Source organism: Eleutherodactylus coqui, chromosome 7 (assembly GCF_035609145.1).
Source record: "Eleutherodactylus coqui strain aEleCoq1 chromosome 7, aEleCoq1.hap1, whole genome shotgun sequence".
NCBI lineage: Eukaryota > Metazoa > Chordata > Amphibia > Anura > Eleutherodactylidae > Eleutherodactylus > Eleutherodactylus coqui.
The window spans coordinates 73,563,699-73,707,877 of NC_089843.1; the positions used below are offsets into that span (position 1 = coordinate 73,563,699).

The 144,179-nt window shown below is 44.5% G+C and overlaps 3 protein-coding genes across 4 annotated transcripts in view; 1 reads left to right on the forward strand and 2 right to left on the reverse strand.

Moving 5' to 3' along the window:
- Window positions 1-20,548: 20,548 nt before the first annotated feature.
- Window positions 20,549-29,058, reverse strand: SMIM20 (small integral membrane protein 20). The gene is made up of 3 exons (XM_066573214.1): window positions 28,902-29,058; window positions 25,800-25,856; window positions 20,549-20,726 (listed from the first exon to the last, which is right to left on the reverse strand). The coding sequence occupies exons 1-3, from the start codon at window positions 29,008-29,010 to the stop codon at window positions 20,689-20,691; spliced, it is 204 nt and encodes a 67-aa protein (XP_066429311.1). The 5' UTR covers window positions 29,011-29,058; the 3' UTR covers window positions 20,549-20,688.
- Window positions 29,059-34,766: 5,708 nt separating this feature from the next.
- Window positions 34,767-101,624, forward strand: SEL1L3 (SEL1L family member 3). The gene is made up of 24 exons (XM_066573215.1): window positions 34,767-34,889; window positions 43,168-43,723; window positions 47,582-47,711; window positions 52,128-52,249; window positions 54,707-54,822; window positions 56,415-56,473; window positions 63,559-63,691; window positions 65,291-65,423; window positions 67,081-67,224; window positions 71,201-71,400; window positions 71,519-71,698; window positions 73,326-73,445; window positions 76,630-76,770; window positions 81,121-81,183; window positions 85,349-85,525; window positions 87,599-87,726; window positions 88,631-88,714; window positions 89,339-89,429; window positions 92,822-92,906; window positions 95,668-95,777; window positions 95,930-96,057; window positions 98,453-98,555; window positions 98,646-98,709; window positions 101,189-101,624. The coding sequence occupies exons 1-24, from the start codon at window positions 34,833-34,835 to the stop codon at window positions 101,347-101,349; spliced, it is 3,285 nt and encodes a 1,094-aa protein (XP_066429312.1). The 5' UTR covers window positions 34,767-34,832; the 3' UTR covers window positions 101,350-101,624.
- A 38,226-nt stretch (window positions 101,625-139,850) lies between these two features.
- SLC34A2 (solute carrier family 34 member 2) overlaps window positions 139,851-144,179 on the reverse strand; it is a 21,015-nt gene continuing 16,686 nt past the window's right edge. For both annotated transcript variants that reach the window (XM_066573216.1, XM_066573217.1), the window contains 4 exons: window positions 143,220-143,387; window positions 142,971-143,087; window positions 142,755-142,879; window positions 139,851-140,921 (listed from right to left, as the gene is read on the reverse strand). In XM_066573216.1, the coding sequence (XP_066429313.1) occupies window positions 140,349-140,921; window positions 142,755-142,879; window positions 142,971-143,087; window positions 143,220-143,387 (983 nt within the window). In that variant the 3' untranslated portion in view covers window positions 139,851-140,348. The remainder of the gene's footprint in view (window positions 140,922-142,754; window positions 142,880-142,970; window positions 143,088-143,219; window positions 143,388-144,179) is intronic.

The window sequence follows — 144,179 nt, forward strand, 5'->3', positions numbered from 1 at the left end:
AAAATCGTAAACTTACTTAAGCGTTTTATAGTGTAAACTGCTTTGTACCATCATATCCATTCATAATATCTTTTGGGAACTAGTACTGGTCTTACTTTTTCTCCTTGGCAATATATTAAATTAGTAAGAAGTTTCCTACCTTTGGTCAAACTTTATATCTCCAGGAAAAACCATGTGGGACCTCCACTGCATTAACGCAGAGACATTCAAGACCTCTGTTCCCAGGACTGGTAGGGTCCCAGCAGTCGGACCCCTACTGATAATAAAGTTATTCCCTATGCATAGGATAGGGGAGAACTTATATCTTGGCTCACGCTTTAAATATGCAACACACAAAAAAAAAGCATGGTAAATTCGACTAATAATGAGCAGGTGCCGTGGGGGTGAGGCCCGGTAAACTTGTATTTCATCCAACTCAGAAAGTACTTTTTTTTTTTAAAACATAACAATGAATGAGAGATAAGAAGATATTTTGGACTGGAAACAACATTCCTCGGGTTCCACTGAGATTTCACAAATCTAGATTTTAAAAGAACATTCAGCTGCCAAACTGACATTTGGCTCAAAAAGACTCCTGGCACACACTTAAGAAAAGTCATAGACGTAAGTGTAAAACACTGCTTGCCAATTAAAGTAAAGAAGAATGTGCAAGGTAATTAATAGCAACGGGAGCATGATAATATAGGCATGCCAATGCTGGCAACCCTGCTTAGTGCAAGCCAGGAAAAAATGGAAATGTAGGTGGCATCAGTTCACATGTCTCCATGAATATTTACAGCTATAGCACATATAAGATGCACAACTTGCAGAGGCGTAATTAGGCTTTCATTGACCCGGGGCAAAAAGATTGACTTTGGGGCTCCAATCTCATCTGTCATATATGAAATAGAAATTAGAGGCACAAGGAGAAAAAATTCAATATCATGCACAGACCATTAGTCCTGAGTGAGGGTATGTACACGGTGGGTAAATGACGCAGATTGTACGCAGGAAATTTCCACCTAGAACATCCACAGTATTTACAGTTACCCCTAGCGTCTGTTACATAAATGCAGCACCATAAACAACCCCAGTACATAAAAACGGCCGTAGAACCAAGCCTAGAACATAAGTACAGCAACAGAACCAAGTACCATACAGAGAAGAATGGCAAAGCCAGGTTAACTGCTGGCATATATGTTTGTAATGTGTGAAACTACAACTCTCAGTAGACCTTAGCAATGGTAAGGGTATACTGGGAGTGGTTCTTACTTCCTGCATCTCCTTCAGCATGCTCCGAAACGCTGGGCAGGAAATAGAAAGGGAAGGAGTTATGGATTGCATGCAGCACTGATTTGCTGTGTCAGTCATAGTGCCGCAAGTTTCCCTAATAGGAGGAGCACACAGGCAGCCCTCAATAGCAAGAGCACAAAATGTATGGGCGGTAGTATCCAGGACTTCAAGAACTTACTCTTTTATGAACCAGTTTGTCGAAGAGTTTTTAAAATTGTGGTGCCCAGAACTGGACATGTAGTTCCTTGGATTGAATCTCCCTGCTGACTAACAGGTTCCATGGGTTAATAGTGAGTGGTTTTAGCCCACTAGTTGCTGATTTGTACTGTTTTATTTCACATATAAAATTGGGATGCTTCGGTATTACTAGTTGAGGTGTTGCTTTCTACCTCATATAAATCCGTATTTCTTTTTGTTCCCTTTCACAGAGTAGACACTAAAACAATACTTTATTATTAACCCCTTCCCGCTCCAGGGTGTAAGTTTACGTCCTGGTAGTGGGGTACTTCCCTGCAAGAGGGCGTAAACTTACGTCCTGGGGATAGAGCGAGATCATAATAGATCTCGCGCTATCTGGCGGCGGGAGCCCGGCTATCAGTGATAGCCGGCCTTCCGCTGCAACAGTGGGGGTGCATCGGAGATGTGCCCCCGCTGTTAACCCCTTCCCTGCCATGATCTATGTAGATCGCAGCATGGGAAGGGTTCACAGAGGGAGACATCCTGTATTGCCAGTGCCTGTGATCGCTGTATAAGCAATAAGGCATTGCAGGAGAGAAGTCCTGCAATGCCCTATCACAGCGATCATCAGTGCTGTGCTGTAAGTCCCCCAGAGGGACACAAATAGTGTAAAAAAAAAGTCAATAAAAATATACAAAAAAGAAAAATGTAAAAAAAAACCCTTTTTGTGCTTTTTCTCATATTAGCATAAAAAAGGTAAAAAAAATTTTAAAATCTCGCATATTTGGTATTGTAGCATCTGTAATAATACATAAATAAGTTGCACATGCTTTTTATTCTGCACAGAAAAAAAGTGTGAAAAAAAACCGCTAAAAAACTGAGGCAAAATGCTAATTTTTAGCGTTTTGCCTCCCTAAAAACGCAATAAAAGTGATCAAAAAAGCTGTAAGTACCCTAAAATGGTACCAATAAAAACTACAGCTCATCTCGCAAAAAACAAGCCCTCACAGAGCTCTGTACATAGAAAAATAAAAAAGTTACAGGACTTTGAATGCAGCAATTTAGAAAAAAAAGGATTTCCAAAAAAGGGGTTATATTGCAAAAAAGTGGAAAAACCTAAAAAAAATGTAAGAATTTTGGTATCGTTGTAATTGTACCGGCTCGCAGAAAAAATGGATTGTGTCATTTATGCTGCATGATGAACGCTGTAAAAAAAAAAAACAACCAAAAATCTATAGCAGAATTGATACATTTTCTTTCCGTTAACATAAAAAAATAATAAAAGTTTTAAAATATAGTCTATGTACCCAAAAATGGCACCAATAAAAAAATACAGTTCGCCACGCAAAAAACAAGCCCTTATACGGCCGCGTCGACGGAAAAATAAAAAAGTTATGGCTTTTGAAAAATGGAGATGAAAATCTACCAAAAATCGTTGCGTCCTTAAACCCAAAATAGGCCATGTCATTAAGGGGTTAATATTAGAGATGAGCGAACGTACTCGTCTGAGCTTGATACTCGTTCGAGTATTAGCGTGTTCGAGATGCTCGTTACTCGTGACGAGTACCACGCGATGTTCGAGTTACTTTCACTTTCATCTCTGAGACGTTAGCGCGCTTTTCTGGCCAATAGAAAGACAGGGAAGGCATTACAACTCCCCCCTGCGACGTTCAAGCCCTATACCACCCCCCTGTAGTGAGTGGCTGGCGAGATCAGGTGTCACCCGAGTATATAAATCGGCCCCTCCCGCGGCTCGCCACAGATTTGTTCTGACATAGAGGAGGGAAAGTGCTGTTGGTGCCGGAGCTGCTATAGGGAGAGTGTTAGGAGTATTTTAGGCTTCAAGAACCCCAACTGTTCTTCTTAGGGCCACATCTGACCGTGTGCAGTACTGTGGAGGCTGCTTTTTGCAGTGTTGCACATTTTTTTTTTTTGTATATCGGCCGTGCAGAGCATTGCGCCCTGCAGTAATTATTCATACTCCAGGGCCAGAAGTGGTGGTTAGGCAGGGACAGAAGACATATATTGTGAGGCAGGGACAGAAGACATATATTGTGAGGCAGGGACAGAAGACATATTTATTGAATATAGGCAGTGGGCCTTAGCAAAAACATTTGGGGAAAAAAATCTATTTGGGCTGCCTGTGACTGTCCTCAGTGTACTGGGTCTGTGCTGGGGGTAGTTGTCCTCCTAATTCATACGCAGCCAGCTAAGTGTTACAGCAGGCTTGCGCAAAATTATTTCCTGGCTCTGTGTTGGCTGTTACATCACCGCTGTATTCCAGTCCACAGTGCAACAGTCTGCAGTTATTTGACATACTCCAGGGCCAGTAGTGGTGACGCAGAGAGAGAAGACATATACAGTGTATATAGGCAGTGGGCCTTTCCAAAAACATTTGGGGAAAAAAATCTATTTGGGCTGCCTGTGACTGTCCTCAGTGTACTAGGTCTGTGCTGAGTGTAGTTGTCCTCCTAATTCATACGCAGCCAGCTAAGTGTTACAGCAGGCTTGCGCAAAATTATTTCCTGGCTCTGTGTTGGCTGTTAAATCACCGCTGTATTCCAGTCCACAGTGCAACAATCTACAGTTATTTTACATACTCCAGGGCCAGTAGTGGTGACGCAGAGAGAGAAGACATATACAGTGTATATAGGCAGTGGGCCTTTCCAAAAACATTTGGGGAAAAAAATCTATTTGGGCTGCCTGTGACTGTCCTCAGTGTACTGGGTCTGTGCTGGGTGTAGTTGTCCTCCTAATTCATACGCAGCCAGCTAAGTGTTACAGCAGGCTTGCGCAAAATTATTTCCTGGCGTTCCGTAAGCGAAGTCAGCCTCCAACCACAGGCCAATAAGTGGCACATTTAATTACAGCGTTCTGTTTCTGCATTACTGGTAATACAGCATGCTGAGGGGTAGGGGTAGGCCTAGAGGACGTGGACGCGGGCGAGGACGCGGAGGCCCAAGTCAGGGTGTGGGCACAGGCCGAGCTCCTGATCCAGGTGTATCGCAGCCGACTGCTGCGGGATTAGGAGAGAGGCAAGTTTCTGGCATCCCCACATTCATCTCACAATTAATGGGTCCACGCGGTAGACCTTTATTAGAAAATGAGCAGTGTGAGCAGGTCCTGTCGTGGATAGCAGAAAGTGCATCCAGCAATCTATCGTCCACCCAGAGTTCTGCGCCGTCCACTGCTGCAACTCTGAATCCTCTGGCTGCTGCTCCTCCTTCCTCCCAGCCTCCACACTCCATTACAATGACACATTCTGAGGAGCGGGCAGACTCCCAGGAACTGTTCTCGGGCCCCTGCTCAGATTGGGCAGCAATGGTTCCTCTCCCACCAGAGGAGTTTATCGTGACTGATGCCCAACCTTTGGAAAGTTCCCGGGGTCCGGGGGATGAGGCTGGGGACTTCCGGCAACTGTCTCAAGACCTTTCAGTGGGTGAGGAGGACGATGACGATGAGACACAGTTGTCTATCAGTGAGGTAGTAGTAAGGGCAGTAAGTCCGAGGGAGGAGCGCACAGAGGATTCGGAGGAAGAGCAGCAGGACGATGAGGTGACTGACCCCACCTGGTTTGCTACACCTACTGAGGACAGGTCTTCAGAGGGGGAGGCAAGGGCAGCAGCAGGGCAGGTTGCAAGAGGCAGTGCAGTGTCCAGGGGTAGAGGCAGGGCCAGACCAAATAATCCACCAACTGTTTCCCAAAGCGCCCCCTCGCGCCATGCCACCCTGCAGAGGCCAAGGTGCTCAAAGGTCTGGCAGTTTTTCACTGAGAGTGCAGACGACCGACGAACAGTGGTGTGCAACCTTTGTCGCGCCAAGATCAGCCGGGGAGCCACCACCACCAGCCTCACCACCACCAGCATGCGCCTCCGGTTTGCACCACTGCCTCTCCCCCTGTGCCCCAACCTGCCACTGAGATCCAACCCCCCTCTCAGGACACAGGCACTACCGTCTCCTGGCCTGCACCCACACCCTCACCTCCGCTGTCCTCGGCCCCATCCACCAATGTCTGTCAGCGCACCGTCCAGCCGTCGCTAGCGCAAGTGTTTGAGCGCAAGCGCAAGTACGCCGCCACGCACCCGCACGCTCAAGCGTTAAACGTGCACATAGCCAAATTGATCAGCCTGGAGATGCTGCCGTATAGGGTTGTGGAAACGGAGTCTTTTAAAAGTATGATGGCGGCGGCGGCCCCGCGCTACTCAGTTCCCAGTCGCCACTACTTTTCCCGATGTGCTGTCCCAGCCCTGCACGACCACGTCTCCCGCAACTTTGTAAGCGCCCTCACCAACGGGGTTACTGGCAAGGTCCACTTAACAACGGACACGTGGACAAGCAAAGGCGGGCAGGGCCACTATATCTCCCTGACGGCACATTGGGTGAATTTAGTGGAGGCTGGGACCGAGTCAGAGCCTGGGACCGCTCACGTCCTACCCACCCCCAGAATTGCGGGCCCCAGCTCGGTGCTGGTATCTGCGGCGGTGTATGCTTCCTCCACTAAACCACCCTCCTCCTCCTACGCAACCTCTGTCTCGCAATCAAGATGTGTCAGCAGCAGCACGTCGCCAGCAGTTGGTGTCGCGCGGCATGGCAGCACAGTGGTGGGCAAGCGTCAGCAGGCCGTGCTGAAACTACTCAGCTTAGGCGATAAGAGGCACACGGCCCACGAACTGCTGCAGGGTCTGACAGAGCAGACCGACCCGTGGCTTGCGCTGCTGAGCCTCCAACCGGGCATGATCATGTATGACAACGGCCGTAACCTGGTGGCGGCTCTGCAGCTCGGCAGCCTCACGCACGTGCCATGCCTGGCCCACGTCTCTAATTTGGTGGTTCAGCGCTTTCTGAAAAGCTACCCACGCTTGTCAGACCTGCTCGGAAAGGTGCGCCGGCTCTGCGCACATTTCCGCAAGTCCCACACGGACGCTGCCACCCTGCGCACCCTGCAACATCGGTTTCATCTGCCAGTGCACCGACTGCTGTGCGACGTGCCCACACGGTGGAACTCTACGCTCCACATGTTGGCCAGGCTCTATGAGCAGCGTAGAGCTATAGTGGAATACCAACTCCAACATGGGCGGCGCAGTGGGAGTCAGCCTCCTCAATTCTTTACAGAAGAGTGGGCCTGGTTGGCAGACATCTGCCAGGTCCTTTGAAACTTTGAGAAGTCTACCCAGATGGTGAGCGGCGATGCTGAAATCATTAGCGTCACCATTCCTCTGCTATGCCTCTTGAGAAGTTCCCTGCAAAGCATAAAGGCAGACGCTTTGCGCTCGGAAACAGAGGCGGGGGAAGACAGTATGTCGCTGGATAGTCAGAGCACCCTCCTGTCTATATCTCAGCGCGTTGAGGAGGAGGAGGAGGAGCATGAGGAGGATGAGGAGGAGGGTACACATGCTGCTTGCCTGTCATCCTTTCAGCGTGTATGGCCTGAGGAGGAGGAGGAGGATCCTGAAAGTGATCTTCCTAGTGAGGACAGCCATGTGTTGCGTACAGGTACCCTGGCACACATGGCTGACTTCATGTTAGGATGCCTTTCTCGTGACCCTCGCGTTACACGCATTCTGGCCACTACGGATTACTGGGTGTACACACTGCTCGACCCACGGTATAAGGAGAACCTTTCCACTCTCATACCCGAAGAGGAAAGGGGTTCGAGAGTGATGCTATACCACAGGACCCTGGCGGACAAACTGATGGTAAAATTCCCATCCGACAGCGCTAGTGGCCGAAGGCGCAGTTCCGAGGGCCAGGTAGCAGGGGAGGCGCAGAGATCAGGCAGCATGTACAGCACAGGCAGGGGAACACTCTCTAAGGCCTTTGACAGCTTTCTGGCTCCCCAGCAAGACTGTGTCACCGCTCCCCAGTCAAGGCTGAGTCGGCGGGAGCACTGTAAAAGGATGGTGAGGGAGTACGTAGCCGATCGCACGACCGTCCTCCGTGACGCCTCTGCCCCCTACAACTACTGGGTGTCGAAGCTGGACACGTGGCCTGAACTCGCGCTGTATGCCCTGGAGGTGCTTGCTTGTCCTGCGGCTAGCGTCTTGTCAGAGAGGGTGTTTAGTGCGGCTGGGGGAATCATCACGGATAAGCGTACCCACCTGTCAACCGACAGTGCCGACAGGCTTACACTCATCAAGATGAACAAAGCCTAGATTTCCCCAGACTTCTCTTCTCCACCAGCGGACAGCAGCGATACCTAAACAATACGTAGGCTGCACACGCGGATGGAAGCATCGTTTTCTATCACCATCAAAAACGTGGACCTTTTAGCTTCATCAATCTGTGTATAATATTCAGCCTCCTCCTCCTGCTCCTCCTCCTGAAACCTGACGTAATCACGCCGAACGGGCAATTTTTCTTAGGCCCACAAGGCTCAGTCATGTAATTTTTGTAAACAATTTTTATACGTTTCAATGCTCATTAAAGCGTTGAAACTTTCACCTGAACCAATTTTATTTTAACTGGGCTGCCTCCAGGCCTAGTTACATATTAAGCCACATTAACCAAAGCGATTAATGGGTTTCACCTGCCCTCTTGGTTGGGCATGGGCAATTTTTCTGACGTACATTAGTACTGTTGGTACACCAATTTTTTGGGGCCCTCGCCTACAGTGTAATCCAATTAATTTTTTGCCCACCTGTGTGTTGGGCACTGCAATGGGGTACATTTATGTACAGCCGGTGGGTTCCAGGGAGCCACCCATGCCGTGGGTCCACACGGAGTTGTAACTGCATGTGTCCACTTCTAAAGAACCCCAGTCTGACTGGGGCATGCAGTGTGGGCCGAAGCCCACCTGCAGTAAGCACGACATTACCTCAGCTGTGATGGGCAATGCAATGGGATATATTTATATACCGCCGGTGGGTTCCAGGAAGCCACCCATGCTGTGGGTCCACAGGGAATTCCCATTGCGGAGTTGTACCTGGCTGTGACTATTTATAAAAAACCGCGGTCTGACTAGGGCATGCAGACACCTTGACAGAATGAATAGTGTGTGGCACATAGGTTCCCCATTGCTATGCCCACGTGTACAGCTCCTGATGGAGGTGGCACAGGATTGGATTTCTCATTGCTTCTGTACAGCATTGTGGGCTATCGCCCCGCCCCTTTTAAAGAGGGTCGCTGCCTAACCGTGCCAACCCTCTGCAGTGTGCGCCTGCGGTTCCTCCTCATGGCAGACGCACTTATAAATAGACATGAGTGTGGCGTGGCATGAGGGCAGCTGAAGGCTGCGCAGGGACAGTTTGGTGTGCGTTGTGGACACTGGGTCGTGCAGGGGGGGGGGGGTTGGGCAGCATGTAACCCAGGAGAAGTGGCAGTGAAGTGTCATGCAGGCAGTGATTGTGCTTTGTTGGAGGTAGTGTGGTGCTTAGCTAAGGTATGCATTGCTAATGAGGGCTTTTCAGAAGTAAAAATTGTTGGGAGGGGGGGGGGCCCACTCTTGCCGCTATTGTGGCTTAATAGTGGGACCTGGGAACTTGAGATGCAGCCCAACATGTAGCCCCTCGCCTGCCCTATCCGTTGCTGTGTCGTTCCCATCACTTTCTTGAATTGCCCAGATTTTCACAAATGGAAACCTTAGCGAGCATCGGCGATATACAAAAATGCTCGAGTCGCCCATTGACTTCAATGGGGTTCGTTACTCGAAACGAACCCTCGAGCATCGCGTTAATGTCGTCCCGAGTAACGAGCACCCGAGCATTTTGGTGCTCGCTCATCTCTAGTTAATATCTAAAAACTATATAGGGCTAGATGAACATACATAAAAAACAAACAAAAATCACCACAGGGCCACACTAGAGAAGATGTGTAGGTCCGTAGCTCTGAGCAATAGAAAAACATGTTGGGAATCTGGTCAGGGACAATTGTCCCCTATAATAGAGTAACGCAGTGGGAACCCACTGTCACCCAACATATATGAAGGTGATCTAAGGTAGATAGAATCAACTGAAGGAGATGATTTGCGTGACTAATCCCTTCAATTCAGTTTATATAATTCTATGCGATTTGATTTCAGGTTCTCAGTTCAAATTCAGATAGTCCTGTACGATTTTTGGTACCAACTCTATGATTCAGATTCTCAGGAGCCTATCAGGTTTTTGAATTAGTGCAAGTGGTCCCTTTTTTATTTGGATCTCTAAACCATTTACAGTAAGTGGTATTGCAATCTATGCGTGACATGATGGCAGAATATTCATTTAGGAGCTGTGGCAGAATGCCTGTAATAGCCACTGATCACTCTTGCCCCACAACCCCGATGTGCCAGCGAGTCAAAATCACCACAAATTATTGTATGCAGTTACCATAGGGTGTTACAGCAGTAATTAGTAAGATCATATTCCTTTGGGGTAGGTAGACCTTGAAAAGTCTGATTATGTGCTCAAGATATGCACTATGATAAACAGTCTCTCATTCTTGCTGAGATAAAGCAAGAGGGTCAAAGTACCACCTCCCAATTAGGCTAGATTCAAGTGGTCAGATCTTAGTTCTGCTGCATATTTATGATCTATTCCCTGCCTATCTATCGCTTCCTCAGAGGTAGCATAAGATGCAAAAATAACAAAGAGAATGGCATGCAGCCTTGATGGTAGGCTGCTGGCATAACTGAGTCTGCTGCTGAAGCCATACTTATATAGTGCATATGTTGCCACCCACTAGGGTGGGGTTTACTCAGCAGTCAAATCAGATTACAACTTCAGAAAGGGGGGGTTGTGAACAACCCGTCCCTCCAGTCATTAACCCATACCATCTAACCCGGAGGAACACAGATTCCCCAAGTCCCCTGCCCAGTATGGTTGACCAGGCAATGTAAATAAATTACTGCACAGTCTCTGATTGCTGCCTCGCAGTCTGGATCGTATTATCCTAACAGGGATAAACACTGCATGTTACTCCTCCTCACAGCCATTGCACGTCCTGGAAGTGTGTCAAGATGATGCCACGGGCATGACCACGGGCATAATTGAATTGCGGAATCCACACGTCTCACCCGCATGAGTGATCCACAGTTCAATCTGCCCACAGGGAATCATTGGGCATCTGCAGGTAATTAAATATCTGCGGATGTCATTTTTCCTGATTTGCGGATTGCACGCGCGGGATAAAAATCGCAGCATGCTCCATTTTCTGCGGGTTCCTGCACAGACGGCTTCCAATGAAGTCAATGGAAGTCGTCTAATTCGTGGCACACCCGCAGCTGACACTGTGAAAGTGCCGCAGATCCATGGGAAAACAGATTTAAAAAAAAAAGATGCACTGCGCATGCGTCTGACGCGCCCGCATGCATCCGCTGTGCAGAAGAAAGAAGATCCAGCTGAAACGGAGAAGGCCCGCACCACATCCGGACAGGTAAGAAAATGTCCATGGCTGCGGGCACATGCGGATTCTGTACATGCCATGGACATGAGGCCTTAGACAGGTGTTGAGAGATGAGGCCCAAAGTTTTTATGTTTTCCAAATCTGCCATGAATAAACAGGATTACAAGTCAGAAGCGTAAAAATCTTTTTTCTTTATTTCAGCATATTAATTTTGAGGGATAATTGTTACATTACAAGGTTAAATGGTCCTTAAGCCTCGTTCTAGATGGAACACAAGTGATTTCACCTTCTCATAGTTGTATTCACAGCTGATTTTGTAAGTAGCACAGACCCTTTAATTGCTTTTGATCCAGGGTTTTATCTGTGGTCATGGTGTTCTTGTTTTCCCGGATTACTGCTGCTCTCCCCTCCCAGTGGATACATTCCTCAGGCTATTTCATATACAAAAATTCTTGCCAGTTTTTTTGTATTGATTATGTTTACCAAAGTACTCTCCTCTCAATTGAAGTTCTAGATTGAGGGACACTTCTGAATTCACTTGGAGGGAGAATGCTTCTTAGGGCTCATTCAGACGACCGTATATTGGCTCGGTTTTCACACCGAGCCGATATACGGTGTCCTTGTCTGCAGGGGGAGGAGGATGGAAGAGCCAGGAGCAGGAACTGAGCTCCCGTCCCCTCTCCGCCCCTTGCCACTATTTGCAATAGGAGGGGGCAAAATGGGCGTGGAGCTAAGTACTGCTGCTTAGCTCCGCCCACATCCTGCCCCTCCCATTGCAAATAGGGGCGGGGAAAGGGCGGGACCTCAGTTCCTGCTCCTGGCTCTTCCATCCCCCCTCCTATATCGGGCGTGCAGAGCATTGCGTCCTCAGTCTGCAGTAATTTTACATAGTATAGGGCCAGTAGTGGTGAGGCAGGGACAGTGGGAAAGGTGAAAGAGATATACTGTCTATATAGGCAGTGGGCTTTTTCAAACAAATTTGGGAAAAATACTATCTTTGGGCTGCCTGTGACCGTCTTGAGTGTACTGCGTTTCTGCTGGGGGTAGTAGTCCTAATTAATACGCAGCTAAGTGTTACAGCAGGCTTGCGCAAAATTGTTTCCTGGCTCTGCGTTTCCCGTTACATCACCGCCGTCATCCCATCCAGAGGGAAACAGTATACATATATACGCTGCCTACAGTATCTGTCTGCTGTCTCAGCTCAGCCTTTAAAAAAATAGAAGCAAAATACTTAAGGCCTACTAGTGGCCTTTGGACACTTGACTGCTTCTGCGCTGTGAATTCCACTAGCTCAGTCATATGCACCTACGTCTCACTACAGGCTTGCGCAAAATTCTTTCCTGGCTCTGCTGTGCGTTCCGTAAGCGAAGTCAGCCTCCAACCACAGGCCAATAAGCGGCACATTTAATTACAGCATTCTGTTTCTGCACTACTGGTAATACACCATGCTGAGGGGTAGGGGTAGGCCTAGAGGACGTGGACGCGGGCGAGGACGCGGAGGCCTAAGTCAGGGTGTGGGCACAGGCCGAGCTCCTGATCCAGGTGTATCGCAGCCGACTGCTGTGGGATTAGGAGAGAGGCATGTTTCTGGCATCCCCAGATTAATCTCACAATTAATGGGTCCACGAGGTAGACCTTTATTAGAAAATGAGCAGTGTGCGCAGGTCCTGTCGTGGATGGCAGAAAGTGCATCCAGCAATCTATCGACCACCCAGAGTTCTACGTCATCCACTGCTGCAACTCTGAATCCTCTGGCTGCTGCTCCTCCTTCCTCCCAGCCTCCACACTCCATTACAATGACACATTCTGAGGAGCAGGCAGACTCCCAGGAACTGTTCTCGGGCCCCTGCCCAGAATGGGCAGCAATGGTTCCTCTCCCACCGGAGGAGTTTGTCGTGACCGATGCCCAACCTTTGGAAAGTTCCCGGGGTCCGGGGGATGAGGCTGGGGACTTCCGGCAACTGTCTCAAGAGCTTTCAGTGGGTGAGGAGGACGACGACGATAAGACACAGTTGTCTATCACTCAGGTAGTAGTAATTGCAGTAAGTCCGAGGGAGGAGCGCACAGAGGATTCGGAGGAAGAGCAGCAGGACGATGAGGTGACTGACCCCACCTGGTTTGCTACGCCTACTGAGGACAGGTCTTCAGAGGGGGAGGCAAGGGCAGCAGCAGGGCAGGTTGCAAGAGGCAGTGCAGTGTCCAGGGGTAGAGGCAGGGCCAGACCAAATAATCCACCAACTGTTTCCCAAAGCGCCCCCTCGCGCCATGCCACCCTGCAGAGGCCGAGGTGCTCAAAGGTGTGGCAGTTTTTCACTGAGAGTGCAGACGACCGACGAACTGTGGTGTGCAAGGTTTGTCGCGCCAAGATCAGCCATGGAGCCACCACCACCAGCCTCACCACCACCAGCATGCGCAGGCATATGATGGCCAAGCACCCCACAAGGTGGGACGAAGGCCGTTCACCGCCTCCGGTTTGCACAACTGCCTCTCCCCCTGTGCCCCAACCTGCCACTGAGATCCAACCCCCTTCTCAGGACACAGGCAGTACCGTCTCCCGGCCTGCACCCACACTCTCACCTCCGCTGTCCTCGGCCCCATCCAGCAATGTCTCTCAGCGCACCATCCAGCCGTCGCTAGCGCAAGTGTTTGAGCGCAAGTACGCAGCCACGCACCTGCACGCTCAAGCGTTAAACGTGCACATAGCCAAATTGATCAGCCTGGAGATGCTGCCGTATAGGCTTGTGGAAACGGAGGCTTTCAAAAACATGATGGCGGCGGCGGCCCCGCCCTACTTAGTTCCCAGTCACCACTACTTTTCCCGATGTGCCGTCCCAGCCCTGCACAACCACGTCTCGCGCAACATTGTACGCGCCCTCACCAACGCGGTTACTAGCAAGGTCCACTTAACAACGGACACGTGGACAAGCACAGGTGGGCAGGGCCACTATATCTCCCTGACGGCACATTGGGTGAATTTAGTGGATGCTGGGACCGAGTCAGAGCCTGGGACCGCTCACGTCCTACCCACCCCCAGAATTGCGGGCCCCAGCTCGGTGCTGGTATCTGCGGCGGTGTATGCTTCCTCCACTAAACCATCCTCCTCCTCCTACGCAACCTCTGTCTCGCAATCAAGATGTGTCAGCAGCAGCACGTCGCCAGCAGTCGGTGTCGCGCGGCATGGCAGCACAGCGGTGGCCAAGCGTCAGCAGGCCATGCTGAAACTACTCAGCTTAGGAGAGAAGAGGCACACGGCCCACGAACTGCTGCAGGGTCTGACAGAGCAGACCGACCGCTGGCTTTCGCCGCTGAGCCTCCAACTGGGCATGGTCATGTGTGACAACGGCCGTAACCTGGTGGCGGCTCTGCAGCTCGGCAGCCTCACGCACGTGCCATGCCTGGCCCACGTCTTTAATTTGGTGGTTCAGCGCTTTCTGAAAAGCTACCCACGCTTGTCAGACCTGCTCGGAAAGGTGCGCCGGCGCAGCGCACGTTTCCGCAAGTCCAAGACGGACGCTGCCACCCTGCGCACCCTGCAACATCGATTTAATCTGCCAGTGCACCGACTGCTGTGCGACGTGCACACACGGTGGAACTCTACGCTCCACATGTTGGCCAAGCTCTATGAGCAGCGTAGAGCTATAGTGGAATACCAACTCCAACATGGGCGGCGTAGTGGGAGTCAGCCTCCTCAATTCTTTACAGAAGAGTGGGCCTGGTTGGCAGACATCTGCCAGGTCCTTGGAAACTTTGAGGAGTCTACCCAGATGGTGTGCGGCGATGCTGCAATCATTAGCGTCACCATTCCTCTGCTATGCCTCTTGAGAAGTTCCCTGCAAAGCATAAAGGCAGACGCTTTGCGCTCGGAAACGGAGGAGGGGGAAGACAGTATGTCGCTGGATAGTCAGAGCACCCTGTCTATATTTCAGCGCATTGAGGAGGAGGAGGAGGAGGAGGGGGAGGAGCATGAGGAGGAGGGGGAAGAGACAGCTTAGCCCACTGCTGAGGGTACCCATGCTGCTTGCCTGTCATCCTTTCAGCGTGTATGGCCTGAGGAGGAGGAGGAGGAGGAGGAGGAGGATCCTGAAAGTGATCTTCCGAGTGAGGACAGCCATGTGTTGGGTACAGGTACCCTGGCACACATGGCTGACTTCATGTTAGGATGCCTTTCTCGTGACCCTCACGTTACACGCATTCTGGCGACTACGGATTACTGGGTGTACACACTGCTCGACCCACGGTATAAGGAGAACCTTTCCACTCTCATACCCAAAGAGGAAAGGGGTTCGAGAGTGATGCTATACCACAGGACCCTGGCGGACAAGCTGATGGTAAAATTCCCATCCGACAGCGCTAGTGGCAGCAGGCGCAGTTCCGAGGGCCAGGTAGCAGGGGAGGCGCGGAGATCAGGCAGCATGTACAGCACAGGCAGGGGAACACTGTCCAAGGCCTTTGACAGCTTTCTGGCTCCCCAGCAAGACTGTGTCACCGCTCCCCAGTCAAGACTGAGTCGGCGGGAGCACTGTAAAAGGATGGTGAGGGAGTACGTAGCCGATCGCACGACTGTCCTCCGTGACGCCTCTGCCCCCTACAACTACTGGGTGTCGAAGCTGGACATGTGGCCTGAACTCGCGCTGTATGCCCTGGAGGTGCTTGCTTGTCCTGCGGCTAGCGTCTTGTCAGAGAGGGTGTTTAGTGCGGCTGGGGGAATCATCACAGATAAGCGTACCCGCCTGTCAACCGACAGTGCCGACAGGCTTACACTCATCAAGATGAACAAAGCCTGGATTTCCCCAGAGTTCTCTTCTCCACCAGCGGACAGCAGCGATACCTAAACAATACGTAGGCTGCACACGCGGATGCAAGCATCGTTCTCTATCACCATCAAAAACGGGGACCTTTTAGCTTCATCAATCTGTGTATAATATTCCTCCTCCTGCTCCTCCTCCTGAAACCTCACGTAATCACGCCGAACGGGCAATTTTTCTTAGGCCCACAAGGCTCAGTCATATAATTTTTGTAAACAACTTTTATACGTTTCAATGCTCATTAAAGCGTTGAAACTTTCACCTGAACCAATTTTTATTTTAACTGGGCTGCCTCCAGGCCTAGTTACAAATTAAGCCACAGTAACCAAAGCGATTAATGGGATTCACCCGCCCTCTTGGTTGGGCATGGGCAATTTTTCTGATGTACATTAGTACTGTTGGTACACCAATTTTTTGGGCCCTCGCCTACAGTGTAATCCTATTAATTTTTAGCCCACCTGCATTAAAGGGGTTCTGTCATTAAAAACAAAAAATTATATACTTACCTATTGCTCCCCAGGCAACCTTACCTCTCCTCTTCTCCTCCCAAATCTTCTCCTGGATCGTCTTGCAGCTTGTGTCACGTGACCTGCAGCTACCCGATTTAGCTGGATCCGGTGATGTAACGTACATTGCGCTACATTCTGCTTCCTGCAGGTCAATGTACGCATACGTCACTAGTGACGTAGCGTTCATTGCCCAGGCAGGGAAGTAGTGGGTGTACACCACTGTTGGGCTGCTTGACAGCCAGGTGACGCCCCCACTTCCTCATTGATAGGGGGTATCGGAAGGCACAGGGGAGAAGGCACAGCAGCGGCAGCGCAGAGGAGCATCAAGGGACAAGGCAGAACAGCGGGCCAGCAGCAAAGGCTCCTGCGACACAGGAGCTTCAGAGTGGGGGTCCTTCAGCGCCAGAGCATCAGGGGAGAAGGCAGAGCAGCGGTACAACAGCGGAGGCTCACAGCGGGGGAACGACACAGCCGGAGCAGTGGACCAATAGCGGAGGCTACAGCACCGCAGGGGAGCATGACAACAGGGGACGGAGAGCAGAGCATCAGCAGGGCAGATCCTTGTCTGCAGGGGGGGGGGGGGATGGAAGAGCCAGGAGCAGGAACTGAGCTCCCGCCCCCTCTCTGCCTCCTCTCCGCCCCTCTGCACTATTTGCAATAGGAGGGGGCGAGACAGGGGCGGAGCTAAGTCTCGCCGCTTAGCTCCGCCCCCGCTCCTCCCCTCCCATTGCAAATAGTGGTGAGGGGGCGGCAGCTCAGTTCCTGCTCCTGGCTCTTCCATTCTCCCCCCTGCAGACAAGAACAGCATATATGTATGTATGTGTACTCATATATATATGTGTGTGTGTGTGTATCTCTATCTGCGTCTCTGCGGCCACCCATCTCTCTGCTTGTGTATATACAAGCATATACATGCATATATCTATGTGTGTGTGAGTATATGTATGTATGTATGTGTGTTTGTATATATGTATATATGCACTTGGATATTTGCCTTGCGAAAAGTTGGTCTGAGTTACTTGGACTGAAATAGTGCTCACTTATGTAAAATCAGCCAAAGATTGTAAGGAAGATCTGGAGGCCCTTGGGAAGTGTTGGGTGTTCAGGGACAGAGGCAGGGAGAAACACTATCAGATTTTGGTGGACTGCAGGCAGGACTGCACAGCTCCAATCACTGCACTGGATGGGCGGAAGTAGCTTTGTGAGGGCGGAAGTGGTCAGCACAGCAAGGGGTGCTGGGAGATGACCTCCTAGCAGGAGGGGCTGAAGATGTAAACAGACCATGGAGTTGAAAAATGGAGCCTAGGTAAGTACTACTTCTGAAAAAAACGTTTTGTATGTGTTATTTACCACAGCCTGTGCCGGCGGGGCAGATTTACTGGAGAAAAAAAATACAGATTGTATTGACAGAACCCCTTTAAAGCTGACGTTACCTCAGCTGTGATGGGCACTGCAATGGGATATATTTATGTACCGCCGGTGGCTTCCTGGGACCCACCCATGCTGTGTGTCCACAGGTACTTCACATTAGGGATTTGTACCTGCCAGTGTCTATGTATTGAAAACCCCGGTCAGACTGGGGCATGCAGTGTGGGCCGAAGACCACCTGCATTAAACCTGAGGTTACCTCAGCTGTGATGGGCACTGCAATGGGATACATTTATGTACAGCCGGTGGGTTCCAGGGAGCCACCCATGCTGTGGGTGCACACGGAATTCCCATTGCGTTGTTGTACCTGCCTGTGACTATTTATAAAAAACCCCGGTCTGACTGGGGCATGCAGACACCTTGACAGAATGAATAGTGTGTGGCACATAGGTTCCCCATTGCTATGCCCACGTTTGCAGCTCCTGATGGAGGTGGCACAGGATTGGATTTCTCATTGCTTCTGTACAGCATTGTGGGCTATCGCCCCGCCCCTTTTAAAGAGGGTCGCTGCCTAGCCATGCCAACCCTCTGCAGTGTGTGCCTGCGGTTCCTCCTCATGGCAGACGCACTTATAAATAGACATGAGGGTGTGGCTATGAGGCCAGCGTGTGGCATGAGGGCAGCTGAAGGCTGCGCAGGGACACTTTGGTGTGCGCTGTGGACACTGGGTCGTGCGGGGGGGTTGGGCAGCATGTAACCCAGGAGAAGTGGCAGCGGAGTGTCATGCAGGCAGTGATTGTGCTTTGTTGGAGGTAGTGTGGTGCTTAGCTAAGGTATGCCTTGCTAATGAGGGTTTTTCAGAAGTAAAAGTTGTTGGGAGGGGGGGGGGGGGGGCACTCTTGCCGCTATTGTGGCTTAATAGTGGGACCTGGGAACTTGAGATGCAGCCCATCATGTAGCCCCTCGCCTGCCCTATCCGTTGCTGTGTCGTTCCCATCACTTTCTTGAATTGCCGAGATTTTCACAAATGAAAACCTTAGCGAGCATCGGCGATATACAAAAATGCTCGGGTCGCCCATTGACTTCAATGGGGTTCGTTACTCGAAACGAAGCCTCGAGCATCACGAAAATTTCGTCTCGAGTAACGAGCACCCGAGCATTTGGGTGCTCGCTCATCTCTACTCAAGACGCGTATAAAGATCTTTATATTCAGGGGAGAATTAGAGGATAATTTTATATTTATTTAGTTGGTCATAATAACAGTGTGTAAGGCTAACAGGATATCCATTCAGTTCAGCCCATTATCCTGCAATGTTGATCCAGAAGGAGGCAAAAAAAACTGAACATGAGGTACAAGCCAATTTTCCTCATGTAAGGGATAAAAACCCCTCCAAATCTGTTAATCGGAATAATTCCTGGATCACCGACTCTTCTGAAGTAATTAGTGACTATAACATGTAATATTGTTATACTCAAGAAAGGCATCCAGCCCACTCTTATACTCTTTTAGTGAGTTCTCCATCACCACATCCTCAGGGCTCTTTCCCACGAGTGGATATATGGCGATGGCGTTCTTTATATCTGAATGGGCGTTTTCACAGTGCTGACATATTTACACTGTATAAATCGCCCATGTGAACCAATGCTTCACATGGGTAGCGTATATACACCCGGACATGAAAACGCAGCATATATGCGCTAGTGGGAATAAAGCCTCAGGCAGAGTTCCATAGTCTCACTGCTCTTACAGTAAAGAACCCCCTTCTATGTTGGTGTAGAAACCTTCTTTCCTCTAGACGTAGAGGCCGCACCCTTGTTACACTCACAGTCCTGGTATACATAGATGATGGGAGAGATCTCTGTATTGTCCTGCTATATTTATACATAGTTATTAGGTCGCCCCTCTGCCTTCTTTTCGCCAATTTTGATAACCTCTCTGGGTATTGTAGTCCGCCCATTCCATTTATTACTTCAGTTGTCCGCCTTTGTACCCACTCAAGCTCTGATATGTCCTTGAGTGCCGGTGCCCAAAACGGTATACAATATTGCATGTGTGGTCTGACCAGTGACTTGTAAAGAGGAAGAACAATGTTCTAGTCATGTGCCCCTAGACCTCTTTTGATGCACCCCATGATCCTATTTGCCTTGGCAGCAGCTGCCTGACACTGGTTGCTCCAGTTATGTTTACTGTTAACTAAAATCCCCAAGTCCTTTTCATGTCAGTGTCCCCCAGTGGTTTCCTATTTAGTGTGTAATGGCGACATGTATTTCCCTGCCCATGTGCATAATTTTACATTAATCAGTGTTAAACCTCATTTGCCATTTTGGTCATACCAACTACATTAATATAAAAGCGAAAAGAACCAAGGAAGGCCGCCTGCACACGGGCGGAAATCCCGCGGCGGGATTATCCGCGGGCTTTCCACCACTAAAAGCCTGCATAGGAGTGCATTACAATACGCACTCCTATGCAGACGGCCGCGGTTTGGCCTCACGAAATGTCGCGTGGCATGTCCTATTTCTATGCGGGGCTCGTACATGAAAGAGCCGGGGCCGCCAGGCGCGGGTGAGTAAGCGCTCCTCCCTGCAGGCGCTGGGGTCAAGTCCCGCGGCGAGAATTCTCGCCGCAGGATTCGACCCGCCCGTCTGCAGGTGGCCGAAAGTTGAATTCCCCCCCCCCCCAATTTTGTGTTTTCCCTGTTGACGCAGACAAATAGAGTGGTTAAAAAAAAACAAAAAACTTATAAATGTATAAGTACAAAATGTTTTAATGCCCCTTGTTATACCCGTGAACACGCAATAAATAATACTTTATTAGTCACTATAGTACAGAAACCAAGCTTCTGGTGCCACCTAGTGGAGGAGTATGCTTAATGCTTGTGTTCCTTTAGTATTTCACTGAAATGAATCAGAATGTGGAATTACACTTTGTAATGTCCATAATATTTAGGGACGAAGGACTTCTCCCTGCTGGATCCAAATCTTGCTTTGGCTGATTAACCTCATTGAACACTTCAGCTGCGTTTTCGCAAAAACGCTGTATAAATAATGACAACAGGAAAATCCGCTGTGATGCAACAGACTGATACAACAACCAAGTTCCTTTTTACAAATATACTTTAATATGTTAATAGACTTAATTCCAGAAAAAGTCTAAAACTTTATTACATATGTACAAAATCTACAAGATAAACATCTCCTCTGTTGCTGAAACACCAGACAGGTCTTGACGCTCAATTTTATTTTCTTGAGAAGGGGTCGCTCCACACCTTCAAGCCTAAAGTGAGGAAAGGACACAATTCGTCATTAGTTATTATTTCGTGCCTTAGTGTACAAGTAACACAGGACCTTCTGAGACCTTCACTTGTGAGCACTCGGATCATTTTACCTCCGACTGATCGTATGTAGATTGGCAGCGATAGGCTTTTACATTAGGTTTTATAAAACATGCAGAAAACTACCTGGGGACGGAAACCAGGACGGCGCCATAGTGAGGAATACGTGTGATGGAGTGTAAAAGACTGACAGGGATGGAAACTATACGAGAAGTAGATCAAGGAGACATTCATACGGCGAGCTTCACACGCAAATTCCATCTGACAGCGATATGCACGAAACTCGCGTGTGAAAATAACACATTGATTTCAGTGCTTTTCTCCCACAGTGATGCGAGATTGAAAAATTGCTGCATGTCCTATTCTTGGGCGATTACTCGTAAGAAATAGTCCATTATTTCCTATGAAATCTTAAAAAAAAAAATAGGGGCTGCATCCTTAACCCCTTCCCAAAGCAACACGGTATGTATGAAGAGAGGTCGCGGGGCGAGCTCTCGTCATACAGCGCGGGCCTCAGCTGTTTATTACAGCTGACACCCGCGGGCAATAGCTGCAATCGGCCATACGGCCGATCGCGGCTATTAACCCTTTAAATGCCGCTGTCAATTCTGACAGCGACATTTAAATCCCCTGAACAATGTTCGGGGGTCCCATATGGCCCCTCCACGGTGAGATCGTGGGAGCCGTGCAGGTGTCACGGCTGCCGGGGGCCTTCTGGAAGGTCCCAGGGCTGCCTATCAAGCCTCCCCATGGGGTGGCTTGATAGGCTGCCTGTCAGAATGTAGTATGACATAATGCTATAGCATTACGTCATACTGCAGGAGCGATCAAAGCATCGCTAGTTGTAGTCGCCCAGGGGGACTTAAAAGAAAAGTAAAAAAAAAAAAAAAGATCAATGACAAAGATCAAAAAAAAAAAAAAGTAATAAGCGTTTAAATCACCCCCCTTTTGACATATTTATAATAAAAAAAATTAAAATCATAAGAAAAATACATATTTGCTAACGCCGCATCCGTAAAAGTCCGATCTATCAAAGTAGCGCATTATTTACCCCGCACAGTGAACGTTGTCTGAAAAAAAAAAAAATAGAAAGAAAGCCAAAAATGCACTTTCAGTTACCCTGTCTCCCAGAAAAAAATGCAATAAAAAGCAATCAAAAAGTCGTATGTATTCCAAATTGGTACTAACAAAAACTTCAGGACATCCCGCAAAAAAGTTATTGCGTGCAGAAGATGGCGGCAGAAGATTATTGAAAAAAATTAAATGTCGCAGTGTCACCATACATGTTTACCAGATTGATATACGGTGATGTATGTAGTTACATTACGGCCTCTGATTGGCAGCAAACGATGCCTGACTTCCACCGGACTGGCTACCCGTAAGTCACTGCTGATACCGGCAGGAGCTCTCAGCTGCATCCTGAGGCTCCAGGACAGGCGAGTATGCTCTTTTTTTCCACTTTAGCCAGGCCAAGCAGGTGGACAGGGTTTTGTTGTAATGACAAAACCCCTTTAAGAGGTTAAAAACAACTAATCTATCAGGCCATCACATCCTACCATGAACGTTATCACCTATACAGGCTACAGCCAATAGAAACACTGGTGTCCTCAAAATACTGAAGCCACTTTGTAATAGACTCAGTGCACCAACACATCCGGCCTCTACAGTCGTCTCTTTCCACTTGCTATGGTATGCATACAGACCTGTATGTACGCAGGGAGACTATAGAGGGTCTATGTGGACCGGACTTGTTAGCTTTTATCTTTAGTAGAAAAATAAACATAATGATAACCTCTTCCCGTCTTATTACCACCCCTTATTACATCGCTTGCGGGGCCTTTCGGAAGACCGGGGTAAGGCCCCACATATCTCAGCACAGCAGAATCCAAGTGTCAAGATGACTTTTTTGCCTAAGCTTCTACACTATTTCAGGATCCTTCCCCATTCAGGTCCCCACGTACTTCCTAAAGCTTCTGCAACAGCTCACACTAAAGTTCACTTGGCAGCAATCTATCCCCGGGTCAATATCCAACCTATTTGACGCCAAGTGCTAAGGCTGCCTGGGAGGGGTCCCACACCTCCAAAACTGCTCAACTAGCCTCATCATTCTTCTTCTGACCCCCAATTTAACTGAGTTTATAAGCATTGGAGACTCCTCCAATTACTTTAAATGCTCTTCTCTGGATGTTGGGTCCTTCCCTTTGTATTTGGTATGGTCCTCTCCTTCAGCATGAATGCCATGTTCTGTCCTGACATAGTCTAAACGTCTACCTTCTTCACACGGTCTGCACTGGGGCTTACCAAAATATACCATTATCTATTTCCAAACTTCCAATCTTCATAGCTACAAATAGGTGCTGCGTTCCCTGCAATTACTCTACTATATTACTCTCCTTCCAAAGAGGACAACTCAACCCCCTCCTGCTGATGACCGCTGTTTGTTATATCACCCGCATGCCTCCAGCATAGTTTGCCAAATTTATTGCTGCTTGCTTTCCTCCTCTCGCTGTTCTCAAATTAATTTGGTCTCCAAATAGAGAGGAGATTTGGGCTCTCATTGGGATGATTTGGAACGGCAATTTATTGGGGATACTGTAGTTACAGCTGCCGCATTACACCAATTCTAGACACCTCACATAAAAGGTGCATGTGGTGGTATTTGATGCCTACTTGAGCCCCAAATACCCTTTGGCCCGCTTTTGAGAATGTATGCCTGGCCTCTGGCGACTTCCTGCATATCTGATGGTCCTGCCCAAACGTTCAGCACCTCTGGGTTAGACTTTACCAGGTGATAAGGGCGGTCACAAGCTTAACCCCTTAACGACAAATGACGTACCGGTACATCATGGAGCGTCGGGGTATGTATGAAGAGAGGTTGCATGGCAACCTCTCTTCATACAGTGCGGGCATCAGCTGTTTATAACAGCTGACACCCGCGGGCAATAGCGCGGCCGCTCGCGGCTATTAACCATTTAAATGCCGCTGTCAGTTCTGACAGCGGCATTTAAATCCCCCGAACGATGTTCGGGGGTCCCGCGCGGCCCCCCCGCGGTGAGATCGGGGGAGCCGTGCAGATGTCATGGCAGCTGGGGGCCTAATGAAAGGCCCCAGGGCTGCCTTAGCAGACTGCCTATCAAGCCGTCCCCGTGGGGTGGCTTCATAGGCTGCCTGTCAAAAAGCAGTATGACGTAATGCTATGGCATTACGTCATACTGCAGGAGCGATCAAAGCATCGCATCTTAAAGTCCCCCAGGGGGACTTCAAAGTAAAGTAAAAAAAAATCAATAAAGTTTTTTTTTAATTGAAAAAAAAAAAAAAAAAGTTGTAAAAGTTTAAATCACCCGCCTTTTGCCATATCTATTATTAAAAAATCTAAATAATAAATTAAAAATATGTATTTGGTATTGCCACGTCCGTAAAAGTCCGATCTATCAAAGTAGCACATAATTTTTCCCGCACGGTGAACGTCGTCCGAAAAAAAAATGAAGAATGCCAGAAATGCACTTTTTTAGTTACCCTGTCTCCCAGAAAAAACGCAATAAAAAGCGATCAAAAAGTCATATGTATTCCAAAATGGTACTAACGGAAACTACAGGACATCCCGCAAAAAATGAGACCTTGCTCAACTACGTCGACGGAAAAATAAAAAAGTTTGTCTTTTAAAAAAAAAAAAAGTATAGTAAAAAAAACCTATACAAGTTTGGCATCGTAGTAATCGTACCGACCCATAGAATAAAGTTATCATGTCGTTTTTGTTGCCATTTGTGCGCCGTAGAAGCAAGACGCACTAAAAGATGGCAAAATGTCGGGTTTTTTTTCATTTTACTCCACTTAGAATTTTTAAAAAGTTTTTCAGTACATTATATGGTACTTTAAATAGCACCATTGAAAAATACAACTCGTCCCGCAAAAAAACAAGCCCTCATACAGTGACGTGGATGGATAAATAAAGGAGTTATGATTTTTTTAAAGGGGGGAGGAAAAAACGAAAATGGAAAAAGAAAAATGGCCGCGTCATTAAGGGGTTAAAACACAGAAGAGAGTCGCTTGCAAAATGTTTCCATGTAGCAAAATAAATGGTTTATCCAAGTAAGGTACATACTCTGATTTATTGCATACTCTGGACACTAAAAACGTGAATGCCAACGCTTAGAAGCAATAGTTTTTGTGTTTTGCTGGAGTTAAAAATAGGATTTTCTGGTATTTGGTCCAAAAAAAAAAACAAAAAAATTTCATCCATATTAGCAGACATACAGTAAAAGGACATTAGTGTAGTATGTCTCCACCATAAGTATGGCTTAGCCAGGCTCAGCTACAGGCAATGCCCACAGTTCGTACACACACACACACACACACACACAGGGTACAGCCACGCCCACATGAGCTCCGTCCAAGCTGACGATCGATCAGCCCCGAGGCTACAGCTACGACTACTTCTGCGCTGCGACCGGCTAGCATACGTTTTCTTTGCTGCCGAAACTACCGTGCACACAACTTCATAGATTTCAGAGCTTAGATGCCGAGCGATCAGCCCGAGGCTACAGCCACGCCCACACAAATACATTGCTTGCTGGCACTTGGGAAGTGGCCATACAATTGCTGCAGATGTTGCCACTCAGGAGCTCGGGTCGGCCGCTCTGCTGACTTTCTCGCTTGTTTTACTATTAAACTATTTTTCTCATTAAAAAAAATGTTGTTCAAAAGAAAAATGTTAACAAGTACACATTAAAGGGGTTTTTCTACCCAAAACATTTATCAGCCATTCAATCACTAGGACTCTGATAACCCCCAGAGTGGCGGACTTCTCAGGGGTAGGTGATACAGGGGGTACTCTAGCCAAAAAGCATTTAGGGACACTGTCATCTATACGGCCCAGGTTACACAGGAGGCTGGAGAGACTACTAGTGATGGCTGTGGATGGAGATATATATATATATATATATATACACACATATACACACGGACACACACAGACACACGGACACACACACACGGACACACACACGGACACACACCTGCAGGCTGCACATCTTCCTGGACGATTCCTGCTCTGTTTACGGCTTGTTCTTTCTCTGGAACAACAGAAAGGGTAAACAGACATCATTGTGGTCTTGTCATACCTGGACTGAGACATCACTACTGGAAGTCATTGTACTGCAGAACAAAGGCTGGGTGACCCCAAAAAATAGTCGGCACTTAAGAGACTTGCGAGCGAATCTGCGCCCATGTGCAATGTTATCTGCATATGTACTGTGGATCACACGCATCCATAGAGATGAAGGGAGCCCATGTGCGTGGAGTTCACAGTAGAATACCGCATGCTGCCATTTTTCTTTCGCTCGCAGATTCCACTGCTTCTACAATTAAGTGGGAGCAGGTCAGGTTCTGCTGTTACCGTGTTTCCCTGATAGTAAGACCTACCCGGTATTTGGGGGGAGGCTGGAAATACAAGCCCTCCCCTGAAAATAAACTCAAGCTGTAAAAGAAAAAAAAACAAAACTCACCTACCGCTGGTTTTCTGGTCTCCATTGCTGCCGCGTCCTCCTTCAAGCTAACAGAGTAGTTCTTCTTGGAAGCGTGGCTTGAATGTCCCGTCTCCAGGAAGCTAATGCTCTGATTGGCTGATGCAGCACTGGCTTAACCAATGAAAGCAGTCGCTGGATTAACCAATCACAGCCATTCAATGATGTCATTGAATGGCTGTGATTGGTTAATCAAGTGCCGGCTCTCATTGGCTGATGCGGCACTCAATTAACAACTCAGAGCATTATCTTCCTGGAGGCGGGGTAGTCAAGAACTGCTCGGCGGCCTACAGCAGCGACGGAGACCAGCGCGAGGACCAAAATGCCAGAGGTAGGTGAGTATTAGACACCCCCTGAAAATAAGGCACTGTGCCTCTTTTGAGGCAAAAATTAATATAAACCAGTGTCTTATTTTCGGGAAACAGCCGAGAACCCAGAGGAGAAGGGAGAAGCAGGTTTTTAACAGCCCTCTGCCTTCTCCTTTCCCTGATACACAGCAATCAATGAGCGCTATGTACTAGAAAGTGAAAGGATTTCTTCCACTACGTGAGCCGGCACTCACATGACCGCTGGGTGCCCGTTGGCACAGCAGAGATGAAGGGTCCTAGCAGCCCCTGATCAAGTCTGTTAGTGACTATTGTCACTGCAGGGGTTGTTTTCCCTGTAACTGGAGCTCCTATGGATGCCTCAGATACTGTGGGAAAGAGAAAGAAACAACCTAAAAAACACCCATGTGAATGACCTCCAGAGGTCTTATGTGACGTCATTGGGGACATAGATGCTAAAAAATAAATAAGAAAAAATGACAGAATAAAATTTAAAAAATATACAGAAAAAAAATAAATAAATAAAATGACCCAATGCCGACCAAAACCGTCGCTGTATGCGCCCTGTAATCCAAAACCATACATATTATATCAAAATGTCCAAAACAAAATGCGGAACCCGTTCTCAGAATTTATTTTAGCATTAAAATAATAAATCTTTTTTCTTAGCTTTTTACAAAAAAAATAAAAAAACAACAACATGCTAAAAAAATATTTTAAAAAACAGTCCAATATGTCACGGGGGGGGGAACACAGCAAAAATAATTTTGGTAGCTGAAGTAAAAGAAAATAGGGCAGTAAAACCACAATCGCTGAAACGCACTAAAATAGACAGACAGCTTTCGAAAGTCATGGTGTTAGAAATTCCGCGCTCGAACGCTCTTCCGAGAAGCCCCATTGACCTCAATTAAGGGGTTTTACAGCGTTTGGCGCAGCAGTGAAAAAAAAAAAAATGTGCAGCGGAAGACTTGCGAATGATCCCGGAAATGAGTTGCGTATGGTCACATACGGACAGTGTATTGTCCGCATGGAAGAGCTCGCAAGCAGGGAAGGATATCAGAAAGTAGCTCAACATCGCACTGCCGACCACGCCTAAGGCTGCCTGTCCATGGGTGTGAGTCCGCTGATAATAAATCGCCGGCGGGTCACGCTCTGTAAAGCTTTCCATAGTGCTGCTATAGTAAGCACAGCACCGGCGTCCACAAGCAGACAATCATAGTGATTCTCGGCTCGCAGGATTTATATCGCGGCGTGCAGGGATTGCCCCGATGAGCCCATCTGTTAGTTGTGCCTCCTGCTCCCCCGTGGCAGAATATCACCAGCGTTATTCCGCCTCGGCCGTGGACAGGGGGCTAACTGCAGGACAAGTTGTATTTTTGGATGGTACCACTTAGGCTGGGTTCACACGCGGCAGAATTTCCATGTGGCCGCCGCTCCTAATCCCGGGATTAGCCAGCAAATCTCCTCCACACGCTGCGGGCAAGCTGCACGAAAACTGACATGCGGCGCAGAATCCAATTCCGCAGCATGTCAATTCTTTTTTCTATAGGGAGAGAAAACCACAGCGAAATGCTGATGGCGAAACCGCTCCAAAACCCGCAGCCAAAAAATGGGAGGCTTTGAAGCTGCGCTTTTCCAGTGGAATTCTCGCGTTTTTTCGGTGCGGCCATTCCGCGAGAAATCTGCTGAAATTCCATCCCGTGTGACCACAGCCTTGGTGTACTGAAGAACTTTAGAACATTCTTTAAGTGGGAGTGACCACTCCAGAATGGTAACCATAGAAACCACAGGTCATCCTGCAAAGAAACAAGCCGCACGCAACCCTACTGACGGAAGGATAAAGTCACGGCGGTCAGAAGATGCTAATACGAAGATAATAAGTTGTTATTAACTTGATATCACTTTTCTTTTCAAGTAATGAAGCAAAAACAAAAAACCTAAAATAGGTAAAAATGCAGATTTTTACGTTTTACTCCACTTCCATTTTTTAGACAATTATTTAGCACATTATACGGGACGTTACATAGTGCCATTAAAAAGTACAACCGTCCCGCAAAAAACAGGCCTTCAGACCGCGACGCAGATGGATAAATAAGAGTTACGACTTTTGGAAATAAAGACCAAAAATTAAAAAAAAAAACTCCTCTAACAATGTCCCGCAGAGCTCGCACTTTATAACTGCAGCCATGACCCTTCTCAACCACTCAGGTTCCCTGCAGAAGGTCACGTGATTGCCCTCACTATATAGCGCCACAGTGCGGCTACTCACTGTACTGCTGTATGTGTGCCATCGGGTGGTAATATATGGGGTACAGAGCGGCCCCCACCGCAGCCGCGAACCCCCCAAATATCATCATTGCTCCGAGCCGTCTACCCATGACCGGCGCTCACTTCAAGGTCTAGCACCACGTGGTCCCGGACCCGGAAACACTCTGCATTGGAACGACCAATCTGATTGGATGCTTTCTTTACTGCGTTTCAAAACGCGTGTTCTTATTGGTCTAGCTCTGATGGAACGTCTGTGCGCGAACGTTCTGTTGTAGAATGTTGTGCGGCTGCAGACGGGCGATAACATTCACTTCTAGGGAATAATACTGATCTGCCATCAGAGGGGGAGGTGCCTCGTTCTTACGGTGTACACACTGCAGCAGAAGTCACACCACACTTTATTCTACAGCCATACCAAATTATATAGTTTTTATTCTGCTATACCAGTGTTAAAAAATAAAATATTGTTGAAAAAAAACCTTTTTTTCCATCATAACTTTTTTATGTATAAAACATAACAGTGAGGGCTCGTTTTTTTATGCATGACATGCTGCAACTTTTTGATCACTTTCATAAAAAGTTTCCATGGCAACAGGGTGAACAAAAAAAGTTTTTTTTACAACATTGACCGTGCGGGATAATGTGTTATTTTAATAAATCCACTTTGTGAGGACATGGCGCTATCGAATATATATGATATTTTATTACAGCTATGGAAGAGTTTTGTTTTTTTTTAATCTTTTTTTTTACAGCAACAAAAATTATTTTTTCACTTATTTTTACTTTTTTTAGTCATCAATGAGCACTCAAACTTTGTGTTCCTTTGATTATACTATATACTGCAATACCTCAATATTTGCAGTATATGCTTTTTCTGGCAGCTTCATATTAAGATGTGAATGTATTTGCACAGCGTATTCCGCACAAAAAAAATTTGCGTGCGCCATACGCAGGGAATAGAACCCATTGATTTTAATGGGTTCGTTTGCATAGGTGTATTTTGCGCACACATGCAAAAGCTACTGCCTATTTCTGCCGTGAAACAGCGCATATTGACCTAATTACACTAATTGGCCATTTCAACGGTTGTGCGTTTTTCTGCACAGGCAAAAACTACAGTAAAACACAAGTACAAATACGCGACATCGTAGCCACACATTCCGCCATCTCTCCCTCTGGAGACCGTGGGTGACCACGCTGTATATCACATAGCTGCCCATAGACATCAGTGGCTGCAGTATAACGGCAACGGTGTTGCTGGAGCTGGTTACATGGCCAATTTTAATGCAAGTTTTGCGCATTGCGAGACTTGCATGCAGATGCGATTTTCATATGAGCGCGATGCCATTTTTATTTTTACAGTTAAATATTTCTGAAAGGGGTTGGGTCATTAAAACAAAACCCCGTCCGCCAGCTGGGCCCTGCTGAAAATCTAAAACAAGGATATACTTACCACGAGGAGCCCTGGAATGCAGATCACTGCCACCGCCGATATTGATGGTGACTTCTGGGTAGACAGCTGGGCAGATTCCTTCACGCTGGCAAGAAAATTGCGCAATTTTCTCGCACTGGCGAGAGTGAGTGAAAACGCACGATTACGAAACCAATGATTATCAATAGTTTCATTCTCATTTGTGATTTTTTTTTTCCCCTCCTGCGATGTTGCGTAAAAACAAAAATCGCAGCATCTCCTTTTTTTTTGCGATATCGCCCATTGTTTCCAACGAGGCCGGTAGCAGCAGCGCCCGCCCCATTGAAAACAATGGGAGAACATCACGATACCTTGCTGTGGCTGTGAAAGCTGTGGTGGGGAGATTCCTTCACCCCCCGCAGGAATGCGTATCTGTCGCATTCAGGGGTTTCCACATGTCTGCAATGGGGCCAGCGGCAGCAGCGCCGGCCTCATTGTTTTAATTCCACTACCAGGATTCTTGCGTGTTAATAGTGCATGTGGGAAAAGATAGGACTTGCCCTATCTCTCTTGCATGTAGTTTTTCTATGTGTGAGATAGGGCAAGACCTATCTCTCCTGATTTCAATTTTTTACCCGTGTGCAATAGCGCAAAGTTCAAATGGGGGAAATTGTTTTTTACCTTGTTCATGCGCTCATCTGTTTTAGCCTTAAGGACTCCTTCACACTGGTGAGGGCGATATCGAGTTGTGAATCACGGCCCGATATCGCACTTGCCACCATGTGAAAGCCCCATGGATGCGAGGCGTTTTCATGTGAAAACAGCCTCACATCACTGCAGGAATGAGGGGAATCACTGATGCGGCTGTCACAGCCGTGGCAGAGGATCGTGGAATTCTCCCATTGCTTTCAATAGGGCTGCTGCTTCTGCCCCTGACCCCATTGAAAGCAATGGGCAATCTTGCAGAAAGATAGGACATGCTGTAATGTGTTTCCCGCATAGGATCGCATCACGGTGTCATGCAGGAAAACATCACTAATGTGTATGAACTCATTCAAAAGAATGGGTTTCATATTTGTGAGATTTGTGTCTCACAACGCAAACAAATCTTGCGCAATTTTTTTGCCAGTGTGAAGGCAGCTTAAGGCCTCTTTCATGTTATGACATATGATTAGATTTGACCATGAATTAAGACAGACAGCAAACGCCCCCAAACACCCTAATGTGCCGGAGGCCTATTTGGGGGCATCGGTGTAGTATAAATCTTCCGGTCTCTAATATAATATCTGTAGGAGACATCTCCCATCAGATATGTAATATCTATACAAGGGTGCCTCTAATGTTGCAGTAGTGTGCCATGCAACCAGAATTCTGCATCATAGTGCATGCAGTTTTACAGCAAGTTGCTGCAGCTTTCAACAACTTTCACCTATACAAGCGGAGTGGCACACAACTGTGGTGAGTTGTATTAAAATCACTTCTGGTTTTGACACCCTTATGGGCACAGTGTCATTATGTGTATTAGCATTCTTATGATATTCATTAAAGACTGGGTTTACTCATCATATTGTAATTAAACTAACATGCCAAAAGTCAAGGGACAAGATCTAACATCGTATAGAACCCCCTCAAGCCTGCTAAGAGCAGCAACTCAATAGAGCATCGATCCCACAAGTGGCCGAAAAACGTCAGAAGAGATGATGAACCATGCGGTTTGGATAGCCAGCCACAGCTTTGTGGTGTTTATAAGTGCAGGATGGACCTCTTACTGTATTCATAAATGCTGAATTGGGCTCCTTTCGAGTGAATATGCAGGCCACACCATTTGTAGGAACTCTCCAGAATGCTCCTCTTATCGATTTTGGACAACGTGGTTACGATGGCATAGCACGTTATCTTGCTAGAATATCCCATCATTGTAGCGGTACATGAAGTCCATGAAGGTCTGCAAATGGTCATCAAGCAGTGACGTGTAGTGAGCACTAGTCAATGATCTGTTTAGGTGAATCGTGGACCCAACCAATGCCATGAAAACACCTCCACACCAGTAGGGAACCCCCACCAGCCTGCACAGTGCCTTGCTGACAACTGGGGTCCATGGCTTCACAGGATCTATACCACACAAACGCTACCATCAGCCGAATACAATTGGTACCCTTACTCATCTGACTACTCCACATATTGCCAGTCCTCTAGGGTCCAGTTAGCAGCCTCACCAGTGAGGCACTGTGTCTGGTGTTGTTAAAAGAGGAACTGGTGCGTCTTCTGCTCCCATATTCCAGGGAAGCTAAAGAAATCTGCACTGACCTGCTGGATATGAATGTGGGGTGTCCTGCTTTGAATGTGGATGTGATTTCTGTCTAAATTACTAGCCCATTCGCACGGACAATTCTAGCCAGACGTTGCCGCTTGCAATTATTAAGCACTGTGTTCGAACAATGCACTATCCACTGTGGGTGGTAATACCTTCTATGATGTAATCCCAATGTACACATGCCACTGGAGCAAAGAACGTTAAATGCCCACACAACTTTGGAAATGGAATGTTCCATTATTCTGGCACCCACAATCATGCTTTGTTTGAACTCCGATAATTCACATCGCCTTGCCATGAGTACACTGGCCAGTGTTCAACCCCACTCACAAGATAACACCTCACAAGGTATACAGGTGTGGGTGTTCCCAAGTCGTCACCCCAAGTAACGCCACCTTATAATCAATTTACATACTGCTATCCTATGACTTATGGCATGTGAATGTAGTGCTAGGTGTAAGCCACCATTATGCAAATAAGCCAGTCAAGCCTTGTACAATGACTGGGAATTGAAAGCCATGCCAGAATATCATTAAAAACTTGGCTTTCAATTCCCAGTCATTGTTACAAGGCTTGTATAGTCTAACATTGACTTGTAGGAATGTGGCCTTCCACTAGGTGGCGCTGCAGAGGTATTGTTCCATCTCCCTTATTTGCATATTACCCAGCGGAGCATGATTGGCCTTATAAGTCTCCTCACTGACTCACCTTCTAGGTGCTCTCCCTAAGGAGAAAAGATAGGGAGAAAGAATATGTATGGTGATGGACACCAAACCCAAAAATCCCTAGCGCTTCAGATAGTGCACAATAGATATATAGGAAGAAACTCACTTCACAGGGGTGCCTCCTCGAAGCGCTTCAAACTGGAGCGCTGGGGATTTTTTGGTTTGGTGTCCATCACCATACATATTCGTTCTCCCTATTTGTTTCCGGTTATATTGCTATACACCTGGCCCCCATCGATGCTCTCCTTCGTGTGATGTCCTCAGGACCAGTATGTGCTTGTTGACTAGGACTGTGGACGCACCGGTGTTACTCTTCCAAATCTAGGGGTAACCCGGTTATGTCAGAGTGAGTTAATTCAATTTTTACCATTGCAATTGAACTATTTAAATCATTTATTTTGAAGATACTCCAACAACCCAGCTCTGGAGTGCTGCCAATATTAAGGAGAAAAGATAGCGTTCCTGACCTAAGCCACCATTACTACACTGCTATATACCATGTAGTCCTCTGCACTGCCAACCTATGGCACTCCTGTTCTTCATTGTGGCAAAAGAATCATTGGGTTCCCTGAGGTATAAGGCTGGGGTCACACGGGGCGGATTCCCGCCGGAAATCCCGCGGTTTGGCCGCAGCAAAAAACGCGAGATTCCCGCCGGGAGAACCGTCGCGGAAAAACCGGCCGCTTGCTCTTCCGCTGCAGCCGGCGCTCCCATAGAGGAGAGCGCGGCCGCAGCAGAAATAAAAAATAAATAGCCATGCTGCATTCGGCAAAGCCGCGGCTGCGGTCGCCGCAGCCGCGGTTCCTGTCTGGTTTACCACAGCGGATTGGCCGTCCCGTGTGGACAAGATTTCTGAGAAATATCGTCCACATGGCTGGCTAACACCAAGATTAGCGGCCGCAGGCGGATTTGCCGCGGCAAATCCGCCCTGTGTGAACCCAGCCTAAAGGTCCAGATACAACTGCAACTTTTGCCCCTCCAATAGTTCTGCCACAGTCTGTGATTCCAGCAGTTCAATGTCCCTGAAAACCACATTAGGATATATTCACATGCCGCATATTTGCTGCAGAAATTTCTGCCACTGAAGATCCGTTCCATTCATCTAAATGGGGTTATTTTGGTGGCACAGGGTATTCTGCAAGCCCTATTCAGATGGTTAGGGCAGACGCAGCCATTTCTGCAACAAATCTGCCGCATGCGACTATACCCTTTAATGCAATACTTGTTTACTGCTCCTAAGGAAACAGTCTGAGTGTACAGAATGTCTATATAACAACCTCTCTCCTACTGTACAATTCATCAACACTCTAAAAATAAATCCCCAACAGACGTGGCTGTAAAGAGATTACCTGAGAGGGAGGGGGCATGACAGGAGGGGAGGATCAGTGCAGCACCTGCCCAGATTGTACACAAGTGTCCTTCTGCTTCCACCTGGCAGCCCCACCCCACCCAACAAGAAGAAGGAGCTGACAAGGAGGAAGAATGCTGCTGAGCTGGGCACACATGCCAGGTGCCCCCATTCTACTGCTGCTCTGCATGGTGAGGATTGCCAGGCTCTCCTATTCCTCTTCTTCTGTAGTGAGGCTGGCATCTGATGCCCCTTGCCCTGCCTCCTGTACCTACCAGATGTACATTGTACACATTCTTAGTGCCATAGAGCTGTAAAGGATCTGAGGCATTGTATGGCATTGCCTTCATTATTGGTTACTATATATTACTCCATGGTTTCTATGCTTGTCCTTGATCACAGGGTATTTTTCAGATATGAAAGCCCTTGCTTTAATATTTTCCACCTACTATACAATGATACTATATTGTTTATATTTTGCCATATTGTATACAATGTATTGTATCTTTTATGCACAGTTGAGTGTTATGCTGCTGATATTCAGTGACGAATTGTTATGTAAAAGCTTTTAGGATTTGATTTTAGTGTTACATTTGTTATTAAATCATTCCATCATAGTACTGGTGTTGTAGCGCACCTGACAGGCGTGCTGGGATTTATAGTGCCACAGAGCCGTAAGACATAGATCTGTGCTTTTCAACTTGTGGCTCCTCAGCAGTTGTGAACATGCAACTCTCGGCACGCTGGAAGATGTACTGTACTTCTGGAGAACTACAAGTTGCAGACCCTTGCCATATGTCTTGTGAGCCTCTAGAAAGGCGTTCCGACACTAAATTCTCTTTATCTGGTTTCTAGTGCATGTACACTGCTCATACAAATTAGGGGAGAACTTAGGCATCACAGTATTATGCCTGGTGCACACGGCAGGACCGATTTTGCATGTGGAAACCTGCCCTGCCAGCAGTGGCCTTCGCGAGTACCTGCTGGCTTTCCGTTTCATCTGTACCGCGGATGGTCTGCATGGCTTGCCGTTGGACATGCACAGTACAGATTTTTTTTAAACTCCTGCTTTTCCCGTGGAATCCGCAACCTTTTTGCAATTAAGTAGCAAAAGGGCCGTGGATTGGACGGCTTCCATTAACTTCAACAGAAGACGTGCGTGCGGAATCCACAGAAAAATGGAGCATGCTGCAATTTTTTTCCTCCTTTTGCGGAAACCGCAATTGTTAGTAGTGTGGAGGAAGAATCAATTTCCCATAGCATGCTATGGGAGCTATTTGCTGCAGATCCACGGTGCAAATGCCCGCCAGCAAATTCCGCAGGTAATATCCAGCGGTGGGCAGGAGCCCTAACACCAAGTCACTTAACCTTCAGAGATATTAATCTGTTCAGTCAGGCTGCTATTACACGCAGTGTTTTTCACCTTCCATACAAAACACAGATGAGGAAATATATGAGTACAGGCGCTGACCGCAATCAATAGAGAAACACTGCCTTGGAAGCATCCTTAAAGGGGTTTTCCAGCAAAAATATTATTAATGACCTATCATCAGGATAGGTCATCAATAGTTGATCGGCTGGGGTCCGTCACTTGGGACCCCGACCGATCAACTGAGCAGGTGCATGCTGTCAGCACTGCAAATACACAGAGGTCAGAGCGGAAGCCTCCGCGTCGATCTTGGTACAGTGGCCGGCGCTTGTAACTGCAGGCACGGCTCCCATTGATTTCAATGAGAGCTGTGCCTGCACTTACAAGTGCCGGACACTACACAGAGGTCGGCATGGAGGCTTCCGCTGTTTCAGCTCCGGCCTCTGTGTATTTGCGGTGCTGACAGCAAGCGCCTGCTCAGCTGATCGGTCGGGGTCCCAAGCGACAGACCTCAGCCGATCAAATATTGATGACCTAACCTAATGGTAGGTCATCAATAGTATTTCCCTGAGAAACCCCTTTAACCCATTAAGGACCAAGCACTGTAAATTTATGGCGCTTGGTCCTGGGCTTTAAACCCAGCCGATTGTAAAAATACAGCGTAGGTTTAAAGCTCCTGCTTCTGTAATCTGTTTTTAACCCTTTCTGCCTTCTCCTTTCCCAGAGTACACAGCGCTCAATGAGCACTATGTACTAACAAGTGAAAGTGGAAGTATAACTTCCATGACATGAGTCGGCAGTCATGTGACCACCAGGATCCCCTTCTACAGCAGAGCTACAGGGTCCTAGCAGACCCTAATCAGCTATGCCAGTGACTATTGTCACTACAGGGGATGTTTTCCCTGTAACTGGGGCTCCTATGGATGCCCCAGCTACAGCGGAAAAGTGTCAAATAATAAAAAATGTGAATGTCCCCCAGAGGTCTTATATCACGTCATGGGGGACATAGATGGTAAAAAAAAAAAACAATTACATAAAAAAAGTAAAATAAAAATATATACATAGAAACCCAAAGCCAACATCAACCAAAACCGTCGCCGTATACGGCCTGTAATCCAAAACTATACATATTATATATCAAAAGGTCAGAAACAAAATGAGGAACCCGTTCCCATACTTTATTTTAGCGTTGATATACTAATTTAAAAAATAACGATAAATGTTAAAAAAACTTTTTTTTTTTAGCTTTTTACTCCCAATAAACCTAAAAAACTGAAAAAAAGGAGTGAAAAAGATATTAAAATATAGCCCTATATGTCAGAGAAAAAAAAACACAGCAAAAATAATTTTGATAACGGAAGGAAAAAAAAAAAGGGCAGTAAAACCAACAGATGGGAAAAATCCCTAAAACGTGCCTGGTGCTTAAGGTACAAAACAGCCTGGTACATGATTGTGAATCAACTTACCTATTTTGGTGCAATTGAAAGTGACAACACATTCACTGGAGACGCAGCAGCAAGACAGTCACCAAAAAGGGGGCTGGTTTTGCAGGTGGTGGAGACATATAATTACTCTCTCCTTATCCATCCTGACTGCTAGTGTTCTTGTTATCACGAGGCACTACCTGCAGTGGAATCAGCTTGCAAAGGTAGTCCTGCTCCTCCAGGATGGTACAGCCATACGTGCGGTGTCAAAGAATGCAGCATAGTCTGAAGGGCATGGAGCAGAACATGGGCCATTACACAGAGAAGGTGGATAGGGCTGTAGAAGAGCATCAATGCAGTATCAGGATCGATATCTGCTCCTTTGTGGGAGGAGGAACAGCAGGAGCTCTGCCAAAACTCTACAAAATGACCTCCAGGCTGAGTGCAACATGTGTTCCCATAATTTTTTGATCAGTGTATTAATATTTGATCTGATTGAAAGGCTATGAACCCTTTTTGGGGGAATCTTTTTCTACTTAAATGTATGTATTTTGGACTGAAAAGCATTTTCCCAACAGGGTTTAATTCCAAATTTTGCACCCATTTGGTTTCTGCAGCTGTTGCTTCTCACTCTATAAAGTAACTGCAGAAGCTGGATTGCTGGTTTACGGCCCATTTACACACAAAGATAATCTTTCAAACGATTGAAAGATTGACAGCTTTAGCGTTGATTTTGCTTAAAGTATTAATGGACACTAATGTCCATTAACACTTTATCAGCTTCATTTGCGTGTAAAAGGGCTTCCAAGAGCAGTTTGTGGAGCACAGCATGTGGTCTGAGCTCTGTACACAGCTCCATTGTTCTCGCATCGGCTGTCGGCAGAATACAATGTAATCTCCGACTCCCATGCAGAACACAGCGTGCGGTCCCTGTTATCTCTCTCCGGCTGAACGATGGATTTTAAGCTCACCTTAAAATCATCATTCAGATGAAGAGTGAATGATGGCAGTGTTTACATACAATGATTATTGCTCATACGCCATTGTTTGAACAAATTTTGAGCGATAATTGTTGCGTGCAAATGGGCTTCAAGTTTCTCTCTGCTTTCTCTTCTACTGACCATTCCTATCTATGGTCACAACAAGGTTTATATGTAGGGTAGTCATAAATTAGCTGATTAGTGCATTCAGGAGAGAAGAGATAAGGGCTGAAAACCAGGCCATCAGTTCAGTACACTGACGGATTCCCTATTGAGACTCCTACTGCAGTTTACTACCATATACATGGCGATAAGTAGAACCATGAAAAAAGCTAAATGATGCAAAGTTTTTAAGCAAACCCAATTGGAGAATCGCTTTTCAGCCCAAAATACATTCATTAAAAAAATAACAGCACTTTAAAAGAATTCTTGTGACAATGCAAAAGTTCTAACTTCTAATCAGTTGGGGTCTGGATGCTGAGACTCTGGCTGACTGCTCAAATGAATGGTCTGCAGTGCTCACCCGAGTGCTGCACCCCTTCAGCTGTTTTTGCTGTCTATCGGCTCCACTTGACAGTTAAAGGCTGACGCATAGACTTCTATAGATATATAAACAGTCACTCAGTGGAGGTTTCAGCATCCGCACCCCACTGATCAAAACTTGATGTGTCACTCTGACATGTCATAAGTTTTTAAAAAGTGAGTTGTGAAGAAACAATAGCCTCCAAAAGTGTCCATAGCCTTTAATGGTTTTGCAGTGTGTGTGTGTATATATATATATATATATATATATATATATATATATATATATATATATAATGTGTGTGTGTGTGTAAAACCCTATCATAAATTCACTTATCATACTTATGACGTCTTATGATGCTCCAGCTCATATGTAAGTCTCGGAGTCTCGGATTGTTCGGGACATGTTTTGTTTCCCAGATCTTTTGTTGCTAATCCCGCAAGCGCAGGGAATTCAAAATCCCTGTTATTACAACACTTGAATTAGACGTCTGCATGAGATCTTCTAAAGGCTGTGTTTATGCTAAACACTAGATAATAGCCCTCCAATGCACTCAAAGTATTCAGTTAATTAGCGACTAATCCAATAAAATCTGTTAGACATAAAAAGTTCCATGCAGGATATTGTTTAGTGTAGTGTGTGGACTCTAGTCATTAGATATCCAAATTCAATAACCTTTAAAGGTTTACTCTGGGGAAAACAGATTTTTCCATCCCTTCTTCCCTCAACTGATTGGCTGTCACACTCTGGAGGTCTCCTATGTGTATTGCAGTGACATCCCTGCACTGTAGATTCCTGTCTCATACTTATCAGGCACCATCTCTTTCAGTTTAACTTCCATCCTATAATACATCAGTTCAGCATTAGCTGAGGCTATACCACTCTTGCCTGCTGGGGAGGTAGTTTAACTATTTTTTTTTAATTCAACTAAATAAGCTACTGACCATCAGTATACAGTCAGGGGGATTAACTGTGATCTCCTCTATTATAACGGTGTGACATGAGCTGTCAGTTTTATTGTCATGGGAGAATAAAGGACGTTTTCTACATTGCAAAGACGGATGCTGCCGCCTCTTCTTTTCTTCTGGATTACACTTTGGGAATACGTTCAGATCCCTAGCAACTCCTGTGGAGATAAGTGATGCTGTTGGTGACCTATTGCATTTGATTAGGAGCTATATGATCATCATGGGTAACTGTGATAGGAGTGTTTGTGTCCCCCTGTCGGCAGTTTCTGTGGGAAGGATCATGTAACAGCATCATACACACTGAGAAATTGACTAGTTTCAGACATCATAACCCCAAGTAAATCAGAGCTGGTTAGCACTGAGATAACATGACTATTTGAGGTAAAGAGGCCAGGAGTTTTAGACAGAAAAAAATAATTAGCCAAGGTAACACTAGCTATACTGGGGAAATAGCTACATAATGAACGAATAAAATAAAAATCACCGGAGTGGCCCTTTAACGATGGTGTTTTTAAGGGATTCTGTCATCAGACTCATGCTGCTTGAACCATGGGCAGCATGAACCTAGGACAGAGATACCTATTGCCCCTGTGAGTGTTTTATTGTGAAACACTGTGGCATTTCAGAATAAATTCACTTTGATGTTTGACTCGGAGCTGAACTCCAAGTCACACGGGCAGGCCTTGCCAGCTTTTTTGTCTCTGGCTCATGGTGTCCATGGTTCGGACGGCATGAATATTATGACATAAGCTCTTTAAGAGGTATGCAAATGGAGATGGTACAATACCTCAGCAACCTATTGTAAGGCAGATCCCCTTTTAACATAAATGGGAAGCCAAACCCAAAGTCTTCTCCTTAATGAAGAGACAGCTATGTACAGACAGTCTGTTCCTGGTTTTTGCCCCTTGTCATTGTACTGCACGTTACTGGCTAACTGGGTGAGAGTCCTACAATGTGGGTCAGGAGGGGGTAGCGTTTCTCTTTGTGGAGAACGTCTTGGTAGGCAGTAGTTCTTAAGAGTGGGATGTGATCTTGTGAGATATTAAAAGCAATGGTTGTATGGAATAGCTGTGTTTATTTACATGTCTATGGATGGACATTGCTGCAGAATTCACGGCAGGCGTCTGGTCACAAATTCCACAGCGATAATCCGTCTGTGGGCATTAGGCCATACAGTCTTGATCAGATGCCATTGGTTAGTGAATATCCCTACATAATATAAGCAGACAGCTATGTAAATGATTACAACAGCTTGTATCGTCCAATCATCCTTCAGACATCTGTAGGGTGTAATATTTAGGATAATATAAACTACCACCATGTGGATATGTTTCAAGACCTTCACCTCCTAGCCGCCAATGTGTTTCTCTGAGATGATCCTCAGACAGAGTTCATCAGGGAGGTCATTAAACACAGGAAACGTCACAGAAGGTTAAGAATGTCGTATAACAAGAAATACAACAATTCAGCACACATGAGGTTCGCATGCACTTGATCAATTTCCCCATGGTTTAGTAGGATTGAAGTAGATGTATGAAGGGCTCTGGTTTGTGACTCATCTATCAGTATTACTTATAGTATTTTTATAGGAATTGAATAATAAAGTTTATACAGTATTTTAGTGAAGTCATTCTGCGATTTCTAGTTTCGTTTGGACTTCCATAAAGTACATCGGGCTTTCTGCCAGCCACTTGGTCAGTAGGTGATTTGAACTATGGTTCTATGTTTTAGTTGGCAGCCTCCTTTAATACCAACTGCTTTCTCATTATAGAATATCCATGTTTTGGCCGATTAAAGGGGTCTGTGTAGGACTATAAAAACATGTCTGCTTTCTTCCAAAGTGGAGCTACAACACCCCACACAACTTGAGGACTAGTCAAGCATTGCGTTTGAAAGGACATAGTCTTGTTCTCCTAGCGAAGTACCACCCCAAAAATGCTAAAATCAGACATAGGCTGGACCTGCACAAACTAATTTGAATTGCGTATTCCATGATTGCGTTTTACCGCAGATGGCGGGCACTAATTTTTAAATTTTCATTCACATTTTCAGGCACAAATCGTGTATTCCGCGAGCAAAAGAAAAATCGCAGTATGCTCTATTTTAGCATGGATTCAATGCAGACAGTCTCCAGTGAAGTCAATGGATGCAAGTGTCCTGCAGCCCATACGCAATTAACATTGCTTATGCGTGTCAAAATTGCTTGGATTCTAGCATAGAAAATCCTGAATTCTTTTTGGCTGAGAGAAAGATATTAAAACCGATTGCAGGAGCAGGTCACAGCTGAGAACCTGGAGGAGAAGGCAGAAGCAGTTTTTAACCACTTCTGTCTTCTCCTTTACAGGCTCAATGAGTACTATGTAGTGCAAAGAGAAAGCAGAAGTGAGCGCAGAGTGCCCACTGTCACAACAGAGCTGCAGGGTCCTAACAGACCCAGATCATTTTTTTCCTGTAACCGGATGTCCCAGTTACAGTGGTAAAGTGTGCAATAAAAAAAATAAATACATTTGTGAATGACCCCCACAGGTCTTACATGATGTCATTGGGGACATAGACGTTAAAAATTAGGTTCCAAAATAAGTTTTAAAAAAATTACAGAATAAAATAAAAATATATACATAAAAAAGAAAAAGACTTAGCACCGACGCCAACCAAAACCATCACAAATGCGCTCTGTAATCCCAAACTATACAAATTATATATCAAAATGTCTGAAATAAAATGAGGAACCTATTCCTGTACTATATTTTAGCATAAATATACTAATTACAAAAATAAACAAGTCAAAATTTACAAAAAAATCTTTTTTTTAGCTTTTTACCCCCAATAAAATGTAAAAAAATGGGGAAAAACTTAGTGAAAAGAAGATATTGAAAAAATAGGCCTATATGTGACGGAAAAAAAATACAGCAAAAGTAATTTTTGTAGCTGAAGAAAGAAAAATAGGGCGGTAAAACCACCACATGGGTAAAATCCCTAAAAAGTGTCTAGTCCTTAAGGGGTTAAAATAGGTAAATGGACACTATTGGTCGCAATTTTTGTAAACGTTTTGGTGGAGCATTTTACTGTTAATTCACACTGTTATGAATATATGTTCTACTAAAGTATCTTCCCCGTATGTATGCAAGTATATCCCGTTCACATATTTTACATGACAACGCATCAATGAAATGTCACAGAGATTAATGAATTCCTCTTTCTACAGGTTCCACTATTCTGCTCCACGAAGGAGACAGCATCTGTAACCAAACAATCCCAGCAATACTTGAATAAGGAAGACTATGTAGCTATTGAGAATTTGCCAAGAACACTTGCCAACGCAAATATTTCTGTGGCATATCTGTGCACTGCTCCTTGCACAGTGCATCTGGATGTCATGGCTTCCTCTGAATTTAGAACAGGGATTGTAGTGTTCAAAAATCGTTGGAAAAATGAAAGAAATCTTCATCATCTACGAAGACGATCAGTCAAATTGAGGTTTCCGAGCAGCATGGTCTACAGGGATGACTTCTTAATGAAGAGCTCTATAGATATACACTATGCAGTAGTTAGAGCCTGGGTTGTACACAATCTGGAAGTAGACACCAGAGTCAGACACAATGAAAGTATGTTCTATGCAGTAGCTAAAACATATGCAGTGTTGGACACTAATCCTCCTCACCGTCGACCTTACAAGGATCATCATATATGCATGTCATGGTTTTATGAGCTTATACAAAGGTTGGAAGACAAAGCAATACTTGTGTGTCCTTTGGAATCAGGTAGATCTATTGATTTTTGGAATATGAATTTCTTTAAAGGGGTTGTCCCGCGCCGAAACCGGGTTTTTTGTTTTTTTTACCCCCCCCCCGTTCGGCGCGAGACAACCCCGATGCAGGGGTTAAAAAAACAAACCGGAGAGTGCTTACCTGAATCCTGGCGGTCCGGCGTCTTCATACTCACCTGCTGAAGATGGCCGCCGGGGTCTGCTCCCTCCGTGGACCGCAGCTCTTCTGTGCGGTCCATTGCCGATTCCAGCCTCCTGATTGGCTGGAATCGGCACGTGACGGGGCGGAGCTACACGGAGCCGGCATTCTGCATGAGCGGCCCCATTGAAGACAGCAGAAGACCCGGACTGCGCAAGCGCGGCTAATTTGGCCATCGGAGGCCGAAAATTAGTCGGCACCATGGAGACGAGGACGCCAGCAACGGAGCAGGTAAGTATAAAACTTTTGATAACTTCTGTATGGCTCATAATTAATGCACAATGTACATTACAAAGTGCATTAATATGGCCATACAGAAGTGTATAGACCCACTTGCTGCCGCGGGACAACCCCTTTAAGTTCACAATTTTGAAATGTGTGCAAAATAAGTAACATCCAAGTTCAAGAAAAATGTTTTAGCCAAACTTTATTGTCCTAGGAAATGGCATAAAGCTGTCAATATTGATATGTTCAACTATAAGGGAACCTGCAGTATACAATACATTTGAAAAGTCTTCAGACCCTTTCACTTTTTTACATTTTGTTATTTTGTGGCCTTGCGGAAATTACAAAAAGAAATTCAACTTTTCCCAATCTTTCTCCACTCAATAGCCCATAATGACAAAGTGAAAAGAGAATGTTCGAAAACTTAGATTTTTTTTTAAAGTAAAAAACTAACAATTTTACATTAACATAAGTATTCACACCCTGCACTCAGTACTTAGTTGAAGCACCTTTGGCTAGTATGGCCTTCACTCTTCTTTGGTAGGATGCCACAGGGTTTGCACACCTTGATTTGTGGATTTTTTGCCACTCTTTTTTGCAGATCCTTTCAAGCCCTGGACAGCCATTTTCAGGTCTCTTCAGAGCTGTTTGATTGGGTTCCATCAGGACTCTGGCTGGGCTACTCAAGGAGATTCACTGAGTTTTCCCTAAGCCACTATTGTGTTGTCTTGGCTGTGTGCGTAGGGTCACTGTCTTGTTGGAAGGTGAATCTTCTGACCAATGTGAGGTCTTGAGCTCTGAATCGGTTTTCATGAACAATATCTCTGTACTTTGCTCCATTTAGCTTTCCATCAACCCTGACCAGTCTCCCTGTCCCAGCCGCTGAAAAACTGCCCCACAGCATGATGCTGCCACCACCATGCTTCATTGTAGGGATGGTTTCGGGTAGGTGAGAAGCTGTGCCTAGTTTTCTGCAGATTAATTGAGACCAAAAAGTTCATTCTTGGTTTCATCAGACCAGAGAATCGTGTTTCTTAAAGTCTGTGAGTCCTTTAGGTGCTTTTTGGTAAACTCCAGACAGGCTTTCATGTGTATTTTACTGAGAAGAAGCCTTTTTTCTGGCTACTCTGCCGTAAGGCACAGATTGGTGGAGTGCTACAGTGATGGTTGCCCTTCTGAAAGTTTCTCCCAACTGCACACTTGATTTTTAGAGCTCAGCCAAAATGACCATTGTGTTCTTGGTCACCTCTCTTACCAAGGCCATTCTCCCCCATTACTTAGTTTGGTGGGTCGGCCAGCTCTAGGATGTGTCCTGGTTGTTCCAAACTTCTTCCATTTAAGAACTGTGCTCTTGGGAACTTTCAGAGCCACATAGCTTTTTTGTAGCCTTCTCCATATATGTGCCTCCCCACAATCCTGTTTCTAAGCTCTATAGGATGTTTTTTCCTCCTCATGGCTTGGTTTTGGCTCTGACATGCATTGTGAGCTGTGAAACATATTCATAAAGGTGTCTCTTTTAAAATGATGTCCAATCAACTGAATTTATCTTAGTTTTTCATTTAAAAAAAATTCTGTTTTCACTTTGTCATTATGGGGTATTGAGTGCAGAATGATCGCGAAACACTTGATTTTGCTTTTTTAATTTGCACAAGGCAGCAACATAACAAAATGTAAAAAAGTGAAAGGGTCTGAAGACTTTCCCAATAGTGTAAGCTGCCTACACACACTGGATGTACATTGCCAGGATTTGTTGTTATGCTAATGTGTATGTATGTCTCTTACCTTCCCCCAACAACAGATGTAAGGGCAATGAGCATCAGGGATGTTGGTTTTCTTTTGTTGGGCAGGAGGATGTGTATAGGGAAAAGCCACAGTTCCTTAAGGGGATATTCCCATCTTATGATTACATGATGATTCAAAAAGAATGGTGCAAAAGTAAAGCTGATTTATTTTTACATGAATTGCCATAAAACAGACAGGATGACATGAAAAGATAGAACTCTACAAGTTTTTAATGCACCTTACAGATGTTCGATGGGGGCGCCACAAGATGACCTAAGACAATAGATCTATGCTGCAGTGGAATTGATAACGGAGGATATGCTGGGATGCCTCTGGATAGAACTGGACTACTGACTTGAAATCTGCCATGTCACCAACAGTGTGCACATCAAACCTCTGTAAATTTCATTATAACCGGAAGGGTACTTTTGTCTTTTCATGTTATTCTGACTATTGTGTAACAATTCATATATAAATAAATCAGCTTTACCTTTTTCTCCATTCTTTTTGAATCGCCCAGTATTATGGCACAGCATTAGGATAAATAACATTTTGATCGGTGGAGGTTTGACCTCTAGGATCACTGCTCTTCATGAGAATGAAGGAACCAAATGGTTCAAGTAAATGGAGCTTTGTTTTTGTTTCCTGCACAAATAATTTGGCTGTGACCATTGCCATATGGGGAAAATCTTTGAAGAAGCAGCACTGAATGGCCTTGTGATGAGTAATTTATTTTTTGGTGGAGGGGGTACAGTATTAAAAGCAATGAAGGTTTCATGGCAACAGAAGTCATGGGGCATACACATGGGTTAAAAGTAGCTGAAACAACTTTTGTGTTGTTGATAGGATCCAAACCCCAGCACATTCTCAATCAGAATGAATGTGCACCTTCTAAGCAGCTTACAGATCATGCATGTATGGCCTAGCCGAAGGATAATCCATTAATGTTAAAAGCTTTAATTCCTTATACTAGTGAAAAAAAAATCACAGAAAAAGGGAAAATTTAGCAAAAACACAAAGTATGGCCATGTTACTTACAAGGTACTAATAGGACATAGATGGGCAGCCAAGTACACCCCTTCCCTTAGATGCAGACAACTCAATGCTAAAAGGAGGAGCTTATAATAGGTGTAAAGTACTGATGAACAACCGCTCACATGACCACACTACAAATGTATAAAGCATACAAAGGGTGCCAGGCCAATTAAAACATATAGTGCCCCGTGCAGGTCTACAGACCACAACTTAAAGCTCAGTGGGCCGAACTTCACCCCAAAAGCAACTCACACTGGTGCTGTAGGAGCCCACGGTGGGTTGCTGGCACTAATAATTTCTCCCAAACTACTGCACAGATACACACAGCAGACATATCACAGCAATCAACGTGCCTGTCACTAGCTTGTGCGACCCTCAGATAGGGTGTTCTTTGAACTGCATTCTACACATGGCTGTGAAATAACCTGTAAAAGTGATAAATCTCATCAGCAGGTGATCTGCAACTGGGTTGTCTGTAGTGCTGAACCTCGGGGGCCATACCATGATGTTTGTATTTAGGAACTTACTTTGAGTCTTCATATAGAACTACTGTTTTTCATGCATATATGATGTTCATTCATTGACTGATATCACTGATCTTTCCGTTTTTAGATGTAATCACGATCCTTCCATTTCCACTTGCATCAAGTAATGAGCACAGTGGCCTTATCAAGATTTTCGAACCATTTACAAACCGAGATCTAGAGACAAGGAGACGCCAATTTGTCAAGAACTATCCAATGTGAGAAACAATCCTCTTTGAATACTCTTTCATATTACATGTCTGTTTTCTCAACAACCATCTCTGTTTTTGCACTATTAACTGGTCAGACTTCATGTTCACCCACATAATTGTTACCTTAATTAGTACTTTACTAGCATGCCATAGACCTGCAATAGCTGTCACCAAATGTCACCCAAAAGCCCACAACCTCAACTCAACTTTTCGGCTTGGCCAAGCATGCATATTTTTCAGTAGCGAGATGCTTTTTCCTCCCAACAGCAGAAGTTGGAGAATTCTCAGCAAGGCACCATAGACATGATATTGTTGGAAAACACGTATGCCTATGGTGACCTAGAGAAGTGTAGGTAATCGAGCTGCTAGTTATTGTCCATTCATTCTGAAAATTAACATGTGAATTTACAGTTACAATTTGCTCAGTTTTCAGTGATTTTGGCACAATATTCTCTCATCCAGAGAGTATCGGGATACATCCATGATACCAGGGACATTCTGCTGTATATTCAAGATAAAAGATATTTCACTTAGTTAGGCTGTGATGTGGTCTCTATGCAGCAGCATTCCCAGTAAAGTCCCATTTATGAGCCTTGCAATTCCATTTGGAGTGTCACAATTCTTATACTCAAGTTCTTAGGGTGTTTATTAAATCTGCCACCTTTAATTTCATGACCGATAACTATTTTTGTTTTGACTGGGTTTTCTACTTTCAGGCTAGAGTCATGTCAATAGGGGAAAATCTTCACCCTCATTGGGAAAACTAATAATGTCCTGGTGGGATGAATTGGTTATTTTAGCTAACTCCAGTCCTTTTTATATGACATTTTTTAGTATGGCAGGTGCATTGATGACATCCTCCTCATTTGGAGAGGTGTTGTGCCTGTAATGTCAGAATTTATAAGTGATAACCCATTTAATATGATGTTCACTTATACTTATCCAACAAGAATTTTTTTAGGATCTAGAACTCTCTTCTGTTCCAGATGAGATTGCTGGAACTCAAACCTATCATAAACCTTCTGCTGGAAATGTTACCCTACATGCCGAAACTTCACATTCATCTCATACTATAAGGGCTCCTGCACACTTGCGTTTTTTTCACACGTTATAGCTTGCCTTTTTTTCATGCTATATTGCTGCTTTTTTTTCACACGAGTGTCAATGGGACTTTCTAATGTTAAAAACGCTTTGCAAGTTTGTGCGTTTTTAACATTAGAAAGTCCCATTGACAATCGCGTGAAAAAAAGCAGCAATATAGCATGAAAAAAAGGCAAGCTACAACGCGTGAAAAAAACGCGGGTGTGCAGGAGCCCTAAAACCTACCTCTGGGAGAACAAGCTGATTTTATGTGTTGCAAACAAAGGGACCATAGTTATCTAGATTATTCAAGATTTTTCCTGAAAGAGACGTTGTGCGGATTGAGCATATGTTGTTTTAAAACCCCTGTCTCCCTTTCAACTTCGGATATGTGTTCCATGTACCGTTGTGAATAAAATATGGTTAGATGCGATTTCCAAATCATTGAATTTTTTCCTAATATTTATTTACATTTTGTACAGCATCCCAACTTTTTGGGGGAATTGGGGCTGTAAAACATGTTAAATTAAGCCCTATTCAAAGTGTAACAGTAGCAATATTGTTTTTATTATTCCTTGTTCTGAATGTCATCTTGTCTATGAGAGTAGTACAACAAGGAGATTTAAAAAGGCATTTTAAGCTGCCTGTCCACAGGCGTTTTTGTATTGCGTTCCCTGCAGCGATAATCCGGCCGCGGGGAACGCAGTGCGCGCTTTAGATAGCGTTGCTATGGAAAGCGCAGCCCCCCTGTCCACAAGCGGAGAATCATAGTGATTCTTTGTTCGCGGCCGGCAAATCGCAGCATGCTGCTAATTTACCGCGTTTCTCCGCGGTGAGCCTATCTGTCAGATTGGCTCACCGCGGAGATCCGTCAGCTGGCTCCTGCTCCCGGGGCGGTGGCCGTGGACAGGCAGCCTTAGCCGAGGCACTAGGATTTTTGGTAGACCAAATAATGGAAAGCAGATTATGTTTCAATATTAGTGGGGTTTTTTCTTCTCTTGGTTGTTTTATATATAAGTATTTATATATAAGGTTGGACGCCTATACCACAAAAGACAGAACAGGACTGGGAGGAATAAAGAGACGGGGAAGAGACAAACAAACAGAGAGGTGCAGGTGAAGACTATAGACAGAGGGATGCAAGAAAGGACAAAAAGACAAAGTGCAGGACACAGAGTGCAAACAGGATACCATATACAAACAGGAACTAAGCTGGGAGCCAGGGAGCAGGACAAAAGACAACCACTCTGTAGCACAGAGGGGAGGTACCAGCTCAGCAAGGTAGGAAGGAGATTAGCAAAGAGCCTACAGCTGAGCAGAGAAACCCAGAAGCCATTAATCCTAGATACCTAGGTACCAGAAGAAGATAGGTATGATCTCAGGTTACACAGAGAGCAGGACGATGCCCGCGACTGCCAGACACAGAGGAGTTGGTCTGAACAGTGGACCTAACACACGTTTTGTGATTAATCTGTACAATTTATGTTCTGGTATGGAGTAGAGATGAGTGAACGTACACGGTAAGGCTGATTTCGCAATCGAGCACCGCGATTTTCGAGTACTTCACTACTCGGGTGAAAAGTACTCGGGGGCGCTGTGGGTGAGCGGGGGGTTGCAGAGGGGAGTGGAGGGGAGAGGGAGAGAGAGAGGGCTCCCCCCTGTTCCCCACTGCTACCCCCCGCTCCACCACGCCACGCCCCGCCACACAGCGCCCCCGAGTACTTTTCACCCGAGTAGTGAAGTACTCGAAAATCGCGGTGCTCAATTGCGAAATCGCCTTACCGAGTACATTCGCTCATCTCTAGTATGGAGTTGTCTCTATCACGTGACTATTTGTTTTTTTTTTTTACGGATTATCATGACACCTGTATCAGGTGATGTGGTTTATTTCTGGTCTCTATTGCCAACTTTTCTTTATATAGCTTAACTAGAGGCTTGTTATCATGTAACCTAGTGTTTCCACCAGATCATTACAGTGCTTCTGCCACATACTTCATGCAAATTCTAGTTCCTGATAAAGAGGCTTATTAGTTAGCGTATTTTTCCTATTGATTTTGATCAGGTCAGAATTATGTTTATTTGTTCGTTAACTGATTCAGCTGCCATATTTGGGATACTTCTGGGTTTCTAATTATGAGGCTTTGTGGATACATCCTCCTATTGGTTGACATGCGGGAATTTGCACTTTTAAATAGTGAGAGGTAATGATTTGTCTTTGTTATTTGACTTTGTTTGTCATGTGTTATTCGTTATGGTGTTATATAAATGTACTAGAAGTTGGTTTGTGTGATGGCTATGACTAAGGACACTTATGTCTGAAACACATCAGTAGTCATGGTTTTTCATGCATGTTGGCAGATTCTTTTTTAATTGTTTCTAAATAAAGTGTGGAAATTTTAATCTACTTCTTGCACTGTGGATGAACCTGTTTTGATGCTTGGAATTACACTGTGGTTGAAACACTAGCTGTGCTGGCTCATTGAAGAACGTAGTTCCAGTCTGCAAAGTTATATCCCTCCCTGTCTTATGTATACAGTAGTCATTATCACTGAGTCATTGGGATAATGAAAATCTTTCAATAAGTTCATTACACGTTTCACTCTTAGGCCACATTCAGACAGCACTAATGCGATTGCATTTTAGAATTTAGGATTTGGTATTAGATATTTATTCCACTTTGGGAATTCATTATTATCTAATGATAAACATAATGATAAATAATAGTGACAAGGACCATCGACTTAGGCAGATGGATTTTTGCTGTGGAATCTGTGGCGAGTCACCACACCGTGGATCCACAGCAAATACTGTTCATAGCATGCTATGGAAAAACGCTTTTTCCTGCACACTTGCAAAAGCCAATAGTGGTTTCTGCTAGCAGTGAAAAAAATTGCAGCATGCTTCATTTTTGCGCGGATTCCGCGCTGATGGCTTCTATTGAAGTCAGTTGAAGTTGTCTGATCCACGGCACGTCCCCAATTAACATTGCGGACAGGTCTCAGATTTCGCATCATTGCCTAGCGACGGCGCAGGGATAAAAACAATGGGAAAAATCTGTATTGCGCAAGTCTGACAGCAAGCCGCCAGATCCATCTGCAGTACAGATGAAGAAGCGAAAATACAGCCTAAGAGAATTTTGTAGACTGCCTGATACAGTGTGACATTGGTAGTAATGCTCATTTTCAGTTATCTCAGTAGAGTTGTCTGCACATCGATGACCACCTTTCTCATCACCTTCCCTATGCTATCCTGTATCTTCCATCATTCTTCACGTCTCCCCTGTAATGTTCAAATATCATTGCCTGCTTGAGGGTCTTACCTTCCATGTTCTGTCTCTTTCAGGTTTACTCTTTCTATCTGGATATATCTGTTAAACTTTTGTACTAGTAATGAATGTGGAATATTCCACCATGTGGATACTAACAAGATGTATGCAACACCACTTCTATTCTTGAATAATAAAGGTAGGTAAACGCGTAAGACTAAATACATAACTTATAGTTAGATGATGTTAAATGGGCTGTCCAAGATCCAAAACCACTCTGTCACATTGTGCTCCTGGAACCTGTAGTACAATGGGTTTCTAGGAGCATACTGCTGCCGGTGTGGCAATCACCATTGGTCTTGTGCATATATATATACCAGCTCTTCTCACTAGAGGGTGATGGTTATTTATCCATTCCTTATCCCTCTCAATACTTGGTGCCATGCATGCAGCTAGTTTGAGTTGCTTTCCCCATCTTCTCTAAAGATAGTCTGGACATCTGATCTTCTGGTCTGCATCTTCTACGAGCCTCTTATCCCTTCCCTTTAATCAAGTGCGGCCTCCAAACATGTGATGTCTTGTATTTTGTCAGGTGGGTGATATCTGACAATGTTCCTTTTACATCAGATTGGTGTCTGACTCTATTTCTCCTTGGTGCGTGAACGCTTGAGCAAGCTTCTTTTTTATTAATGCATGCATAAGGTTCTGAGTGGGGTTTTCCTTCCGTCAGAGAGGTGAGCAGACTTTAGGTGTGAACAATGACTTATTCAGTGTATGTCTGATGGTGTAGACTACACTAGGTGTGAACTGTCCTGTTTTAGTGTGGAGATTGTATTTCCTTTGTCTGGTGTACCTTCTTGTTACCATCTAGGGCGTGCCAGGCCCCTAGGTTTCAGTATGGGGCAATCCCTATTGGGACAATTGTCCCGCTTGTAGGCAGGACTACCTTTTTGTGGTCTTGTTAGAGTAAGGACTCAGAAGACAACGAGGGCCCTTGATGTGGGCTTATAAGCTCATGTATTCTAGCCAAAATACAAACCAATACCTCGTACGTACTTATTAGAAATTCCATCTGCCTATGTGTATTAGTTCTTTGGCAAGTATTTTGGCATCTGTAGTCTTTGTGGTTGTTTGTTTAGAATCATCGAATTGGTAGAGTTGAAAGGATCACTAAATCACCCCAGACAGACCTCTGTCCAGCCTCTGTTTGAAGACTTCCATTGCAAATTTGGTTTGTTTGTTGTTGGCGTTTACATACCACTACTCTCAAATGCATTGAACTTCCGCTCACGCCATGAGCCTTTGTGTAAGGTAGTATCATTACCCGCCACATCACTAGCAGTGGGCTGTCCTTGCTTTTAGATGAACTACGCATGTGCTTATGTACACTGAAGAACACCAAAGCACAAACGCTAATGAGCTGAGTACTTGATATTTGTGGAAGGTAAGTAGATTTGATGGTGCAGATCAGAAAAATGCAAGTCAATTACAAAGATAGCTACTGTAGCATATATAGAGAAATAGAGTTACGCCACTGACATACCTATAGGGGTTGCAGTGGATGTGGTTGCCAGGAGCCTTACAGGGGGGGGGGGGGAGGCATAAGGCCTCTCTTCTCCACATAGGGAGCCCAGCACTATCAATAAAGCATTATAGTTGGGGGCCCTGTTACAGGTTTTGCATTGGAGCCCAGGAGCTTCACATTGAACCTCTGCGTTAAGGGGTTAAGAGATGATGGGGGGTCCCAAGATAAACTTTTGTACCCGGGCCCATGAGCCTTTAGCCTCGCCCCTGGCTCTCAGCCAACAGTTTTAGATTCTTTTGCATTAATTAGAAAAAAAAAAGTGTTACATGCTAGAATCAATTTGCAGGCTGCATTGTGCTCAGTGCTGACTGAGCTTATGAAATCTCTTCCACGACCGTCTGAATTTAAAGACTTTAGGGGTGTACTAACTATTGTATGTTTAAAGTTTTTAGAAATTGCAGACAATGTCTTTCCTGTCATTCCCTCCACTTCCAGTTTATGCACAATTGCAGTAATTTAAAAAATGTTCCACAAATCTTGGACACAAAGCTCCAGTTTAAGAAATTGGTGGCCTTCTTTTTCATGCAGATTGTAGGGGCAAACGTGCTGATAGTGTTTTTTCAATATATGACAAAATGCCCCTCCTTGGGCTCATTGCTCTTGAATTTGGTACCATAGAGCAATTCTCTTCATGTCCTTAACAATCTACCAGTCATTATAGATTATGACATGCAATAGTCCCTGACTTAATAGCCCTCTGCGCCACTGCATGTATGATGTGCCCACCACTACTAACCCTTCTGCACTATGCTGGGTGGCATCCCCTAATAATCTCCACAGGAAAGCACAGATCAAGCGGAGTCCCTGGCAGTGCTAATCCCTTATTGCTAGAGAGCCTGGTTAATTTAGTCAGACTCTACATTGCAAGCAAACTAGAAAGTATTATGGAGTAATTACACTGGCAACTCCAATTTCGTCTAGCGTTCACTGGTTATGTGTTGCCCAATTACTGCATGTAGCATCCAATGTTCATTTGTGAAGCTAAAACACTTGATTTTCCGCACATTTTTGAAATCAAACTTCCTGGATAGTTAAAAGTGATGGTTAATAGTTACTTGTTTCTGTCACCAGGGCAGGTCCATGCTCAACTGCAGCTCATAACAGGGAATGATGCTGCAACACTAACAAAGTTTTCTCTACCTCTCTATCAATGGGTCCGGCTGGACGTTACAGTCTCAAGAAAAATGGTAATTTCACTCTCTAGGGCTAATTTCAGTGTGCATGCAACTGTTGTTTGGAATGTCCAAAATGAAATCACGTTCAGACATAAAATGTGTAAAATACATATTTTAGTATTAGACCACACTGTGACGAACAACATGATAATTGACGCAGAGATGCAGAGTGCAGACCCTGTAAGGTAGAATACAGAGTTGCTGTGGGTCTATAGTATGGCCCTGTAAGCAATCCGCACCGCCATATGGTGTCTACATGAGAAGCAATGTTTCTAAGGGTTAATATCTCTATAATACCATCTGAGATTAAAATGTGATTCCATTGCAGCAAACTTTGACCCTATCTGTTTAGCCCATAAGATGCAGCGATCAATAATGTCCCTTAGAGGGAAAACAATAATAGGGGGCTGATTTTATTTAATCTTTGACAGGTTTTGAAAACATAATCATGCTACAGATACGTCCAAACTGGTGCCTGTCAGTTTTTTTTCTACACAGGCAATACATTTAAACAGAAAAGTGTTACAAAATCAGCAGTACCTTAGTGGTAAAAAAAAGTTGGAGTTCTGTAAAGTAAAAAATTACAGTAAACATAAAGATCTGGGCAAAAACAGGAGATTACTTACAGTGGTGTAAAAAAAGGAAATTTCACTTTTTTAAAAATTTCACCATAAAAGAGAACTAGTATAAGTTAAATACTAAATAATACTACTACGACTATTCTCCGAACTGGTCAGCCTAGAAAGCACTATGTATTAGCACAATTTATTCTGCAAAAACACATTTCTTCAAGTCCTAAAAGCTAAAAATGTCTTGATCCTTGAGGACTTGAACCTGCCATACGCAGTAGACAGCTGAACTCTAATTCGAGCGAAGGACTGACTCCCTAAGCCAATTTTTGCTATTAATGTCTCATCACTGTGGATATAGCTGCAGAGATCCGCAGTGATCCTGACATCGCCGAACCACAAGTTGCCCATGTGAATGAAGCGGTAGTATGTAGAGATGAGCGAGTATACTCGCTAAGGCACATTACTCGAGCGAGTAGTGCCTTAGCCGAGTATCTCCCTGCTCATCTCTAAAGATTCGGGGACCGGCGCGGGTGACAGGTGAGTTGCGACGGGGAGCCGGGGGGAGAGAGGGAGATATCTCCCCTCCGTTCCTCCCCGCTCTCCCCCGCCGCTCCCCAAATCTTTAGAGACAAGCGGGGAGATACTCGGCTAAGGCACTACTCGCTCGAGTAATGTGCCTTAGCGAGTATACTCGCTCATCTCTACTAGTATGCATACCCGACTACTGCTTCATTCATGTCTATTGGATGGCGGAAGATCGATGTACTTTGCAATGTTCCTTTGTTCCATAGAAGTGAATGAAGTGTTGGGTCAGGTATTCGCACAACCACTCCATTCTTATGGGAAACTTGGCACACAGATGTTGGGATTGCTGGGTGTCTCTGTGGTTGTATTCCCAGTGATCAGATGTTTATCCTCTGTACATAGATTTGTTGATAGTGGACGCTGTACATGTCAATTCCTTTATAGTGCAGTAAATTTTCATTTTTATTTTTTGATTACTTCTATAACCCCCAATATTCTGTTGTGTAGTTAATACTGGACACCTTTATTGGACACGAATTAGAAAGTCATTACAGCCATTCTTACAGGTAAGTAAAATGATTTTTCTAGGCCTTCAAAAATGGGTTGAATGTAAAAGAGGAAAGAAGAATTTATAACTATACTACTGTATAATATCTATACTTTTTGGGATCTATTCCCTGTTATCTAAAAAAAAGAGTGCAATGATTTGGAAATCTCATATAACCGTATTTCATTCACAATAAAACATAGGACACACATCAGAAGGGGAAAGTGAGATTTTTCCACTTCATTTTAATTGATATTAACATATTAACTGATTCAGAAATTGATGGCAGTAACACATCTCAAAAAATTTGGGCCAGGGCCATATCTACCATTGTGTAGCACCCACTCTTCTTTTTACAACAGTCTGTAAATGTCTGGAAAGTGAGGAGACCAAAGTGGGATAGATATGTAGTCCCATTCTTGATCATGGACTGCAGGCTGCCGGTTCAGCACCCGGACTCTTCTGCAAAGCCATGCGGTTGTGATGGATGCAGCAAGTGGTTTAGTATTGCCTTGTTGAAATATACAAGAACTTCCCTGAAAGAGACATCGTGTGGATGGGAGTAGTAACATAGTAACATAGTTCGTTAGGCTGAATGAAGACAATGTCCATCTAGTCCAGCCTGTCTACCCTCCTGTTTTGTTGATCCAGAGGAAGGCAAAAAAACCCCCAAGAGCAGAAGCCAAATAGCCCTTTTGGGGAAAAAAATTCCTTCCCGACTCCCTAATGGAAATCAGACTGTTCCCTGGATCAACCCCTAATAGTTCCTACCTGCCTGTATACCCGGATTAACAAATAACCTTAGATTTATAGCCTATAGAGTATATGTTCTAAAACCTCTATATACTGCTCAGCATTGATAATGCCATTCAAGATGTGTAAGCTGCCCATGCCATAGGCACTAATGTAACCCTGTACCGTCAGATATGCCGGCTTTGAACTGTGCACTGCTAACAAGCTGGATGATCCGTGTACGCTTGAGTCCGCAGGACATGGAGTCCATGATTTCCCCAAAAAATAGCAAATTATGATTCATCTAACTACAGAACAGTTTCTCACTAGAGGGTGATGGTTATTTATCCATTCCTTATCCCCCTCAGTACTTGGTGTCATGCATGCTGCTAGTTTGAGTTGCTTTCCCCATCTTCTCTAAAGATAGTCTGGACATCTGATCTTCCAGTCTGCATGTTCTGCGAGTCTCTTATCCCTTCCCTTTAATCAAGTGCAGCCTCCAGACATCTGATGTCTTGTATTTTGTCAAGTGGGTGATATCTGACAATGTTCCCTTTACATCAGATTGGTGTCTGACTCTATTTCTCCTTGGTGTGTGAACACTTGAACAAGTTCCTGTTTTATTAATGCATGCATGAGGTTCTGAGTGGGGTTTTCCTTCCATCAGAGAGGTGAGCAGACTTTAGGTGTGAACAATGACTTCTTCAGTGTATGTCTGATGGTGTAGTGCAATGGCCCAGTTTGGTACTGCAGGCACAGCTCCCAGTGAACTCAAATGTCAGCTGATCACTTGGATATTTATACAGGGCAATGATTAGGAATCGTACAAACAGTGGCCCATGTGAAAGGGCCTTATGACTGCATTACATGAGTTATTTTATATGTTTGTGTTTCAAAGAATCTAAGAAAGGCCAGTGCCCATTAAAGATATGCTCTATAACCATATTTTTTAGTGCATAGCTAAGCTACCTAACTAAGTTTTCCAAGTTTGGTCATGGTTGCTTAAATCTTCCTTCTGTGCCTTCCAGTACAAACATGACTATTATTTACTTTTCACACAATAGGATGTAATTGTGTGACATTATCCCCTAGCAGACAGCATACATCTAGCTTAGCTCTGTAACCCTTCCTGGTAAGGCTGCGGGCACAATGATCGGAGTATTTTAATATGTTTTATGAAATGTATCCTTCTATTAATTGTATCAGTGAAGTTCCATAATTGTGCTTTGATTCTGATCGGAGTTGAGTCATAGTCCAATCTCTATACATATAAAGTACATGGCTGCATGAAATAGATGAGACAGAACATGCTAAAGACAGTTCACACGTAACACTGATTTTGGCACAGTTTTAATATGCTATACAAAATCTTCATGCAGAATAATTAGCATGCTCCTTGCAGATTACACACGTAAAATCCAGTGGATTAGCCCAATGCGGATTATCCCCGTTCAATGGGGCTAATCCTGGTGTAGTACTTTAAACTGCATATCCGCTGCAGAAATCTGACTGTAAATTTGAGGTTTCTTGCGCAGCTCTTGTATTAAAATCCATGCAAATCTGAAACAAACCTACCCTTTAGGATTCTGCTTTAGGTATATTTACTGTATTTGGTACTATCTCTTTCGGAGATTGATGGTGGTTGTGATTGCAGCTCCCACAGGGTTTAACACAGACGTTTCCTAGAGATATGAGTTGCACATGCCTAGTTATGGCCCTTTTACACGGGATGAGAATCTCGCGATTCTCGTTTGCCCGAGCGAATGAGTTGGTGACGTCATCATCAGCTCGTCCGCGCTCAGGCAGCCTGTATAGTCTATGACGAACAAGAACCATATGATTCTTGTTCGTAGTTTTGCTAGTGTTCAAACTGAACGATTATCGCTTAGTTTTGCTAATTTCAACACTTTTCTGAGCGATAGGCGGGGCTCACACTGCCGTATGCAGAATCCGCATGCGGAGGCCTACAGCAGATTCCAGCTGTGAGCTTGGCTGTGACACTGAGTACAGTCGCGTAATGTACTGAGTATGACTGAGTACTCACGCAGGCAGTCATGCGCAGTACACCTTTCTTTTGTTTATACCATGTTTCCCTGATAATAAGACACTGTTTTATATTACATTTTGCCCCAAAAGGGGCACAGTGCCTTATTTTTGGGGGTGGGGAGGTGTATACTTGCCTCACAGCCGGCATCTGTGTCCCCAGCAATGGTCTTCTCGGTGGTGTGGCAGGCTGCTCTATAATCTTCCCCGCTGTCATCTCTCTCTTGTAAACAGGGCTTTGAATACCACCGCCTCCAGCAAGTAAGAGCTGTGATTGGATCGAGCACCAGCCAATCACAGCCAGCACTCAATGAACCAATCACAGCCATTTAGTGATGTCATTTACTGAATGGCTGTGAATAATCAAGTGTCAGCTGTCAGCTGTGTCACTGTCGATCGATCCAATCACAGCGCTTACTTGCCGGAGGCAGGGAATTCAAAGCCCCGTTTACCAGAGAGAGACAACGGTAGGGAGGAACCAATCACAGCCATTCAGTGATGCCATTCAGTAAATGGCTGTGACTGATAGAGCGCCGTCTGCGATTGGCAAGCGCTTACTTGCTGGAGGTGGGGAATTCAAAGCCCTGTGTATCAGAGAGAGACGACAGCGGGGAGGATTACAGAGCAGCCTGCCGCAGCGCTGGTGAGACCATAGCGGGGTACACAGAGGCCGCCTGCTTGATCTAATCGCAGCGCTTGAAGGCAGGGGAATTCAAAGCCCCGTTTAGCAGAGAGAGATGACAGCGAGGAGAATTATAGAGCAGCCTGCCGCACCGCCGGGAAGACCATCAAGGGGAACACAGATGCCGACTGCGAGGTGAGTATTGTGTTTTGGTTTTTTTACCTAGTGTAACTAGGGCTTATTTTGGGGGGGTTTATATTAAAGTCTAAAGGCTCGTTCACATTCGCATTGCAGTTTCTATTTTCGTGCTTCATTTAGGGAGCAGGAGAATTGGAATCCACCATCCACTGGCTAAATGTATCCACTTTATGATGGAAATGAATGGTGCTGAATAGACCTCATGATTATATAGGGGTCCCTTTGGTTACCGTCCTGCTGTCTGGCATTTTGTAGGATGAGATAGTGTTGCATGAAAAACTGTTTCAGTTCCCATCAGTTTTCCAATGTATCTATTGAATGGTCCATCATGATCATTTTTTGAAACTACTGTATACTGCAAAACAAAAAGGTGTGTATGCACCGTTAGGCTATTTTCACAAGGTACTGGGTTCCAGTCTTTGGGATGCCTTGTCTACAGCACTATTCTTGCTCTAAAAAGAACTAAAAACCTGACAGTGTTCCCCAAGATCTGAACATAGGCAAATGTACCGCAAAATGGGTTTTGCATAGAGATGAGCGAGCGTACTCTGAAAAGCACTACTCGCTCGAGTAATTTGCTTTATCCGAGTATCGCTGTGCTCGGGTCTGAAGATTCGGGTCCCGCTGCGGCTGACAGGTGAGTCGCAGGGGAGAGCGGGCGGGAGAGAGGGAGAGAGAGATCTCCCCTCCGTTCCTCCCCGCTCTCCGCTGCAGCTCCCCGCTCCGTGCCGGCACCCGAATCTTCAGGGACGAGCACAGCGATACTCGGATAAAGCAAATTACTCGAGCGAGTAGTGCTTTTCCGAGTACGCTCGCTCATCTCTAGTTTTGCATGTGTCATATACTAATTGTGATCAGGGCTTAATATTTCTTGCAAATAGGGATTCAAATACTGGAAGGTATGCTGACAAAAATCTGACAGACTATATAACCATATGATCCATCAGGAATCATTGGGATCTGCTCGAAAACAGATCCATCATAGTTGTCATGGCTTATATAAAAGTGAGTTACATTGCTACTCTGCAGGATTCGGCTAGTTACACCAGAGCTCATGGTGGACATCAGAGGACAAGAGTGGGTATTTTATGAATAAAGCGATCAGAAAGCTCATTATCTGACCTTCTGAGCACTTTATGTCAGTACATGGAAGAAACAATACATTTCCCTTGAGAGCGTCTTCATGAACAAAAACCTTGACAGTAGTGTGAAAAGTCCTCACACTTCCTGTAGTTCTTGACCATTATGTTTCTGTTGCTTTTAAATACTCATTCCCATCCTGGACTTTTATGGCATATCCACAGGTTCTGCCATGAAAGTCTGATAAATTCGCTTCTCACCGCTGGAACCCCCATCTGTCTCAAGAACTAAGCTCAAACACCGCTGGTCGGCGGTTGAGAATGCTGTTTCTGTAGCTCCCAAGGTATTGAAACAGCATTACTCACTGTGATACACTATTTCGATAACTCTCATTTACTTCTATGGGAGTTATAGAAACTGTTTAATACAAATAAACAAGATGGTATTGCTCCATCTTCCTTATTTGTATATATTTCCCCGAGGAACATGCATGGCCTTACAAGCCTCCTCACTCACCTCCCAGGTGTCTCCACACACCTTCTAGATGCTCTTCTTAAGGAGAAACGATATCCCTTCAGAAATAGTTTAATGCACTCGCTTAGCTATTTCTGTACTCTGGTCTCCCTAGCTGCAGCATAGAGAGGTATTAGAGATGAGCGAGTATACTCACTAAAGGCAAGTGCTCGAGCGAGCATTGCCTTTAGCGAGTATCTGCCCGCTCGAGACTGAAGGTTCAGGTGCCGGCAGCGGGGGAGCGGTGAGTAGCGGCAGTCAGCAGGAGGGAGTGGGGGGGAGAGAGGGAGAGAGAGATCTCCCCTCCGTACCTCCCCGCTCTCCCCTGCAGCTCCAGGCCCGCTGCCGACACCCGAACCTTCAGTCTCGAGCGGGGAGATAGTCACTAAAGGCAATGCTCGCTCGAGCAATTGCCTTTAGCGAGTATACTCGCTCATCTCTAGTATTCTCACATTGGATATGATGGAACAAGATGGTAGTGCCCCTATTAATGACCATGATATTGTAGTATTTTACACAGTTCTATCCGTTAAAAAGAAAGTGGTGTCGGAATGAAAACCTGATGAATGCATTATAAATAAATCACCATATGCTTCATGGATCCTTTAATCTGGTTGGGACATTTAAATGTCGCGATTAAATTTGACAGCATTTAAAGGGTTAACAGCCATGATTGCGGTTCTCTCTGTTCACGGCTGTTGTAGGCAGATGTCGGCTGTCTTTGATACCCACCACATATTAAGTAGGCTTGGCTCCCATACCTGCTCCATACAATGATGCCCACTATACGTCGTACATATACAGCACATGTTGAGAAGGTGTTAAATATGCACGTCAGTGTGAACAGAGACATATATGTTGTATGATCATGAAGATTTTATCGGTCAATCAAATTTTATTATGACATATGGATAACAAATCACAAAGAACAGAAAACACTGTTTAGATAGGTAATTTCCATATGGGTTATTTCACCAAACGACGGACAAGAGCGTCTACAAATAAAGCTTGAAGAGACAAAAAAACAGGGTAGCATAAAGGAACAAAGAGGAAGCACAGGGAGGAAGGAGAAAGAAAAAAGAGAACGCACAACATTGGGGAGGGTAGCATCATGGGCGTTATTGGAAATCAACATGGTCTCTTCAGCCAGTTCCTGAAGGATTCTTACTCCTTGAATAGTAGCCAAGGAGTCCAAATGCCAAAAAATTTTTCATTTGGACTCCTTGGCTTTTACTCATTATGCGGTAGTTCCTCCTTTCTCTGTATGTTAGACAATTTGCTAAGACATTTGGAAAATTATGGAATTGTTGGTGACTTCCAGTATTTAAGGATTATCAATCTCGGGGTCTACAGGCAAAAAACATAAAATGCTTTTCTTTTGAGAAGCAATGATATATAGAAGATTTTAAATAAAGTGCAAAGAGCATTCTAGTTCAAAGCGACCCTTCGGTTTCAGGACAAAACTATGTCCGAGGACCGGAAGGGACAGAGGGTGTATTACCTGCGGTTGTCCTTCTATGTAGTTCCTCTGATCCATTAGTTCCAGGTCCCATTTTTGGGCCACCCAAGATGCCTTATGCGATCTTCAGACTACCTAATCCCCACAGTGCATTGGTTGTGTTAAACTACCAATGTACTAAACCTGCTCTCTAATTAGCCAGAAGTGCTCATGTGATTACAACTAGCCAATCAGAGAGCAGTGTACACTGTGCATTAGGTAGTGAGAAAATTTTTGTAGTCATCTTGGATGGCTGCAAACAGGACCCATAACTGGAGAATCATAAGAACCGCAAAGAAGTTAATCGGTAGGAAATATACCCTCCAGTCCTGACAGAATTTAGTTCTGAAACTGGAAGTTCTCTTTAATTTCTACATTTAGTATCCATTAACATCTAAGATCATTCTTATTTTTAAAGTGTGGATAAGGACATCTATTTTGATGACACTAATGGATACATGGCCCTCGGAGGAAGCAAGTATGTGGTCGGAATTGATGGATTCTTTGGACCTGTGAAATATTATCGACTCCAGGCTCTACACATGGATCAGGTATTTGTAAACATATTATATGGGACACATTCTACAGTGTTGTCTGAATTGTAATAGCACTAATGCATAACCTGCTGGCAAGAGCTACTAAATTTGCATAGGAGCCCATAACGTATTTGAGAATGAACAGAGAACTATCAGTGCTGGCCCAGCCATGGTCAAGTCGTAGTAATTGCCTAATATACTTCTTTTACCAGATTTGTAGATTTGTTCTATTTACTGTCAAATGTTATGCATTTCATCAAAGTATGATGACTATGTGCCGGACAGCTTTTATTTCTCTTCTTTTCTAGAATTCCGACCTTGTATATTGTATAGTGCCATAGATGTTACATAAATGTGAGTGAGATTTAGAAAAATCGTTCGCATTTTATGTTTCATACCTCATGTTTTTAAGGGCTTGCCACGGTTTATTAAAGGATGAAGTATCAGCTCTAATGACGTGTTTTAGTACAGTAAAATAAGGATCCTTTTTAGAACACTACATGTAGCTGCTCCTCTGTTAAACCTTGTGACAACTGGGTGCTACCAATTCCCTTGTGAATGTGGCATGTTGAGATGAGCGAGCATGCTCGTTTAGAGCAATTACTCGAACGAGCATCGCTTTTTTCGAGTAACTGCCCACTCGGGGGATGAGCGGGAGGTTGCGAGGGGGAACGGGGGGAGAGATCTCCCCCCTCTGTTTCCCCCCCTCCCCCCCCCCCCCCCGCTACCCCCGGCTCCACCCTGCCACCCCCCGGATCTTTTTGCCCGAGTAGGCAGTTACTCGAAAAAAGCAATGCTTGTTCGAGTAATTGCTCTAAACGAGCATGCTCGCTCATCTCTAGTGGCATGCCCTTACACTGTCTAAACTTACCTTTGCAAAGAGAAACTATTGTTCAGATAGTCCCTTAGAAAAGTCATTGAAGCTTACGAATGACAGTCGTTAGTTTGCTTTTACAAAGAGCCATGACTGTTTATTCAAGTAGTTTACCAAGATATTGTTCATAGAGGGGATCTCCATGACTATTTTTTCCACAAAGTCATTCATATATGAATGACTGACTTTACACCACATGACTTTTGATCAACCAGTGACTATTTTTTCGGTAAGCTGAACAAAGCGACTAGCGACATCTTTTGTCACCCTGTTGATAACCATGTTTGGACTGAACTACTATTGTTTGAATTCTCTCTTTTATCATCCCTTGAAAAGGCACCTTAAAGGTGTTTTTGGAAATGAAGACTTTTTGTATTTAGTTGACCAAGTATGAGGCTTTAGAAATGCATGCAAAAGAAAACTTAATGCAAAAGCAGATATATGCATAATTTTTTTCTGCAGAGACTTAGTGAGATATGTGTGTATTGATTTTTTATGCACAAAAGTTTTCATAGGCTCTAAAGCTCTTGCAATGGTTGTATTGGAGGCTCCATTCGAAGTTTCTGTTATTGCTATACACTGTTGTAACAATTTGTTAAAAGTGGGCAAGATGATTACACTGACATAGTGTAGGTGAACAAAATGTTTTACACTGGAATTCTTAAAACTCCATGTGGAAGTTTACAAAGAAGTGAACAGTCTGGGATTCATGTCTCTCTTTATTGATTGTATCACTGCAGATATTCAACCCTCTCCCGGATGATAACATTTACCATCAGATAGAAGACTATTATAGCCGTTGTTTGCATGTCAGAGAGAGAGTGCAAGTACTTTTCAGTATTCTGCAGGATAGACATGACCTGGAGACCAAGTGTGAGTACAAAGAATTAATAAACATATCTAATTAGGCCTCCATAATACATGTGCTGCAAAAGCGCCACGATTTAAATTGCAGCGCTTTGCTGCGTTTTACTTTCGTTTTTGGCTGCAGTGGCTCTTAGCACTGCTCATCATTGATGAGGAACGCTAAACGCTCAAAAATAGAACAGACACCGCTCGAAAATCGCAGCACTGGCGGGCACTGCAATCGAGCAGCTGTCTGAGCAGTCCCATTGAAAACGATGAGAGCATTATACCGCGATTAGCGCGGTGGTGAAAGTGCCGCGCTAATCGCCGTAAAAACCGTTTGTGTGAGGGAAGCCTTATATCGCAGAACAGTTCTGGATCTAGCTCATGGTCATATGTTGAGTGGCCATTTGGGGGTCTAAAAAACCTCCAAGAAAATTGGCATATATGGGGATGTTTAAAGATATTTTAAGCCAAGCCCAGAGTATCACATTTCTGGCTTATGGCCTCAGTATTGTAGTTCCCTGGTACCTATGCCTATTATTGGGATACACTCTGAATGCATAGGCATGGATCTAGTTGGTCCTCCCGGTGATACTAGATTATGCCAGCCACTACCCTGAGGCTATTCCTTTGCATAGTACTTCTTTCAAAGTGATTGCAAGGGAATTACTGCAGGTGTTTAGTCGATGGGTATTCCTAAATAGATACTCACTGACCAGGAAACCCCCTACATGTCAAGAGTGATGAAGAAACTCTGCCAGTTATTAATAATACAGCAATTACGTCATCTGTTTACTCTCCTCAGATGAATGGGCTGGTAGAAGGATTTGATAAAACTTTAAAGCAATTGCTAAAAGAGGTGGTTGACAGGGATGGAAAAGACTGGGGTGTCCATATGCTGCGCAATGTGAGTTGCACCCAAGAATCTCGGGTGCTCCTCACTCATGGCCATGTGACTATGGCCTTACAAGAGGTCTCTCTTATCTCTGCTGTTAAATCAGAAGATTGGCTGGCTCAGTGCATTAAAGGGGTTGCACCACAATTACAAGTTATCCCCTACCCACAGGATAGGGAATAACTTGCTGATCGGGAGGTCTCACTGCTGACCCCCGCTGATCTTGAGAGTGGGGATCCCATGTCCTTTGTCCTTCTTACTGCGGGGTTACTGCACCCCCCACAATGAGGAGTGCTGGTCGTGGAGGAACACTAGCGCTCCATTCACTTTCCGGGGCCTCTCCGCTGTTTCCATCTATTTAAAAGGAATGGAGCTCTGACTGTGCATGCTCGGCTGATGCTCCATGCACAGTGATGTCACTGCATGGGCTGAAGCAAACTGCAGTCAAATCAGAGCAGGACATTGGAGTCCTGTTCTTGAGATTGGTGGGATTCTCACTGTTTAGACCGCCACCGATCAGCAAGTTATCCCCATCCTACGGATAAGGGATAACTTGCAATTGTTATACAACCCCTTATAGTAACCCTACATAAATGCCAATTGCTTATTACACACCTATTGTTGAAACTGCTCCCTTTTTAAAGTAGGAAAAATCTGAAAGCAAAATATGGGTCCATGTATTTAGCTTCCAAATGAGCAAACTATCGGAATGGGAAAAGTGCTGATAATAGGCACATACAGTATTTAGAAACAGTCCTTGAAATTGTACCTAATAATTAATTGCAGGTCAAGCGAAGAATTATTATAAAGACCTCTATCTAAGATATGAAGAGAAGCAGACTACTAAGATGGCACCTTGGACACAAGAAGAACAAAATAAATATAGCAATTTGATTAGGTTGCTGAGCACTTATGATGGGCTTTCCGGGGGTAAGTACTACCTAAAGGTGCTAACCTTGGCCTTAATTCAGTTTTTCCACAAAAATTTGCTCTGTCTGTGTAATGTTTTTGCTTTTTCCATACTGATACACTCATTGTCCAGAAGCAGGATGGTACTATTTGTAAGGGTGGTTTCACATCTGCGTTGGAATCTCTGGTCAGAGGATCCGTCGCAGATCTGGCACAATATTCTGGAAGTAAAAGCGAGACATGCAGCGCCTTTTCTTCTGGCTAACAGCCGGGGAGCTAAGCGGAAAGCAAATGGACCCAATTATAGTCAGTGGGGTCCACCTGCCGTTTGGCCGTAGGGATTCCCCTCTCCTACTCTATGAATGGAGCAGGAAAGCGAAACCCCAAGTGCAGATGTGTAACCAGCTGAAGCCTGGCTTCTCTTCCATAAATTATATAAAACCAAATTCCAATAGTTTAGCAGTCATGATATACAATGCAGATAGGTCAGCAGAGCAGATCTACCACATAATGGAATTCAGGACTTTGGAGGTGCGAAGGTCACAACTTTTATGGTTAAGACTTTTATGGCTGCATTTTCCAGTATTTAACCCTTTCCAATCCAATTTGTATATGGTTTTCCTAGGGGGCTTACTCTTTTTTTGCCGTTATACAACGGCACTATCTGCTGGCTAAAGCCAGTACTGTGTGAGGTGACACTTTGGATAGGCTCCGACAACATAGAGGCTGACAATATACAGTAAGAGAACCCCAACGGATGTCTTCTAACATCGGAGCTGTACAGTCCTAAAATCAAAATGTCTTAAGACGTCAGACAGTGGATTGGAAAGGGTTAATGCCCTGGCATTTTTCCCAGTAAATCAGTTGGATAAGCCACATTGAGCATTCTACTACAGTGGCTGAAGATGTGATGCTCAAACCTCTTTCCGTTTTGATACTTGTGGCCTGTAGCTATACATGGTTTTGTGAATAGAAACACAATTTTTATGACGAGACAACTGACAACTCAATTTGTTGCTAGTAAAGCCCAGGATTGAGATCCAGTCTCCGGACGATCTCGTTTCTGATGTTGATTATTTGTGTCATTATATCACCATACAAGGATATAACAGGTAATATATTTGCAAACTGCAAAGAAAAGATCTTGAGGTTCGAAACTCCAAAACCCAAGCTTTACCGGCGGAAGTAGGAGCACCTGAGTCTATGCTGAGCATAAGTCATTAATAAAAGTCCTAACAACTATCACTACCTAAATGGCTTGTTGTACATTTTACTTTTAACCCATTTATCCCCTGTGATGTACATGCATGAACATCACAGAGGTGCATGTTGAGTATGAAGCGGGCTTGGGAGCCGAGCCTGCTCCATACCCAGAAAGTGTCGGCTGTATGAAATAGCTGAGGCCCACTACAAACAGCTGTGATACAGAGCTAACTTCAATTGCATCCAAAAGAGTCTGAAATATCTAAAATTCACATTATTTAGCTCACATGGTGAACACTATAAAAAAAAAAGTATCGAATGCCAGAATTCAGTATCATCTGTCCACACTCTTTCGATTTGGAGAAGTATGTTGGTACCATTTATTGGGTCCCCCATATAATAATTTTTTTTGAAGGGATTCATACCCCTTTGTTGGACAGGTTCCATCAGATTTAGGGTTCCTGATGAGTCATTTATATGACGGAAATACGATGAACCTCTATCTATTCGCATACTACAAGTCGATTATTCCACTGTATAGTACTAACACTTCATATATACTGAAGAGCGGTTTACAGTGCTACATATCACTAACTGAATTACCGCTGTTTGGTTGGAAGAGATAGTGGGTTCCTAATTAGGTTCCCCCCTATCTCTCCTACATTTTCCTTTGTTTTGTTCTTTGAGGGTCCTTGCTTTTTATAGTATCTCAATAAAAGTTAAATTTTAGCGGGTCAACCCAGTGAATTAGTTGGCAGCAATTGTTGATTCCTCTGTGTCAGTGATCTACCAGAATGAGAGGACTGGAATACCCAGAGAGGCTATCAAAATTGGGATTATTCACCTTGGAAAAAAGTTGGCTAAGGGGCGACCAAATAACTATGTGTAAATACATGAGGGGACAATACAAGGATCTCTCCCATGATCTGTTTATACCCAGGACTGCGACGGTAACAAGAGGGCATCCGCTACGTCTATTGGAACAACGTTTTCAGCACCAACATAGAAGGCAGTTCTTGACTGTAAGAGCAGAGAGGCTGTTGAACTCTGCCTGAGGACGTGGTGATGGCAAAATTGATAGAGGAATTTAAGAGGGAACTAGACGTCTATCTAGAGCGCTATGATAGTACAGGATATAGACATTAACCAGTGGGGTTGCTGATCCGGGTCTTGGAGTCCGGTAGGAATTTTAAAAATGTTGATCCAGGGGTTATTCTGACTGCCATTATGGAGTCAGGAAGGATTTTGTTCCTCCAAATGGGCTAAATTTGCTTCTGGCTCATTTGAGGGTTTTTTTTTGCCTTGGATCAAAGAGGGGGATGGAAACAGGATAAACTCGATGGACATTGTCTTAACTCAGCCTAACATGCTATGTTATTTGAAAATTGGTAAAGGTTTTTCAATACATTATATAGTACCATTAAAAAAACAAGCCCTGATTTGGCTATAATGATGGAAAAATAAAAAGTTATGGTAAGACTTAAAGTGATCCTCCATTCCTGGAGAAACAAAGATGGCTGCACCGCTTCTCTGACTACGTTAGTGTACATTACACTCTCACACAGAATAACTGTTGGGCACTTAAGCTTTCACACATGAGCGATAATCAGATCTCTTCCAGACGCACGCCCCCATTCAGAGTAAACAAGCAGTTGGTCATAGATGAAGGATTGCCTGTTTACACAGGCCAAGAGTCGCTTAGTTTTTAGGAAAGCTAAAAACTAAGGAACTCTGACAAGCGGGTTATTCTCGCTCCCTTGTCCTGTCAGGTTCTGTGTTTGCACGGGACAACAGTTGCCCATAATTGCTCTTGTAAGTAATTACTTGGGCGACTATTGGCCCATGTTAAAGTACCCTAAGGGCCCCTTCGCACAAGCATATTTGCAAAAATGCTCGCCTCATTGCAGCGTATTTACGTTATGAACGAGGTAGAATTGTGTGCGTATTGGCGCATTTTACTGTACTTGTTGTGCATGCAGGGCAGAGTTTTTTTGTTTACAGGACACCACCGCACCCTATTTAAAAGGCTATTTAGCCTAATAAGGTCCAGATGTGTTCTTTTCCATACAGAATTCCGCAATGTTTAGAGCAGTTGCATGCATATCGAGACTTCTATGGGAAACTTTGTTGAGCAAGTGCGCACAAAAATAAAGTATGCTGCATTTTTTCTGCTTGTACAAAATGCAAGCATTAAACAGTGATATGAGAACAACCCCATTGAAATCAATGGGTTCTATTCTCTGTGTATTGCACTGGACAAATACATTTATATGAAGGGGCCCGAAGACATTATGTGAAGGGGCTTTGACTGACCAGTGCTGTCCACATGGGCATTCCTGACCAGTCATGTAGTGTCTTAGACTACCAATGTACACTGGTACACAGTGTGCACCAGGTAGTCAGAGACAACGTGGTGCAGCCAACTTTGTCTGGGACCAGAGGATTGCTTTAAGGCAAGGATGAAAAAAAGAAAAAATGGCTGGCAGTTAAAGGGATAAAGTCTCAGTTTGAAATTTTTTGGAGTTGTTCTAAATCCATTTATGAATAGGGGAAACTGTTGCATTGGTGTCAATGTGAGCCGTGTCGAAAAGTAGTACAAATAGAAGATATAAATGTGGATTGTAAAACTGTATAAAACATATAAAGATGACAACAACCTAATAAATTAATATTAAGTACGAGCAAATAATGGCTGTTCAATGTCTGATGTGAAATCTACCATAACTTCAACTAACGAACTTTACCAAACCTTCTTTTAGTCAAATTGATTAAATGATTTCATTCTGTATTTCAGATTTTTATAACGACCCAGTTTCCCAGTTTGGAAAATATATATTTGAGGAAACTATGAAGAATTTGTCTTATAGTCTTCATCACCTCAGAGATGCTGTGGCCAATCTGCTGGATGCCAGCTGCAGTGGATACCATAAAGCATCTTACCTTCTCAGTGTAATGTATGAGATTGGTCTTGGTGTACCTGCCAATCCAGATGAGGTGGGTACCTGCATGTACACAATCTATATGTCAGTTTGTATCATTTCCATTTAGAGGGCTCTAAGAATTATTAGTTTTAGGATGTAGTTGCTAATCTTTGACCTGTCTGTGTTTCTAGGCTCTGCTCTACAGCCTGGTTGGAGCACAAGGAGATGATAGGCTTGGTCTTCTGAAGCTCGGATATAAGCACCTCCAAGGAATAGACCATCATAGTTTGGATCTAGATGTTGCCTTTTCTTACTATATAAATGTTGCAAAAAAGACTATAACGGATCGATTAGCAAGAAATGCAGAACAAGTAACTTGATTTCTCTCACTTACAATGATATCCATGCGCCTATTACTGTATACTAGAGGTGAGCGAGCATACTCGCTAAGGCAAGCTACTCGAGCGAGTAGTGCCTTATTCGAGTACCTGCCCGCTCGTCTCTAAAGATTTGGCTGCTGGCGTGGGTGAGAGGTGAGTTGTGGCGGTGAGCAGGGGGAGCGTGGGGGAGAGAGGGAGAGAGAGGGAGAGAGAGATCACCCCTCCGTTCCTCCCCGCTCTTCCCTGCCGCTCCCTGCCCCCCGCCGGCAGCCAAATCTTTAGAGATGAGCGGGCAGGTACTTGCATAAGGCACTACTCGCTCGAGTAGTTTGCCTTAGCGAGTATGCTCGCTCATCTCTACTGTATATCTTTTAGACTGAATAACCTCTAATCTGACACAGCATGTAATATTAAATTATTTGATTAAACATGCAACACGTTTTTAAGTAATTTCTGCATTTATTTAAACTAACATTCTTAACCCCTTTATGTCAGCTATATGGCTATATACATACTAACTGCATATGCCACGTGCAGCTGACACCCACCCACAATGACCACAATCCGAGATAACACCGCTCAAGGCTGTTGACCCTTTAAGTGCTCTGATCAATCGGGATTTAAATACCCCAAACGCCCTTCACCCCCTCTTTAATGGAAACCTATAGCATTGCAATACTATAGTAAGAGTTGTATTATACTGCATAAGCAATCAAACAATTGCAATTTCAAGTCACCTATAGGGACCAAAAAAGTAAGAATGAATAAACTAAAGACTTTTTAATTATTACAAAACTTAAAAAAAAAAAGGTGAAAAAAAACTCTTTCCCAAATCTTTGCATCAAAAAAATGTAAAAATTTAGTATCGCAGCATCCAAAAAATACTCAATGCCAGAATTGTGGGTTTTTTTCGGTGGGAGGGGTGGATCAACCTGTCTCCAAGAAAAAAATGAAATAAAAAGTGATCAAAATATCATATGCACCCCTAAAGATATACCAATGAAATTCCAATGCATTATATAGTACCTCGAATAGTACCATTAAAAAATGCAACTCGCCCTGCATAAAACAAGTCCACATGTAGCTATCTCCAGAAAAAGAAGAAAGTTTATGATTTTTTAAAAAGTGGTTATAGCAGAACTGCAGAATGTGACCTGCACACAGGAGCATTAAAGACTCTTGGTCATGAAAGCGTTAAAAAAATCAAAAAATCTTATCCATGGATCCTCCCACCCCTCCTGTAGTCTTGGCTCCCAACAATTAGTAAAGGTGTTGTGCCAAGATGCACAACCCCTTTGAGAATGCAGGGCTTGGGGTGATCAGCTGAGTTCCACTCACGAATGGCTGTCCTGTAATAACAGAATGGTAGAAGGTCTGTTAGGATGGAATTTGCTATTACTCTCCTTTCTGGGTTATAGAGGGGGGCCCTGAGTAGGGGACCCTTCTCTTGCGTTCATATGCCTTTACTTGAGCATATGAACAGGGAATGCCATCTTGGAACCAACTGGGATTCTTTAGATGTGATGCATAGTAGACTATTGGTCTTCAGTTGGTTGTAAATTTAGGAAAAAAGTCTGTGCATGTCATGGCTAATACTTCTCTACATCTTTTCTTCAAGGCATTTGTAGAAACCATAAGGTTAATGGATGATGACATATTAAAAGAGCAGACTAGAGAAAATGATGACTTGTTTCTATGGCTTAAGCAGAATGCAGAAAGAGGAGACGTGTATGCCCAGGTAACCGGGACGGCTAGACTTGGCTAGCGTTATCATTATTACTCTTGTAAAAGTCCGTACTGTGGAGGCAGCCAATACAATCTATTTACTAAGGAACAATAAATTCATTTCATTCAGACTAAGTATTGTATGTAAATAACAAATGAAATAATTGTATTCTAATAAATATTTAGTGTCAGACACAGAATAAATACATTTATGAAGATTTAGTAAAGTGAATCTGTCAAGAGAATGTGCTTGTCCTTGGACAACAGATTATAGCAACGGGTCTGTTGAGCTATTATATATAGCAAATGGCACAAAAAAATATTGTGCCATGTAGATGATAGCCACTAAGAAAACAATGGAGTCCAATGGCACTCCGCTCCTTCCTCTCACCAATGAGTGATGGCCATTGTTGTATATCTCTGTTCATTGCAGTCGTCCATCATGATTGAGGGAGTACTGGATGGATAACAGATTGGTGGCTGGGTTCAGGTGTAGTGGGTGCATTGCTTACACCTTTCTTGGAACTGCACAGGTTTTATCAGCAGTGGTACACTCAACATACAACAGATTTGTTATTTTATTAATTGTCGATCGAGAGGTGTGATCTATAAAGTCACATGTGTTTGTGGCATTGAGTATGTTGGAAAGAACATTAGCGAGTTTCACCGCTGTGTTGGGGAACACCTTAGTGACTTGAGACAGCATAGAGACACCTCACTGTCAATGAAGGGCACACTGGGGATCCTTGTTGTGTCACTTTTATGAGAATGGAATTGGTGAAGCCACTGATTCATGCCGGTAACTGGAACAGATGTGTCTTACAGAGAGATGTTCTGGATATATATCCTACGATGCCTTCTAATGGACTTATAGGGGTTTTTTGGATGCAAAATGAAAATTCTGGCAAAGCTGAAATCTAGGAAGTACAGCTTCGTAGTGACAACCTGTACCTTTTTATCCCCTACTCTGGACCCTCTTCTGTGTCCCGTAAAGCCATCAATCTGCCGCTGTGTTTACATGCATTACTACTACAGTAAACATAGCAGACTGTTATCTACAACTTCCAGCATGTATAGAGCTTGTGTCAGGACTCAACCCTGGAAATCCCTGTGCTCCAGATGGTGTCTCTCCCCAGTGAGCTATCCAGCTTGCTGGCCATATCCTCTGCTGAATCGTAGCATTGTCCTTGCTCCTGTTGATCCAGTTCCTGTTTCCCTATCTGTCTCTACCTATTCCCTTGATTAGGCACACTATAGAAGCCTGGCCCTGCCATTCCCTCAGTGCGTGTTTATTGTTGCTGAGCCTTTAAACCACTTTCTACCTCTACCTGCTCCCTTTAAAAGAAGATTGTTCTTCGTATACCAACCACTGTCTTGTTCCACACTACATGTCTGCTGAATCCTCTGTACTGCATCACCTTATTTGTGTACCACCCCTGACTTGCCTGGCCACGTTGCCCGCCCTTGCTGGCTACCACCCAAGACTCCAATCCAGTACCAGAATGTGTTAGCTTGTTTACCGGTAGCTCCGCCCACAGCTCACAGGTCCTACAACTTACTAGCACCGACCGCCTTCTCACTCCATCTTTCTGATGTGATATGTATGAAAAGATTAAATAGCAGGGTAGAATAGAGCCAGAACACTGTACATGGCGCAACATGACTTCGCCAGACAAGATGCAAGGGGATATGGCTTCCTCCAAAGAGTGTGGTGCGTGGATCGGACGTGGGCTACTTTTCTATGGCCCACCCTGTAGAACAAATTGTGCATTCACCCTTATAGTCTGCGCTGTTTTGTGAAAGTTTGTAGATAAATTTTGGAACATGGTTTTGTCTATTCTGGCAATACACTCTTGTTCACACACAGTGTACAAACATAAGCTGAAAGAACATCAATAAGGTTGGTTTCACATCGACGCCGCAACCTCCAGCCATAGGTTCAATCGCAGATCTGACTGCAAATACTGGAAGAAAAAGTGCTGCATACATTTTTTTTCCGTCCAAAAACTGGCGAGCTGGGTGAAAAGTTAGGTGACCCCATTATAGTTAATGGGGTCTGCCCGCTGCTGTTCGCCTCCTTCCAGAGACTAAACCGTTCGGCCTTGGGGATTAACCTTCCCTGCTCTCCGGACGGAGCAGGTAAGCAGAATCTCCAGCATAGATGTGAAACCTCCCTAAAACATAGGATAAATGTGATTGCAAAACATGTATTTTTTTACTATATTAATTCCTTAGTCTTCTTTTTAACGTAGCAGTAAATATATAACAAAATCCTCACAGTTGGCACCAGAATGATGCAGGTGGTTGGGAAGACATGTGTGTTCTCTACGTGGCATCATAAATTGTAGTTTTTGGCGCCTGCACGATATTACAGCATAATGAGCTGACGGAGAATACACATGACCTGAATTCACCCAACCCAACATATAATGTGAAACAGTTGTGCACAAACTTGTCACTTATGTCGTTTGCAGTTGAAGATTACCAAATTGTTTTTAGCCGTTTAGTCGTTCGCGACCCTAAGGCTGCCTGTCCATGGGCGATATGTCACTGTGTTATCCGCAGCGATAACCTGGCACAGGTAACATAGCCTGACATCCATGAGCGGAGAATCATAGCGATTCTACACTCGCGAGATTCAAATCGTGGCATGCTGCAATTTGTTGCAATTTTCTGATAGATAGGCTCACCGCGAAAACCTGTCAGTTCTCCCCGCTGCTCTCCCGCAGTGGAATATCCTTAGCGATATTCCGTCTTGGACGTGGGCAGGCAGCCTTAAGGCTCCCTCCATGTTTTTCGGTTTTGCACTGCTCCTTTCAGTTGTGTGATATCCATGCCAGTATCAGCTTTGACAGTATCAGCCATCGTGTCCTTTGGCGGCCGGGTCTTCTTTTGCCACTGATCTGTCCAATGTTATAGATTTTTCTAGCGACTCTGCTCACATTACATGGCCAAAATACGTGAGTCTGATCATCTTGTATGGCATTTATTTGCAGATGGATGTAGCACAGTGATTGACCAAAAGCCACCATAGCTAGTCATGCTGTATCTATTATGATGAATGTCATATCCTAAGGGTTCATCTACTCATGCATGTTTATTGGTATTATATTATCTTTGTGTCTGCCATTATGTTGAATGTAATGATGACTGTACACAGAGAAGGTAATTGTACCATTGTTTGCTTTGTCATTTAGCACAGACTGGCGCAGATGCTTTTCTGGGGTCAGCAAGGTGTAAGCAAGAACACCAGGGCTGCCGTAGAATGGTATGAGCAAGGAGCTCTGGAGAATGAGGAGCCGGTGTTGATGTATGACTATGCCGTTCTGCTATTTAAGGTATGTTGTCTTAGGCCGGTTTCACATCTGCGCTGCAACCTCCGACCGGAGGTTCCGTCGCAGATCCGGGGAAGATACCGGAAGATAAAGCGATGCATGCAGCGCTGTTTTTCCATCGAAAAGTCGGATAGCTGGACGGAAAGCAGACAGACCCCATTATAGTGAGTGGGGTCCATCCAGCGCTGTTTTGAACCGTTCGACCGTGGGGTTTCCTCTTTCCTGTTCCCTGAACAGAGCAGGAAAACGGAACCCCTGAGCGAATGTGTGAAACCACCCTTACTTACAAGTTTGGTTTTGAGGGACGCATAGAAAGAACTACACTGCGCTGCACATTCCACCTGCAGCACCCTTTTATCCATGACAGACAGATGCAGCACCAAAGCAGAAAACAGAATCTTTTTTAACCTGTTCTTGAGGAGCAACAAAATAGACCGGTACTAAATCCGAATCCGACACTCACCCGGTAAAAGAGCAGCATTGGGATCCATAAATTGGGATATTACATGGCAATCACAGAAAATGGCCGTTACTTACTGACTGAGGAATGCATATAGATGCATCCTCCTCTCACCATGCAGGTAGCTGACTACCAAATGGAGGAGCCAATAACACCTGTGCAGGACACCGATAAGACACCCACTCACACTGCCTCTTGATAATGAGGGGGGTGGATGATTGGTGTATACTCCCACACATAGTGGATACAGGATGCCAGACCATTCTGATATATGTAGTTCACCATGCAGACCAGCAACCTATTAATGACGCCATGATAATTTGACGGGTTGCCCTGCACTTCCATCAGTGAACCACATTGGTACTGCCACCCTGGGCTCCTCCTGGAGTCTTAATGCCACACTGCATGTGAATGATAGATAATAAATGCAAGGCATTGGTTGGATGTTGGCCAAGATACATGAGCCCACTAACCACTTCACGGTTCCTTGCGTTGTAGTGGGTCCCTACACTAATATAAATACGTCACAGAATGGGAAATCCAAGAATTAAAAACAATCACAGAAAATGGCCGTTACTTACTGGGTGAGGAGTGCATATAGATGCATCCTCCTCTCACCATGCAGGTAGCTGACTACCAAATGGAGGAGCCAATAACACCTGTGAGGGCACCAATGAGACACCCACTCACACTGCCTCCTGATAATGAGGGGGGTGGCTGCTTGGTGTTCACTCCCACACATAGTGGATACAGACCATTCTGATAGATGTAGTTCACCATGCAGACCAGCAACCTATTAATGATGTCAGGATATTACATGGCAGATGAAAAGTGCAAGTGTAGCAAACAGGCAAGGGCCGTTTCACGTATCAACATGCTGTTTCTATCCCTGCACATTACAGCTAAGTCATAGTGTCCACTTCAGGAGGGTAAATCGTGCCAACAATAAATGCGAAACAAGCTATAACAAACAGATTTAGGTCTTTTTGGTCATTGAGTCCTAAACCCCTAGAGAATATTACTATGGCCAATTAATCTGACTTCTTTCTTTATCAATAATTTATACCACCAGCTTTCAATGTTCCTATAAGTTCCTTTAACCAGCAAATGTGAGATATTACCATTGGCCTCATGAACCTCCCAGACATGCCATATTCAACGGTGGAGATCCGATTCCCATTGAAAAAATGCTCTCTAAACCTTTCAGAGGGACAGCATGTCGTTTTAGCTATATAAAGGTGGCCACGCGGACAAGAGTTACATACTTATATGGCCTGCTTACAACTAATTAATACATTGATTTACTAAATGTGCATTCCTCCCAAAATAGAAAACGCAATTACATATTTTAAACCCCAGCAAATTCCCACCAAAACCCACCACCGACTGCTGGAGAAAGAAGGAAAGAAGTACAGCACCTAAAGAAAAAGCAGAATCTTCGCCACTAGATTTTAGCAAAGTTCTACCCAAACACTAGTCCTGAATACTAGTGTAAAACAATATCTAAGGGCCTCTTCACATGGGTGTATGCGCAATTGCACATGCCGCTGCGTAACGCATTTAAAAATAAGTCTTTTTTTGCGCACATTTTGGCGTATTTTAATTTGCTTTTCTGCACACAAGGCATTGATTTTTGCGTGCAGGAAACAATCGCAACCCAATTTAAGTGGCTATGTAGCCTAATGAGTTCCAAATGTGTTCTTTTTCTCGTAGAATTGCACAGTGCATTGCACATCTCCTTGTGTATTGTGGTGCTTTTGTGCAACTATGTGCGCAAAAGCAGAACATGCTACGGGGGGTTTTTTTGCATGCAGAATATGCACATTTGAACGGTCCCATTGTAATCAATGTGTTCTATTCTCTGCGTATTGTGCATGCAAATTTTGCCCTCTATAACACTCAGAATGTTGCAAATTAGGTTTATTTGTAAACTTTACAAACTTTCAGCAAAAAAATATATAAATATACCAAACAAGAACATTTTAAATAGCTCAACACAACTCATATAACAGGTGGTTTCTCCAAATTCAACACAAAATGCCACTTGACTTCTGCAGTCTCAGAATAAGGCTAGGCTCACACGAGCGATCTGGATTCTGCTGCTATTGACCCCACGTACCTTCTTTTCCTGTACTGCAGATGACTGCAGACGGTCGCCGTTGGTCAAATGCAGTACAGATTTTTTTTTAAATATATTTACTTTTCCCGTGCCGTTGTTGGGTGATGATGCGGGTACCCGCAGCCTATACGCAATGTCAATTGCAGATGGGCTGTGGGTTGACTGGCTTCCATTGACCTCAGTGAAGGCTTTCTGTGTGGAGTCCACAGCAAAATAGAGCATGCCGCAATTTTTCCTCCACTTGTGGAAATCACAATTAGTTTCCGTGGGTGTGAAGGAAAAAGCAATTTTTTGGCACACTTTGGAATGCATTCCATTTGCCGCGGATCCTACATGCGGTTTCCGAAGTAGAAATCTGTTCATGTGAGACCGGCCTTAGTACATTTTTTTTTTTAGTAAATTTTTGCTGTTCTGATTCGCTGCAGTTGCAATGTATAGCCAGACGCCTGAAGAATCTTAGCCTAATCCTCACGGCCAATGGCCTGCAGTTCACTAATATTTCTAGGTCTGCGTGCTGCAGCTGTACAGTGATTGTCATCAGTAGGACCATAGAAAACTAATAAAGCCACACAAGTATATAAACTCCATACAGATGTTGCCATTTGTTGCATTCAGGACTCCAGTACTAGAAGCCAATAGTGTTAATCACTAATGAGCCTCTTACACAACCCGATTATCATACATGAGTGTTCACCTGAACATTTATTTGCTGCTCATCTGGCCGTGTAAATCTGCCCACAATCAGCCAATGAATGAGCCAACCTCATTTGTCAGCAGATTGCCTTGTTTATGCTGCAGAAAACAAAACTTCTTTAGCAGCATACCTCCCCGTGTGATGGGGGATGTGTTGCCGACAATTGTGATACTGTATTGGAGATGATCATGTGACGACCGTCTGTCTCTTGTGTAGAAGTCACTTAAATAAGAGTAAATCTCATTGATTGCCGCTTGTTTAAATGGCAGCTGTCAACCCATGTAAAAAAGCCCCATTATGCTCAGCATTATAACATTAATAAGACTTGACCTGAGGCCTCATTAAGACTAGCACTGTTTTAGCACAGTATAGGTACGTGAAAAGATCGTGCCTATACTGCACTAAAGATCGCGTTAACGGGTAAATTCCAGCTATTTTAATTAGCCCATTCACACGATCAGAGGTGTGTATTTTCCAGCTTCCATAAGCATCTATGGAAAGCACGCACCATAGATCAGTCAGGTCCTATCCTTTCTCGCAGCACGGACCTTAGATGTGAGTTTGAGTCCATGTCCTATCTTTGATTGGAGCGAGCTTTTTGTGCGTGTAAAATTCCTTTGTTTGAACGCTTCTATAGGAAACCATTGGTTCTATTTAGACATGATCTTTTCACATGCCTCTAATGCGCTCGTGTGAACGATGCCTGAACGTGTGTTCTGATAAGAGATGAGCGAGTGTACTCGCTAAGGCAAACTACTCGAGCGAGTAGTGCCTTATGCAAGTACCTACCCGCTCGTCTCTAAAGATTCGGGTGCCGGCGGGGGGTAGGGAGCGGCGGGGGAGAGTGGGGAGGAACAGGGGGGAGATCTCTCTCTCACTCTCTCCCCCCCCCCCCCCCCCCCTGCTCACTCCCGCAACTCACTGCTCTCCCCCGCTGGCACCCGAATCTTTTGAGACGAGCGGGCAGGTACTTGCATAAGGCACTACTCGCTCGAGTAGTTTGCCTTAGCAAGTACGCTCGCTCATCTCTAGTTCTGATCTATAAACCTTTTCATACAGGTTTTAATGTCTCTTTTTTAGGGTGATGGTGTTCCTAAGAACAAGAAGTTGGCCTTAAAATTAATGAAGAAATCTGCAGCAAAGGTGATGATGATATATTAAGAAATTTCCAGTTTCTGCAAATAAAGGTTTTCTGTATAAAGCAAAGTTAAACAATTTTCTGATATTTTTGCATCACTGCCTCGTGGTTTCCAAGATCTCTGCTGGCTGTAATTCAATTGAAACCTACATTGTTTATTCACTTGGATAAAAATTCTGTGATGGACACACAGATACTGTACACGGCTTGTTACACGGTACTGCTCTGATATCTGCACTCCAATGAGCTGTGCACCCATGTGTCCATCACATGACTGGAACAGATTTTTTTTTAGCTCCTAAAGGCTATGTACAGCTTTGCATTATTTTTTTTAATCAATGTGCTTTGGAAATGAAAAAAAAGACATGTTCCTCTAGTTCAGCCTATTACCCCCCAATATTTATTCAGAACAAAGCAAAAAACTCCATGAGGTAGATGCCAATCTTCCTCATTTTAGGGTAAAAAATTCCTCCCCGAATCCAATCTGGCAATCGGAATAATCCCTGGATCACCGACCCTTCTGAAGTAATTAGTGACTATAACATGTAATATTGTTACACTCAAGAAAAGTGTCCAGGCCCTCTTGAACTCTCTTAGTGAGTTCCACATCATCATTTCCTCAGGCAGAGAGTTCCATAGTCTCAATGCTCTTACAGTAAAGAACCCCCTTGTTTGTTGGTGTAGAAACCTTCTTTCCTCTAGATGTAGTGGATGCCCCCTTGTTACAATCACAGTCCTGGGTTTAAATAGATGATGGGAGAAATCCCTGTATTGTCCCCTGATATATTTATATAGTTTCTACGCTTATATTTTCCAATAGGAGTAAACTGACTGACTCCTCCGCTAGCCCGCTCCCCTGCTTTTCCACTGAGCTATTACATATGGCTGTATGATAGTGCAGGAAAAGGCGGAGGAGATCAGGAGGACAGAGAGCAAAGCAGACCAGAGCAAGCTACTACTACAGAGGGCTGTAATTCACTCTGGGCAAATTTTCTGCTCTTATCAGTAGGGAGGGTGGAACAGGACCAGCAGCTACTTAGAGAGGATGAAAGAGAGGTATAGTATAGAGTGGCCTTTGGTATGCTGCCCAGCCTTTGAAAGAGGGTGAGAAGCTGAGCTTGTGTACATTCATGGAAGAGATCAGCTGATCAGTGTTAGGAACCTGAATATAGAAGAGACTGTAAACTAAGTATGTGGCTTTTTAAATGCATGAGATGGAAAACTCAATGGAAAAAAACATATAAGTGCATAATTTTTCTGTAGGAACACAAAGGTTTTCATAGCCTTTATTGATTCAACAGTAATAGTAAACCTCCTGTACACTAGGCCATTTTTAATCCGTGGTAATCCTTTCATTTATGTGTTAGAAGTTATTACTAATGAAAGGTAAGACAAGACACTTAACCCTTTAGTGACTGCCCATTAGTGACAGCCTTAAAAAGGCACATGGGCGGTCACTAAAAAACATTTTGTTATTCTTGCCTCTAGAAGAACCTGAATTAAAAAGTGATCAAATGTTACATATTCCCAAAAATGGGGTAAATGAAGAATAGGGCTCATCCCACAAAAAACAAGCTTCCATAGAGCTCCATCAATGGAAAAATAGCAGAAAAAAAGAAACTGTGTAAACTTGGTATCACGGGAATTCTGCTGACCCAGTGAATAATGTTATCACATTATTTATTCTGCATGCTGAACACTGTAAAAATAAAATACAAAAACTGTTGTGGAATTTCTTTATTTCCACCTCCCCCCCCCCCAAAAAAAAGAAATAAAAAATAAAATTAACGTTATACAAGATATTATATGTGCCCTAAAATGATAACATTAAAAAATACAACTTGTCCTGCAAAAAACAAGCCTGCCTATGGCCATGTCTGTGAAAAAATTATAAAGCTATGGCTCCAGCCACGTGATGGCAAACAACTGAAAAATTGATTGGCCGTTAGGGCATAAAATAGGCCATCACGAAGTGAAATTTTTGGTGTAATTTCAGAGCTTGATGTAATTGAAATAATACATGCAAATGCAACGTCCTAGAAGTGGGCCCCAGCCTAGGAGACAGCGGGGGTACAGTAGTTCACTTGTCATGGTGGCTTTACCGTCTGCCACCCGGAGGGTAACCAGGGACACGTCCAAGCGGCACAGGCAAACTATATTAAATTAGGAACCCACGAGTGGATTACCTTGGTTCTTCTTTGTCACTCGTGACGCCACCGTTCCTTCCTCCACGGTGATCTCTCCGGAGAAATAAATAAATAAGAGTCCACACACGGGGTAGATTTCAACAGGCCAAACCGTGAATGGTCAGTAAAGCCATTTAAGGGTAACACAACTTATAACAGTCCAGTAACAATTGACATCCATCTGCAATACACTTAGTGTAGAAGAACACATGGTATGACAGGGAGGAAACACGAGATGACAGAGGAGCTTTCACAGGCCAGGTTATCTGTGTATCTCTGTTCCCAGACACCTTTCATGAACACTCAACAACTCTCTACTGATATACACTCACGGAGCAGAAACATACACTTCAATGCTGCATGGTGGGGACTTTCAATTACCTGTGGCTTCTCTCTCTTAATCCTCCAGGTAGGGAAAAAGAAGGGGTCCATAACACTCACAAACTATCCTCTAAGCCTCTTCCATATTCACCCCCACACAGACTGAAGGTGTCTGTGTGTAGGCCAGATTCAGTCCAAAAGACTCTCTGGGAGCACAGACAGGAAAGAGCTCACTCATGCATCTTGCACCCACATATATAAAACAAGGTCACATGACATACAAATAGATACTTTTCCAGACATAACCCAGACAGTAACCCATGCAGTGCTGCAAAGGTGCAATTCACATCATATTCATGCACATAGAAGACAGTGGAAAAACACAGAGACACAAGACTACACGGATCATCCAGAAGGTGCTAGAACACATGTACACATTAACTTCTGTACACTACACAAACATTGCATATACAGTAAAATTTGATTAGTAATTGTACAAAATGTTTGCAAACAGCAATTATACAGCAGAATGTACTGTAAATAATTCTTATAAAACTGCCCACAATATGACATTTGGAAGCCTTTAATTCCTATGCAGACAACTAAACTAGATGACTGCACATGGTACCCATAGCATAGTTTATGGCACCTAAAACATTAGCACATGAATATGAGTACTTTGCTCATTTGCTGTGTATATAATGAATCCAGGTATGGCAATTTACAAGGTAAAAAGGTCAGCTGCTGCTCAGTGCAGTAGGAACGCCCTGAGGAAGGTACTAGCCTTGTGTTGAAACGTATAGCAAAATCGAATAAATCCTTTCCCTTTCTATCTCCTTCATCTGTCATGGCAGTGCCCATGCACCTACATGTTCACTCTCAGAGTACTATCCTGATTGCACAAAGTCATCACGCCATAATAGAGCTGGTCTGATGACTCAAATATTTAGTATGTCAGGTTAATTACTTAATAATTCAGTTTTCAATAGGGAACGATCTCTGTTGTTTATTTGCATACAGTAATTATCAGAATGATTGCAAAATTAATCAAATGAAAGTTGTTGGGTGTGAACAGTGTCACAGAGCTAAAATTATATAAAGTTAGTTGAGATGTAAAGAGAGGGCCAGTTTAGTAATGCATACTCTAGTTATCTGAGAGCATTGGAAGAATGAGTTTTAACCCATTAGTGACTGACGATATGCCTTTTTATGGCGGTGAATAATGGACCTCCTTCTGATGCAGGTACCTTTTTGCAGTGCTGCATCGAAAGTACGGCCATCCTGACTGATGACAGTTGTGGTCCTATACAACTATACAAATGTCAATTTTTTTTCCCGTTGTGGCTGCACCCTCCTCTACAGGAGCGCCAGCGGCAACGAAAAAGTGCGCGGCCAAGCCGCTCCAAAACCCGTGGCTAACTGCCGCAGATTTTGAAGCAGCACATTCCCAGTGGAAAGTTTGCGGTTTTTCACTGCGGCCAAATTCATGAGATTTCTACTAGGAATACGTTCCGTGTGACCCCAGCCATAAGGAAGATGTTTCTGCTCATTGTTGGTATTCACGAAATTCTAGGTACAGAAGAGAGGGAAGATCATGGGTCAGTGAAAAGTTGCTTAATGTGTATTGATTTGAAGAATAATTGATTGTTGATCTTGCACCCAGGGACAAGTTGAAGCTCTGAATGGATTGGGTTGGTATTACCATCATTTTAAGAAAGACTACATTAGAGCGGTGAAATATTGGAGGAAAGCCTATGACAAGGGGAATATAGAAGCAGCATTTAACCTCGGAGTGTTGCATCTACACGGCACCTACCCAGGCCAAGTTGGTGTCAATGAAGTGAGTATGACTTCTCTACATGGCTCGGAATTGAGGATTGGTAGGGAGCCTTCTTTCCCCCCAATTATTGTTAGGGCAAATTGTGTGCAATCTTCTATATACGTATTTGTAGTTTTCCTACAAGTTCCAGTGCCTGTGCCAAGTATTATTTCACATATGGCATGTGGGTGTCATCTAATCTTCTAGAATCTTCTGTAGCCAGTCTGTTTGCTAGATTTAGGTTTTCCATTATTTCGATGCATATGGATATTAAAGTGTATACTGAACTTTTAACACAGTTTACAGTTTACATACAGTATGAAGAAAAAGTAATCCTTTGGGATTACCTGGATTTATAACTTTTTACTAATAAAATGAAACAGATCGGTCCTATGATTAGACTTTAATGGGGGCCGTCAAGCTTCAAGCATGCTGCCTGACATTTTTCCAGACAAAAAAGCAAGCTGAGCCTCCGATACAGATGTGAAGAGACTCGATGTGAAGAGACTCGATGCTCATATCGATATGCCCATTGACAAGTTTGTTGAATGTCCCCAACAGCAGCCAGCAGAATTGTGATTGCAGTTCGCACTATACCAAAAGTTATCATTTATGTTGTTAATTAGAATATACCAGTACAAGATAAGCAATTTAATGTATTTATAAAGCTACTCGAGTTTTTATGTAGGTTATTTCTCTGAACTGTAAATTATCATCTATAAAATCATCTAGGCTGAAAATATGTTCTTAAAGATGTAAAATTCACTTTGGTATTTTTGTTTATTTCTTAATATGACTAAGTATAGATGTGTCCACCATTGCGCTGGCTTGAATTTCATTAAAGGCTTTCTGCATGAAAAATCAATACACAAAAAAAAATCCCTGCCTGCTGAATGGGCTGCCTCTGATTGGCTGAGCACTCTGACCAATCAGAGACAGCTCTCAGCTATTGAATGACAGCTGAGAACTGCCTCTGATTGATCCCTGCGCTCAGCCAATCAGAGGCAGCACTCACCCATTCATGATGTTACCAGGTTACTAGGCATCCTGTATACCACTGCCTATAAACGCTGTAATAAGCGATAAAATTTTGCAGGAGAGAAGTCCTGCAATGCCTTATCATAGCAATCATCATTGGTATGGTGCAAGTCCCCCAGAGGGACACAAATGGTGTAAAAAAAGATAATAAAAATGTACAAAAAAGAAAAATGTAAAAAGAATGCAAAAAAAACAATTTTTGAGCTTTTTATCAAATTAGCATAAAAAGAATTCCCACATATTTGGTATCGTTGTGTCCATAACGACACGAACAATAAGTTGAACATGCTTTTTATCCTGCGCAGCAAAAAGCGTAAAAACAAAGCTAAAAAACTGAGACAAAATACAAATTTTTAGCATTTTGCTTCCCAAAAAACGCAATAAAAGTGATCAAAAAAGCTATATGTACCCCAAAATGGTACCAATAAAAACTACAGCTTTTCTAGTAAAAAAAAATAAGCCCTCACAGAGCTTCATACATAGAAAAAAAAAGTTATAGGACTTTGAATTCAGCGAATTAGAAAAAAAAAGATTTCTGAAAAAAGGGTTTTTATTGCAGAAAAGAATTTTGGTGTCAGTGCTTTAAAGAAAAAAACCCCAAAAATCTCTGGCAGAATTGATGCGTTTTCTCTCCCTGCGATCATAATAAAAATAATAGAAGTTTTACAATATAGTCAATGTACCCAAAAATGGCACCGATAAAAACTACAGTTCACCACACAAAAAACAAGCCCTTATACGGCCGCGTGGACGGAAAAATAAAAAAGTTATGGCTTTTGAAAAATTAGATTAAAATCCGCCATAAATCGTTGCGTCCTTAAGCCCAAAATAGGCCATGTCCTTAAGGGAGGACATATCTGTAAATAAAAAATTCCAATTACCTTGAATGTATATATCCTTGGATTATCTTGGGCAATGGTCTCCAACCTGTGGGACTCTAGCTGTTGCAGAATTACAACATCCAATGTTCCCTGATATATAGGCAAGTTTAAAAGAAGTTCTACAAAAGACTTTAGAAAAATGTATTTTATTTTATTTATGTTTAATATTCTCTAGACACAAGCCTATGAATTCATGTCAAAAGCTTCTGAAGGAGGACATATTGAAGCTTCCATCAATGTAGCACAATATTTAATCACTGGAATATTGGAAGGTGTCCCGAGAGATCCAGAGACCGCAATATTGTAAGTATATTAAAGGGGTATCTGGTAAGATTAAGTTATTAATTACCTATGGGATAGGGGATAACTGGCTGATCAATGGGGGTCTGACCGCTGAGACCTTCACCAATTCCAAGAACAGGGTCCAGTCGATCCCCAAATGGATGGAACAAAGGTCGTGCAGGTGCATCTCTGCTCCATTCAATTCAAAGACAGTGCTGGAGATTACCAGTTCAATCATTTGGCAATTTCCAGTGCTGTTATTGAAATAGAGTTAAGGCCCATTTAGACACAACAATTATTGCTCAAAATTCGCCGAAAAGCCATCTTTTGATCGATAATCGTTGTGTGTAAATGTGCTGCCATCGTGCACTGTTTTTGCACTATTTGTTCATCGCTGATTTCTAGCAAACTAGAAATCAACAATGACTCTTATCAGCGCTGCACGCTAATTTTCTTTCAGCATTCTTTCAGCTGATATATCGCTGAGACTTCCCAGCAGGAAGAAAACAAAGGCGCTGCTGTTTCTCTGAGCTATCAGCTCAGCGGGACACTGCTGATAACTGCAAGAACAAAGCAGCTATTTGCATATACAAAACAGCTGCTTTTCTTGGGGTTATCAGCAGTGTCCTGCTCCGCCTGCATTTAACTCATCAAGTAGCTAATTAGCTACTTCAGAGTTATGCAAAGATGATCGCTCAAAACTGTCACTCAAACTGTCATTTGACCGATCATCTTGCAGTCTAAATGCACCTTTACAACATGCCTTCACAGCCTCCACTCTATTTATTGAGGACCAGCTAGCGTACGACTGTACGATCAGCTAGCTATCCCCAGGAGTAGAATGCAAACTCAGTCAAGTAGCTTCCTTCTTTAGTAATTGCATTGTAAAAAATGATCATTAACCTAAAAATAATTTTTTATTTAGTTTGGCAAAGTTTGTTGCGGAGCAAAATGGAAACATTGGACTTGTCATCCGGAAAGCTGTAAATGCCTACCTTGATGGTGCTCTGTAAGTCAGATTTACAAGTATTCCTTTAAATTTTACAGTCAGTCAATTCACTCAGGGAAGAACTTAAGAAGGAGATGCAATAGCAGACACAGCCCATAGACAAAAGTGGAGCCCCTTCTCGTAGAAAGACCAACAACTCCTTCATGTCCATATATGATGGGTGCCATGTTATCATTGTCAGAGTCTGCAAGGTTTGAAGGACTTTCCTTTAAGAAGGATATTCTGACTAATAAAACACCCATACAAACATTTACTTAATTGTAGACATGGCTTTCACCAATGAATAGAACTTATGAATTACAGAAAAAAATAAACTTATTAATCCGTTACAGGAGATGTGCACTGTACACTTAAAAGTGGCCATATATTGGACGAAGCTGGTTGTTATTTTTTGTACTTTGCCTTTTTTATATCTCGTTGCAGTGGCCATTTGTGCAGCCATATTGGTTGTCTCATTTGCAAATTGTGATTGGGTCTGGGTTCCCGGACCCGCCCACCACAGCTTGTGACATGTCTCAAGTTAGGATTTTTTTTTTAAGTGAAAGTGACCCTTTAAATAAATAGTTTAAGATTATAAAGTAAGCAATGAATCTTTGTCTAATTTTTTTTCTTGGTTTCTGGCAGAGATGAGGCTTTTCTGAATTTCATCTTGACTGCAGAAGCCGGAGTGGAGATGTCACAGTCAAATGTGGCCTATCTTTGTGAAGAGCATTTGGTATGTAGACTTCTGTTTTTTCTGATTTGTCATTCTATTCTCATATTAAAAAGTCCTGAGCAGCCCCCAAGCTCAGGACTACATCGAACAATCACTGCATTGGGAACATCTACTCAATAACAGGTTGGTCCACCTTTTTGGACAATCACGGCTTTCAGACCACAGGAACAAATTCCACAAGGTTGCGAACATCCTCCATACTTAACTTGAGCAATGCCTGCCCCAGCAGCTATGTCAATTGGTACACATTTTGCAGATAAGTGGGAGCCGATTTCACAGCCCTTTGCAGCATATTCCAAACATGTTCAATGGAGTTACAGTCCAGTGAGTTTGGGGCCCAAGGAAATGTGGAGAATTCATTGTCATGTTCCTCCTACCGCTCCCTACTGATCTCGGCTTGATGACGTGGAGAGTTGTCCTGTTGAGAGATGGTATTATGGTCTCGGAAGACTTCCTAAAGATATGGGTGCAGATGGTCAGTAGCTATTCCCTGTAGCGTCCCCCATTCAAGGATTGCGGCATTATGAACAATGGTCCTAGGTCATGCCAGGAAAATGCTCCCCAGACCATGACACTGCCATGAGATATATGGCTTCATGCTGTTTACAGCAGATGCAGACCCGACCATTCATATGCTTCAGTAGGAAACAAACGACCTTATGCCATGTGTCCAAAGTTCGTTGACTTCTTTCCTGGGCCCATGCGAGGTGGTTGGCAATGATGCTAGGTCAGCCTTCGGCTATTGATCCCCAGTCAACGCAAAGTATGTCGTGTGGCCATTGTGAAAATTTATCTAACTTCCCCGTTGCTGTACTATTGGGTCAGTTGATCCACTGTGGCACATCATTGCTGAGCTATCAGACATATCACCTGACACTTACCTCTAGTATGAACCACACGCAGCCTGCTGATTTGTGATCTTCTGTCGAATGCCTTTCCATCGTTCAACCAGTCTTGGTACATTCCTGATAACGTGGTTCTGAAACACCCAACAAGTGCAAGTTTCAGAAATACTGGCACCCCACCTCCGAGCACCAACATTCTGCCTGCTGTCAAAATCATTCAAGTCACCATGTTTACCGATGACTGCCAGATGTTACCTTCTGCTGCTCAGAGGAGAGGTCAGCACATTACCTGAGAGCAAATCATCACACAGCCACCACGTGGTACAGTGTTACTGATACCAAGATGAAATGCGCCAGCTGTTCCTAATGCAGTGATCTTTCAGTGTATAAGCTACGTTGAGATGCAATATTATTAGAGCAACTACCGCTATAGCAACTGCCAACTTCTTGGAATCCATGTAGAATTAGCAGCATCAGGCTACAACAGTTGTCTCCCACTAGTGGTTCTGCAACTGATGTGAAGCTACATCTCCGAGCCTTTGGCTGTCAGGGCATGCAAGGAGTTTAAATTTCATGATAGATGGAGATCCACAGGTTGGAGATCACTGGTGTAGAGCATGGAGAGTCAACCGAGCCAACAGTATGATTAAAGCTTCTCGCACACTTAATAGACTTCTGAGAGTAACAATATAGGAAAGAAGTAATGGGTGGTATCTACTGCCCCTTTACAATCTACATGCATGACTTCTCTTTGCTGTCAATATGATTTGCGCAACTTTCCCACAAAAATGTATTTCTATAACTGTACGTTTTGTGCTGTCAGATCTCGTTTTCCCTTAACTCCCCTCAGCTCACTGACAATTTAACCCCGAAAACCAAATCGCAGCATGCTTCATTTCAATGTGGTTCTCGCTCAGATGGCTTCCGTAGCCTATCCGCAATTCAATTGCAGACAGGCCTTGGATTCAGCGGAAAAGTAGTAGGTTTAAAAAAAAAAAAAAAAAACCTCCCCTGCGCATGTGCGGCGGAGCGCTGGCTGGCGCTTCTGCACACATCAGCAGTGAAAAAAATAGAAGACTTGGACAGGCACGCAGAAGACTCGGACGGGTTAGCAGTGTCCTCGCCCAGAGCAGGGTCAGATTCCGCTCGGGCTCCCGCATGTGGAATCCGATCTGCCCGTGGACATGGGGCCTTAGACATAGTCGTCTATGCATGGGATTCTCTCCATTGTAGTTTATGGAATTTGTGAAATGCTGGGCTGTTACCACATCACCCATCATCTCCAACAGGGAGAGCCACATGCATGCATACAGTAGAAGGATCCCCCCTGAAGTGCTGGTTAGTGCTGACTATTGGAGACTCCTGGAAGTGGAATTTGCACCTATCAGACATTTATGGCAAATCCCTTTGGTATGGCATATACTTTGGGTATGTTATAGCTCCAGGGCCATTGTAATCGCTAGTAGAATAGAATACATGTAGTAATATAGTGGGAAACTGGTGGGGTTACCAACCTTCCTGGGGTGGGAGGCAAACATATCAGGAATACAAGACCTTTCTGCTCCCTTAAAGGGGTTGTCCCGCGGCAGCAAGTGGGTCTATACACTTCTGTATGGCCATATTAATGCACTTTGTAATGTACATTGTGCATTAATTATGAGCCATACAGAAGTTATCAAAAGTTTTATACTTACCTGCTCCGTTGCTGGCGTCCTCGTCTCCATGGTGCCGACTAATTTTCGGCCTCCGATGGCCAAATTAGCCGCGCTTGCGCAGTCCGGGTCTTCTGCTGTCTTCAATGGGGCCGCTTGTGCAGAATGCCGGCTCCGTGTAGCTCCGCCCCGTAACGTGCCGATTCCAGACAATCAGGAGGCTGGAATCGGCAATGGACCGCACAGAAGAGCTGCGGTCCACGGAGGGAGCAGACCCCGGCGGCCATCTTCAGCAGGTGAGTATGAAGACACCGGACCGCCGGGATTCAGGTAAGCACTCTCCGGTTTGTTTTCTTAACCCCTGCATCGGGGTTGTCTCGCGCCGAACGGGGGGGGGTTAAAAAAACAAAAAACCCGTTTCGGCGCGGGACAACCCCTTTAAGGTTGCTGTTGTAATTGTTAGTACAGCTCTAATAAGTGTGTAGCGGATTCGGTGTGGACTTTCCATAGCAGAAAAATTTGCAGCAAAATCCATATCAAATTTTGCACCAGGATCCTCTTCACAGCCACAGCAAGGGATGCTGATTATTCCTCTGCAAAAAATCCATACCAAATCCCCTACATGTGAACGCAGCTTTATACACCATTCTAAACAATTATTACACATAGTTTTGATTTAGGCTTGTATAGTTAGAAAGTTGCTGGTGTTGATTTTACAAAAGATGAATGTACAGAGGAATAATCTACTTGTATGATTTTTTTTTTTTTAGTATTTTTAGACAATTCATTAGACTTTATTATGGATTGAACTTATTCATGGGGATGTTTGTTGTATTCATTTTCATATATTGTTGTTATACATTTAAAATGAACCACTAATGTTTGTCTTTCTTAGGAGCTGTCCACAGTACCTTTAGGAGATATTTGTATTTGGAGATATTATAACCTGTCTGTCCATCAGTACAATCCTTCTAATTACGGTGTGTCTCCATGATATATGTCAGCACGTTCACATTATAACTATTTCTGTGGTATATTTTAACTTTGGTACTAAGACTTAACCCTTTGCAATCCAATTTTGGATTCAGGGTTTCCTTAGGGGGCTTTCTCTTTCTGCCATTATACAATGGTGCCATCTGCTGGATAGAGCCAGTACTGTGGTATGGGACATGCTGGAGAGGCCGCCCTGACAACAGAGCGGCCAGTAATCTACAGTAAGAATACCCTGCCGGACGTCTTCCGACATCGGAGCTGCACAGCCTTTAATCAGAATGTCTTCAGACGTCAGACAGTGGATTGGAAAGGGTTCATTTTGCTGCGGGGAAGAAATTTTAATCTGTGTGGACTGATTCCACATCAGATCCGCAGCAAAATCCACAGGCACATATAAGTGCCTCCCTGATTTCAATGAAAATCCACCCCATAGTTTATATGGTGCAGAATTGTCTATGTATGTATTTCAAAAAGTTATGGAAAAAAAAGAAGGGACACGTCACTTCTTGATGATGATTCATTTAGAAATCGGTTTTGGGTAATCTGGATCTATTGCATGCAGATTCGCAACAGAAATGTGCAGCTCAACCATGGATTTCTGCAGTGGATGATAACACAGACTTGTGTTAGATAATTCCAATACAGATTGACTGCACATACCGTTAGAGATATATTGTGTATTTCTTCAGGCAGTACTATATATTTACGGTATGAACACTGACATGGGCAAATTTTTATGTTTTATTTTACATACAGAACATGTGCTGCATTCAAAAAATCTTTAGACCCCTTCATTTTTTTACATTTGTTATGTAAAAAAATGAATTGAAGTTTTCCCCCATCGTACTGCACTCACCATCCCATAATGGCGAAGTGAAAACAGAATGTTAAGAATCTTTGCACATTTTTTAAAAGTTAGAAAACTAACATTTTGCACTGACATAATTATTAAGACCTTTTGGTTCGACACTTGAAGTTTAGCTCTGGGGGCCTCCCATTTATCTGGATCATCGTTCAGATGTTTCTACACCGTGATTGGAGTCACCTGGAGTAAATTCACTTGATTGGACATACTGTAATTTTAAAAGACACACCCCTGTCTATATAAGGTCTTATAGCTCGTAATGCATATCAGAGCCAAAACCAAGCCATGCCCAGGAAAGAACTGCCTTTAGTGGTCAGACACAGGATTGTGTGGAGGCACAGATCTGGAGAAGGCTACAAAAATTCTGCTGCACTGAAAGTTCCCAAGAGCACAGCAGCCTCCATAGTTCTTAAATGGAAGGCGTTTGGAACGACCTGGACTCTTCCTAGAGCTGGCCGACCCACCAAACTAAGTAATCTGGGGAGAAGGGCCTTGGTAAGAGACGTGATTAAGAACCCAATGGTCACTCTGACTGAGCTCCAAAGATCCTGTGTGCAGATAGTAGAAACTTCCAGGTCTACCATCACAGCCGCACTCCAACAATCGTGAATTTATGACAGAGTGACCAGAAGGAAGCCGATTCTCAGTAAGCTACACATGAATTTTAAGCGTTATGTCTGGAGGAAACCAGGCACTGTTCATCACCTGCTCAATACCATCCTTACAGTGAAGTATGGTGGTGGCGGCATCATGCTGTGGGGGTATTTTTTACCAGCTGGTACAGGGCGACTGGCCAGGGTTGATGGAAAGCTGAATAGAGCAGAATACAGAGATGTTCTTCATGAAGACCTGATCCAGAGCGTAGGGGACCTCAGACTGGGCAGAAGATTCACCTTCCAATAAGACAATGACCATAAGCACACAGCTAAGACAACACAGGAGGGGCTTAGGGACAACTCTGTGAATGTCCTTGAGTGGCCCAGCCAGAGCCCTGACTTGAACCCAATTGAATATATCTGGAGAGACCTGAAAATGGTTGTTCACATACGCCCCTCATCCAACCTGACAGAGCTGGAGAGGATCTGCAGAGAAGAACAACAGAAAATCCCAAATCCCCAAACCTTGTGGCATCATATCCAAGAAGACTGGAGGCTGTAATCACTGCCAAAGGTGCTTCAGCTAAGTGCTGAGTACAGGGCGTTAATACTTGTGGCAATGCAAAATGTTAGTTTTTAAATTTTTTTAAAATGTACAAAGATTTCTCCCATGCTGCTTTCACTTGGGGTATATCGCGTGCAGAAAGATGGGGGGAAAACTTTTCATTTACACAAGACCACAACATAACAAAATGTAAAAAACCTTAAAGGGTATGAAGACTTTCCAAATGCATTGTACAAAGTCATTTCTTTTTCTGAAGTGCAATACTGTTTATTGGCCAGGAGGTGGAGCTACATATACTGTATATATTTGTCATCACTCAACACAATGCAATCGTTTACTTGGTATTTTAGCAGCCGTGTGTTTATGCTTTTGGCTTACTATGAGAGTAAGGCCACTCTCAGCAAAACACCGTAATTTGGATCTGTGTTTTCGAATGCAGGTTATTGCATTCAACAGCGCTTTTTAACGCACCCCATCATTGTAATGGGTGGTGAGCTGTGTTAAGAAGCTCGAAAAACATGGCAAAACAGAGCAGACAGCGCTCGAAAATCACGGACTTCAAGCGCAGGTCTGCGAGGCCCCATTGAAATCAATGGGAGTGTGGTAGCGCGATTATCGCAGCATTCAAAACACCACGAAAACTACAGTAAAAAGCGCATGTGTGAGAGTGGCCTAAGAATGAAGATTATATTATGAGCAATAATAACATATCTGCTTTACAGCTTTACTGAAGATGGGTGATATGTATTACTACGGTGACAAGAGTCAGCACAAAGACCTGGAGCTTTCAATGAAGATGTACACGCAGGCGGCGCTGCAGGGCGAATCGCAGGTAAGTAAACATGTCTGATGTTGCAAGGATGGCAACAATGTTTATGGAAATTGATACTTCAGAATATTTCCCAATCTTTATATTGCATCCCCATCTTGTATGTTGGGTTGATTTACATTTCCTTGTTGACCGAGTTCTTTATCTTTTTTTAGGGTTTTTACAACCTCGCCCAGCTGGCTCAAGAAGGAATCTCCATACCGGAGTATTTGCTGAGACATCTGAATATTGAGACATCTTTGTATCGGAACAATCGTTCCCTGGCGATAGAGCTGTATGAAAGGTGCAGTTGTGGAGCGCCCTCTATGTTCAGAATAGACCATTGTTTCCAAAGCTGCAGTCTTATTACATCTCTATAGTAACTGTCGTGTATTTTTGAACTGATCCTCCGTATTAGATATCTGATGGCAGATTTTCTGTAAAAGTTTTAAAACTTACAAGTAAAATGCAAAAGTTTGTTCAGCCAGTCATTAACCCTTTCCAATCCAATTTTAGATTCAGGGTTGCCTAAAAGGCTTTCTCTTTTTGCTGTTATACAATGGTGCCATCTGCTGGCTAAAGTCAGTGTGTGTGCGCCAGAGAGGCTCCAACAGCGGAGTGGCTGGCAATAGACGGTAGGAATACCCTGTCGGATGTCTTCTGACATTGGAGCTGTACAAGCTTCAGTCAGAATGTAGGAAGACATCAGACAGTGGATTGGAAAGGGTTAATAGAGAAGTTCATTTTTTTGTAGTTCATATAAGAATGAAGTCCTCACACATGTGTATACGACACTGTATTACAAAGGGCTCTAAAATATGGCATCCAATACAGCATTGGCAAGATGTTTTTTCTGAAGGACTCCTAATACAAAAGTTATACGGTGCCAGAATAGGATACCTATAGAAATCTATGGACCCCTACTCCGATTCCATCGCCACTGATTTCGTAATGAGGCATATAAAGGTTGCTTGCTGGTGATCAGCCTGATGGATGAGCTACTATTTATGCATCTTGTAAACATCAGAAATGGGTAGATGGAAGATTACCTCTGTAGCGCCACCTGTTGGAAGGCAGCATTTTAACACACTTTGTAACAATGACTGGCAATTGTGAGCCAAAGCGAGACTAATCATGCACAGACAGTAGAGATGAGCGAGCCTACTCAGCCACACCCCTTTTTTGCCCGAGTACCGCGATTTTCGAGTTCTTCCGTACTTGGGCGAAAAGATTCGGGGGGGCGCCGTGGGTGAGTGGGGGGTTGCAGCGGGGAGTGGGGGGGAGAGGGAGAGAGAGAGGGCTCCCCCCTGTTCCCCGCTGCTACCCCCCGCGCCGCCACGCCTCCCCCCGCCCTCCGGCGCCCCCCGAATCTTTTCACCCGAGTACTGAAGTACTCGAAAATCGCGGTGCTCGCTCGAGTAATTACTCGAAATGAGTAGGTTCGCTCATCTCTAACAGACAGCTGTTTCGTGGTACTTCCCCCTCATCAGTGTGCAGTAGGTTTCTGGCTTGGCTAGTGAGAGGCCTATAGATGTGGGTCAAGAAGGGTATCGTTTCTCCTTAGAGAGCACCTAGAAGGTGTGTGAGGAGACTTATAAGGCCATGCAAGCTCCTCTGAGAAATATGTAAGTAGGAAGAAGGAACAATATCTCTGTATCACCACCTACTGGAAGGCAGTATTTCTGCTGGTAAACATCACATTCACATACAGTAAAATGCTCCATGACTACCGTGTGTCCCCAAAAAGCCGTTCTGGTCCCTCCCACTGGGACAGCTCTCCTGCAGGCTTCCATGCAGTCCTCAATGCCAATGCAACATCTCTCGTTGGTGACAGGGCTTGAATACCCTGCCTCCAGCAACCGATTGCTCTGATTGGTTCAGGAGCGTCACCTGAGACAATCAAAGCTGGCGTTTGATGAACCAATCACGGCCATTCATTGAATTACATCATTGAATGGCTGTGATTAGTTCATCAAATGCCGGTTTTGATTGGCTGAGGCGGTGCCCCTGAACAAATCAGAGAAATCGCTTGCTGGAGGTGGAGTATTCAAGCCCAGTCACCAGCAAGAGATGCTCCGTCGGCATTGAGGACAACACAGAAGCTTGCAGGAGCGCCGCAGCCCAGCGGGAGGGACCTGAATGACTCTGCTAGGTGAGCGTAAGAAACCCCCCAGAAATAAGACCCTGTGCCTCTTTTGGGGCAAAAATTAATATAAGACAGGGTCTTATTTTCTGGGAAACACAGTATCTACTTTAAGAGTAAATAGTGGTTCATTCTGGTTATTTAGATGAGATAAAAACCGAGGTATAATACCAGCCAAATACTCTAGATGACTCATTCATGCAACAACTATTCCTCCTGACTCATAAATGCGCTCTGTTTGGTTGCTCATACATACGTTTTCAATGGGAAGAGCGTGGTAAGGCTTATCTCCTGCAAAAACAAAGGATTAGCTATGCTGAAATCCCCGCTCGTACACATTAGACCATTGGCCAGTTGAGCTGCCATCTATTGTGTGTTTGTATAAGGGCTTCCTGAGGCCTCTTTGTTGTGTGGAGTAACAATGGAGGATATAAGCCGGGATGTGATGAAGCCTTGGAGGTGACAGTCACTTATGTACACAAACAAGAAGCCTGATGTTCTTGATAATAACTATATACCTGTAGGAAAAATAAACCTTTCTGTTTTCCTTCTGTAGATGTCAGAATGAGAGCGCTGAGGAGAGCATTAGTCCTTGCACGTTGGTGCTGCTTTACCTGCAGCTGTCTGACACCTGGCAGTTCATACGGAATTCCTCTTTGGTAATGATTACAACTACCGTTTACAATGATAATATAGAAGTGTGAAAAGTTATGGTACAATATGGTCAACTTTTTTCCTTTTTCTTCTAGGTTTATATACTGGGGACTATCATACTGGCTACATTTATATTACAGTGTGTATATACCCTGCAAGGTGAGACCCCATTAGATAATTACACCTTCTGTAGGCCAGCTGCCTTCATTCATTACTAGAATTGTTCTTTACATCTTTACTAGAGATGAGCAAGTATACTCACTAAGGCACATTACTCGAGCGGGTAGTGCCTTAGCCGAGTATCTCCCCACTCATCTCTAATCTTTACTACAAAATAAAAGATTGAGATTCCTATAGATCATAGAAGAGTTATACTTTTTTATATACGTGTTTTCATTTATTCAGTAATTTATTTTTACTTCTTTTAATAACTATTTTTTTACAGCTATGTCTCCCATGACGTCATATATAAACCTTTGGGGGTCATTCCCTTTGTTTTTTTTAAATTTTTTTTAACGTCACACCTTTCCACTGTAGCTGGGGACACAGTTACAGGAAAAAACATCCCCCCTATGATAACAGTAGATGTTACAGCAAAGTGGAGAGAAAGGCCCCAGTGAAGTATTTCCAACAGACAATGTCAGAGGTACCTTTTGCAGTGAAGGCTAAGAGGCGAGCAGCAGAGCTCAAAGCACAGCCAAGTGGACTAGACTGACGTAATAATGAAACCCTAGTTTCACTACCTGTTACGGGTGGTGCACCGTGACAATTTTATTTCTGCATGCATTCTATTAAAGGGGTTGTCCCGCGGCAGCAAGTGGGTCTATACACTTCTGTATGGCCATATTAATGCACTTTGTAATGTACATTGTGCATTAATTATGACCCATACAGAAGTTATAAGAAGTTTTTCACTTACCTGCTCCGTTGCTAGCGTCCTCGTTTCCATGGAGCCGTCTAATCTCCAGATTAGACGCGCTTGCGCAGTCCGGGTCTTCTTCTTTTCTGAATGGGGCCGCTCGTGCCGGAGAGCGACTCCGTGTAGCTCCGCCCCGTCACGTGCCGATTCCAGCCAATCAGGAGGCTGGAATCGGCAATGGACCGCACAGAAGCCCTGCGGTCCACCGAGGGAGAAGATCCCGGCGGCCATCTTCAGCAGGTAAGTAAGATGTCACCAGAGCGCGGGGATTCAGGTAAGCGCTGTGCGGTTTTTTTTTTTAAGTCCCTGCATCGGGTTTGTCTCGCGCCGAACGGGGGGGCTGTTGAAAAAAAACAAAAACCGTTTCGGCGCGGGACAACCCCTTTAAGATGTGCCACAGGAACAGCTTAATAGGCAGAAATACACGGCAGCCCTGGGGGCTTTCACAAGGCTGCCATGACACCCAAATCGCACCCTGCAAACTCATTGCTAGAGGGCTGTTGAGGAGACAGAGGGAAGCTCCCTTCTTCTGTCGGATCATTTAAATGCCACTATCAGAATTATCAGTGGTGTCTATATGCTTAAAACTGCAGTTGGAGTTATCTTTGATTGCGGCTATCAAAGACAACTGACATCTGCTGTGAATGGAACGAGTGTGACTCCTGGGCCCACTCTATACCCCCCCCCCCCCGCCACCAGTTAACTATCATCTCACTTATATAATGTTATCACTCCCATTAGCATCTTTTTTATTATATACCCACAGGGTAATGCACAGTTTTAGGTTCCTTTTCGGTATCCTGAAAGCTCTTACACAGACTGCTCTCTATAGAAACCTCTAGACTACAAGCTGTCATAAACCAGCCTGTGCCTGCTGATAAATCAGTAGCAAAATGTCCTGCATGTGTGTTGTGTGCGCACTCCAGACACTAAAGGGAGCACTTAATGGCTAATCTGGCTTCAGCAAATAAATGTGATTCTTATAAAGTTATACAGTCTTTCAGTTTATCAGTTCCTTAAAGAGGTTTTTTTAATTTTTTTTAATTTTTATTTTTACAAAAAGAGGTTTCCCATGATAGAAAATAATAAGCAAGCTTATACTCGCCTCTCTGGGCTCCAAGCATCTCCCGTAACATGACTCTGTCCTCAGTCTGTGTTTACAGGCTGCTGCAGCCAATCACAGTCCGCCGCTCAAGCATGGAGTCAGTGATTGGCTGCAGATGGCTGTGACGTAGAGCTGGGGGAGTCGACTATAGCACCATTTATTATTTTTTATCATGGGGAACCTGTTTTTTTTTCATTATTTCAGACAACCCCTTGAAGGTTTTTAAGATCTTTTCTTGCTGTTATTTACTAGGAATTTTTAGTATTTACTTGCATGAAATAAAAATTTAGCCCTTGTCTTGTGGTGTTCTTGTATCCATCATGTGACCAAGACGAGTCGTTATCAACTAGAGTAAACAATAAAAAATCCAATTATACTGTGTGTCTGTAAGCCAATATCTTAAAAACCACAATGCCCTTGGTATTGAAACAATTCCCTAAAACAAAAGTTTTCCCAGCGGTGAGCCTACATTTAGGAAACATTGCATGCTTATCTCTTTGTTGGCGACTTTGCTGTTGCAGAGCATTCACTGTAAATCACCATAGCCCTATACATGGGCTCTGAAAATAATGCCTAAAATTACATGTGTAATTCTATAATTTCCTTTTTTCCAGAAAATATCTCGCAGTCCAGAAGAGCGAACAATGTCCAACGTTCATCACCACCAGAAGACAACCCCAGTACTACTCCAACACCTGAGCCAACAGAAACTTCTGTGGGAAACAGTTTTGCGCCACCTAATTCTGAGAATGGCAACCTAAGCCTGACCAGATGACGCACAATGCAAAGTGATGGTCCTGAACTGATGGCATATAATGAGCACCTTCTGTCACTTATGGACATCATCAAAAATGGCATTTGTTATGAGCCATGGCGAAGGTGTTATGTGTCCTTGTGGAGCAGCACTCAGTGAGGTGCCGCACTTTTACTTCATCCTTGCTGTGAATTTGAATATATGAAGGAATATTTCTGTTTAAGAGGAAATTGACAAAGAAAAATTGCAGGCAATTTTCTAGATATGTATGAGAATAAAAACCATTTTAAATCTCATGGCTATTATTACCCATTATTTGATGATATAAGATGAAGTCATGTGATCTCCTTGGATTTAAGTAGAGATTACGATAAGAACATTAGTCCGACAATTATGTACAAATCTATTGAAATTTAACCATTGCGAAGTATAGCAAACAATCCATTTATAACCATGTTTATTATGGAGGAAACATAATTAATTGTACTTTTTTTGAATCAGCTTCTGTTAGTTCACAGCTTGTTTCAAGCGAAGACCTTCCTCATCATCATTGTCATAGGCAACTCAGCAGGGCGTTCGAAAGAAAAGTAGGGTTGCGTCATTACATCACATGGTGGGTAATCATCTTGAACTATGTCTGGTTCTTCTGATCATCAAAAATACTAATCACAGCTCCCAACATGAATGATTCACTACTTAATGAGGACATGAATGAGCAGTTTGAAGCTGGCCATACATTAGGGATTTCAGACGGCCACTTTCTGAAGGACTTGTCATTTTTGATTGGTTTGGATGACCATGCCATACATTAAAATGACAAATCTCTGTGTCCTCGTCTGGGTTTCCATTGATAGGATACACATGTTTCATTGAATAAGGATCTCAACTGCAGTACCTGATAATGACCAAAACAAATAACACGGCAGATCAACTTTTCATCAGGTATGTGTGTTGTATTGTGATGTGCAGTGGTTCTTAGGTCATAGTGCCCTAACCAGTATGGCACCAAATGCAATGATGGGGAACCAAACAGTAGCTAGTGTCAACCAGCATATGAACAAAGGGTGTGAACATGCCATGTTACCCATTCAATAGTATAGTTTTGGTCTGCTAACTGAAAACAAAGTAATAATGGAAAACCCCACGGATAGCAAATCTGAGCTTGTAGTGCCAAGGTGATTGCATGCTGTTGTTGCCAGCGGTCTAGCTTGGAAGGGGCTAAATCGTAATTGGACTCCAGATTATGTGACTGTTATGGAAGAAAGATTTCTTGCAGCGGAAAGGATAATATCTCGTGCCTTGGGATAATGGAGCTTAAGGACGATACTTCTGGGAAAGATTTGGGTTTATTTAAAAACTGTCCAATCCAGTTTTTAAGTCTGATATAAAGAAAAAATATCACATTAGAGCCGAGCAGTAAAGACTAGAGATGAGCGAGCACACTCATTCGAGCATTAGGGTACTCGAGATGCTCGCTACGCGGTACTCAAGTCAGTTCCATTTCCTTCCCTGCATGTTTAGCGCCATTTTCTGGCCAATAGACATGCAGGGAAGGCATTACAACTTCCTCCTATGACGTGCCAGCCCTATCCAACCCCCTGCAGTGAGTGGCTGGCAAGATCAAGTGACCGCCGAGTTCTTAAAACGGTCCCGCCCGCGGCTAGCCTCAGACACATGCTGGCAGAGGTCAGGGAAAGTGCTGCTGCTGGTATAGGAAAAGTGTTAGTGTAGGATCCTGTCTTCAAGAACCCCAACGGTCCTTCTTAGGGCCACATCTGACTGTCTGCATTACTGTTGTGGCTGGCTGGGAGCAGTAGTGCACCGTTTTTATTTTTTTTTCATCTCGGGCTGTGCAGGCCATTACATCTATAGCGTTCTCAGTCTGCAGTGCATTATACAGAGTATAGGGAAAGTGGTAGTGTAGGATCCTGTCTTCAAGAACCCCAACGGTCCTTCTTAGGGCTACATCTGACCATGTGCATTTTAGTTGTGGCCTGCTGGGAGTAGTAGTACATTCATTTTTGTATTACACATCTAGGCCTGTTCGCAGCCTTTCAGTAATACTTTTTTTCAGGCTGCAGTGCCTTACAATACTGCTCTCACCATGAAACCGCACTCCAGTATTTCCTAGCCATCTGCGAACGACTTCATTTATACCGTTCTCTGCTTGCAATGAATTAGACACAGAGTGTTGGGGCACAGCTACTTCTATAGGGAAAGTTATATACACTATACATTCCGTATCCTCCGTGCAAATACCCTAAAGCTCCTTCGTTTTAGCTACATCTGACCGTGTGCATTTTAGTTGGGGCCCGCTGGGAGTTCTAGTGCATCCATTTTTGAATTATGCATCTAGGCCTGTTAGAAGCCTGTCAGTAATAGCGTTCTCAGCCTGCAGTGCCGTACAACCAGCTCTCGCCGTGAAACTGCACTCAAATATTTCCTAGCCTACTGCGAACGACTTTGTTTATACCGTTCTGTGTCTGCAGTGCATTAGACAGAGGTCTCACCGCTAAACAGTACTGTAATATTACCGGGGGCCACTGCAAAGTATTTCAGCTATGCCGTTGTGCAGAGCGTCTCACAATACCCTTTCTTGGCGACGTTGAGATAGCCGCAGTTACCAGCACTATCCACTGGCTTTAGAGTCTTCTCCCACTCCACACAGCCTCTATTATCTACAAGTCTCTGTGAGCGGTAAATTACCCCTAGGTATCAGCGCAAGACAGCGGGTTACTTTTTTCAAGTCACAGCATAGAGCCTCCACTATCTACAAGTCTCTGTGTGCAGTGAATTAAGCCACAGTTGTCAGTGCTGTACAGTGGGGTAATTTATTTGGGCCCTTCTCTATTCTTAATAATCATGATGAAGAGGAAGGGTAAGGGTCGAGGACGTGGACGCGGACGTCCAAGTGAGGGTGTGGGCACAGGCCGAGTTCCTGGTCCAGATGAATCACAGACGGCTGCTGCGGGATTAGGAGAGAGGCAAGTTTCTGCGGTCCCCAGCTTCATATGACAATTTATGGGTCCGCGTGGTAGACCTTTATTACAAACAGAGCAGTGCGAGCAGGTCCTGTCGTGGATGGCAGAAAATGCGTCCAGCAATGTATCGACCACCCAGTCTTCTACGCAGTCCACTACTTCCGGCTTAGGGACTGCAACTCTGAATCCTCTGGCTGCTAGTCCTCCTTCCTCCCAGCCTCCTCACTCCATGAAAATGACATATTCTGAGCAGGCAGACTCCCAGGAACTGTTCTCGGGTCCCTGCCACAAGTAGGAAAAACTGGTCCCTCTCTCACCTGAGGAGTTTGTCGTGACCGATGCCGAACCTTTGGAAAGTTCCCAGAGTCCGGGTGATGAGGCTGGGGACTTACGGCAACTGTCTCAAGAGCTTTTTGTGGATGAGGAGGATGATGATGATGAGACACAGTTGTCTATCAGTGAGGTAGTAGTAAGGGCAGTAAGTCCGAGGGAGGAGCGCACAGAGGATTCGGAGGAAGAGCAGCTGGACGATGAGGTGACTGACCCCACCTGGTTTGCTAAGCCTACTGAGGACAGGGCTTCAGAGGGGGAGGCAAGTGCAGCAGCAGGACAGGTTGGAAGAAGCAGTGGAGTGGCCAGGGGTAGAGGCAGGGTCAGAGCGAAGAATCCCCCAACTGTTTCCCAAAGCACCCCCTCGCGGCAAGCCCCCAAGCAGAGGGATAGGTGTTCAAAGGTGTGGATGTTTTTCAGTGAAAGCGCGGACGACCGACGAACAGTGGTGTGCAACCTGTGTCACACAAAGATCAGCCAGGGAGCCACCACTACCAGCCTCACCACCACCAGCATGCACAGGCATATGATGGCCAAGCACCCCACAAGGTGGGACGAAGGCCGTTCACCGCCTCCTGGTCACACCACTGCCTCTTCCCTTGTGCCCCAACCTGCCACAGAGATCTAATCCCCCTCTCAGGACACAGGCACGAGCGCCTCCCGGCCTGCACCCACACCCTTACCTCCACTGTCCTCCACCCCATCCAGCAATGTCTCTTAGCGCAGCGTTCAGCTGTCGCTAACACAAACGTTGGAGCAAAAGCGCAAATACTCCGTCACACACCCGCACGCACAAGCTTTAAACGTGCACATTGCCAAATTAATCAGCCTGGAAATGCTGCCGTGCAGGCTTGTGGAAACAGGGGCTTTCAAAAACATGATGGCGGCGGTGGTCCCGCGCTACTTGGTCCCCAGTCGCCACTATTTTTCCCGGTGTGCCGTCCCAGCCCTACACCAGCACGTCTCCCACAACATAAATCATGCCCTCACCAACGTGGTTACTGGGAAGGTCCACTTAACCACGGACATGTGGACAAGTACTGGTGGGCAGGGCCACTATATCTCCCTGACGGCACATTGGGTGAATTTGGTGGAGGCTGGGACCGAGCCAGAGCCTGGGACCGCTCACATCCTACCCACACCCAGAATAGCGGGTCCTACCTCGGTGCTGGTATCTGCGGTGTGTTATGCCACCTCCTCCAAGCCCTCCCCCTCCGCCTCCTCCTACACCCCCTCTGCCTCTCAATTAAGAAATGTGAGCACGGCGCCTGCAGTCGGTATCGCGTGGCATGGCAGCAAAGCGGTGGGCAAGCGTCAGCAGGCCATGCTGAAACTAATCAGCTTAGGTGACAAGAGGCACATGGCCCCCAAACTGTTGCAGGGTCTGACAGAGCAGACCGACCTCTGGCTTTCGCCGCTGAGCCTCCAACCGGGCATGGTTGTATGTGACAACTGCCGTAACCTGGTGGCAGCTCTGCAGCCTCACACACATGCCATGCTTGGCCCACGTCTTCAATCTGGTGGTTCAGCGGTTTCTGAAAAACTACCCCTACTTGTCTGACCTGCTTGGCAAGGTGCGCTGCGTCTGCGCACATTTCCGCAAGTCCACCACAGATGCTGCCACACTGAGGACCCTGCAACATCGGTTTCAGCTGCCAGAGCACCGACTGCTGTGCGACGTGCCCACACGGTGGAATTCTACGCTGCACATGTTGACCAGGCTGTATGATCAGCGTAGAGCAATAGTGGAATACCAACTCCAACATGGGCGGCGTAGTGGTAGTCAGCCTCCCCAATTCTTTACCGAGGAGTGGGCCTGGATGGCAGATATCTGCCAGGTCCTCGGAAACTTTGAGGAGTCTACCCAGATGGTGAGCGGCGATGCTGCAATCATTAGCGTTACCATCCCGCTGCTTCGCCTGCTGAGAAGTTCGCTGCAAAGCATAAAGGCCGACACTTTGCAGTTGGAACAGGAGACGGGGGATGAAAGTATGTCACTTGATAGCCAGACCACCCTCATGTCTATATCTCAGCGCATTTTGGAGGAGGGGGAGGAGCAGGAGGAGGAGGGGGAAGAGACAGCTGGGCACACTGCAGTGGGTACTCATGATGCTTGCGTCTCATCTGTTCAGCGTGTATAGGCTGTGGAGGAGGAGGAGGATCCTGAAAGTCATCTTCCTAGTGTGAACAGCGATGTGTTGCGCACTGGTACCCTGGTACACATGGCTGACTTCATGTTAGGCTGCCTTTCTCGTGACCCTCGTGTTGGCATTCTGGCCAACACGGATTACTGGGTGTACACCCTTCTCGACCCACGGTATAAGGAGAACCTTTCCACTCTCATTCCCGAAGAGGAAAGAGGTACGAGAGTGATGCAATACCACAGAGCCCTGGTGGAAAAAGTGATGCTAAACTTCCCATCTGACAGCGCTAGTGGTAGAAGACGCAGTTCCGAGGGCCAAGTAGCAGGGGAGGCGCGGGGATCAGGCAGCTTTCCAGCGCAGGCAGGGGAACACTCTCCAAGGCCTTTTCCAGCTTTATGGCTCCCCAGCAAGACTGTGTCACCACTCCCCAGTCAAGGCTGAGTGGGAGGGAGCACTGTAAAAAGATGGTGAGGGAGTACGTAGCCGATCATACCACTGTCCTCTGTGATGCCTCTGCTCCATACAACTATTGGGTGTCAAAGCTGGACACGTGACCTGAACTCGCGCTGTACGCCCTGGAGGTGCTGGTCTGCCCTGCCGCTAGCATCTTGTCAGAGAGGGTGTTTAGTGCAGCTGGGGGAATCATCACGGATAAGCGTACCTGCCTATCAACTGCCAGTGCCGACATGCTTACTATCATAAAGATGAACAAAGGCTGGATTTCCCCAGACTTCTCTTCTCCAACGGCGGAGAGCAACGGAACCTAAAGATTCTTTTCACTGCAACCGGAGAAAAAAGCATTATCTATCACCAGGGAAAAAGGGGGGATTAGCTTTGTCAATCACTCTCGGATATTACTCCTCTCCCTCCTACTCCTCCTCCTAAAACAGCATGTCATTACGCTGAACTGCCAATTTTTCAGCGGCCGAAAAGGCTCTGCTTACAATTTTTTTACAATTTTTCAAAGTTTCAAAAGTATTGTATTGATACTTTAACAGTCAGAAACCAATTTTTTTCACAGGGCTGCCTCCAGGCTCTGTTACAAATTAAGCAACAGCGAGCTGTATCTTTAAAAAATGTTTATGGGTTTCACCTGCCCTCACAGTTGAGCAATTTTTCAGGGGTACACTTGTACTCTTGGTACACTAATTTTTCTGGCCTTCACCTATACTGTTATCTAACTAATTTTTCCCGCCTTCGCCTACACTCATGGTACACCAATGTTTCTGGGGTTCGCCTATACTCTTGCTACAGAAATATTACTGTGGTCTGCCTATACTTCAGCTACAGAAATGTTACAGGGGTCCGCCTCTACTTTTACTACAGAAATGTAACAGGGGTCTGCCTATACCTTTGCTACAGAAATGTTACTGGGGTCTGCCTATACTTCTGCTACAGAAATGTTACAGGGGTTTGCCTATACTTTAACTACAGAAATGTTACTGGGGTCCGCCTCTACTTTTACTACAGAAATGTTACAGGGGTCTGCCTATACCTTTGCTATAGAAATGTTACTGGGGTCCGCCTCTACTTTCACTACAGAAATGTTACAGGGGTCTGCCTATACTTTTACTACAGAAATGTTACAGGGGTCTGCCTATACCTTTGCTATAGAAATGTTACTGGGGTCCGCCTCTACTTTTACTACAGAAATGTTACAGGGGTCTGCCTATACCTTTGCTATAGAAATGTTACTGGGGTCCGCCTCTACTTTCACTACAGAAATGTTACAGGGGTCTGCCTATACCTTTGCTACAGAAATGTTACAGGGGTCCGTCTCTACTTTTACTACAGAAATGCTACAGGGGTCTGCCTATACCTTTGCTACAGAAATGTTACTGGGGTCTGCCTATACTTCTGCTACAGAAATGTTACAGGGGTTTGCCTATACTTTTACTACAGAAATGTTACTGGGGTCCGCCTCTACTTTTACTACAGAAATGTTACAGGGGTCTGCCTATACCTTTACTATAGAAATGTTACTGGGGTCCGCCTCTACTTTTACTACAGAAATGTTACAGGGGTCTGCCTATACCTTTGCTACAGAAATGTTACAGGGGTCCGTCTCTTCTTTTACTGCAGAAATGTTACAGGGGTCTGCCTATACCTTTGCTACAGAAATGTTACTGGCGTCCGCCTATACTTCTGCTACAGAAATGTTACAGGGGTCTGCCTATACCTTTGCTACAGAAATGTTACTGGGGTCTGCCTATACTTCTGCTACAGAAATGTTACAGGAGTTTGCCTATACTTTTACTACAGAAATGTTATTGGGGTCCGCCTCTACTTTTACTGCAGAAATGTTACAGGGGTCTGCCTATACCTTTACTATAGAAATGTTACTGTGGTCCGCCTCTACTTTTACTACAGAAATGTTACAGGGGTCTGCCTATACCTTTGCTACAGAAATGTTACAGGGGTCCGTCTCTTCTTTTACTACAGAAATGTTACAGGGGTCTGCCTATACCTTTGCTACAGAAATGTTACTGGGGTCTGCCTATACTTCTGCTAAAGAAATGTTAAAAGGGGTCTGCTTATACTTTTACTACAGAAATGTTATTGGGGTCTGTCTCTACTTTTACTACAGAAATGTTACAGGGGTCTGCCTATACCTTTGCTACAGAAATGTTACTGGGGTCTGCCTATACTTCTGCTAAAGAAATGTTAAAAGGGGTCTTCTTATACTTTTACTACAGAAATGTTATTGGGGTCTGCCTCTACTTTTACTACAGAAATGTTACAGGGGTCTGCCTATACCTATACTGTGGGTGCACAATGACTTCCCATCGCTGTGTTTTACCTATCTGGCACAAATACACTCACTGGCTAGGGTAGGGTGCAGAGAGCAGATGGCTTTCCCCTTGCGGTGCTGATTGAGCTATCTGACACCTACACAGAATGAATTGTGTAGGGACACGTGGATTTCCCATTGCTATGTAACTCAGGGCACCTTGGGTCACACAAGGTGGAAGCTGGGACCGAGCCTGAACCAGGGCCCTCTCACATACTTCCCACACAGACTATAGCGGGTCCTGGTCATAGTTTCTTGGCCTTGTAATGCCACCTCCTCCTGCTTGGGGTCAGGGGATCAGCACTGGGCAACATGTATTTTCTCTCGTGTTACCACAGTTATCTGCGGCACTGGTTTGGGCCAAACAAAAGGAGCGTTACTGCATTAATGAGACGTTCACTGCTGTACTAGCATCGGAGTCCGCTTTATGCCCACGATTGCTGAGGGTGTGGGCAGAGGCCTATGTCCTGGGGGAAATGCAACTGCGGCAGGTTGGGCCCGTGAAACTTGTTCCTGGTTAATCCAGTCTTTGGAGCGGTGAAAGCAACCGCAACTAATTAAATGAGACGTTCACAGCTGTACTAGCATCGGAGTCCGCTTTATGCCCATGATTGCTGAGGGTGTGTGCAGAGGCCGAGGTCCTTGGTGGAGTGAATGTCTGCCATGTTTGGGCACTGTAATTGCTTCATGTTTAATACTTTCCTTGGGTTCCTTTGGCTCGCCTATGCTGTGAGTGCACAAAGACTTCCCATAGCGGTGTTTTACCTGTCTGACACAAATGCACTGACTGACTAGGGCAGAAAAGTAGGCCGAGGCCCTTAGCAGGGTGAAACTCTGCCATGTTTGGGCACTCTGATTTCCTCATGTGTAATACCATGCTTGAGTTTCTTGGGCTCGCATATGCTGTGAGTGCACAAAGACTTCCTATTGCGTTGCTTTACTTGTCTGGCACAAATACACTGACTGACTAGGGTAGAAATGTGGGTCGAGGTCCTTGGCCGGGTGAAACTCTGCCATGTTTGGGCGCTCTGATTTCTTCTTGTGTAATACCATCTTTGTGCACCAACAGCATAGGCGAGCCCAAGGATCTCAAAGACTTTCCATTGCGGTGTTGAGCTATCTAACACCTACACAGAATGAATTGTGTGAGGACACATGGATTTCCCATTGCTATGTAACTCGTGGCACCTTGGGTCACACAAGATGGAGGCTGGGATCGAGCCTGACCCTGGGCCCGCTCACATGCTTCCCACATAGAGTATTGCTGCATTGTGGAGATGTGTAGAAGTGCTGGCACCTGAGTCCCCTTTAAGCCCATGTTTGCGGCTCCTGACAATTTTGCGACGGATGTGTCATGGGATTGGAATGATGATCGTACATCAATTTATCATCAATTCTCAACAGCATTGTGGGCTATCGCGTCTACTTTCAAAGAGGGTCACTGCCTGGCCCTGCCAACCCTCTGCAGTGTGTGCCTGCGGTTCCTCCTCATCCAGTACACACTTATAAATAGACATGAGGGTGGTGTGACTATGAAGCGAGCGTGTGGCATGAGGGCAGCTGAACGCTGCGCAGGGAAACTTTTGGGTGCGTTGTGGACGCAGGATCGTGCAGAGGGGTTGAACAGCAATGGCATGTAATGCATGTAACCCAGGAGAAGAAGCAGCGGTGTCACCCGCAGGCAGTGATTGTCCTTGGTTGCAGGTAGTGTGGTGCTTAGCTAAGGTGTGCCTTGCTAATGAGGGTTTGTCCGAAATAAAAATTGTTAAGGGGGTGACGCCAGACTCTTGCCCCCATTGTGGCTTAATAGTGGGACCTGGGAGCCTCAGATGCAGCCATGCATGCTGCCCCTGCCCTTCCCTATCCGTTTCTGTGGTGTTTCCATGACTTTCGGATGTTTTTCGATGTTTTACAAGTCATCACCTATGCGGAGCATCGGTCCCATACAAAAATGCTCGAGTCGCTCATTGACTTCAATGGGGTTCGTTACTCGAGCATTACGAAAAGTTTGACTCGAGCAACGAGCACCCGAGCATTTTGGTGCTCGCTTATCTCTAGTAAAGACATTTTATACCATTAGAATAATTATGTGCTGATGTGTATCACCCATCTGTCATCCCCACACGGACAACACACAGACTGCCACTAATCCCCCTTATACTCAGGATTCCTATTGATCATGTTGGGCTCTGTTCACATCTGCTTCTCTTTATAAGGACAGTCATAATGTAGTGCCTCATCCATCATAGGACGAATGCCTCCGGCACCTGACAACCCATAGAGCTATAGTGTGCAGGGAGTAGTTTGGGGTCCTGTGATTTCACTGACTGACTTTATGAATTAATATAGAAGAATATTTATCAGTACAGATGTTGTGACTGCGTCCATCCAGGTACTATGCGAAACGTTTTACAGTAAATCACATCATCCCATCAGGAGAATATTGCCATTCACATAGTTATGAGCCCACCCCACCCTGCAGTTGCTCCCTTGTAATGTCCTCTTCCTGCAGCAAAGTTCAGACTGGAAGAAATCCTATTAGATCCGTTCTGCAGGGGAAGGTGTCAGAACTGATGTAGTGCTACTCATCTCTGTATAATAGGCAGGTTATAACATCGCAATAGACGGGGTTGTAGCTTAGCTTTCAACCAAACAGACGTGTAATGGAGGATCTCCTACATCATCAACCCCAACCTACACACCCTAAGTCACAGAAGCCCCCAGTAAACTCCGTTATTAGCTGGAGACCCCGCCAACAAGCCGCTGAACATTTTGCGAGGTTTCTCGACCTGCTTGCTAAATTAGGCGCTTGCAACCCTCTGTGTCTCACTTGCTGCTGGGACCCCAGACTAACCTGATCTCCTTCTGGAGGAGATGTCAAAGAAGCCCAAGTCTCTGACTCTCCAGCGGAGACCAATCTCTATTCCTAATGAGACACCTTTCTGGGTACAGTGGGTTTTGAAAAAGCATAGTTTGGACCCCCGTTGAAGCCGCAGACACAGCACTGCATACCAAACGTTGCCATCCTGTATAGGACTTTGTAGCACTGTGACTAGCACTGCTGACAGCAGTTAAAGATCCCGGCGCAGGTGATTGCAGCGAACACTGAGTAGTTCACAAGACCATCTGACGAGGCTTCGGCCCCTAGGACAGCCTGGACTGACTGAAGGAGTGCTCTCCAAGATTTGGTGCTTGCATGTACCCTTGCTAATCAGGGACTTCCCCACACTCTCCTATTGGTTTTCAAGCTGGGAAGTTTTTCTTGCAAAAAACAATAAATACATATTACATGTTCCTCATACACGCAAATATTTAACCCTTTCCAATCCACTGTCTGACGTGTAAAGACATTCTGATTGAAGGCTGTACAGTTTCCGATATCGGAAGACATCTGTCAGGGTATTCTTACTGTATATTACCCATACGTCATTCCCTTTTTTCTCTATAATAAAGATTATATCCAATTATGTTTCTGTGTTTCTTTTTTGAACATGATTTTACAGCCAAAAACTAGGTTTCTTAGAGATTCCAATCTATTTATACTCAAGTGTTCGGGACTTGAGAATGGGTTGACAATATTTCATTGCCTTTGGTAAAATGTAAACCTTACAGATTCCATTGAAGCCAATTAAATCTATAAATGATTTCACTGCAACTGTAAAAATTTGCTTAAAAGCCATCTTTTGAGCGAGAACCGTTGTCTAACGCACAGCCATTGTGCAGTTTTTATTAACGATTCGCTCATTATTGTCTTTCAGCTAGCTGAAAGACAACGATGAGTTTTATCAGGACTGCATTCTGAGTTCTCAGTGGGATACCGCTGATACTGTTTCAGCTGGTATCCCGCTTGGAGAACACAGCAGCAGTATGCAGAAGACAGCGCTTCAGCTGTCTTCTGTTTACGCCACTCAGAGCGCTCAGCTGTATACCAGCTAAGCGCTCTGAGAAGAAAACAGCTGTATACAGAAGACAAGCGGCCCATGTCTTCTGCATACCCCGCTTGGAGCGCTCAGCTGTATACTAGCTGAGCACTCCGAGAAGACAACAGCTGTATATAGTAGTCATGCATAGACAGCAGCATCAATGGTAGATAAAAAATATCCAAAAACCTTTATTGTTTCATATTAAAATGTAGACAGGCAATATTTTGACCTGCAAGGTCTTTGTCTAGCCCCACTTGTCTTCTGCATACCCCGCTCGGAGCGTTCAGCTGTATACCAGCTGAGCACTCCGAGAAGATAACAGCTGTATACAGAAGACAATCGGCCCTGCTTGTCTTCTGCATACCCGCTCGGAGCACTCAGTTGTATACCAGCTGAGCACTCAGAGAAAACAACAGCTGTATGCAGAAGATAGCGGACCCGCTTGTCCTCTGCATACAGTGTGTGCCTTCATTTACACACTTATGCAAAGTGAACGCTCAAAACTGTCACCCAAACTGCCATTTCAGCGAATTTTCTCAGTTCCACTACATCAAAATCTGGCACACATTTTGGCACACGTGACAATTTTGGCGCAAATTTTGGCACATTTCTTCAGTCCATTTTAATGCTAACTAAGGCCAAATGCACATGGGCAAATTTGAATTGCGGAATCTGGAGCAGGCAGCCACCTCTGGATTCCGCAGCAAATACCGCTCATAGTAAAGTGATTCTTCATGCACACAAGGAGAAACCAATTTGGGTTTTCGCTTGCGGATGAAAAATCGCTCTATTTCAGTGCGGGTCCTGCACGGATGGGTTCCGTTGAAGTCAATGGAAGCCACCCGACCCATGGCCTGTCAGCAATTGACATTAACGGGCCATGGAATCTGTGCAAAAAGCAGGAGTTAAAAAAAATCTGTACTGTGCATGTCTGACGGCGAGCCGGGCGGACCATCTGCAGTAGAGAGAAGCCAGAACAAGACAGGTCCACGTAGACCCAGACGTAGAAGACGACAGGTACGCAGGGTTATCCACTGAGGTCAGGGATAGGATTCTGTGTGGGATTCCACAGCCGGTATCCAAGCCTGCCGTGTGCATTCGGCTTAAAGGGTGAATCCCTTACATTAATTAAGTGCACTGGTAAGCAATGAGTATTCCCATATCTGTCTATGAAATAATTATCTCAGAGTCAGCTGGTATCAAATTTCAAGGTCAATTTAATGAGTGGAGTTTTGAACCAGGGTATAGCTAAAGACACTATGACACACTATGTGGGGCCCATGGAAATAGGCGCTACAACATTGTTGGGGGCCACCGAGGCATGCTCTATAACAGTGTGTGGAGATCGTGGAGGGCGGCACTATAACAGTGTGTTCATGACCTGTTAATGTACTTCAAGACATAGGAATTCAGATACCACAGCTGTTTGTTTTCCTCTGGGATGACAAATTCACAGGATATCTCCATACAAAGAAATTAGTTGAGGATTTGTCATCTCTGTTTGCACCCATTGTGTAGCCCAATCTTAAGCACAAGGGTAACAATAAGTCTCAGGCAGGGATGAGAAGATGCCAAACTTTGAAGACGCACTATGAAAAGTCATTTGCAACTATTTCAATTAGTGTAAGTTTATTTGCTGAAACAGAAATACAGTAAGGTCTACGGTGTTGGGTACAAGTTTGGATCTTCCTTTCTACAACAGGGGATGAACACGGAGGAATCTCTATTTGAGAATGTAAATAGAGGTGTAGGCTCCTGCAGACAGACATATTTGCATGTGCAGAAACATATGCCTAAACTTAAAGGAGATGTCCCGAGGCAGCAAGTGGGTCTATACACTTCTGTATGGCCATAATAATGCACTTTGTAATGTACATTGTGCATTAATTATGAGCCATACAGAAGTTATAAAAAGTTTTATACTTACCTGCTCCGTTGCTAGCGTCCTCGTCTCCATGGAGCCGACTAATTTTTGGCCTCCGATGGCCAAATTAGCCGCGCTTGCGCAGTCCGGGTCTTCTGTAGTCTTCTATGGAGCCGCTCGTGCCAGAGAGCGGCTCCGTGTAGCTCCGCCCCGTCACGTGCCGATTCCAGCCAATCAGGAGGCTGGAATCGGCAGTGGACCGCACAGAAGAGCTGCGGTCCACGAAGGTAGAAGATCCCGGCGGCCATCTTCAGCAGGTGAGTATGAAGACGCCGGACCGCCGGGATTCAGGTAAGCGCTGTGCGGGTGGTTTTTTTAACCCCTGCATCGGGGTTGTCTCGCGCCGAACGGGGGGGGGGGTTAAAAAAAAAAAAACCCGTTTCGGCGCGGGACATCTCCTTTAATGGTTCATATGGACAGCACTGAGGCCAGTGGTGGGGGACCAGAAAAGAATTGCTAGATAAGTATATTACAAAGTTTGTTTCCCTCTTTGGCAGGGCTGCAGAGGGGGTTTTCAATTTATATAAAACTCTTTAAAGTTTAAGCCAACATGCACAACCCCTTTCATAATGCAGGACCCAAGGCGAACAGCTAATGACCCAAAGTGGTGCTCGTAGCAACCCCCATCAAAGAGACGGTTTTACTGGGAGAAGCCATAACCAACCAAGCGTTTGCCCCTGTAGGGAAAATGTAGTATTATAGGACGGCCATTTATATGAATAGCTGTCCTGTAATACCATGACGGCAGAAGGTCCACCAGAACTGCTCTTACTGAGCAGCACTCTGTTCTAGGTCATAAAGGAAAGTCCCTAGCAGGGACACTCATATGCCCTAGTAGGTTATATGAACAAGGGTTGTGCTCTTGGCATCACTTCTTTAATATGAAGTATTAGTAATAGCAACTGTGTCTCTTAGATATTCTATCTAGATAACATACACCACTGCTTGCATACATTACTTTGTTGTCTTTTCTAGCTGTTGAGTCAGGTTAATCTCATAAAGCACTTCATATAGCTTGTTTATATAGCAAATAGAATTAATTAGAAAATAATAAGATCAATAATAGGTAATGCATAGCAGGAGCCGCCCACAAAATACTGAATAGTCATCAACAGCGTCAATAACACCAACGACTTTCCAGCTTTGGTCAACAAGCACCCTAGACCAGGGTTGCCAGCCATCAGTAAATTACCAATAAGATATTAGAGACAAACAATTGGCTTCAAAGTTAGCTCCAAATGGGATTGTCATTTAATGAAACGTTTAGGCAGAATGTTTTGCAGAGTCTGGACTCATTAGAGGATCCTCTAGTAGGCCAGTCCAACCCTGCCCATGAGTGCCAGTAACAGCGACTCAATTAGTACAGTTAAAATACCATGGATACCATCAGCAATATCTCCATGAGTATATATTAGAGTAGATATTCTACCTTCCTGCTCTTCTTTTCAGAGAAGTAGCAGGAAGGTATTTATAAGCAGTTCACGACTGCTTCCGGGGAAGAAAGAATGTATCACGATGGCCCAACGCAACTATCCCCACTTACTGCTCTTGGGTTGTGGTCGGTCATCGTATTTGCTCCCCCGATGCATTCTACCTTCTGCATGGTCACTTGCTCCAGCCCCTGACTGAAAGGGCCAGTGTGCGCACCACTAATATGTCCCCCACCTATCAGTTATTAACTCTAATTACATTAAGCATTCTCCCACTAAGGCTTTATTCACACGGGCGTAAATTGGCTGCCGTTTCCACAGCCGGCTGATATACGCTACCGTCTGATGCATTGGATTCCAATGCATCAGATCACATCAGCGATTTTCCGCCATGTAAAAGCGCACGGCCAGCCAGGATAGCGCACAGGAGTGCATTTCGGCTGGGTGCTTTTATGCCAGCCAGGAAAGATAGTCCTGGAACTATCTTCCTGGCTGGAATACGTCAGCCACTGCACAGACTCCTAAACATTCTGCCCCCGCCCGATGGTACTGCGAGCTTGGCGTATATACGCCGGGCCTGGGCCATCTGAATGAGCGCACAACAGAAGATTTGTGCGCCCATTCATAAGTTTTTACATCACCAGTGGGCAAACGTAAAAATGCAGACGCCCATGTGAATACGCCCTAAGGAGGATGCCCAAGTGATTTGATTCCTGCATTTGGATTAGCCTGCTGCAAGAGATTAGTGTTATTTCCTGCTTTCCTACTTCTGGCTTGATTATGACTATTCTGACTTGTGTATTCCTGACCTCAGCTATGTTATTGAAGAATGCCATTTGGTTGCTGCCTGCCCTGACCCATTATCTGATATTTGTATTAAAGTATATGCTGCCAGCCCCAATCTTGGCTTGCCTTCTGGTTACATGTGGTGCTGACACCCTCCGGTACCGTAGCTCAGCCTTGTGTAATCATTGCAGTAACAACACTAAGACTACTTCTGTGGGTAGCGGCTGGGGAATGCTGCAGTAAAGATCAAATACCAATTGGAGGGGTGAGTGGTGAAAAACGGGGTTCCCTAAGTGCTGCCTCCAGAACTGGCCCTAAGCCAAATCAGTGTGTGGCGAAGCAGATCCACATCCACTGCCATCATGTCATAGAATCATAGAATGGAAGAGTGGGAAGGGACCTCCAGGATGATTGGGTCCAACCTCCTGCTCAGTGCCGGATTCACTAAATCATCCCAGACAGATGTCTGTCCAGCCTCTGTTTAAAGACTTCCATTAAAAGAGAACTCACCACCTCCCGTGGTAACCTGTTCCACTCATTGATCACCCTCACTGTCAGAAAGTTTTTTCTAATATCTAATCTGTGTCTCCTCCCTTTCAGTTTCATCCTATTGCCTCTAGTCTTTCCTTGTACAAATGAGAATAGGGCTGATCCCTCTGCACTGTGACAGCCCTTTAGATATTTGTAGACAGCTATTAAGTCTCCTCTCGGCCTTCTTTTTTGCAAGATAAAAATTCCCAGATCCTTTAACCGTTCCTCATAGGACATGATTTGCAGACCGCTCACCATCTTGGTAACTCTTCTCTGAAGTTGCTCCAGTTTGTCTATGTCTTTTTTATAGTGGGGTGCCCAGAACTGGACACAGTATTCCAGATGAGGTCTGACTAAGGAAGAGTAGAGGGGGATAATGACCTCACATGATCTAGACCAGGGGTGTCAAACTCATTTTCACCGAGGGCCACATCGGGCTTATGGTGACCTTCAAAGGGCCGATTGTAAGACAGTATAGTGAGGGCTCGTTCACACCAGCGTATTTGCGTACATAATATGCAGTGAATAGAAGCCATTGGTTTCAGTGATTTCATTCACATGATGTATATTGTCACACAGCATAACCTATTTTGTTGCGTACTACGCACCACGATAGGCCATTGAAGTGAATGGGCCGCGCAGGAAACCGATGTATTCACTGCATATTAACGCACCATCTCAGTGGGCCCGTCTGCGTTCTTTTCTGCATGCCCAAATACGTAGGTATAAGCGATTTTCGATTGCGCAAATACGTAGCGCATTTGTGCGACCGAAATGCAATTACGTCCGTGTGAACGAACCCTAATAGTGACCCCTATAGTGGTCGCAGTAGTCATAGTGACCCCTATAGTGGTCGCAGTGCTAAGTGACCCCTATAGTGGTTGCAGTAGTAATAGTGACCCCTATAGTGGTCGCAGTAGTCATAGTGACCCCTATAGTGGTCGCAGTAGTCATAGTGACCCCTATACTGGCCGCAGTAGTCATAGTGACCCCTATACTGGTCGCAGTAGTTATAGTGACCCCTATAGTGGTCGCAGTAGTCATAGTGACCCCTATAGTGGTCGCAGTAGTAATAGTGACCCCTATAGTGGCCCCAGTAGTAATAGTGACCCCTACAGTGGTCACAGTAGTCATAGTGACTCTCATAGTGGCCCCAGTAAAAATATTGACCCCCACAGTGGCCCCAGTAGTAATAGGGTACCCCACAGTGGCCCCAGTAGTAACAGGGTACCCCACAGTGGCCCCAGTAGTAATAGCGACCCCCACAGTAATATTAGCCTCCTCCCAGCAGCAATATAACCCCCCCCACCCAGCAGCAATATTAACCCCCACCAGCAATATTAACCCCTTCCCCCCGCACCAACATTAACTCCCTCCCAGCAACAGTATTAACTCCCACCCACCCAGCAGCAATATTAACCCCCACCAGCAATATTACCACCCCACCCCCGCAGCAATAGTAACCCTCTCCCAGCAGCAATATTAACCCCCCCCCCTTCCCAACCCGGCAGCAATATTAACCCCCTGCCAGCAACAATATTATTCCCCCACACCCAGCAACAATATTAACCCTCCCAGCAATATTAACCCCTCCCCCCCGCAGAAATATTAACCCCCACCCAGCAGCAATATTAACCCCCACCCTCGCCAGCAATATTACCACCCCACCCCCACAGCAATATTAACCCCCTCCCAGCAGCAAAATACCCCCCCCCCCAACACACCAGCAATATTAACCCTCTCACCCCTGGCAGCAATCAGCAATATTAACCTCCTCCCAGCAACAACAGTATTAACCCCCCACCCCCAGCAGCAATATTGACTTCCCCCTTCCCCAGCCATATGCTTACCTCCTCCTTGCTGTCAGCGCCGCTCCTCCTCGGATAGTGCTGAGCCCGGGTGGCATATTATCTTTTTCCACAAGACTTCTGCACTATTGAGCAATTCCAGGAACCTGATTGGTTGCTTGGTGAATCAGCGAACGCAAACAACCAATCACTGTGAATCAGCCAACCCAGACAATCAATCACCGTGAATCAGCCAACCCAGACAACCAATCACGTTGCTGGAATTGCTTAATAGTGCAAAAGTCTTGTGGAAAAAGTTCATATGCGCCCGGGTGCACAGTGTGCAGCACGGCACGCTTCCTCCCTGAGTCCTCTCCTGCGGAACTGAAGAGCAGGGGACTGGGGAGAAGGATTCTGATGTTAGAGTGTGCGCTAGGATCAGCGCTGTCAGTGTGATTACAAGTGGGGAGCTGCGGCACCCCAGCTGGTAATCACTACAGTGGTGAGCGGCCGTCGGCATGCCACGGGCCACATAACATGAGACAGCGGGCCGGATTCGGCCTGCGGGCCTTGTGTTTGACACATGTGATCTAGACTCTATGCTTCTCTTAATACATCCCAGAATTGTGTTTGCCTTTTTGGTTGCTGCATCACATTGACTCATGTTCAATCTGTGATCTATTAGTATACCCAAGACTTTTTCACATGTCCTGCTGCTTAGCCCAATTCCTCCCATTCTGTATGTCTTTTGACAGCTGTATATTTCTGTATGTTGGCAATAACATTTTGATGCCTCTATTGATCAAGTTGGACAGGCATTTAAGTGTTTAGGCAAGGTGCCCTAGGTGGTTACCTTTCCTAGCTACTAAGGGTTCCTACAGACGAGCTTAGGCATAGATATGCTCACAATAACATAACATAATAGCACTCTTGCATTCTATCCGTGCATTCTACTGTACTTTTCTGCTCTGCCAGACCCTTTCACATTGGCGCGGGACATACCTACCCAATGATTGAACAGGCTGTGCAGCCCAAATAGCTGCTGGTGTTATCGATTAACTGCATGAAATTGCACAGTTAAGTGTGCGATTTTGTGCGGATGGGATGCAGATTTGCGCATAGACTCGTATGGTGTATTGGGTGCACAAATATGCACAAAAATAGAGATGTCACGTAAGTTTTTGCACAAGTGAAAACGAGGGCAAAAATGCAGAATGTAAGGGAATGGGTTCTATTCTCTGCTCTGTGCGCGAGTGATCTTGCGCGCACAAAAATATGTGCAAAATCACCAGTCTGCAGAAGCCCTAAGTGCCCTTGCCTTAGTTTACCCAGAAATCCTGTATATTGCTATATGGGTACATCTACCGTTCTTGTTATGTCTTTGACTTTACATTACAGTATAATATCGTTGACCATATGGACATTGCCTCCATAACTTTGTGTATTACCATATTCTGCTCCAGACTCCAGAGTACAATTATCAGCAGTTATAAAGGTTGGTATTTCACACCAATGAATTCGTATTTACTATATATAATTCATTAGGATGGATAAATGCTAATTTCCAAGTCATTTTGTACCGTGAAAACCTATTGTTTCTGTCCACCACTAGATGTCAGTAAAGCAATTTCTTGCAACACATATCTAATACACACATAACTATTGGTTCATTTCCTGGCATGTGCTAGTAGCAGACGTGAGGAGGAAGCAGTGAAAGAGGAACTATTAAGTGTGTGGCCATATCAGTAGGGAATACTGAGACATTAAAATGGGTGAGCAATGGGTGACATATGGGTGAGCATTGTGAAATACACATGACAGACAAGTTAATAGGTAGTAATGAGTATTGAATATTTATGTAACTTTTAGACTGTATCGAGTTTGAGGGACTGCTTAACCCCTCAGTGACCACTCATATGTGTTTTCACCCCCTGGGTGTCTGGGCTTTATTCTCCAGAGCAGTAGAATAAAGGCCCCGGGGGGTCAGGGAGTGTGAAATTGCCAAAAAATGAAAATTGTAATTTTTTCCTTCTGCTTTGCTTAGATTCATTCAAAAACTGTGGGGTCACAATACGCAGTACACCCCTAGATGAATTTGTTAAGAGGTCAAGTTTTTAAAATTGGGTTATTTGTGGGGGATCTCTGCCATTTTAGAAGCTCGAGGGCTCTGCAAGTGTGCTATGGGGCCTAAATCACCTTCAAGCAAAATATCTGTTCTGAAAGCCACCGGCTGCTCCTTTTGGTTTGGGCCCCGTTGTGCATATGGACATAAGATTAGGGCCACAATGGTTATGTTTCTGAACACAGGAGAAATTGGGGCGCTAGTCTTCATTTTCATGTGCGCTATAGAAAAAAAAATGTTTAAAATTACATATTTGCAAAAATATGATTTTTTTTTTCAATCTCTAAACTGCATTAACTCCTGAAAAAAAACTATGGGGTCATGACCTCCCCGCAGTGAATACATTAAAGTGTGTACTTTTAAAAATAATTTCATTTGTGAGGGTATCTATCATTCTGACACCTATGAGCCTTTGCATTCTTGGCTTGGTGCACAAAAACAAAATGTCCCTCAAAATTTTAATAAGTAATGTTAAATTTCTACGTCTCTTAAATGGTTAAAAAACTAGTTTTTCAAATGTGCTTCCAAAATAAAGTTAACAGATGGAAATACATATATATTATCACATAACTGTACAGTATGTTTGCACATATTTGACATATTGCAGTTGAAAATGTGAAAAAATGAAAAGTTTTTCAGAAGTTTCCCAAATTTGGCGCTTTTAGTAAACACAAATTCTATCAGTGTCTTTTTACCACCTTAATGGAGAACATGGATCCCAGCTGATCAGCTGTTTGCCTAGGTGATGCATTGAGATGATTCCCGCAGCAAGTAGACAGCTTAGACTGCAATGGCCAAGAATGGTATTACATGCAAAGTTCTTATTCACTTCAATGGTAACTTGGTCTGCAATACCAAGCCTGGCCACTACAGTAGGAACAGAGCTGTCAACTTCTTGCAGAAATCAACTCATTGCATAAACACACCAGCCCAGAGAACAGTAGCAAGGGTCCCAGACAGCAGACCCTGTCTGATCTACTATTGATGGCCTGTCCTGCAAATAGGCTATCAATAGTTCACAAATGGAGAACCCCTTTAATGTAAATAAATTGTGTTGAAGAATGTTTTATTCACTTATGTACAAGATTTATGGTTCTTATGCCTACCATAGCATGAGAATCAGGAAACTATAGCCAAAACAATCCAATGTGACTAAGAAATGTGTTAATGATATTAACTAATCAATGACTGGTCAATGATGGGCCAATAAGCATGTAAAGTATTTTTTGTTGGCAGTTAGACGAAATTTCGCTTTAGAGTTATAACCCATTTATAGGGTAAAAGGCAGATTCTTTCACTACCTCTTGGAAGAAGGCTCTATATTTCTTGCCACTTCTTTTCTCTCGAATACATTTTTATTTGTAACACTCTAAATAAACTTTCCTGTTTTCATTTTTTACTTTGAGCCAAAAGATTTCGTTAGGAGTCCTTATCAGATTTCCTTATCAACATAGAAAAACAACTAAGGTAATAAAGACATAAGAGATAAGGAGAAATTATAAAAGAGGAGGGTGACTAGTAGGGAAATCGAAAAGAAGAATAGATGAAGCCCATGAATCTGATCATATAAAATGATCAGAGATGTCAGCCTAGAAGAGCTGTCCACAGGGTGATTCTTCGGTCATGGCAAGAATGGGGGTGGCCTGTGAAGGACGTGGCTAATATAACGGGGTGTGGCAAATATACAGCTGGAGTAATATACAGTGTGTGAGAAGAGATAGAAAGGAAGAACAAAAAGAGAGAGGTACCAAAAAACCATAGGAGAGAGAAAATAAAAAAAGAGAATATACCGTATATATTTAGAATGTTGAGGTCAAGTTGCACGTTTATAACATTACACAGGGCTCAACTTGAAAGTAGGTGCATTGTACAATCACTATTGGTGCAGTCACATGCTTTCACCTTTGTTTCCCAACCTAAGACTCCTGTATTTCTTGGCTTTACTGATAACCGGCTGCTGCGGCTCCTTGAACTCAAGACAGACTTTGGAAATGTGGTATTTTATCAGTTAGGACTATTTTCTGGTGCTTATTATATCCCTCCTAGCTAAGGCTGGCTGCAAACGATCGGGGCAGATTCCACATGCGGGAGCCCGCAGTGGAATCCAGCCATGACCACAGCCGGCATCCGCGTGTATCTGCTTCTTTTCTTCTTTAGCTGTACTGTGGATGGCGGCGGTGAGCTGCCGCCGGACATGCGCAGTACAGATTTTTTTTCAGATGTCTATTTTTCCCGCGTTGTTTCTAGGCAGTGACACGCGTACCCGTGACCCATCCACAATGTCAATTACGGATGAGCCACGGGTCAGACGGCTTCCATTGACTTCAGTGAAAGCCGTCTGTGTGGAATCCACAAGAAAATAGCACATGCTGTGATTTGATTTCCACGAGCGGAAATCGCAATCGCCAATGTTGTATTTTCCGAATGCATGAGGAATACCGCAAATCGTCCGTGCGGGTGATGATCGCGGATTCCACAGTGCAAATCCAGTCATATGACACTGGCCTTAGGGTGTCTGACCGCCAGCGGTGGAGGCTTCTGCTGTGGCCCATGCTCTGCAATGCACAGGACCAAACTTTTCTAGTGACTTAGAGGGTAGGAGCAGCCAGTGCTTTCTATTATCTCACCTCCATATATATGCATGCTTGGCCAAACGAGAGGAGAAAGCAGTTTCAATCTAATGTGCATGACAAGGCTAACTTTTAGCCTACTCTGTTATAGGAAAGATTCTCAGTTCAATTCCCAACTTTTGTTAATTCTGCAATAGTGATGGAGGGGGAAAGATTCGGTCATATTCTATTCATAGAGTGTTGGATTTGGGCATCTTGGGCGCAGCAGAGGAAATTATTTCAGCAAGTAATTGACTCAAGCTCCACCATCAGCTTTACATGGTGCTGTCTTGTGTGAACGTTGAGTAATCTGGTGTGGTTTCTTGGACTATTGCCATATATTATGTCAGAGCCTGGGCTCAGTGGAGAATACCCTGGTATTATGGTAGGCCAGTGGGGCTCTGTATTCACACTCAGACCGGCCCACAGGGGAACAAGTAAACCCCTGGGTGGGCCCTGAATCAAGGTGAGATTCATCCAGACCCCAGCTGCGCTCTAGATCGGCACATATTCTGTGAATGGAAGTCTACCAATTCCCACAGCATTGTCCACATGCTTCAGCAGAGCAGAGCTACACACAAATGCAGCCACCTTTCTAATGAAGTATATGGGGAACACAGCAGCGAGGAATATGTGGACAAGGATCAGGTAATATTTGCATGTAGCTGCACAGTTTGCCCCAATAATTAATTTTACTGGTAGGCCCTGGGCAATACAGTCCAACACTGCATGCATCCATACTAAACTTCAATGAACTTACTTATGACTGGAGCCTTACTTCTCATGGACCACCATGACACCCTGTGGTAGAGAGTGTCATAGTCTTACAATAAAGACAAAGCTTCTTTCATGTTGTCAATAAGACTTTCTATTTGCAAGGTGTAGGAGATGCCCCCCTCGCTCCAGTCTTCGTATAAAAAGATCTCAGTACTGATTTTTGATATATTTATGCATCATAATTTAGTTATTTTAAGCAGTCTTTTTCCCCAAAGTAAAGAAACACAGTTTGGCTAATATGTCTTGGTGCTGCAATAAACCAAACCCCTTAGCTAATTTAGACTCTTCTGAATCTCCTCTAAATCTACTAAGCAGTTTCTATGCAGTGATGCTCAAAGTACACAATACACATCTTCATAATTCTATGATCTTGTTTGCTTTGGCAGCAGCTGCCTGGCACTGGTTGCTCTAGATTGGTTTACTATTCTTTTACATCATCAAGTGCTTTTCAGGACAGTCAGTTTTTCCCATTTATATCATTCAAAGTTTAAAGGTCGCTCATCTTCTGAAGAAATGTCTGGTGTGGATGACATAAGCTAATTTGCAAAGTTTAATACTGACATAGTTCCTCGTGTTAAGGGCTTAAATTTACTTTTTATCAACAGTTTGCCACTTCTTCTCCCAAACTTCATATGTATAATATGGTGAATATATGTGATATAACTGGCATATTTTGGGGTTTCTGAACTCGTATAGTAATATGATATTAAATATAATATTTGTAACTTTCAGCTATGTGCTGGAAAAAGCATTTAAAATAGAAATTATTCACATGTCCTGCTGCTTAGCCCAATTCCTCCCATTCTGTATGTGCTTTTTGGCTGCTGTATCACATTGTTGACTCATGTTCAGTCTATGATCTATTAGTATACCCAGGTCTTTTTCACATGTGCTGCTGCTGCTTAGCCCAATTCCTCCCATTCTGTATGTGCTTTTTTCATTTTTCTTGCCCAGATGTAGGACTTTGCATTTCTCCTTGTTAAATACCATTCTGTTAGTCGCCACCCACTGTTCAAGCTTTTCTAGATCTTTTTGAATACTCTCTCTCTCCTCCCTAGTGTCTGCTATCCCTCCTAGCTTTGTGTCATCAGAAAATTTGATCAGTTTTTCCTAAATTTCCTCTCCTCCAGATCATTTATAAATTGTTGAACACCACTGGGCCTAGGACAGAGCCTTGTGGTACCCCACTTGATACATTCTTCACCTTGGATGTGCAGCCATTTATGACCACTCTTTGAGTACGATCACTCAGCTAGTTGTGAATCCACCTAACAGTTGCCTTGGCAATCCCATATTTGGTCATTTTATCAATAAGTATGATATGAGAGGGAGACTGAGGGTATCAAGACTTCTATGTATTATTGCAGGACCTTATTCTACAGAATGAAATGCTTACAGACGAGGTGAATCCACTTCCTAACAGTCACCTAATGTTTGATTAGCGCCTTTGCGTATTTGTCACACATTAGCCAGTAGCTCAGGTGATGTACACTCACAATGAACTGGATGACAGGAGGGGAAGGTGAACTTTGTAATCGATATTGTAAAACACTTTTCCGAGAACATTCATTTATTATACTTGGAAAAAATACTTTTAATTACTTAGATTTAAATATTCTGGTTTTATCTTATCATGTTAAACTATTTTTTGATATTAGTTGTAGAGAATGTCTTTTACATGGCTCTGGATACATGACATTATGATATTTTGGGTGGAAATCCTTTTTACGTTTTGTCACTAGCTCCTTCGATCTAGTACATTAGAGATGAGCGAACGTACTCGTCCGAGCTTGATACTCGTTCGAGTATTAGCGTGTTCGAGATGCTCGTTACTAGAGGCGAGCACCACGCGATGTTCGAGTTACTTTCACTTTCATCTCTGAGACGTTAGTGCGCTTTTCTGGCCAATAGAAAGACAGGGAAGGCATTACAACTTCCCCCTGCGACGTTCAAGCCCTTTACCACCCCCCTGCAGTGAGTGGCTGGGGCGATCAGATGTCACCCGAGTATAAAAATCTGCCCCGCCCGCGGCTCGCTACAGATGCATTCTGACATAGTTCAGGGAAAGTGCTGTCTTGCTGGAGTTGCTATAGGGAGAGTGTTAGGAGTTATTTTAGGCTTCAAGAACCCCAACGGTCCTTCTTAGGGCCACATCTGACCGTGTGCAGTACTGTTGAGGCTGTTTTCTGCAGTGTTGCACTTTTTTTTTTTTTGTATATCGGCCGTGCAGAGCATTGCGTCCTCAGTCTGCAGTAATTTTACATAGTCCAGGGCCAGTAGTGGTGAGGCAGGGACAGTGAAAGAGATATACTGTCTATATAGGCAGTGGGCTTTTCCAAAAAAATTTGGGAAAAAACATTCTATTTGGGCTGCCTGTGACCGTCCTGAGTGTACTGCGTCTCTGCTGGGGGTAGTAGCCCTAATTAATACGCAGCCAGCTAAGTGTTACAGCAGGCTTGCTCAAAATTCTTTCCTGGCTCTGCTGTGCGTTCCGTAAGCGAAGTCAGCCTCCAACCACAGGCCAATAAGCGGCACATTTAATTACAGCGTTCTGTTTCTGCTCTACTCGTAATACCACCAGCATGCACAGGCATATGATGTCCAAGCATCGAGGGACGAAGGCCGTTCACCGCCTCCAGTTTGCACCACTGCCTCTCCCCCTGTGCCCCAACCTGCCACTGAGATCCAACCCCCCTCTCAGGACACAGGCACTACCGTCTCCTGGCCTGCACCCACACCCTCACCTCCGCAGTCCTCGGCCCCATCCAGCAATGTCTCTCAGCGCACCGTCCAGCCGTCGCTAACGCAAGTGTTTGAGCGCAAGCGCAAGTACGCCGCCACGCACCCGCACGCTCAAGCGTTAAACGTGCACATAGCCAAATTGATCAGCCTGGAGATGCTGCCGTATAGGCTTGTGGAAACGGAGGCTTTCAAAAGCATGATGGCGGCGGCGGCCCCGCGCTACTCGGTTCCCAATCGCCACTACTTTTCCCGATGTGCCGTCCCAGCCCTGCACGACCACGTCTCCCGCAACATTGTACGCGCCCTCACCAACGCGGTTACTGCCAAGGTCCACTTAACAACGGACACGTGGACAAGCACAGGCGGGCAGGGCCACTATATCTCCCTGACGGCACATTGGGTGAATTTAGTGGAGGCTGGGACCGAGTCAGAGCCTGGGACCGCTCACGTCCTACCCACCCCCAGAATTGCGGGCCCCAGCTCGGTGCTGGTATCTGCGGCGGTGTATGCTTCCTCCACTAAACCACCCTCCTCTTCCTCCTCCAACGCAACCTCTGTCTCGCAATCAAGATGTGTCAGCAGCAGCAGCACGTCGCCAGCAGTCAGTGTCGCACGGCGTGGCAGCACAGCGGTGGGCAAGCGTCAGCAGGCCGTGCTGAAACTACTCAGCTTAGGAGAGAAGAGGCACACGGCCCACGAACTGCTGCAGGGTCTGAGAGAGCAGACCGACTGCTGGCTTTCGCCGCTGAGCCTCCAACCGGGCATGGTCGTGTGTGACAACGGCCGTGGCGGCTCTGCAGCTCGGCAGCCTCACGCACGTGCCATGCCTGGCCCATGTCTTTAATTTGGTGGTTCAGCGCTTTCTGAAAAGCTACCCACACTTGTCAGACCTGCTCGGAAAGGTGCGCCGGCTCAGCGCACATTTCCGCAAGTCCAACATGGACGCTGCCACCCTGCGCACCCTGCAACATCGGTTTAATCTGCCTGTGCACCGACTGCTGTGCGACGTGCCCACACGGTGGAACTCTACACTCCACATATTGGCCAGACTCTATGAGCAGCGTAGAGCTATAGTGGAATACCAACTCCAAAATGGGCGGCGTAGTGGGAGTCAGCCTCCTCAATTCTTTACAGAAGAGTGGGCCTGGTTGGCAGACATCTGCCAGGTCCTTAGAAACTTTGAAGAGTCTACCCAGATGGTGAGCGGGGATGCTGCAATCATTAGCGTCACCATTCCTCTGCTATGCCTCTTGAGAAGTTCCCTGCAAAGCATAAAGGCAGACGCTTTGCGCTCGGAAACGGAGGCGGGTGAAGACAGTATGTCGCTGGATAGTCAGAGCACCCTCATGTCTATATCTCAGCGCGTTGAGGAGGAGGAGGAGGAGGAGGGGGAGGAGCATGAGGAGGAGGGGGAAGAGACAGCTTGGCCCACTGCTGAGGGTACCCATGCTGCTTGCCTGTCATCCTTTCAGCGTGTATGGCCTGAGGAGGCGGAGGAGGAGGAGGATCCTGAAAGTGATCTTCCTAGTGAGGACAGCCATGTGTTGCGTACAGGTACCCTGGCACACATGGCTGACTTCATGTTAGGATGCCCTTCTCATGACCCTCGCGTTACACGCATTCTGGCCACTACGGATTACTGGGTGTACACACTGCTCGACCCACGGTATAAGGAGAACCTTTCCACTCTCATACCCAAAGAGGAAAGGGGTTCAAGAGTGATGCTATACCACAGGACCCTGGCGGACAAACTGATGGTAACATTCCCATCCGACAGCGCTAGTGGCAGAAGGCGCAGTTCCGAGGGCCAGGTAGCAGGGGAGGCGCGGGGATCAGGCAGCATGTACAGCGCAGGCAGGGGAACACTCTCCAAGGCCTTGGCCAGCTTTATGGCTCCCCAGCAAGACTGTGTCACCGCTCCCCAGTCAAGGCTGAGTCGGCGGGAGCACTGTAAAAGGATGGTGAGGGAGTACGTAGCCGATCGCACGACCGTCCTGTGTGACGCCTCTGCCCCCTATAACTACCGGGCGTTGAAGCTGGACATGTGGCCTGAACTCGCGCTGTATGCCCTGGAGGTGCTTGCTTGTACTGCGGCTAGTGTCTTGTCAGAGAGGGTGTTTAGTGCGGCTGGGGGAATCATCACGGATAAGCGTACCCGCCTGTCAACCGACAGTGCCGACAGGCTTACACTCATCAAGACGAACAAAGCCTGGATTTCCCCAGACTTCTCTTCTCCACCAGCGGACAGCAGCGATACCTAAACAATACGTAGGCTGCACCCGCGGATGGAAGCATCGTTCTCTATCACCATCAAAAACGGGGACCTTTTAGCTTCATCAATCTGTGTATTATATTCATCCTCCTCCTCCTGCTCCTCCTCCTGAAACCTCACGTAATCACGCAGAACGGGCAATTTTTCTTAGGCCCACAAGGCTCAGTCATATAACTCTTGTAAACAATGTTTATACGTTTCAATGCTCATTAAAGCGTTGAAACTTGCACCTGAACCAATTTTAATTTTAACTGGGCTGCCTACAGGCCTTGTTACAAATTAAGCCACATTAACCAAAGCGATTAATGGGTTTCACCTGCCCTCTTGGTTGGGCATGGGCAATTTTTGGTAATTAATGGTACATTAGTACTGTTGGTACACCAATTTTTTTGGGCCCTCGCCTACAGTGTAATCCTAGTAATTTTTAGCCCACCTGCATTAAACCTGACATTACCTCAACTGTGCTGGGCACTGCAATGGGATATATTTATGTACCGCCGGTGGGTTCCAGGGAGCCACCCATGCTGTCGGTCCACACGGAGTTGTAACTGCATGTGTCCACTTCTAAAGAACACCAGTCTGACTGGGGCATGCAGTGTGGGCCCAAGCCCACCTGCATTTAACATGACATTACCTCAGCTGTGATGGGCACTGCAATGGGATATATTTATGTACCGCCGGTGGCTTCCTGGCACCCACCCATGCTGTCGGTCCACACGGAGTTGTAACTGCATGTGTCCACTTCTAAAGAACCCCAGTCTGACTGGGGCATGCAGTGTGGGCCCAAGCCCACCTGCATTTAATCTGACGTTAGCTCTGCTGTCCAGGGCACTGCAATGGGATACATTTATGTACAGCCGGTGGGTTCCAGGGAGCCACCCATGCTGTGGGTGCACACGGAATTCCCATTGCGGAGTTGTACCTGCCTGTGACTATTTATAAAAAACCGCGGTCTGACTGGGGCATGCAGACACCTTGACAGAATGAATAGTGTGTGGCACATAGGTTCCCCATTGCTATGCCCACGTGTGCAGCTCCTGATGGCGGTGGCACAGGATTATATTTCTCATTGCTTCTGTACAGCATTGTGGGCTATTGCCCCGCCCCTTTTAAAGAGGGTCGCTACCTAGCCATGCCAACCCTCTGCAGTGTGTGCCTGCGGTTCCTCCTCATGGCAGACGCACTTAGAAATAGACATGAGGGTAGTGTGGCATGAGGGCAGCTGAAGGCTGCGCAGGGACACTTTGGTGTGCGCTGTGGACACTGGGTCGTGCATGGGGGGGGGGGGTTGGGCAGCATGTAACCCAGGAGAAGTGGCAGCGGAGTGTCATGCAGGCAGTGATTGTGCTTTGTTGGAGGTAGTGTGGTGCTTAGCTAAGGTATGCCATGCTAATGAGGGCTTTTCAGAAGTAAAAATTGTTGGGAGGGGGGGGCCCACTCTTGCCGCTATTGTGGCTTAATAGTGGGACCTGGGAACTTGAGATGCAGCCCAACATGTAGCCCCTCGCCTGCCCTATCCGTTGCTGTGTCGTTCCCATCACTTTCTTGAATTGCCCAGATTTTCACAAATGGAAACCTTAGCGAGCATCGGCGATATACAAAAATGCTCAGGTCGCCCATTGACTTCAATGGGGTTCGTTGTTCGAAACGAACCCTCGAGCATCGCGAAATTTTCGTCCCGAGTAACGAGCACCCGAGCATTTTGGTGCTCGCTCATCTCTATTGTATGTTTGAAAATCACTCCAAGTAGAGCTCACCACATAAAGAATAAATACTAAAATCATTTTAGACGCTTTCTTAGAGCTCCGACGCACTGCTAAATGAATTAAACACATAATAGTACAGACAAAAATCATGCAGGCACTACATCCTTATGCATGGTGGGGCACAGAAAAGTAACCTGCTGCTGACAATACTGCAACAGGAAGAACAAAGAAGTGAATTGTTTTTTTCCAAAGCTTTATCGATTTACCCACATGTTACAGCAGATGCTGAAAGTAGTCTCCTTTCACTTATATGCACCTCTGGGAACGTCACAACATGTTGGCTGATACTGCCTGCAGCTCTTCAATGGTGATGCTGTGGATGGTATTTGTGATGCTTTCCTTGTGTTTACCCAGGGTATGAGGATTATTAGCATACGCTGCTTAAAATTTCCCCACAGCCACAAATTGCATGTAGACAAGTCCAGAGAACATGGTGGGCATAACATCTTGCTCATAGTTCGCTGTTCCTTAAACAGTTCATGAATCCATGCAAGTGAGTCATGTTGCCCCTTTTTGTTGGAAAAAGCAGTACATTTTTTTCTTTGGTATTGGTTGTGAGACTGTTCAAACATGTCCAGGTAAACCGCAAAATTCACAGTTGAGTTGAAAAAAAATGGGCCCACTATACGTGTTCCTGACAAGGCACATTAAATGCCAAATTTCTGGTCGTGCTGTCGTGTTTAGTGAGTTAGGCGAGAATATTCAGTAGACAATCTTAAAGTACAGCAAAGGGTCCAAAAGTCGTCTAGCAATCACAGTCAGCAACTGGATTCAGCAATATACATGTTTGGGGCGCAATCAGACAAGTATGGTTTACACGCTGCTAAGCAGCGTCTAAACCACGCTGCTGACATGCAGGGATTATGCGTGTGAACGAGCTGCCCCTAGCTCCATGGAGGAGCCACTTCCCACGTCAGTGGTGGGGGTAGTCTGCTTCCATGGCTCCCATAGGAGCCTATGGTAAGCATCCTGGACAGCGCATATCACGGAGCTGACAGGCGAGTCGGCACTCGTCTGTTATTTTTTAGAAGCACAGATTCTGCGCTTCTAAAAAGGGTCCATGTGAGCGTTTCCACAGCAACCTATTGGCTGCTGTAGAAGCGTTGTTTACACGCTGCTGTAGCAGCATGTAAAACTACGCTCGTCTGACCGAGCCCTTAGCATGCATAACTGTTGTTCTCTCTCTCTCCCTCCCCCCCAGCAAGCCACATACTGCTGTAGATGTGCGCACGCTGGCACGTCACAGCAGGAAGTGGTAATGCCGCGAGGGGTCGAACTCAGCGTGGTTCTGGCTCGAGTAACGAGCACCATCGAGTATGCTAATACTTGAGCGAGCATCAAGCTCGGACGAGCATGTTCACTCAACTCTAGTACCTAGCTATACAGAAACCTCGCTTTGATCTAAAATGCCTCTACATGAATGGAAAAGCATTGTTATGTAGATATTAAAGGGGTTTTCCAGAGCAATCAGCTGATCAGTCAGGACCCCAGTCGATCAACTATTGATGACTAGAGATGAGCGAGCATCCAAATGCTCGGGTCCGTGTTATTAAAGTCGAGCTTTTCATAAAATTCGAGAGCTCTACTCGAGTAACGAACCCCATTGACTACAATGGGAGACTCGAACATTTTTTTTTTTTGTGACGGGGAGTGGCCAAAACAGGCACATCATAGCGGGGAGGAGCCAAAAACTGGGGCGGGGTCGAACACGGCTTGATGCTCGTTCGAGTAATGAGCACTTTCGAGTACGCTAATACTCGAACGAGCATCAAGCTCGGCAGAGTACATTCGCTCAACTCTATTGATGACGTATCCTGAGCATAGGTGATCAATAGTATTCTCCCTGGATACCTCCTTTAAGTGTGTATGAATGCTGAAGCATGTGTTTGTCACTGTATTTCGTAGCTCATTGTGCACCTTCACACTTAATTTATTTGTTACATGTGTGAATTTTTGATTTTTGTATGCATGCAAATTAGATAAACATTCTTTGAACCTACTGAATGACCACTTATGTAATGTGTAAGGGGGGCTCCCTACTATTTCCCCAATAGCAGAAAAAAATAAATGGCCATGTCATATATCATATTAATCAGCTGTAAATGCCAAAAAAAGTAGGAATGATGTCATTGAATGGCTGTGATTGGTTAACCCAGCACCGGCTTTCATTGGCTGACACCATGCTGAGTTAGCCAATCAGAGCATTAGCTTTCTGGAGACTGGGCATTCAAGTCCTGCATCCAGAAAGCAATGCTCTGTTGGCATGGAGGAAAGAGCGACAGCCTGCAGCAGCGCTGCGGAAGGTAAGCATTGATTTTTTTTCTACAGCGTATTCCCGGCGTATAAGACGGCCTCTGACTTTGGAGAAGATTTTCCTGGGTTAAAAAGTAGTCTTATATGCCAGTAAAAAGATACGGTATTAGGAATCTGTAATACTGACCTTTTTCATAATAGTCTGGATACCCTCTAAACTTTAGTTAGGCTACATTTATGCAGGTGATATTCACACACAAGTTCTGTGCAATTGTGAACTTGTGCTTGAAAAGAACTCATACTGTTCAATGGGTTAATTTACAATTTTTTCGCTAGCACCGATAGTGTGAGATCGAAAAATCGCAGCATGTCTTATCTTTGGGCAATTCCACTATTACAATCGCCCATTATTTCCTATGAGTCATATGATTTGCATGCAAGTGTGATGCATTTTTTTACCACTTCAACTATTGGAAGCAAATGCAGTGGTAACAGTGCAAAAAATGCTATGACACTGTAGTGGTCTATACTTGACAGTAGTGGAATGAAGGATCTCTGTAGACCTCTATGCATGGCCCTCTGACACACAAAAAGGAACTTATTCCTGTAATGTAAGGAGCTGTAAGACCTGCTCACATATACTGACTGCGGACAGGATACGGATCCCCTACACACAGCAGGACTATAAGATCCAGGGGACATTCACATGTTCCTCGTCCAATGTTGTGCACCTGATCATGTGCAGCAAATGTCCTGTTAGGGGGGCTTTATGTTGGAGAAACAGGGCAAAGACTGAAAGCAAGGATGGGGTCTCATCGCCATACAATTAATCACAGAAAGACAGAATTACCTGTGGCTGAGCACTTTTCTAACCATGGAGAAGACATAGGAGATATGAGAGTTATGATATTTAAGGGTGGTTTCAAGTCACAAAGCCATAGAAAAAGTTGTGAATATAAATTTATAACAACTTTTGACATGTTCAATGGAGGATTGAATTATTGCAGAACTTTTTATGGGTGAATGGGAAGTATGAGACATCTATAACACAGATAAGACTGCTGGCCTGGTATACCCCCTCCAACAATAATTCAGGGACCATAAATTTTCACTCACTTATCAGGGTCTAGTTAAAAATGTTTATGTTTGTTGCAGTATTCTTTTTAGGTGCAAACCAATCACATCTATATCTGTGCCTTAGGGTGCATTCAGACGACCGTATATCGGCCGGGTATTCACGCCGGCCGATATACGGCGTCTCACTCTGCAGAGGGAGGAGGCTGGAAGAGTCGGGAGCAGTGCTTTGAGCTCCCGCCCTCTCTCTGCCTCCTCTCCACCACCTCTCTGCCCCTCTGCACTATTTGCAATAAGAAGAGGTGGAACAGGGGCGGGGCTAAGTTTTGAGAATTAGCCCCACCCCTGTTCCGCCTCTCCTCATTGAAAATAGTGCAGGGGGGTGGAGAGGAGGCAGAGAGGGGGCGGGAGCTCAGAGCACTGCTTCCGACTCTTCCAGCCTCCTCCCCCTGCAGAGATAGATGCCGTATATCGGCTGGGCGTGAAAACCCTGCCTATATACGGTCGTGTGAATGCACCCGTATCATAAGTATGTATGTTATAAGTGTGTATAAAGATTAATGCCTCTTCAGATCTATTCCATTTTGGCCTGACGAAGAGCCCGAGAGGTTCGCAAGCTCGCTATAACATCATGTATTTTTGTTAGCCATTCAAGGTATCATATCTACAAGATTACATGGCTTCTCTTGCTGGGAACAATCACATTTTTTTGTGCTGTCATAGGAGATAATGGACGATTCTTGAAGAAAAATCGCACAAAAATAAGACAGGCAGCAATTTTTTTGGGATATATTCTTTATTTTTCTATTATGGTAAAAAAAGGGAAGGGGTTACAAGAAAGGTGAAGTAAAATCTTCCATGTGGATACAGCCTTCCCGTATTTGTTTGTTAGTTAAGGGCCTTTTACTCAAACTTGTTATCAGGCATGAATATTCAACTAAATGTTCGATTGCTTCATAATCAACTTGTCTGTATATGCCAGCGATCACCTGTCCATCAAGTAAATCCTCATTTGTTGGATGATCATCTTTTATGCGACACAGAAAATCATCGATGTCAGCTGCGGTTCCCAGTGTAACGGGGGATATACTGGTGTCAATGATGAAACTTTTTAGGCATGTCAAACTGTTGCAAATGAGAATGTGGAAAACCAAATTCATGGTAGACCTTTTTGCTCAGGTGTGTCTACAGGGTACCCTTTTTTCTCTGTGCCCCTGATTATTGTTGACTTCCAGGGGTTTTCTGGGGAGAATACTATTGATGACTTATCCTTGGGCTAGGTCATCAATAGTTGATCAGCTGGGGTCTGCCGCTTGGGACCCCTTCTATATAGCTGATTGTGTGTCCGCTAACAGCGCTATAAATACACAAGGGTCGAAGTGGAAGCAGATGCTCCAACCCCTGTGTAGTGGTGAGTGCTTGTAATTGCAAGCACAGCTCTCTTCGAAATCAAGTGGAGCCATGCCTGCAATTACAAGCAGTGTCCACTACACAGGGGTCGGAGTATCTGATTTCTGTGTATTTGCTGCGCTGTCAGCAGCCGCACAATCAGTTGATCGGTCGGTGTCCCTAATAGCAGGCCTTCAACCGATTAACTATTAATGATCTCTTCTGAGCATAGCTCATCAACAGTATTTTCTCCAGAAAACCCCTTTAACTTATAAATGTAGAGCTGTAATGGTAACAACAAGGGTGTGCACTGGGAAATATACAGTAAATTGTTTACAGACTACGATTCTCAATGATTCATAATTGCTCAATTATAATACTGCCATCATAATATGACTAGGATCAAGCCAAACAAGTAACAGTATAAAATAACTTCCTGTAGAGTGAATGTGGTTTAATAACTTTTTAGTTCCCTTAATGTTGCAAATCAGAAATTAATTTGGTCTTTCAGAATGACTGATATGTCTCATGAAAATTGAATTTCCACCATTGAGCCGTCATCATAGAGCAGGTTAGTAGACTCACCCTGTTGACTTGTCTCAGCCTACAATTAAACTGGTCCTGTATATAATAATGTAATAGCATATAGGACTAATCATCCAGCATTAATAAGTAATATTAAAATTCCCATGTCAACTTTTTAGTCACTAAAGGAAGTCTTTATCATTGACAGCCAGTCATAGAGAGGTGAGGAAGTCCAGCACAAAGTTATACAGCAGGGAGTTAATCTGGCAAATAACCAGGATAACAACTGGAGGATTTTTACTTTTTGTAAGGAAGTATCCATAAAGTAGTTGTAAAGTAAGCTGGGTTATTGGATTTTTGGCTGTTGAGGCTAATAGGTATTTTCCATTCCTGTGTTAAGTTACAGATTCCACTTCTGAGTTCACCACTCTCATATCTCCAGGACAAGTTGTATAAAGGTATCTTTACGAGGGCCGATAGTCGTTCTAAATTATAATTGCTCAAAAGAGCTATTATGGACAATTGTCATCCTATGCAAACATGGGACCCGACAGGGCAAGTGAGCAGCAATTACTCACTTGTCGGAGTTACTTGGTTTTTAGCTCACCTAAAAACCAAACGACTGTCAGCCAATGTAAACAGGCAGTTGTTCACCTATGAATGACTACCTGTTTACTCTGAATGGAGGTGAGCAGCCGGAAGAGATCTCGGACTTGTTGCACCTCTGTTCAGTGAGCGATTATCACTCCTTTGTCAAAGTACAGGAGTGATAATTGTTGGGACGGCTGTTGGGCTCTTAAGCGCCCAACAGTTGTCTGATGTATAAGTATCCTAACTTGTATGTTGTAAGTATCCTAACTGGTAAGTAACCCAACTAATCTGTGCATTGGTGAACAAGACGGTTAACATCTAGGTCACAAATAATGGGAAGACTGTGAAGGCAAAAAAGTAGATCTTGTAATAGATGAAACTGTGGAAGTTAGCATATTCCAAACATTCAGAAGGCGATAAAGACACAGAATTTACCATACAAACATCTCCATCCATATACATTATATATGATTATATGTGTACCACCAAGGAAAAATGGTCTTGATGGACTTCGTTTTATGGTCTTATAATTCTTTATGTCTGAAGTTTGCTGAGACATTAAAGTTGGCCCCACAACGTCTACTTTTCCACCATAAAGTCCGCTGAAGTAATGGATGATTGTTCTCAGGCTCCTCAACATTGACATGAAACAGGGCAATTTAAACAGAGCATATAAAAATATGGATCCTTTCAAACTTTGGTGTTGGCAAGAGCTTGAAAAATATGGTGAATAGCATAGAGAACAAACAGAGAGATCCTTAGCCAAGTCAAACCTCATATTAAGTTGAAGTTTTAGATTTGTAGGCATAATATGAGAAGAGCAGGCTTATTGGAGAAACCAGTTATCCTTAAGATGTGTTCAACTGAAGGGGTGAAATCTGTTAAAGATGTGCGACAAAATCTGCAGCAAATCAGCGACGTGTGAACGCACCCTAACAAGAGTTGAAGGAAACATAGAAAGAGGATGATAGCAGTAATATAATCAGGAAAATTAGGAGCATGCCATAATGAAGACCCAAACACAAAATAGGGGAAATACTATTCAGATCAGAAATCAACTTGCAAAATTGACTTGGTGGAAAATCTATACTAGAGAAAAATATTGAACTAATTTTCTTGCATTGTGTGAACGATGCTGCTGTACAACGTCTTGCTCATGCTTGTACCGGTAGTACCTGTCTTACAAAAGTAGCTGGAATTCCAGGTGCCAGCATCTGTCTTGTACTGTACAATGGCACATCCTAACTAGAGATGAGCGAGCACACTCGCTAAGGGCAATTACTCGATGGAGCATTGCCCTTAGCAAGTACCTGCCCGCTTGGGAGCAAAGATTCGGCTGCCGGCGGCGGGCAGGGAGCGGCGGGGGAGAGCGAGGAGGAACGGAGGGGAGATCTCTCTCTCCCTCTCTCCCCCCTGCCCCACCCTGCTCATGGCCGCAACTCACCTGTCACCCGCGCCGGCAGCCGAACCTTTGCTTCCAAGCAGGGAGATACTCGCTAAAGACAATGCTCGATCGAGCCATTGTCCTTAGCCAGTATGCTCGCTCATCTGTAATCCTAACTTACAGTCTACTATACTCACAGCAACTCAAGTGTACAACAGTTAAAGGGAAAACCAGACATGTGTAGAGTGTAATACAGTACAAATAGCCATGTTACATTATGTCCACCGGAAGCTAAATTGTAGAGGCCAGGATGATACTTTTTCCTAATAGTTCTTATCCATCAAATATATGACCTCCTTACTCTCTTATTTAAAAAAACGAGACAATTGAGTAATTATGTCTAAATCACAATATTTATTAAATATTGTAGCATTTCAGAACTATGTTACAACTGTACAGGGGAAACATGAGTGCATGATAAAAATATTACATTTATGTACAGAAGAATATGTGTTTCCTTTCACTATATACATAGGTTTAATGATGGCTCCAGATCTGTATTAGTATGTACACAGTACAGACGACAGACTGTATTAGACCGGGTTGTTTCCCGTAGAAAATATATATCTTCTTCCTATTATTTTAATTGAATGCTCTTCTATCCACCAAATGTTCAATAGTCCATAGCAGCAATTTAACCAAGCTACAATATTGCCAGTGATTAGAAACTCATGGCTGAAAACATAATTGTTTCCACAAATGTGTTATTTTTAATTTTCTCTTAACCACTTGGCTGTAAAATAAATAGTCATTTGCTCAGAACTCTCTTGTATAAGAGTTTTTGGTCCATTTTGTGTAGTTGCTATAATAGATCCTCCTTAGACTTCTCTTACAACTTAGTGTGGTTCATAGTCTTCGTTTGATCTTTGCTATCAATACTTGGAAGCTCATCAGTCAGATCTACAACATTTTCGTGACACTCCAGAGTTTGGGGCTTTTCCATTGACGCTTCTTCATCTTTATCTTGGCAACACTTGCAGCACTTACATTTCGTACAACAGCAGCAGCAGTATTTCCGACAAAACTGAGTGAAGATGGACATCCAGCGATCCCAAGGCTTCAATGAATGCATCCAATTTGGCAAGAAGTCCCAGGTCTTTAGAAAATCTGGTAACACTCTGGGGCATTTGGATTGCAAAACGCTAATGACGATTACAACAGCAGCTATAACCAGAACTGGGATACCAACTCCCGCGAGTACCTGCCATCCAGCCATTGATAAGCCAAAGATAGCCAGGGGTAACAAGAGAAAGCACAGGATCAGGTAAACCACAGCAAACCATCTGTATTTAGCTGTCTTGTCCCCCAAGGCTTTGGCCATTCGAATTGGTAACCTCATGAAAGGGATGGGATACCAAATAAGTATCCCGGATATGTTGAAGAAAAAGTGGCATAATGCAATCTGCAAAATATAACAAAATGTATTTACTTTTAATATATCAAAAGACATTAAAACTATTAAACTTTCTGCTAACACTTTTTGTATATGCCGGCTATACGGGGCTGAACACTATATCAGGTTTCACCAGATATGCATTTCCCTAATATAATGTAAGAATTGGATGAAATTGTACCAACATATAAATGTACAGTCTGCAGATCCAGTCACTGTGAAACCCCTTAAAACATAACTTTTATTAACCCTTTATTGACCAAGCGTGGTAAATATATGGCACTTGGTCCTTGGCTTTAATCCCCGCCGATAGGAAATATACAGGCGCAGGATTAAAGCCTCAGCTTCTGTAATCAAGCAGGAGCAGTTCAGGTTCCCGGCTTTTAGTCATAGCTGAGAACCCAGAGGAGAAGGAAGAAGCGGTTTTTAACCATCTCTCTTTGACCATCTTCCCACAGTTCCTCCATTACCTGCAGATCGGGAAAACATTTGTTCTTATCATGTAACTTTGAGCTACCGTAGTTTCATTATAAACAGTGGCAGGTCTTAAACCTATGAAAAAGGTCAAACCCTGCAGTGAGAATAAATGATAAACCTTTCTTCAAAAGGTCTCTGTCACTATCTTTCAATACCCTATTGGACAGATTGATGATCTGGAATTCCTCAGTAGTTCCATCTAGGATATTACCTGTAATATTCCTGGAAAGACTAAATTTATCAGTACTCGATTCAGCCTGAATATCACCGGATTGGATGAGCTTCCTGGTCTTTTCTCCTCCTTAATAGATATTGTGAAATCAGAAGCCCTAAACATTGTCTTTACTAACACCCGTACCTCTACTCGTAATGTGGCCAGTACTTCATCCCTAACCGCAGAATCACTGGGAAATTCTCCTCCTTCTCAGTTCGATTGCTTACAATCTCTATAATTTGTTCTGGTTTTGTTAGTGTTTTGTTCTACTAACATGGTTACAAAGTGCTTCTTTTTACCATCAGCCTAGACATGGTAGGCCCCAGTCAGAATTGAACTCATGACTCCTGCTTTAAAATCAGCTATGAAGCCTGCTTAATTTCATATACCCAATTGTCTCTGAAATTCTGAGGATCCCTGTCGAAACGAAAGTGATTGCATTCTTTAATGTACGTTGTAAAGTAGCATCTAGACCAGAGGTCCACAACTCTTTGTAGATTGCCAGGCACTTTCAACTATGATAGATGTTGTTGCATCACAATGAACACAATTGGATCTTCAGCTGCCAACATCTGGGGACCTACATGTAGAGGGCATGAACGTTGTGTTGCTGTTGGCTACCAGTATTGATGATCCTCTTGATCCCAACATCTAGAGCCACATGTTGATTCAGAGTCTCTAGTTATAGAATACTGATTTCAACATTATTATAGAAAAATAAAGAACCATTACCCACTTGCTCCGATGCTGCTCCAGCACTGCCGCTCCAGTCCCATCTTTGTTCTTTATTTGCATGGCTGTAGTGATGATGAGCACATATACTCATGTGACTGATGCAGCCAATCATTGGCATCAGAGGTATATGGGGAGAAGTTTAGTTGCTATTCAGGGTACATCATCGGTGCAGCCAAGTAAACAAAGACTGGTTCGGAGCATCAGAGCGGCGGCGCTAGAGCAGTTGGAGATCTAAGAGGTAAGTAACGATTATTCTATTATTATATCTGTTGGCCAATTCTTTTGTAGAATTCAGAAAACTCCTTCCAGGTTTGTCATATTCTTACAAAAATCTTCATTTGTAAAGATAATTATAAAATCTTCAAAGTATTTTTATTGAAGCGCCTACATCAAGTAGACAGTTCTACAAAATATACCTGCACAGAGTTGTGTAACGTTTCCCCCGGACTGGCCAATGCAGCTAAGAGGGCAGTTGTTGTTGTTCCGATGTTAGATCCAAGTGTCAATGGATAGGCACGCTCTATGCTAATCACTCCAATACCTACAAGAAGAAGGAGCCAAGATATAACAGAAAGCAGGAACAATATAACCATGAAGTATACTTTTGCGAAGTCATACAATGAGAGTCTTACCAATGAGAGGAGTCATTGCAGATGTGAAGACTGAGCTGCTCTGCACAATGAATGTCATTCCAGCACCAACAAGCATTGCCAAGTATCCAGTCAACCATGAGAATGGGAAGGGGAAGTCTTTGGGAAGAAAACAAGAGAGGACATGTCAAAAATATTGGGACCAGAGCATTCTTCATATGGAAACAGCTTCCAAATCTGTATGTTTAGCATATAGGATATCTGTATGAACGTTGTGTCACTGATAGTTACCAGTATTGATGATCTTCTTGATCACAACAGACACTTGTCCTTTTAGCATGGCATTTAGAAGCTTGACAATCAAAATTAGACATACACAAAGCACTAGTAATGACAGTGCCAACAGGATGAGTCCCACTGCTAAATCTGGGAGAGTCGTAGAAGCAAACATGTGAGAGCCTGGAGAATAAATGCACAGAAGAAAGGTTACTAGATTGGTTTGTTATCCTTCTAACATTGGTAAACAGACCTCTGAGATCTGATTGATAAATGGCTAATAGAGACAAAATGAGCCAAATGATATTGCACTTGCTTTTACATTGCATCCCTACTATTCTGGTATTTAATTAAAAAAAAATAGAAAAAAATTTCTATTGTGTCAGTACACAAAAAAATTATAAGTCCATGCTTGGTTTTCAATTCCCAATCATTGTTGCAAAGACCTGTATAAAGGGTTGGACATTGATTTGCAGGAATGCTGCCATCCAATAGGCGGCGCTGCAGAGGTATTGTCCCATTTTCCTTATTTGCACTGCAAAATCTCAAACCACTGCTGGCCAGCACATGTGCAGATTATCTGCCCCGTTTGTGAGCCGAATTGCCGTGATCGTCTGCGTATGGGTGAGTCACTTACAAGGAAAGCTTGCAGAGAAGAGGAACGGACTGATAAAAATCTATTTCATAACATAATAATTGTCTAATATTTAATTGAGATTGATTGAAGGATGAGACATGCTTAGGCTGGGTTTCCACGGGACGGAAATGCGAAGAAATCTCGCAGGTTGGCCGTACCGAAAAGCCGCAAGATTTCCGGGGGAGAGCTGCAGCTTCAAAATGAGCGGCATTTTGCAGCGGGTTTTGGAGCAGTTTGACCGCCGGCATTCCATTGTGGCTTTCTCTTCCCATAGAAAGGAGTGAGGCCACAATGTAGGAAAAAAAGAATCGGCATGCTGTGTCTGTCAATTTCGCTCT

Bases quoted from the DNA above. Each gene is read 5' to 3' on its own strand.
- SMIM20 (XM_066573214.1), bottom strand. From the start codon at position 29,010: ATGGGTAGACGGCTCGGAGCAATGATGATATTTGGGGGGTTCGCGGCT. The intron at 25,857-28,901 runs GTGAGTAGCCGC...CTGTTGTTCCAG, and splicing joins GGCACACATACAGCAGTACA to AGAAAGAACAAGCCGTAAAC. The intron at 20,727-25,799 runs GTGTGTGTCCGT...TCCTCACTTTAG, and splicing joins GGAAGATGTGCAGCCTGCAG to GCTTGAAGGTGTGGAGCGAC.
- SEL1L3 (XM_066573215.1), top strand. From the start codon at position 34,833: ATGCTGCTGAGCTGGGCACACATGCCAGGTGCCCCCATTCTACTGCTG. The intron at 56,474-63,558 runs GTAAGTAAAATG...TTATTTTTAAAG, and splicing joins CATTACAGCCATTCTTACAG to TGTGGATAAGGACATCTATT. The intron at 81,184-85,348 runs GTGATGATGATA...TCTTGCACCCAG, and splicing joins TGAAGAAATCTGCAGCAAAG to GGACAAGTTGAAGCTCTGAA.